Source organism: Bufo gargarizans, chromosome 2 (genome assembly GCF_014858855.1).
Source record: "Bufo gargarizans isolate SCDJY-AF-19 chromosome 2, ASM1485885v1, whole genome shotgun sequence".
Classification (NCBI taxonomy): domain Eukaryota; kingdom Metazoa; phylum Chordata; class Amphibia; order Anura; family Bufonidae; genus Bufo; species Bufo gargarizans.
The window spans coordinates 693,788,710-693,911,901 of record NC_058081.1 but is presented as its reverse complement, the minus strand read 5'-3'; the positions used below and the strand labels follow the sequence as shown (position 1 = coordinate 693,911,901).

The 123,192-nt window shown below is 46.0% G+C and overlaps 3 protein-coding genes across 5 annotated transcripts; 2 read left to right on the top strand and 1 right to left on the bottom strand.

Annotated features, from left to right (window-relative positions):
* Positions 1-7,112: 7,112 nt before the first annotated feature.
* Positions 7,113-23,936, bottom strand: DPAGT1 (dolichyl-phosphate N-acetylglucosaminephosphotransferase 1). Its single transcript, XM_044278540.1, has 9 exons — positions 23,717-23,936; positions 22,064-22,184; positions 20,326-20,539; positions 18,394-18,540; positions 15,364-15,448; positions 12,682-12,870; positions 9,416-9,503; positions 9,177-9,329; positions 7,113-7,443 (listed from the first exon to the last, which is right to left on the bottom strand). Exons 1-9 carry the CDS (start codon positions 23,860-23,862, stop codon positions 7,378-7,380), a joined length of 1,209 nt encoding a protein of 402 aa, XP_044134475.1. The 5' UTR covers positions 23,863-23,936; the 3' UTR covers positions 7,113-7,377.
* A 2,623-nt stretch (positions 23,937-26,559) lies between these two features.
* C2CD2L (C2CD2 like) lies at positions 26,560-60,066 on the top strand. 3 transcript variants are annotated; one of them, XR_006387942.1, is made up of 15 exons: positions 26,560-26,928; positions 38,717-38,812; positions 44,396-44,515; positions 45,810-45,917; positions 46,009-46,119; positions 46,200-46,302; positions 47,092-47,206; positions 47,348-47,412; positions 47,550-47,686; positions 48,169-48,340; positions 49,508-49,606; positions 56,171-56,304; positions 56,428-56,692; positions 57,832-58,507; positions 59,247-60,064. XR_006387942.1 is itself a non-coding variant. In XM_044282355.1 (14 exons), exons 1-14 carry the CDS (start codon positions 26,677-26,679, stop codon positions 58,035-58,037), a joined length of 1,974 nt encoding a protein of 657 aa, XP_044138290.1. In that variant the 5' UTR covers positions 26,560-26,676; the 3' UTR covers positions 58,038-60,066. The 3 variants fall into 3 exon arrangements, 2 of the variants coding, with proteins under 2 accessions (XP_044138290.1, XP_044138289.1); XM_044282355.1 differs by having other exon boundaries at positions 48,169-48,331; positions 57,832-60,066; XM_044282354.1 differs by having other exon boundaries at positions 57,832-60,066.
* A 12,106-nt stretch (positions 60,067-72,172) lies between these two features.
* LOC122927004 (histone H4 transcription factor) lies at positions 72,173-95,051 on the top strand. The gene is made up of 9 exons (XM_044278539.1): positions 72,173-72,404; positions 74,173-74,399; positions 79,732-79,843; positions 79,946-80,098; positions 84,120-84,197; positions 85,964-86,084; positions 88,931-89,069; positions 93,055-93,179; positions 94,439-95,051. Exons 1-9 carry the CDS (start codon positions 72,227-72,229, stop codon positions 94,686-94,688), a joined length of 1,383 nt encoding a protein of 460 aa, XP_044134474.1. The 5' UTR covers positions 72,173-72,226; the 3' UTR covers positions 94,689-95,051.
* The last annotated feature ends 28,141 nt before the right edge of the window (positions 95,052-123,192 follow it).

Below are 123,192 nucleotides of genomic sequence, written 5' to 3'. Positions count from 1 at the left end.
AAAAGTGTCACACATCTGGTATCGCCGTACTCAGGAGAAGTTGGGGAATGTGTTTTGGGGTGTCATTTTACATATACTCATGCTGGGTGAGAGAAATATCTTGGCAAAAGACAACTTTTCCCATTTTTTTTTTTTATACAAAGTTGGCATTTGACCAAGATATTTTTCTCACCCAGCATGGGTATATGTAAAATGACACCCCAAAACACATTGCCCAACTTCTCCTGAGTACGGCGATACCAGATGTGTGACACTTTTTTGCAGCCTAGATGCGCAAAGGTGCCCAAATTCCTTTTAGGAGGGCATTTTTAGACATTTGGATCCCAGACTTCTTCTCACACTTTCGGGCCCCTAAAAAGCCAGGGCAGTATAAATACCCCACATGTGACCCCACTTTGGAAAGAAGACACCCCAAGGTATTCAATGAGGGGCATGGCGAGTTCATAGAAATTTTTAATTTTTTTTGCATAAGTTAGTGGATATTGATTTTTTTTTTTTTGTTTGTTTTCTCACAAAGTCTCACTTTCCGCTAACTTAGGACAAAAATTTCAATCTTTCATGGACTCAATATGCCCCTCACGGAATACCTTGGGGTGTCTTCTTTCCGAAATGGGGTGAGAAGAAGTCTGGAATATAAATGTCTAAAAATGTTTACGCATTTGGATTCCGTGAGGGGTATGGTGAGTTCATGTGAGATTTTATTTTTTGACACAAGTTAGTGGAATATGAGACTTAGTAAGAAAAAACAAACAAAAAAAAAAATATATTTCCGCTAACTTGGGCCAAAAAAAATGTCTGAATGGAGCCTTACAGGGGGGGGGGGGGGTGTGATCAATGACAGGGGGTGATCAGGGAGATCACCCCCCTGTAAGGCTCCATTCAGACGTCCGTATGATTTTTACGGATCCATGGATCGGATCCGCAAAACACATGCGGACGTCTGAATGGAGCCTTACAGGGGGGTGATCAATGACTGACAGGGGGTGATCAGGGAGTGTATATGGGTGATCACCCCCCTGTAAGGCTCCATTCAGACGTCCGCATGTGTTTTGCGGATCCGATCCATGTATCCGTAAAAATCATGCGGACGTCTGAACGGAGCCTGACAGGGGGGTGATCAGGGAGTTTATATGGGGTGATCATGGGTTCATAAGGGGTTAATAAGTGACGGGGGGGGGGGGGGGGGGGGGGGGTGGTGTAGTGTGGTGTTTGGTGCGACTTTACTGACCTACCTGTGTCCTCTGGTGGTCGATCCTAACAAAAGGGACCACGTAGCAGGTATATTAGACGCTGTTATCAAAACAGCGTCTAATATACCTGTTAGGGGTTAAAAAAATCAGATCTCCAGCCTGCCAGCGAGCGATCGCCGCTGGCAGGCTGGAGATCCACTCGCTTACCTTCCGTTCCTGTGAGCGCACGTTCACAGGAAATCCCGGCCCTCGCGAGATGACGCATATATGCGTGACTCTGCGCAGGGCTGCCGCCTCTGGATGCTATTTCATCAGCTGCATTGCCACCACCATGCTTCCTGTTGCGTTCCCCCTTCCACAAGTGATCCGCTAACGGGGGAATAACTAAGCATCTTTGGATGCTACAATTCACTAGATGCCTTGGCTTTCTTCACAGGTGGGGTGTGGCAAGAGTCGGTACCCACTGGTGCCCTGTACTCTTCATCTAGTTGCATATGGGTACCGCCACTGGATACTGTGGATACTTCCATATTGTATCCTTTTCTTCCGGTGCTGGTTGAGGGCGCAAATATGTCGACCTCTGTCCTCTCAGGGGAGTTACCCAGCAACACTTGTCTGTCCTAGAGAGACCCCCCATCCCCATGGGCTTCGACCGTTCAGGTCGGTCAGGGTATTGGTCATGGACAACATGTAGTGCGTACGCCATTGCACAGAATATTGTGATTATGATCCAGCGAGCCGAGTATTGCACTGACTATTCTCTGTCCACCACTCCTTATCTAGGTGAAGTGGTTATGCTGGCACTCTGGATTAGCTACTAAAGCGTGTTCCCATCTCTTCTGCAGGTGAAGTTTTCACGCTAGTGCTAGAGATCGTAGTTGCTGCAGTGGGGCAGCCCCCCTCAGGTAGGGGTTCTGCCCTGCCGCTGAATTTGGCGGTTTCTGCTGTTCAGCGCCCTTCCCAGGTGGCGTGTTTAAGGTTAGCTCTACTTAACTGGGGCAGTACGGTACCATGGCTCCTACTGGATGTCCTCAGGCCAGCCCCCTCAGTTTTGACTGGCGGGGCATGCTGTAGCTACTACTGTATAAGGGGTATCTGCGTTACCACTACATACTAGGGTTCTTACTGCACAGCTCCTTCGTCAGGTGATGGATTCTTCTAGCACTGGAATCCGTGGCCTCTACTGTGCGGCCTCCTCCTCAGCTGGAGTTTGGAGTTAGAATTAGATTTGTGGCTCCCCTTGTATGGCCGCCTCCTCAGGCAGAGTATTGCACTACCACTAGATTCTGTGGCTACTTCTGTATAGCGCCAGTCTCAGATGGGAATGGGCTTTACCCCTAGCCTCTTAGGCCTCATGCACACGACCATTCTGTTTTTTGTGGTCCGCAAACTGTGGATCCACAAAAAACAGAAGCCAACCGTGTGCCTTCCGCAATTTACGGAACGGGCGGCCCATTGTAGAAATGCCTATTCTTGACCGCAAAACGGACAAGAATAGGAAATGCTATATTTTTTTTTATTTTTTATTTTTCTGGGCCATGGTCGTGTGCATGAGACCTTACTCATTTACACTACCGATAATTACCGTTGCTCTGACAACTGTTGTCCTTCTGTCGTCAACACAGAGGTTTGCGGTTGCATAATTGCTATAGCTGATCAGCACCTCGCCTTGGGTGCGCTCTACTGGGAGCTTAGTCCCTATGGCACTCATCTACCACTAGGTTGCTGTTATAAGCGTGACTTGGGTGCTAATAGTTGATGCTGTGACGCCATTGGTGCTACCTCTCCAGACATAAGTAATGGCTACTTTCACACTGGCGTTTTGAATTCGGTTTGTGAGATCCGTTTCAGGGCTCTCACAAACGGATCAGTTCAGCCCCAATGCATTCTAAATGGATAAGGATCTGTTCAGAATGCATCAGTTTGGCTGCGTTCCGCCTCCATTCTGCTCTGGATGCGGACACCAAAACGCTGCTTGCAGCATTTTGGTGTCCGCCTGGCGGTGCGGAGCCAAACAGATCCATCCTGACTTACAATGTAAGTCAATGGGGACGGATCCTTTTTTTACTTACACAATATGGTGCAGTTGAAAACTGATCCGTCCCCCATTGACTTTCAATGTAAGTCAGGACGGATCCGTTCTGAACGGATACAAGCGTTTGCATTATACGTGCCGATTCATCTGTGCAGATAAAAGACGGATCTGCACCTAACACAGGTGTGAAAGTAGCCTAAGTCATATCAGTCCAATGGTGGTCATACCTTTTTCACTGCTCATTCCGTGGGTGGACTACTAGTCTCCCCACGCTAGGTAAAGCGGGTGGCTGTCGCCCCTTGCCACCGCTGGTAGGGGGGTTTCGTTCCTGCACAGAACACCCTGTCTTTCTTGTCCCTCCAGGAGCTGAATGGTTGACCGTCTCCCCCTTCTGTCTACCCAACCAGTAGCCATGTGTGGTACGGCTCTGGAATCCCAGCTCTATTTTTATTTCCTACGTGACCAGGGTTTCTTGGGTACGGTGGGGGCGTTGGAAGACATCATCGCACTTCATCCGGCAGGAGTATGTCTCTCATCTTAGTCCTGCTCATTTGCCCCTTCAGGCAGAGTTGCCACACTGTCAATATATGATCACTGACGGGGCTTCCTATCGCTGGTGATTCTCACATCGGCCTTACTTCTACCCATCTCCAAGGTAATGCTTCTTAGGCCTGCAGTTGGGCATGCCTAATTCAGGCGGTTTTTTTCTCTCGGTGGCTTATCAAGCGGCTTCGCAGCGTCTCACCACAAGCCTCTACGGCTCTGGGGGCATTGGTCTACCAATTTACCGCTTCCTAGGGAGCGTTTCTCTTTACCAAAAGGAGGATTCTGCAGCCCTGGATTTTTGGTTCTGCTTCTAGAGTGGCGGCGAAATTTGGAGTTGGTAACGCCTTCTTGTACGTACATCTTTCTCTTGTCATGCACCCACATAAGGCAGCGCTCTGACCAATACTTTCTTTTTTTTTTTTTTTGCCTGAAGGTATCCGCCACCTTCCACATCATCACAGACATGGTTTTCCCTCCCATTCTACAGAGCGGGCTCTCCATCAGCCATGTGATTTGGCCATTTGAGGTTTGCTTGTCCATGACTAGTTCTTTCCGCCGTACGGACTCTGTTTTTCCCTGGAGGTCCTTGTAAAGGCTGGGTGGCCTCCAAGGGGATGTTTCCAAGTGGATCTGTTTGATAGTTGCTGAGGCATTCCGCTCCCGGGGCAAGGCACTGCCCAGCGGAGTTTTGACCTAGCAGTCGGAGCTTCTTGGGTTCATCTCCACCATGCATCAGTTTTACAGTTGTATAAGGCAGTCTTGGTCTTCTGGGCACACGTTCACCAAGTGCCTTTCTAGGCATCGGTGGATGCTGCTCCAGGCAGCAAGGTCTTGCAGGCGGCAGTGGAATACGCATCCTTGAGGGTTTTTTTTTTTTTTCATGGATGTGTGATTTATTTTTACTTTTCCCCCTGCCAGTGGACTGCTTTGGGATGTCCCATGGTCCCCCCAATGATACAAGTGAGAAATGGAACAAATGCCGGCAGGAGCGAACCCGAGCTCAATACCTGACCGGAAACCAACCACCAACAATAAATACTGGGTGGGTGCTGTGTCCCCCACTAATGAACTAACCAAGAAAGAGGCGAGTATCGCAAAAATCTAGTTTCTCTTTTGCTTTGCACATGTTTCTACTGCTTGAGCACAAGCTGACAGCTCCCCTCCAGCCTGGAGAGAGCATAACACTTTTCAGCCTAGTGTTGCCTACTAGTGGCAGCAAGCAGCTATACCCATGGTCCTGTGTCCCCCAATGAACTAAGCGAGAAAGAGATTTTACAGTTGAGTTCACAAAAATCTTGTTTTTGTGATCAATCCCAAAATGCAGAAGGAAAGGGAATTTCACTCCCTAGATGGTGTTTGTTACAAAATTTTCAGGTATGAGAAAATCTACAGCCTTGTTTGTCCTGTTCTCAGGTCCAATTAGATGGGTCAGATTAGGGATTTCCTGATCTTATCTTGTGGCAGGTAGATCACCCCCTTTGTCCTTTAAAGGCTCGCTCTACTCGTGCTATCTTTACTTTTTGGGCCGAGGGCCAACGCCTTTATTGAACAAATTTATAAGGCTGCCACGTGGTCTTCTCCGTCTACCGACACTATCGCCTTGAGCTAAAGTCTTTCTCTGATCTTTCCTTTGGGAGAAAAGTGTTGAAAGCCATGATTGTTCTCTCCCTCCGAAGGAAGGGGTTCTTCTCTGTGGTGCCGTCATGGGGGAAGGGGAAAGAGAAGATTACCCTTCCTTATTCCCTCCCTGGTATCTGGCAAAAAACAAACACAGAATAATAATAACGTTGAACATGAATAACTTTAGTCAGAGTCCCTCTCATGATCTGTAAACCACGGAGGTGGGAGAGGGGCTCCATCGTCTTCTGTAGGTTTCCTGTCCTTGGGAGCAGATCCTCACTATGGTGCTGTCATACATTATGTTCAGTCTGCCAGAAGTCACTGTACTTGGCATAGCCAGATCCTCATTCACAACACTGGGATCTGGCCGGTTTCTAGCACAAATGTCGGATTTCAGTTAGATCCCATTGTAGTCTGACTATGCCTGATACGGTGACCTGCCGGCATGCACAGTGGAATACCAGAATAGATAACACCATTCAGTTACATAGGCTTTTCCTCACCAGCAGCAGAATACAATAGTTAAGTGTTTGTACTCTCCATCAGTCCCACAGAGATGGATGAAGTGTTTATGAGCATCTTTCACCTACTTCTCCATTCATCTCAGGGGAGTATAGCGTTTTTTTCTTTATCTTGTCACTGATCCCTGCAGTGGTGTGCCTTAAAGGCTATGGATACCTAGGGAGGCAATTTTTGTTTATGATTGAGGAAAAAAATTTTTTTTAGCCTTTATTAAAAATATTGAGCTGTTCTGTCACAAAGGTTTAACTGTATGACTGGTACACTCTAATAAACCTTATCTCTAAACTGAGAGGTCAAACACTTTAAGCCACATTCTTATCATTTAGATAACTGAGCTTTAATAAGTGTTTATAACGTCAGCTCCCTGCCTGACGGAAAAGAGAAAAGCCACATGCTGCTACTAGAGCATGTCAGCTCTGTACAGAAAAAAGGACTCCATATTATTATTTTTTTATAAAGACCAATGCAATAATAAAAAATCCTTCAAAAAAGGTGTACATAGTATTTAAAGGGGGTTATCTGGGATTTTCATATTGATGTTTTATCTTTAGGATAGGACATCAATATGTGATTGTTGGGGGTGTGACTCCCAGGTCCCCCCCGCTGAATAGCTGTTTGAGAAAACTGTGACCTCCTCAACAGGCCCAGCACTGTACATTGGATAGCAGCTTATCTCCATTCATTTAAATAGGACTGAGCTGCTCCTAGACCATGTGACTGATGTACGGTGACATCAATGGCCTAGAAAGGAGAAGCTGATCTTCAGCGGTCCCACCTGTTTGACCTCAGTCAATCTGATATTGATGTCCTATCCCAGGGATAGGCAAACTGCAGCTCTCCAGCTGTTGCAAAACTACAACTCCCACCATGCCCTGCTGTAGGCAGTCTGCAACAGCTGGAGATCTGCAGTTTGCCCATCACTGTGACCTATCCTAAGGATAGGTCATCAATATTAAATTGCCAGATAACCCCTTTGAAGCTGTCATTTCCCATGTGGCCAGAGCCTAGAAGATGCTGTAACGGACACAGCAAGGCCTGGTGACCCTGCAAGTATCACGGTAGTTTTTTTTTTTTTATATATATATACCATTTTGGAGAATAAGATAAGTGACAACTACTGCCGGTAGCTGATAAAAGTGGTGGTTCTTCTTCCATTATATGATTCTGTAGGGTATAACAAGAAATTTAAAAAAAGCAAATTCAATAAAAACATAAACATTTTAATATTTTACAATGAACAAATATCCTGCTTTAGTTCCTTCAAAACAACTTGGCCAACGTACTAGCACCCGCTCCGGGTACACCAAAAATGTTAAGTGCATAGCTGCAAAAAAGGAGGATGGACCCCACTTTTAACTGTGTGATCGCTTCTCCGACAAGTCACCAGTCGGTCATATCCTAGGGACGGCTGTAAAGAAACAGCAAGATCACTGGGAACCATTCAAGTACAGTCCGTGCTGGATGTCACACATCGTAGAAGAGCCGAACCAACTGGTACCGGATTAAGAAGGCGCAGCCGCTTCCTAGAACCTGCCAAAGCCACAAAAGCATGCTGTAAAGGCGGACTTTTGAATATTACAATGATTCTTTGTATATTTATGATTTATTTATTTTTTTATACAGTGATGAGCTTGCAAAAAGTCCAGTGGGCTCATACACATGGCTGTTGCCTAGCCGTGCACATATTGCAGCCCACAAACAGCAGGTCCGCAATATACAGGCACTGGCCATTTGTGCAATGCATCACGGATGCTGACCCATTCACTTGAATCAGGAAGGTGTGGAACGGAGGCACAGAAGCACTACGGAGTGCTTCCGTGCCTCAAAAAATTAGAACAGGTTAGATTTTTTTGCCGTGCGGACGGATCATGGAGCCATTCAAATTGAATTGGTCTGCGGTCCCCAATGCACGGAATGGCCGTGTGCATGAGCCCTTATCCTTTGGATAGGTGATGAGTTCTGCATCTGGGAAAACTCCTTTAAGTACTTTATACAGTCCTTTAGTTTTGGAAAATCAGTGGCGATCAGAGATCACAAACTTCTTACGCGGTCTTCATACATGTACTTTGCAGATAATTTCCACTTGAACAACAATATTTTATTTTACTATTCATATTTTACTCATTGCCCTTCAGGTTGCACTCTCATCTGATGTGTCTTGGAGATATCTCATAAGATTGCAAGGGAGAGAGCTCCATCACAAGGAACTCTTCAAAGTGTGCTTGGGGATCCTCAGATTCCTGAGCTAGTGCTGACAGAACTGGCACAGGATTCAAAAGGACTGCAACGCCTGTGTTGAATGGCATCAAATGCTCACTTCTAGAATACCCAAAATGAAACATGCACAAGCAGCGGGTAGTTAGAATCATTTACCCCAAGTGAAGAATAAATGCATTACGGGAGGGTGACAATGACAGAAGAATAAGGCTACTTTCACACTAGTGTTCCTATTTTCTGGTATTGAGATCCATCATAGGATCTCAATACCGAAAAAAAAAAACGCTTCAGTTTTGTCCCCATTTATTGTCAATGGGGACAAAACAGAACGGAATGCTCCAAAGTGTATTCTGTTCCGTTTAATTCCTTTCTCATACCGGAGAGCAAACCGCAGCAAGCTGTCGTTTTCTTTCTGTTATGACAGGCATGCTCAACCTGCGGCCCTCCAGCTGTTGCAAAACTACAACTCCCAGCATGCCCGAACAGCCTACAGCAGGACATTGTGGGAGTTGTAGTTTTGCAACAGCTGGAGGGCCGCAGGTTGAGCATGCCTGTCATAACAGAAAGAAAACCACAGCTTGCTGCAGTTTGCTCTCCGGTATGAGAAAAGAATTAAACGGAACAGAATACATGCCCTAACAGCCTACAGCAGGACATTGTGGGAGTTGTAGTTTTACAACAGCTGGAGTGCTGCAGGTTGAGCATGCCTGCGTTATGGGATGCAGAGAAAAACTGATCCAACATGACCCACAATGCAAGTCAACGGACCCGTTTAACTGACAAATGGAAAAATAGATCCGTCCCCCATTGACTTTCAATGGTGTTCATGACTGATCCGTCTTGGCAATGTTACAGATAATACAACCGGATCCATTCATAACAGATGCAGACGGTTGTATTATCAGTAACGGAAGCGTTTTTGCTGAGCCCTGCCATTTCCAACAAAAACACTAGTGTGAAAGTAGCCTAAGGTGGTTTGCCGCTGTAAATACGTGCCCAAACGTCATACAGGAATAGTGGAAATGTGTATGTAATATTCACAGTACCTGGATCATAAGTAAGAGCAGCGTGAGGTTTTTCTCTTTCGTTGGCCCAATAATCTTCAGCACAAAGTTTATCAGGGTGAGATTACTGATCTCCATGAATTCTGTGTCACCCACCTGGCGTCTGACATCAACCACGTGAAGAGCTTCAGCAACCTGAAGGCAGTGATTGTAATTCAGATTATTTGCTGCTCTCTTAATTATTACATGAATAGAATGTGACATGAAATTATTTCCATTACCTTTATAAAAAGAGCTCCAATTTCTGACAGATCTTTTGTCTTGAATTTAGAGTAGCTCATATTCAGCATTCCTGTGCTGGGGTCAAACCTGAGGAAATATGCAGACACTTGTGGTTAGATCGCATGCACACAACGGCCATCAAATGGCTTTTTTTTTTTTTTTTTATCATAATAGTAGTCGATGGTCATATTCACACGGACGTTTATTTTTTTTTGTTTGTTTTTTAACAGCCAGTGAATAACAGCAGTCATAAAAATAGGACATGTCCCATTTTTGTCTGTTTTCACGGACTGAAGGCCCCCATACAATTGGAGAGACGTTTTTTAATGGTTGTTTCAGAAAGCACCAGTTGAAAAAAACGGCCTGTTTTTAATGGATTTTCTTTAACAATTTTTAACGATCATGTGAATGTATTCTTAAAGGGCTTCTAATGTATTGCACAGTAATACACTGATCTCCTAGCTCAGTCCCACAAAAAAGATAGAACAAGTCCTATTAATATGCATTATTACAATGGCTCCACACAAAAAAAAAAAAAAAAATATATATATATATATATATATAAATAATAATAATAATAATAATAATAATAATAATAATAATAATAATAATAATAATAATAATAATAATAATAATAATAATAATAATAATAATAATAATAATAATAATAATAATAATAATAATATATATATATATATATATATATATATATATATATATATATATATATATATATATATATATATATATATAATCAAGAAAAGATGGGCGGCACTCCGATGAAAAGAGCAAAGGAACTTTAATCACCCACGGTGGTGCAACGTTTCGGTTCCACACTAGAACCTTTTTCAAGCAGAGTAACAACTCAAAATCACAGTATTATATACAGGTGAATTAATTAACATAATCATCATGTGATCACACTCCACCCTGTGGGTGTGTTTACAAAACTTGATCATCCAATAAACAACAATGTATACATCGAGTACATCGATGTCTATCACATGTACACTTTGTTTATATTTTTTTACTCGATGTATACATTGTTGTTTATTGGATGATCAAGTTTTGTAAACACACCCACAGGGTGGAGTGTGATCACATGATGATTATGTTAATTAATTCACCTGTATATAATACTGTGATTTTGAGTTGTTACTCTGCTTGAAAAAGGTTCTAGTGTGGAACCGAAACGTTGCACCACCGTGGGTGATTAAAGTTCCTTTGCTCTTTTCATCGGAGTGCCGCCCATCTTTTCTTGATTATATATATATATATATATATATATATATATATATATATATATATATATAATCAAGAAAAGATGGGCGGCACTCCGATGAAAAGAGCAAAGGAACTTTAATCACCCACGGTGGTGCAACGTTTCGGTTCCACACTAGAACCTTTTTCAAGCAGAGTAACAACTCAAAATCACAGTATTATATACAGGTGAATTAATTAACATAATCATCATGTGATCACACTCCACCCTGTGGGTGTGTTTACAAAACTTGATCATCCAATAAACAACAATGTATACATCGAGTAAAAAAATATAAACAAAGTGTACATGTGATAGACATCGATGTACTCGATGTATACATTGTTGTTTATTGGATGATCAAGTTTTGTAAACACACCCACAGGGTGGAGTGTGATCACATGATGATTATGTTAATTAATTCACCTGTATATAATACTGTGATTTTGAGTTGTTACTCTGCTTGAAAAAGGTTCTAGTGTGGAACCGAAACGTTGCACCACCGTGGGTGATTAAAGTTCCTTTGCTCTTTTCATCGGAGTGCCGCCCATCTTTTCTTGATTATCTATTGGGGTAAGAAACCTATTCCCCTGGAGACGTGCACCCTTACCATAACGGTTTTTGCATCAGTGCCGCCATTTTTTCTTGATATATATATATATATATACACACACACACACACACACATACACACATATACATATATATACACACACACACGTTATCCGTATTTTTTGCCACATTTTGCAGACAGCAAAACACATACGGTTGTGTGAATGCACCCTAACTGGTGGTCTAGGGCAGCGAGGAGGAGTTAATGCCATCACTATCTCTGGTGTTCTTCAGCAGTAAAGGAGTTAATGTAAGTTTATGGTGCTCTTGGGCAGTGATGAGGTTAAAAGGGGTTGTGCAGTGGTGACCTATGCTCAGGTACAACTCCCGGCAAAGCCGCCGATCAGCTGCTTGAAGAGGTTGCGGTGCTCGTGTGAGCGTTGCTTCCTCTCGATATTTACCTGCATGCCATCTTGCTTGTAGCAGCGTAATTACAACTTGAATGGGACGCAGCAGTTGTATTTACTCTGTGCCGTCTCTAAGTGAGATGACACTCAGGTAATTTGGAAGAGGAAGTAGCGCTCACACAAGCACCATTACCACTTCAAACAGCTGATTGGTAAGCATGTCGGGAGTCGGACCCCCCGCCAATCTGATGTTGATAATATGTCCTCAGGATAGGTCGTCAGTATTAAATCACTGCACAACCCCTTTAACATCAGTATACCTAGTGGTCTAGGGTAGTAAGGGGGTTAATTCCAGTATCCCTATTGGTCTAGAGCAGTCAACTGGTTAATCCTCAAATCCTTGGTAATGGAAGGCTTAAAGGGGTTTTCCCATCACAGACAATGGGGCATATCACTAGGATATGCCCCCATTGTCTGATAGGTGCACCTACACAGAGAATGGAGCGGAGAAAGGTGGTGGAGGGCACACTGTGCATGCGCAACCGCCTTTCATTCATTTCTATGGGGCCGTCGAAAATAGCTGAACGCTGGCTCGGCTATTTCCGTCAGCCCCATAAAAATGAATGGGAGCGGTGGCTGCGCAAGTGCAGTGTGCTCCCATTCACTACTATGGGGAGAGCGCTGGGGTTCTCCAGCCACCACTCTCCCAGCTCCATGCTCAGTGTAGGTGCGGGTCCCAGAGTTGGGACCCGTACCTATCAGACAATAGGGGCATATCCTAGCAACATGCCCCCATTGTCTGTGATGGGAATACCCCTTTAAAAGGTTTTTTTCCGAGTCTTAAATTCTGATAACCTAACCTTAGGACAGGTCATCAATATCAAATCGGTGGGTGTCCAACACCCCCCAAGGATCAGCTGTTTGCAGGGGCTGCAGCCTCTTTGTAAACCAGTCACAGTGTTGTACATTGTAGGCTCAGCCTGGTATTGCAGCTCTATACCAGGAAAGAAATGTGTGAAATGATGGTGGAGAAAGGATGCGTTACCTTGGTAGGCGATGACGAGGACACGGGATTATATTCAGTAACTGTGGCAATGAATATAAGAAGTTCAGCACTTGGGGAATGAAGAATAGCAGCATGGTTTTACTAAAGTGTCCAATGATGCCGACCACAGCAAACGTCATACCGGCAAAGTAACAAAACGTATCGCCAACAAAGACTCTGGAAGGATACCTGATAAAGAGGAAACCAGACAGAAGTAATACGTCAGTCCGAAACTGGAGAAATATGATCAGGAGGCAAATGCACAGAATAATCAGCATTCAACAGATCAGAGATAAATCAGACTGGAGTCTATAACAGGAAGGGCACGAGGCGACCCCTGATTCTGTCCGTTTTTGCAGTATTTTTTGGTTCTGGCTAATTTAAAGGGGCTGGGACTCCTACCGATCACTACAACAGAATTACAATGGATTGGCAGTACGGCGTGCACCATGCTTCTTACTAAATGTCTTTTCTCAACCACTGCTCCACTGAAACTGTGTTCCAGTGATTGGCCCAGATTCCAGTTGTGTTCTCTCAATAGGTAATAAAAATCCACTGTGGCATAGCCCCTTGAAAATACAATTAAAGGGATTGTCCACTTTAGAAAAACCCCTTTATATACCCCACAATAATATTATAACTGAGTAGACGGAGGTCCTCTGCGCTTCCAAAGAATGTCTCTCACTCTGGAGGACCTGCCCTGTCCTCCTGTTTTGAATGTGGAGTTTGCAATGCTTCATTTTACCTGTGGTGGCGCTCCAGGGAAATGGAACACTTAATGGTAAGTTTCCTCACAGATTACTGTTAATCTTTTGGGGGTCCCAGCTGGGGGACACTTTGTGATCTAGCAAGGAGGGATTGCCCAAAGCACAGAACCCCTTTAATCAGCCCTCGAAAAATACCTTTAAAAGGGGGTTTCTGGTTTTGGGAATTGAGGACCCGGTGAAAGCTTCTCTGACGACAGCAGGACTCCCTAAAAACAGCTCGGGGACCACACAACCTCCAATAGCTTTCTTACTAACTAGGGATTTATTATAGCTAACCTAATCTTTGGACCATGGAAACCTGAGACCAGACTGAAATTAGATATATATTTTTTTTTTTCTGAATTATAGGAGGTGTTGCCACAAATACATATTTTGGGAATATTTCCAATATTTTCTTATTTTATCCATCTTTCTATCCATTATATGGGGCAAAATAACATTAACTGGAAAATACACAGTCGTTCTTTCAGTTTGTAGTTAGCATATGAAATGGGGTATTCCTATCTCAGAAATTATGATGGTGTACCACTAGGATATGTTACCACTTTATCATAAGTGGGGGTTTTTAACGTCTGGGACCCCCAGTCAGGGGCGGATTGGGAACTAAAAGTGGCCCCATGTTGTAGGTAGGTCCAAATTGACAGAAGATGGGACAAAACAAGTTGGCAGGGCCTGCAATACCGTAGTGCAGAACAGAATACCGCCCCAGCAGAACTAAATACCACAGGGCAGCACAAAATATTGCCTCCCCAACCACAGTATTCAACTGTATCACCCTCATGAGTACAGTAATACAGTTGAGTTCAGGAGGGCACCTGTGGCCATTGAGCATCAGATCATTATGTACCTGGCCTGCGGCCATCAAGAGCGCTTGAGTGGCCCCCTTGGCATCGGCCCACTGGGAAATTTCCCTCTATGGCCAATCCCTCCCCTGCCCCCAGTGATGCTGAGAATGAAGGGGACACAGGGCTCAGGGCAGTGCTACATCCTCCTGTTTGTCACCTGCACATTTGCCTCCGGCCAACTGGTTGTGAACTCCTAAGTGGCCGGAGGCGGCGCCCAAGATGGCCATTATGTCCTACAAGTGCACCTCCAAAAATATTTAACAATTTAAAGGGTTTTCTATTATTATTTTACTGATGAATTATCTTCTGAATAGGTCATCAGTCGCTGATCCGTGGGGGTCCGACACCCAGAGCCCCCGCCAATCAGCTGTTTGAGAAGGCACCGGTGCTCGCAGCCTTCTCGCAGCTTTCCCTAGGCCATGGGACGTCATGTTCATCGGTTACATGGCCTAGGCGCAGCTCAGCCCCATTAAGCTGCAATTCCAAGCATGACCAAGCATGTACAGCGCTAGGCTTGGTGAGCAGGGAGAAGGCTGTGGCGCTACTGCGAGAGCTGGTGCCATCTTGAACAGCTGATCAGCAGCTGTCCTGGGTGTCAGACCCCAAAGATCAGATAATGATAACCTAGCCCAGTGATGGCGAACCTTTTACAGACCGAGTGCCCAAACTGTAACCCAAAACCAATTATTTATCGCAAAGTGCCAACACGGCAATTCACCCTGGATACTACAGTCCAGTACAGCGTATCTTCCATGTACTTCATCATTTAGCTATAATATCCTGCCTGCATTCAGAGCGCTGCCTGCGCTGTCCATAGTGCGCCTGCGCTGATGAATGGCAGGAGAAGTCTAAGGCACATTGGCACACCATAGACTTTTTTCTGGGTGCGAGTGCCCACAGATAGGGCTCTGAGTGCCGCCTCTGGCACCCGTGCCATAGGTTCGCCACCACTGACCTAGCCTTTGGGTAGGTCATCAGTTAAAAAATCCTGGAAAACTTCTTTAATGTTGTGCAGCGCTGATTCAGGTAAACTGCTTAGTGCTTATGAAAATCAGAAAACCACTTCTTACCAGTTATGGTACAGCAAGCCCAACGTGGTGAAAAAGAAAGGAATAATAAGGTAGAGTGAAAAGAGATGGTCATCACGGCAGTCACCTAGAAGGCAAGAAGCCAGAAATATATGAACACGGCACCAAAACAATTACACTATAAATGTCCGATTGGTGGCTGTCCGACCGCTAGAGTCCCCGTCAATCACAAGAACCAGGGCCCTGTGTTCTAACATTTCAATGGAGCAGCGGTCACTCATGCTCATTCAACTCTAAGGGCTCTTTCGCACGAGCAGATCCCATGCGGGTAATCCGCTGCGTGAAAGAGAGCCAAGCCCCGTTCCGGACAGCAGAGACACGGAGCATTAACATGATTGATAATGCTCTGTGCCTCTCTAAACTTTTTGCTACAACTTTGGGCTCATGCACACGACAGTATTGCTTTTTCAGTGTTTTGCGGTCCGTTTTTTTACGGATCCGTTGTTCCGTTTTTTGTTTCCGCTTCCTTTCCGTTTTTCCGTATGCCATATACAGTATACAGTAATTACATAGAAAAAATTGGGCTGGGCATAACATTTTCAATAGATGGTTCAGCAAAAACGGAACGGATACGGAAGACATCCGTTTTTTTTTATTGCATTGTACTTTGAGCTAAAAATAATTTTTTTCAATTGGTCTTCATTAACAATATGAAATCCTTTTTTGTGTACAGAGCCGACATGCTCTACTAGCTGCTGTGGATGTTTTGTCTTGTCCGTCATCTGAGGAGCAGACTGACTCCTTATCTCTGCTCTCTGACATTATAAACACTTATTACAGCTCAATCCCCATCTTACTGAGAAGAATGTGGCTTAATGTTTATGACCTCTCAGTAATTTAGAGATAAGGGTTATTTTGATCAAAGTGAAAGTACCAGTCACACAATTAGAAAAACAGTTAACCCTTAGTGACAGAATGGCTTAATAGTTTTAATAAAGGCCAATTGAAAAAGATTTTTAGCCAAAGATAAGTTAAAGGGCTTCTGTCACCCCCAAAACACAATATTGTTTTTTGGGCTTGTTAAAATCCTTATTTAACGACTATTCCCTATATAGGGCTCTTACCTTTTGTCTGTGGCTTTGTTTCCTTAAAAATTAAAAATCGATCTTTTAAAATATGCAAATCACTTCACTACCAGCAAGTAGGGCGTCTACTTGCTGGTAGCCGCTGCTAAAAACCGCCCCCTCCTTCTCTCAGAGCGCCTGTGGCGAATGAAGACAGGCGCAGGATTTGAAATGCTGACAGGGCCAGCCGGAGGAGGAGAGCGATCGCTGGCCCTGTCAATCAACAGGAGGAGGGGGCGGTTTTTTGCGGCGGCTACCAGAAAGTAGACGCCCTACTTGCTGGTAGTGAAGTGATTTGCATATTTTAAAAGATCGATTTTTAATTTTTAAGGAAACAAAGCCACAGACAAAAGGTAAGAGCCCTATATAGGGAATAGTCGTTAAATAAGGATTTTAACAAGCCCCCCCCAAAAAAATTGTGTTTTGGGGGTGACAGAACCCCTATAAATGCAATCTTAAAAAATAAATAAAAAATTGCCTCCAAAAAGGTGTACATAGCCTTTAAAGAGGACCTTTCACTTGTATAAAACTATGTGAACTGAGTATGCTGCCATATAGAGCGGCGCCCGGGGATCTCACTGCACTTACTATTATCCCGGGCGCCGCTCCGTTCTCCCGCTATGCCCTCCGGTATCTTCGCTCTGTAAGTTATAGTAGGCGGGTCTTCTCTTGTCCTGTGGGCGTCTCCCAGGCTGTGAGCTGTGCGCTGCGATTGGCCAGCGCTGCAGCCTAGGAGAAGGAGACGCCCACAGGAAAAGGGCAGACACCGCCTACTATAACTTACAGAGCGAAGATACCGGAGGGCATAACGGGAGAACGGAGCGGCGCCCGGGGATAATAGTAAGTGCAGTGAGATCCCCGGGCGCCGCTCTATATGGCAGCATACTCAGTTCACATAGTTTATAAAAGTGAAAGGTCCTCTTTAAGGCCTCTACGTCTACCATGTATGGAAGCCTCCCATGGTCTGATAGGGCCATGTGTCAGTGTAAAACTGAGAAGTACAATACACTGCCATAGATGACTATGGCAGTGTATTGTACCAGTGATCGGACCACTCTGTCCAAGTCCCTACGTGGAAGTAAAAAAATAAAAATAAAATGCTTTTCCCCTTATCAGCTTATTTCTAATTTATTTTAAAAAAGTTAAAAAAATAAAAAAAGAATTACCGTACACATAATTGGTATTGCTACATCTGTGTGAACGCCATAAAAATAATAAACAAAAAAAAAAGTTAAACCTAGACAGAATTGCTGCTTTTGTCACCTCACAAATTAATGGCATAGAAGTGATCAAAAAGTCATATGTACCCAAAGATGGTACAAATATAAACTACAGCCTGTCTCACAAAAATCAAGCCTCAGAGCTGCCTCAAAAAAAAAAAAAAAAAAAGGTGGTTGTCTTAAATACTACAATGCAAAGGAAAAAAAAACAACTAATTTTATGATGCAAAAGTAGTAAAACATGAAGAGAAATATGTACATCTGGTATTGTCAAGTAGCTATGTATAGACTTTTACACATAAAGGTGTTTTACTGGAATACGATATTGATGACCTACACTTAGGTCATCAATATCAGATTAGTGGGGACCAACTTCCGACACCCCCACCGATCAGCCTCCTCACAGCGCCTTACATTGTATAGTGGCTGTGCTTGGTATTGCAGCCCGGGCCCATTCTCTTAAATGAGACTGAGCTGCTGCTAGGCCACATGACCGAACAGGACATCACTGGCCAAACTGCTTGATCAAGCGGGGGTGTCGGAAGTCAGATCCTCACCAATCAGATATTGATTATCTATCCTGAGGATAGGTCATCAATATTTTTCTCCCGGCAAACTCATTTTTTATGTATTTACAGAAAATTAACTAGGAGGGAAAAAATGTAAAAAAAAACAAAAAAAAACACACAAAACCCGCAAAGTAGCTCAAGAGACATCCAGGTACTCACCATTCAGTTCTGCAATATTAAAGATTATTATGGAACCAGCAATGACCAACGACTGACCGGCCTCTAAACCATTGATTCCAGCCAGGATGTTGATGGCATTAGTACAAAATACTGCGAGCATCCCCATGTACACATAATACAGGAGACCTAAAGAAAGAGGGAGAAAATCGATCATACCAGATAGCTAAAAAAAGGCTACTTTCACACTTGCAGTAATAGGGTCCGGCAGGTTGTTCGGATACAGCCTGTCGGATCCGTGCTACTGCTAGTCCACCGTGCCGCCGGAAGTCCGGTCCGGCCCCAATTACTATAATGGGGGCGGGCCGGAGGTCTGGCCGCAGCACGGCCAACATGCCGAGAGGCGGCCGGAATAAAACTACAGCATGCTGCGGTTTTTGTCCAGCCGTAAGGATACAAGTTAGGGTGTACTGACACTGATTGGTGTATGCAACAGGAAAGCCCCCGACACATACAGATGGAGCGGTTCTACACTACAGTGTGACATCACATTATGGTGCGATATCATGGCACAAAAGCCATTGAACCATAGGTACCTGTGAAGAGATCCTTACGCACCCAGTCCCCGCCCTCCAATCTGGCTCCATTGCCCCCAGGTTGTCTTCACTAGACTTCCGTGCAACTTCAAGACAGACGGGTTTGTGCGCGCCGCTGCAGCCAATGACTAGCCTCAACTGTGATGCGTCCCCAACTGACAGGTCACTGCTGAGCCACGTGTAGCTTGAAGACATTTCACTGTTGAAACCAGTTTTTGGCTGCAACAACACCTGTGACCCCGTCTGTCCAAAAGTTGACAGACAGGAACTGCAAGTCCAGTAAAGACAGCCCCCAGGAGGCGACACTGAGCTGCGGGGAGCGGGCATGTATAGATCTTAGGTACTGCTGGGTGGATGGAGGGGATTTAAAATAAATTCTGGACAACGCCTTTAAAGAGGTTGTCCGGGTTTTTTCATATTGATGACCTATTCTCAGGATAGGTCATCAATATCAGATTGGCGGGGGTCCGACACACGGCATCAGCTGTATGAGGAGACGGCGTGTGCATGTGTAGTCTCCCTTCCTGTCCGCTGCTGCTTATAGTCTTTGCCATAGACCGCAGCGGCGAACAGGAAGAGAAAAGGGAGAGAGCACATGCGCACGCCGTCTCCTCACACAGCTGATCGGCAGGGGTGCCGTGTGTCGAACCCCCGCCAATCTGATATTGACGACCTATCCTCTGGATAGGTCATCAATAGTAAAAGCCCGGGTGGAGTAGTCACATACTAATTAGTGGGGGGGTAGGGTATGCCATGGATTTATGATCAGTCCCTGACCGATCCTGGAAATAAAGGGGCCACAGAGATAATTGTTGTACTAAAGTGTTAGGCCCCTTGCACACGACCGTGTCTGTATTTCAGTCCGCATACCACGGATCTGCAAAATACGGGTCCCTTCCATGTGCATCCGTGTTTCTCTCACTCAGCTGTTGGAGGAGAAAGCGTACACAGTGCGCACGTGCCATCTTCCTTCTCTCTTCCTGTCCGGTGCTGCTGTCCCATAGACATACAGCAGCAGAGCAAGAAGAGAGAAGGGAGGTGGCACGTGCACACTGCACCCACCATCTCCTCAAACAGCTGATCGGTAGGGGTGCTGGTTGTCGGACCCCCGCCGATGTGATATTGATGACTTGTCCTGAGGATCGGTCATCAATATTAAAAGCCCAGACAACCTCTTTAAGTAGGACTTGTCAAAGAATGCCACCTTAGGTTGTGTCGTGGTCTGCTAAACTATAATAAGACTGAATTTATACACAGATCCAGCCTATTATAAAGTCAGGCAACCTACCTCCTAAGGAATCCATACCGTTCTATGTAACTGACCCCCTTTCATATACTCCAGTCCTACGCATGGGACCGACTCATTGAATCCACTTACTCAAGTCCACATGAAGCCCGAGAATTGGCCTGAAGGGTTTGGGCACCACGATGGTAGTGTTACCAAAAGTGGTGAAGTAGACCATTAGTAATGGCAGCGATGCTGCTGTGGGCAAGAGCAGTTTATGTCGCCAGCGCAGACTCAGGACATCATCGGCGAAGCCGAGAAAAATCATACAACAAATGGCAAGTAGCGATCCGATCAGAGCAACAAACTGCAAAAGAAAAGAAAAACAAACAACTTAGTACATAAGTCCAAAAAAAAGAAAGGCCACACATAAAACAACGAGAGGTGAGCAGAATGCATAAAGCTACATTCACAAGACATGCGACAGACATTTTTTTTACGGCCCTCACACGACTGTTTTAAGGACAATGATAGTCTATGGGGCTAGTAACACAGCTTGTGAATAACGGACGTCGAAAAAAATAGGACGTCCAATTTTATCCATTTTTCTGTCAGCCCGCATAAAGTTGAAGGGGACCAATTATTAGAAAGGCCTCCATATATATATAAAAACAGTCAAAAACAGACCGTTTTGTCATGTGAATATAGCCTAAGGCCTCTTTCACACGGGTGTCCCGGATTTGCTCCGGATGCGCCACCAGTGCATTGCGGGAAAACCGTGCGAGTAGGCACGCAATTGCAGTCAGTTTTGACTGCGATTGTGTTCCGATGTTAAGTTTTTATCGCGCGGATGCAATGCGTTTTGAACGCGCGTGATAAAAAACCCAGACCAGAACCCGGACTTCTTCACAGAAGTTTGGGATCGGTGTTCTGTAGATTTTATTATTTTCCCTTATACATGGTTATAAAGGAAAATAATAGCATTCTTAATACAGAATGCTTAGTAAAATGTGCCTTGAGGGGTAAAAAAATTAAAAAAATTAACTCCCCTCATCCTCTTCTTCGAGCAGCCGGCATCGTCTTCTTTCAGGACCTGCAAAAGGACCTTTGATGACCCATCTTCATTCAGCAGGACCTGCGCTGACGTCACCACGTGGTGAGCGCGATTACATCGAAGGTCCTTTTGCAGGTCCTGAAAGAAGAAGATGCCGGCTGCGCGAATAAGTGGATGAGGCGAGTAAATTTTTTAACCCCTAAAGCCACATTTTAGTAAGCATTCTGTATTAAGAACGCTATTATTTTCCTTTATAACCATGTTATAAAGGAAAATAATACAGTGAATAGACTTTATTGGGGTCCAGGGTTGCTCATCCCAATCATCTCCTAGCAACCATGTGTGAAAATCGCACGCATCCCCCATTCATTTCTATGGGGCCTGCGTTGCGTGAAAAACGCAGAATATAGAACATGCTGCGAGAAAATCATCGCTCATCTGCACAGCCCCATTGAAGTGAATGGGTCCAAATTCAGTGCGGGTGCAATGCGTTCACCTCACGCATTGCACCCGCGTGGAATTCTCGTCCGTGTGAAAGGGGCCTAAGGGTTGTAGTTGTAAGCTCACAGACCATATTAGATCTAGATTGCCTAAAACCACGGATTTTGGTGGTACCGGCCAACCATCTAAGCAGATGTCATGGGAAAGAAGGCTGGCCTGCTGGATTTCAGCATGCCCGATCCTTTTGTTCTCAGGGGAACAGGGGGGGGAGAAGTCAGCCGCCACCGAAACGTGCATGGAGAGGGGTAGGGGAGAGAGATGTCAGACGAATGAGCGTTTGGCCGCCAGCTAAGGTGGAGCGGATTCAAGATTAACACATCGAAGAGAGGACGTCACCTCATGATGTGGGAACTCTTTACACTTCTCTTCAATGAAGCAGCTGAGAAACGGCACCGGGATGAAGAAGAAGAGGATGAGCAGGAACACGGCACCGCTGATCACTCCTAGAGACTCCGGGCTGTGGAGAGAAAAACAAGGGATGACCCCCACGAATACACTGTGCGGAGCCCTCTGATCCCACATAGATCATACCAGTGTCTTAAAGGGAACCTGCCACCGGGATTTTGTGTATAGATGGCCGCTAGCACATCCGCAATACCCAGTCCCCATAGCTCTGTGTGCTTTTATTGTGTAAAAAAAGCGATTTGATCCATATGCAAATTACCCTGAGATGAGTCCTGTACGTGAGAGGAGTCAGGGACAGGACTCATCTCAGGTTAATTTGCATATGGATCAAATCGTTTTTTTTTTCCACAATAAAAGCACACAGAGCTATGGGGACTGGGTATTGCGGATGTGCTAGCGGCCATCTAGCAACCCATGTCCTCAGCTCTATACACAAAATCCCGGTGACAGGTTCCCTTTAAGGGGAAAGAGTCACCAGAAAATTACCTGTTGTTTAAAGGGAATGTGGCTACAGAACATTATCTATTGTTGAAATCACTTTTATGTTAAAAACATGTTTTTTTAAATTTTTGGTCATTTTATATTTTTATCATGTCACTTTCTATATTTACTAAAAATGTATATAATCATGCAATTTTTGCCCTGACCACTAGGCTTAATAGGTCAATATTTTCCTTTTCTGTACAGGCAACTTTTCAGTAGTCATCTCATTATTATCACAATGACAAGTAACACCTTTATATCGATAACACAGGATCTACCATTCACAATAAGTGATATAACAGCTTATCATCTACCGGAGGTGGGACCCGCACCTACCAGACGATGGGAGCATATCCTAGCGATATGCCCCCATGGTTTGAGACGGGTTCACTAATCAGAAAGCTCCCTCCTACGATATCGCTGCCATAGTAAAGAGCGGACCGCTGACGGAGGTGGAGCGTGACCAGTTCTCTCTAGCAGCAATCCCCTCCGGCTATTGGGAGTGCCGTCTCCAGCTGGACTTCCCCTTTAACTGGTTTTGCTGACATCCATACATTTGGTCCCCACCTGGGCGACTACACAAAATAATGCCGATATCCACAGCCCAGCCCAACTACAGCTCCCAGCATGCCCTGACAACCTCTCATCTGTGGCTCCCCGACTCTCAGGGCATGCTGGGAGTTGCATGCAGTTCTGCAAATAATAGAGCAGCGCAGGTTGGAGCGCACAGCTTTTCAGCATGCTGGGAGTTGTAGTGCTGCACAGCCCCAGGTTGGCGACTACCATTCTATAGCATGCGGAGAGCTGTAGTTTTGTACCAAGTAGAGGATGACTGCTGTACATCATGCTGGGAGTTGTAGTCTTGCAACATGAGGAGAGAAGCAAGTGGGTGCCCACTGACTTACAACATGCTGGGAGTTGTAGTCCTGCATCACCTGGAAAGACACAAGTTAGAAACCACAGCTCTACAGCATGCTGGGGGTCATAGTCCGACAACAGGTGCAGAGAGCTAAGTTGGAGACTACTGCTCTATGGCATGCTGGGAGTTGTAGTGCCTGCTGTAAATAACCGTCATGTACATTCGCAGTCCTGAAGCCTTACATCTCCTTCTTCTCCTTCTTGTTCAGGTCTCTCCCGCATAGTCTGGCCGCGATGAAGTGGTCCTGGAAAGCCGGGATGAGAGCAGCTGTAGCCAGGCCGCCCAGCAGCGACAACCCGACATTCACCAGCAGCGGCACCGCCGGCATCTTCCCCCTGCAGCAGCCGACACTTCCGGCTTCAGCAACTCGGCGCAGTCACCACTGAAGTGCGGCCGCGTCTCCCGGGCCTCCATTGGCTGGCGACACGAGGGGGCGTGGTCTACATTAAAGCTATGCAACTGTACACAGAGCCGCGAGTCCGCCAAAGAACAGAGCTCCCCCTGGTGGCAGGAGGATGTACAGTCTCATCGTTCTGAAGGAGGGAAAGATTTAGAAATTAGTAATTATATACAGGAGATGCCCAGGTTATAGCGGCATCATCCATAACACTATATACAAGAAGATGTATAACTTCTACCAGATGTACATATATAATTATATACAGGAGATGCCCAGGTTATAGCGGCATCATCCATAACACTATATACAAGAAGATGTATAACTTCTACCAGATGTACATATATAATTATATACAGGAGATGCCCAGGTTATAGCGGCATCATCCATAACACTATATAAAAGAAGATGTATAACTTAAACCAGATGTACAGATATAATAATATACAGGAGATGCCCAGGTTATAGCGGCATGGTCCATAACACTATATACAAGAAGATGTATAACTTCTACCAGATGTACATATATAATTATATACAGGAGATGCCCAGGTTATAGCGGCACGGTCCATAACACTATATACAAGAAGATGTATAACTTCTACCAGCTGTACATATATAATTATACACAGGAGATGCCCAGGTTATAGCGGCACGGTCCATAACACTATATACAAGAAGATGTATAACTGATACCAGCTGTACATGTATAATTATATACAGGAGATGCCCAGGTTATAGCGGCATGATCCATAACACTATATACAAGAAGATGTATAACTTATACCAGATGTACATATATAATTATATACAAGAGATACCCAGGTTATAGCGACAGGGCCGTTTCTTGGGGCTGGCGGGCCGGGCAGCCGCCCGGGGCGCTGTCAGAAGGGGGGCGCCGGCAGGGCACAGCAGAAGATGAGCGCTGCGCTTCCATTGTGGAAGCGCTCACTCATCTCCAAAGTCATCTCATCTGTATCGCCGTCCTCGGGACGGAGATACAAATGTCTGTAATGCGGCAGGGCAGGGAGAGGTGTGTCCCCTCCCTGTTCCTCTGATAGGCTGCCAGCACTAGGCCGGCAGCCTATCAGAGGCCGGTGCAGGCGGCGCGATGACGTCATCGCGCCGCCTGAGCCAGCGAGGGACACAGGCCGGAAGAGGCCTGCATCGCATCCTGGAGGAGGTAAGTATAAGTTTATTTAATTTTTTTTTATATGTAAAAATGACAATCCTGGCACATAAGGGGGGCTGCTGGGCTGGCACAGACATAAGGGGGGCTGCTGGCACATAAGGGGGGCTACTGGCACAAAAGGGGGGCTGCTGGAACAGACATAAGGGGGGCTGCTGGCACAGACATAAGGGGGGCTACTGGCACATAAGGGGGGTTACTGGCACATAAAGGGGGCTACTGGCACATGATAGGAGGCTACTGGCACATGATGGTGGGGGGGGGGGCTCTTATTACTGGCACATAATTGGGGGGCATCTATAGGGGAGTTTTTTTGTCACTCGCCCTGAGAGAAATTTTACCTGGAAACTGCACTGTATAGCGGCATGGTCCATAACACTATATACAAGAAGATGTATAACTTATACCAGCTGTACAGATATAATTATATACAGGAGATGCCCAGGTTATAGCGGCATCACCCATAACACTATATACAAGAAGATGTATAACTTCTACCAGATGTACATATATAAGTATATACAAGAGATACCCAGGTTATAGCGGCACGGTCCATAACACTATATACAAGAAGATGTATAACTTTTACCAGATGTACATACAGTAGGTGCAGTCTCTATATCAGTCTCTTCATATAGGTGCAGTCTATATATCAGTCTCTTCATATAGGTGCAGTCTCTATATAGCAGTCTCTTCATATAGGTGCAGTCTCTATATCTCAGTCTCTTCATATAGGTGCAGTCTCTATATATAAGTGCAGTCACTATATATCAGTCTCTTCATATAGGTGCAGTCTCTATAGCAGTCTCTTCATATAGGTGCAGTCTCTTCATATAGGCGCAGTCTCTATATAGCAGTCTCTTCATATAGGCGCAGTCTCTTCATATAGGTGCAGTCTCTTCATATAGGTGCAGTCTCTTCATATAGGCGCAGTCTCTATATAGCAGTCTCTTCATATAGGTGCAGTCTCTATAGCAGTCTCTTTATAAAGGTGCAGTCTCTTCATATAGGTGCAGTCTCTATAGCAGTCTCTTCATATAGGTGCAGTCTCTTTAGCAGTCTCTTTATATAGGTGCAGTCTCTATAGCAGTCTCTTCATATAGGTGCAGTCTCTTTAGCAGTCTCTTCATATAGGTGCAGTCTCTATAGCAGTCTCTTCATATAGGTGCAGTCTCTCTACATCCCTGGCATGTGGCTCCACCACCAGTATACGTTTATATGCGTCTCTGCAGAATGAATGATTTCCATTCTAGAAAACCCCGTGTAGCAGGCCCCGCCTCCGTACCACGCCCACACGCAGCGGATACAAGTATACGCCGCACGTATGGAAAGTGACAGAGCACGAGGGGCGGGGCCGAGGGCGTGGTCTCGGGAGGACGGCCCTGTGATCGTATACACCGCACGTACTGACAGGGACAGCGCACGAGGGGCGGGGCCGGGGGCGTGGTCTCGGAGGACGGCTGTGTTATTATAGCAGACAGGTGCCGCTGCTCTGGAGCCCACGGACCGGGCGGCCATGTCCTGAGCTCCGTGTGACCTTCGTGCGGCCGGACAGGATGGAGGGGGACCCAGGCTCTTCGGCGGTGCTGCCCGCGGGCTCTGGGCTTGGCTTCGCCGCGCTGCTGCTCCTGTTTGCGGCCTCTCTGCTGACGGTGCTGGCCTGGTTCCTGCAGGTGACGCGGTGGTTCCGTCCAGCACAGCCCGGCGCCCGGGGGCTGCTCGGGGCCCTCTGCGGCTTCCCCTCCATACGGGACAGCTGGGGCCGAGCCTGGGCGCAAGCGCTGAACCGGGAGGCGCTCAGGAGCCGGGTGAGTGCGGGGGACGGCTGCGGGCTCCGTGCGGGCTGTATAGAGAGTGGGACAAGTGCAATGTTTCTCTTCTGTTGCACGACTATTTAAAGGGCTTGTCCAGACTTGAGTGATAACTCACTGATCAGCAGGGTCCTACACCCGCCGCCTGCACTGCACTGTGGAGGGGGCTGTATCTGGACGGCTGATTGGCATGGGTGCAAAGTTCTGGACTGAACCCCCCCCCCCCCATGGTCACGTGATCTAGTGTGGTGAATGGAGCTGATACTTATGCAGAGGATAGGTTATCAGTATTAAAATCTCGGAAAACCCTTTAAAGGGTTTCTGTCACCAGATATGCCTAAATTAAACTGGCTGATATTAGCGATGTGCTAAGGGTACTTTCACACTAGTGATCCGGCAGACGGTTCCGTCGTCGGAGCTGCCTGATCCGCTGATCAGTGTGAAGACTGATCCGTCTACAAATGCATTGAAAGAACGGATCCGTCTCTCCTCTTGTCATTCAGATGGACGGATCCGTCTTGCAGTCTTTTTCACATGCGCAGACCGGAAGGACTGATCTGTCCATCAGTTGTTTTGCAATGCCGGATCCGGCACTAATGCAAGTCAATGGGAATTGATACCGGATCCGGCACTAATGCAAGTCAATGGGAATTGATGCCGGATCTGGCATTCCGGCGACTGATCAGGCATTTTGGGCGCACATAAGGGTACTTTCACACTAGCGTTTTTCTTTTCCGGCACAGAGTACCGGAAAAGAACTGATCAGGTATATCCCCATGCATTCTGAATGGAGAGTAATCCGTTCAGTTTGCATCAGGATGTCTTCAGTTCAGTCGTTTTGACTGATCAGGCAAAAGAGAAAACCGTAGCATGCTACGTTTTTTTCTCCAGCGAAAAAAACTGAAGACATGCCTGAACGCCGGATCCGGCATTTTTTCCCATAGGAATGTATTAGCGCCGGATCCGGCATTCAGAATACCGGAATGCCGGATCCGTCGTTCCGGCATGCGCATGCGCAGATCGGTAAAAATGCGAAAAATGTACAAGACGGATCCGTTGGTCCGCATGACAAGCGGAGAGACGGATCCGTCCTTGCAATGCATTTGTGAGACGGATCCGCATCCGGATCCGTCTCACAAATGCTTTCAGGCAGCAGCAGATCGGCGGATCCGGCGGCCAGTTCCGACGACGGAACTGCCCGCCGGATCACACTGCCGCAAGTGTGAAAGTAGCCTAATACAGCAGCATGCTGCCTGACAGTGACTGAACGGAAGGCATACTGATGCAAACTGAACGGTTTTCTATCCATTCAGAATGCATGGGGATATGCCTGATCAGTTCTTTTCCGGCATAGAGCCCTTTTGACGGAGCTCTTTGCCGGAAAAGAATAACGCTAGTATGAAAGTACCCTAATGTCAGCTGAACCTAACGAGCCTATTACTAGTTTTATCCTGTTACTCCATAAATGTAACTTTTATAATATGCAAATAATCTCCTAGAGGCTCCGTTCTCCCACCTCTGTCACCGCCCTCCGAGTCTTGATTGGCGTTCGCATCCTCCTGCCGGCCCTGAGCGCTGGGTAAATCCTGCGCCGTGCAGTATTCAGCGCAGTAAGGAAGTCGGTAGCCAGTGAACGTGCTTCCTTCACTATACCTGTGCCAAATGCTGAACGACACGGCGCAGGCGCGAGATTTACCCAGCACTCAGGGCCGTCAGGAGGATGCGAACGCTGCCTGGCCCTGTCAATCAAGACTCGGAGGGCGGTGACAGAGGTGGGAGAACGGAGCCTCTAGGAGCAGGAGTAACGCTAATTTGCGTATTTTAAAAGTTACAATTAGGCCTCATGCACACGAACGTTGTGTGCATCCGCGGCCGTTCAGTTTTCTTTTTTTTTTTTTTTTTTTTCCATGGACCCATTGACTTTCAACGGGTCAGTGGAAAAATAGGAAAATGCTCAGTTTGGCATCCGCATCCGTGTTTCCAGTCCGTGAAAAAAATAAGACCTGTCCTATTTTTTTTCACGGACCCATTCAAGTCAATGGGTCAGTAAAAAATCACGGCTGCACACAAGATTGTCATCCGTGTCCGTTTTTTCCTATCATTTCAATGGCAAACTTGACTTAGCTTTTTTTTGTTAATTTTTCATGTCTGTGGATGCTTCAAAAATCAAGGAAGACCCATGGAAGAAAAAACGGACATGGATCACGGAACAACGGAAACCGTTTTTGCGGACCGCAAAAAAAAACTTCCGTGTGCATGAGGCCTTATGGCCTTAACGGGATAAAACTAGTTATAGGCTCGTTAGGTTCAGCTGATATCAGCCAGTTTAATTTAGGTATTTCTGGTGACAAACACTTTAAGGACTTGTTCACATTCTGCGTTGCTGTCAAAGCAGCAGCAAAGTGGGGGGGGAAAATGGCTGTTTAATCCCTACTTGTTTGCATGCCTTTGGCCTCTTTCACATGTGGGTGAATCGCGGACGTGTGCTGTCCGTGGTCTCGCGCATCCACGGACTCTTATCTGAGTTATCACACATCAGCGGTTTGCCATGGACCGTCTATCCTTTTGTCCGGGATTAGGGTTGATCTAAACTGCTGTAAAGTAGAACTGGCTTAGTTGTCCATAGCAACCAATCAGATTCCACCCTTCATTTTCCAAAGGAGCTCTGAAACGTGAAAGGTGGAATCTGATTGGCTGCTAGGGGCAACTAAGCCAGTTTTCCTTTACAGCAGTTTTGATAAACCTCCCCCTAGGTGTCTGTGAAAACCACGGACACGACACTGGTGCCGTTTTACGTTTGGTCAAGAAGATGCTCTGAAAAGAAATTTTCATCCAAACACAGATCCTTCGTGGATGAACCACCTCTTGTCACGGCTGTCATCACGGACCCAGACATGTAAACGCAATCTTATTCTGAGCCTCCTGCGCCCTGTTTGTCTCTGGTTTTAATTTTTTTGACCGGAGAAAAACATTGCGGATACGCGTGCTAGTGCGTCAGCCGCCCCCAAATTACATGGATCCCCAGGCTGGGAGAGGTGCTTGTGTTTTGTGATCTGTGTCCAAAAATCAATTTTTTTTTTTCCCACGCCTGTCATGTGATCGCACCCGGTATTCATGATGTCTCGGTGTCTCATGACCATTGTCGGTGTGTAGTCTTAGCCTAAGGCTACATGCACACGACCGTATTTTGTTTCAGTGTCCGATCCGTTTTTTTGCGGATAGGATGCGGACCCATCCATTTCAATGGGTCCGCAAAAAACAAGGACAGCACACAGTGTGCTGTCCGCATCAGTATGTCAGTTCCGTTGCTCCGCTAAAAAAATAGTGCATGTCCTATTTTTTTTCTAGTTTGCAGACAAGTATAGGCATTATTACAATGGATCCGCAAAAAAAATGGATGCCATACGGAATGTCATCCGTTTTTTTTGCGGAACCACAATTTGCGGACCGCAAAACACACACGGTCGTGTGCATGTAGCCTAAAGGGTTTCTCGGGGGAGACACTGACGGCACATCGAAGAGATGCTATGCGGGGAGGACACAGATCTCATAGGGCCCCCGTAGCTTAGTATGGGCCCCTCTGACCCCCCCCTCCAACTTCCCAGTGTAGGTGTATCAATCGTTCTCGGGTAGTGCAACCTCCTGGATTTCATGATCTGTTTCATTAAAGGGGTTTTGGACCCTTTTTTTGCTTCATGTGACCATTTCACATGCCGCAAGGGGAGCGGGTCACCGCTGTGTCGGCGTCAAAGCGGAAGTTTATGTCCTGGGAGTGCAGCAGAGGTTGTGGCACCAGGAAGCAGGTAACTAAGCTTTTATTCGCAGGTCCAACCAAGGGGTGCATAACCTTTTTTTAAGCTGGAAAAATGAAAAAATAAATAAGGTCGCTCTCAGCCTCGCCCACTTGTGTTGTAAAAAGTGGAACTGGTGCCCCAGAAATATGGCTCTCCCATGTACAGCAGGGGATTAGAGGTTGGGCCCCTAGTGGCGGTACTACCTGTACTGACCTGATGGTCGCAGTTCTCGCCGCGCGTCAGTCGGCAAGGCTGGCTTCACATCACCGTTTCTGAAGAACTGGAAAAAAAAAAATACAGATCCTGAGCATCAGTTAGGCACATTTGGCATCTGTTTTTAGGGTACCTTCACACTAGCGTTATTCTTCTCCGGTATTGAGTTCCGTTCTAGGAGCTCAATACCGGGGGGAAAAAAACGCTTCCGTTTCATCCTAATGCATTCTGAATGGAGAGCAATCCGTTCAGAATGTCTTCAGTTGAGTCCTGAAGACTTGCCGGATCCCGCATTAATTTCCATTGAAATGTATTAATGCCGGATCCCCGGTACCAAGTGTTCCAGAAAACCGAATCCAGTTTCCCGGTCTGCGCATGCGCAGACCTTTAAAAATGCGAACAAAATAAATACCGGCTCCGTTTTTCCAGATGACACCGGAGAGATGGATCCGGCATTTCAATGCATTTGTCAGACGGATCCGCATCCGGATCAGTCTACAAATGATATCCGTTTGCATACGAGTTTCCGGATCTGGCAGGCAGTTCCAGCGACGGCACTACCTTCCGGATCCTCAGAACGCAAGTGTGAAAGTACCCTTAACCATTTCCATCTGAAATCCGTCTAAAAAAAAAAAAAAACATCTCAGGCGGAAATGGCTAAAACGTGTGCATAACTGATGCTCAGGATTTGTTTTTCTATAGGATCCGATTTTTTTTTTTTTTTTTTTTCTTCAGAAGATTAGAAAAATAAATGGTGATGCGAACTTGGCCCAACATATATACTGAATCTAATCCTAGCAAAAATATGCGCCCACACAGAGCCTATAGCTCTGTAATTCTAGACAAAAGGGACCATAGAGTGCCGCCATACAGGGCTCTGGTATGTGACCCTGGCAATGAAGCTCTGTGGTTTCTTGACTGGTCAGCCTCGTATTTCATGATTTCACAGGGGTCCTGGGCGGATTATCCCTGTACCAGGCTCTGCCAGTCCTATAATCCTGGGTTTATTGGAGGTGGCTGCAGTAACCGTGCCCGGTGCCTGCCGTCCTACGTGTGGAATTACATTTCATAGATATTTATTAGGCTTCCTGGTCAGCGCTGCGCGTAAAGGCCCACCACAAGAAGGTGTGGGGAAATATCCTTATTAAAATATAACTTTTATAGAGTATACATTAAAATACACCAAGGGATGCATCAACATGACATACATACATATAAGGGGTCCGATTAGGTACCCCACCGCTGGTAGAGCAAAGGTAAATAAATTAGGGCTGCAGCTAACGATTATTTGAATAATCGATTAGTTGCCGATTAATTTCTACGATTAATCGAGAAAAACGACAAAATTACAAAACAAAGAGGTTTATATGATCTTACTTGAAAAATTATGTTCAAAGGCCATATTAAAACAAATTGTGGACGACACTATTATGGGGAGGATCTGTGGATGGCACTGTTATGGAGAGGGGGATCTGTGGGTGGCGCCGTTATGGAGAGGGGGATCTGTGGGTGGCGCCGTTATGGAGAGGGGGATCTGTGGGTGGCGCCGTTATGGAGAGGGGGATCTGTGGGTGGCGCCGTTATGGAGAGGGGGATCTGTGGGTGGCGCCGTTATGGGGAGGGGGATCTGTGGGTGGCGCCGTTATGGGAGGGGGATCTGTGGGTGGCGCCGTTATGGGGAGGGGGATCTGTGGGTGGCGCCGTTATGGGGAGGGGGATCTGTGGCGTTGTGGCTGGGCGCCGTTATGGGGAGGGGGATCTGTGGGTGGCGCCGTTATGGGGAGGGGGATCTGTGGGTGGCGCCGTTATGGGGAGGGGGATCTGTGGGTGGCGCCGTTATGGGGAGGGGGATCTGTGGGTGGCGCCGTTATGGGGAGGGGGATCTGTGGGTGGCGCCGTTATGGGGAGGGGGATCTGTGGGTGGCGCCGTTATGGGGAGGGGGATCTGTGGGTGGCGCCGTTATGGGGAGGGGGATCTGTGGGTGGCGCCGTTATGGGGAGGGGGATCTGTGGGTGGCGCCGTTATGGGGAGGGGGATCTGTGGGTGGCGCCGTTATGGGGAGGGGGATCTGTGGGTGGCGCCGTTATGGGGAGGGGGATCTGTGGGTGGCGCCGTTATGGGGAGGGGGATCTGTGGGTGGCGCCGTTATGGGGAGGGGGATCTGTGGGTGGCGCCGTTATGGGGAGGGGGATCTGTGGGTGGCGCCGTTATGGGGAGGGGGATCTGTGGGTGGCGCCGTTATGGGGAGGGGGATCTGTGGGTGGCGCCGTTATGGGGAGGGGGATCTGTGGGTGGCGCCGTTATGGGGAGGGGGATCTGTGGGTGGCGCCGTTATGGGGAGGGGGATCTGTGGGTGGCGCCGTTATGGGGAGGGGGATCTGTGGGTGGCGCCGCTATGGGGAGGGGGGATATGTGCACTGTTATGGAGAGGGGGATATGTGCACTGTTATGGGCATAACAGTGCACAGATCCCTTTCCCCATAGCAGTGCCATAGACAGATCCTCCCTCTCCCCATAACAGCTCCGGCCCCGCTGCTTAGTCGGACTAATCACTGCATCTTTATTTTACCTTTTACAATGACGACGCTCCGGTAACAACTAACAGGCAGAGCGGACGCGGCGTAACGTCACTTACTCACGTGACGCACCTGCTCCGCCCACTTAATGAATGAAGGAGGCGGAGCAGGCGTGTCACATGAGTAAGTGACGTTACGCCGCGTCCGCTCTGCCTGTTAGTTGTTACCGGAGCGTCATTGTAAAAGGTAAAATAAAGATGCAGTGACCGCCCGCATAGCAACGAATCTGCGATTATTCGATGACTGGATTCGTCAACAACGAATCCAGTTATCGATTCTAATCGATTACATTGATTAATCGTTGCAGCCCTAAAATAAATGGACCTGCTGCGCCTGTGTGGACGCAAGCAGTCTTACCCGACCAACCAGGTGGCTAGGATCAGTCTGGCTTTGCTTGTTGCCTGGACCGGACGGTGTCTCGTATTGGCAGGTTGTCAGAAGGAGTCGTGATATTGTACCATGTCTCACCCTTACATAGGGGGGAAGGGGACTGCTCCCATACTGCCTATCTACACAGAGTTCGCTCTAATCAGGGCGCCCCCGTCTGGATACCTGTCCCTAGTTATGGACCTGATCACTAGCACTATTAAAATGCAATTTCTTCAGACCTCCCGACGTGGCACGTTTGTCGTGTCGACTCCTCAGGGGAAGTTGGTACACAGAAAAAAGCAGCATATACCATATGTGACCACAGGTGACAAAAAAGACCATGTAGTCAAATCAATGAAAAGGGGGGTGGGAGAGGCTCTATTATATACAATGAGAGCCAATATGTTGACACCCCTGGTGTTGGAGTGCCAAGCTGCAGGGGGATAGATGTTCCTCTGCTCGTCGGTGTGTGGGATATGGTGGTCCTCACTAAAGGTGATGTCCCTCTAACTTCGGGGGTTCCTCTACATCTACCAGCCACATAGATACATACCTCCATGGGGTTTAAATAGAGCCCATCCGCGCCTCTCTTGGTCGGACCGCCCTGCGATCGTCCACGCCGGCGTCTGACGTCAAGCGCATGCGCTGCACGAAAATACGTCAGAAGCCGGCGCCGACATCACGTGATAGCGGCGGCCAATCAGTCACGGAGAGGCGGTGCGGAGGGAGGGTTGCCTAGGACTAGGAGATCAAGTCAACAGATGGGCAGCCTTATGGAGCGCTTCCTGGTAGATGCGTCCATAGCGATGCTGTGACACAAAATCAGCGCTGCCCCTTACATTATTAGATTTGTCTATCTTCACAAATCGGTGACATCATCACTGAGCAGTGGGCGCAGAACATCCAGGGTGTGCTGTGCAGATCGGGCGTCCTGGGTGTTATGTACTGGATGTGGAGCCACTATGTCACTTGAACAGGTTTGCCTTTGGGCCGCTGAGTGCCCCTTCCTTCCTTTTGGTCTTCACCCTTGTAAAGGGATTAAAGGATCTGGACTCCACTGCATGGGACCCACTAGACTGCTACTGGAGTATTTTCTGTTCAAGTGACTGCTGACCCACAGGGTGCATAACACTGAAGTATCAGGCTGGACTGTAGTCGGAGACGGGCTGAGGTCGTGAAAGGCAGAGTGCGTGCAATCCGCTAAGAATCCAAGGTCGGGATAGGCAGAAAAGTGTCAAAATCCAGGAAATGGGCAGAAGTTGGGACCCGGGCAGACTAACGAGAAATGGCAAACCTTTGCAGGAACTAGTGAACTAGAACCTATTGCTCAGGCAACTTCCCACAGGGAAAGTGGCCATTAATTGGTTGTGGAAGATTAGGGCACATGCTGGCCCTTCTAAAAGCGGGGGCGGCGCGCGGGGCATGTGCCCCAAAGCCAGCAAGAGGCAGTGCCGCCAAAAAAGACCCATTTTAGTGGCCAGGCCCACAAGGATGGAAGAGGAGACTGGCGGGTCTGGGCTGCCGGAATGCTGGTGTGAGCGAGTCAGCGGTGGTGTCCTGGGTGACCTCTTTATTCTAGCTACTAAGTAGATACAATTCTTCCTTGCATTTTGCCCATATTTTACTATGAAGGCTGTGTCGCTAGGTTTTCCTATTATCACATGAAAGGTGATGAATGTACAGTTATTCCAATCCCTGCTGCAGGGCACGCGGCTCATTAGCGGACCTTTTACTTTTAAAGTGTATGGTATTGTAGTTTAGTTCCGTTCACCTGAACACAAATGGTGAGGTGAGCACAAATGTCGTCCTTGGGTCGCGTGCACACCGCTATATTCATCCATGTACTGTACGCATTTTTCTAATGTTTTTCTGTTCTGCAAATTATAGAAGATGTCCTATTCCAGTCCGTTTTGCAGATGAGAATAGCCCTTTCTATTGAAGGCAGTGAGCAAAATAGGGAATGCACACAGAAGGGATCCGTATTCTGCAGATACATTGTTTGAGCACTGAAATACGGGGGCGGTCGTGTGCACAAAGCCTTAGGACTCATGCGCACGAGCGTAGTTTCTTTCGAAAAAAAATAGAACATGTCCTATTGTCGGCATTAGACGAGGATGGGACTGTTCTATCAGGGGCCAGATGTTCCGTTCCTCAAAATACGGAATGCACACGGACATCATCTGTATTTTGCGGACCGCAAAATACCTACGGCCGTTTGCATGAGGCATCACAATTTCAGTACTGCAAGGCAGCACGGATCACCACAGTGCGGTATGTATCTACACCAACGTGCACTGGGTGCCCGAACAGCCTCATCATAGGATGGTAGATGGCGGTGATATGGCCCCGCGGCAGTCCATACCGTACTGGTGCCAGACTCGGGGGTGGCGTCTCTGGATCACACATACACGTCCCTTGTCTTTCTCTCGTTTTCCACTTAGGTGAACTTATTTTTGTTAAGCAAATGACATGGCTGCACGTTCTTTCTGTTTTGACAGACGTTTCTTGCTCCCTGACACTTTACGTAGCCGCTCATTCTATTACTCCTGTCAATATATGCCATGACTAAATGTCTTCAGAGGTATTCCGTTATGCATTCTGTCATAATAGAAGTCTATGGGCTGCAAAACGGATCCGGGGATTGGGGGGAGGCGGGTTCCTCCTTTTAGGCTCAAATAGGAAGCCTGTTAGTTTTTCTAATAATCTGATCACCATTGCTCCAGCGACCTCCCTTTCCAGCTGTTTGAATAGACACATAGCTGTGGTTCACCTGACTAAAACAGGCTGTGGATCCGAGGCTCCGCTCCCGAGTTAAGCCTCATGCAGACGTCCGTGGAACACGGTCCGTGACATACCGGACTGGCATTGCAGGAGCGGACGGCGTCCTTGGTTGCTATGATCCCATGCGCTCCTGCAATGCCAGTCCGGTATCTCACGGACCGTGTTCCACAGACGTCTGCATGAGGCTTTGATACGTTTTCTTAATATGCAAATTAGGCCTTTGGTGCAACTAGGGCGTCAGCATTGTGCTTGTTGCACCCAAACTCTGCTCTTTTATGTGGCCAGCCCCTCTCACTGCTTTGATTGACAGGGCGAGGGAGGGGCTGGCCACAGAAGGGAGCCGAGCTTTGGTGCAACAGGAGCAATGGAGTTGCCCCAAAAGCCTAAATTGCTTATAAAAAAATAAATAAAAAAAAATCACTAAGGAACAGAGCCTCGGATCAACAAAACAAAATCTGCGTTTTAATCAGATTAACACAGATGTGTCTGTGCAAACATTCTGATAGGGAGGTCACTGGTGACAGATTCCCTTTTAAGTTCTGTATGACGGCGTGGTCAAGAAAACCACGTGCAATCCTGAAATGAGTAGTAATTAATAGCACACATAATTGGTATTCGTAGTTGTAATAACCCATACTGTAAAACTTAAAAGGCATCTGTCAGCAGTTTTGTACCCATGACACTGGCTGACCTGTTACATGTGCACTTGGCAGCTGAAGGCATCTGTGTTGGTCCCATGTTCATATGTGCCCGCATTACTGAGAAAAATTAGGTTTTATTATATGCAAATAAGCCTTTAGGAGCAACGAGGGCGTTACCTTTACACCTAGAGGCTCTACTCTTTCTACAACTGCCGCTCCCTCTCCATTTTGACAGGACCAGGCAGTGATAACGTCATTACACCTGACCCTGTCAAAGAGCTGAGGGTGCACCCATTGCAGAGAGCAGAGCCTCTAGGTGTAATGGTAACTCCCCCGTTGCCCATAGAGGCTCATTTGCATATATTAATACTTCATTTTTCTCAGCAATGCGGGCACATATGAACAGGAGACCAACACAGATGCCTTCAGCTGCCAAGCGCACATGTAACAGGTCAGCCAGTGTCATAGGAACAAAACTGCTGACAGATGCCCTTAACATGATTTTTTTTATTTTTTATCCAGTAAAGTCAGACTTCTCTGGGTTCTCGTCACCGTGCCTCGTAAAGTGACCCAAAATCTTTCTAAAATGCTGACATACAAACAAATTATGTAAAAAGATAACCTCAGAAGTACAACCTGACCTGGAAAAACAAACTCTCATATGACTATAACGAAAATTAAATTGTGTTTCTTGGATGATTGCGCGGGGGAAGCATAGTCAACACAACACTCAACATGGCCTTAAAGCGAATCTGTCACGTCCCCCAGGCCCTATTAAAAACAGTACCGTATGACTGCTGCCGCTGACAGTAGATCTCTCACCTGTATGAGGAGACCTCTGCTCCCACGCTGTGCACCTGTAGACAGTACACTGGTGGGACTAATGAGCGTGTACTTAATGGATTGGACTCAATGAGAAGTCCTCTCGATGTATTCCAGCAGTGGGTGCTCGGGCAAGCGGGGACAGGGTTGAGTATGGAGGCACAAGATGGCGGTTTAATCATGGGCAGCAGTACTGATCTTAAAGGGATGGTTCACCCATGGGTACGTCTTCGGCAGACCCACGGTGGGGGATAGCCCTTATCTGATCCCTGCCACTGGCTTCCAGCTCCATTGCTTCCCCGGCTGCAGGTCTCCCTGTGTCTGCATCCAGTTTGATGCGGGTCACGTGGCTGCTGTGTCCAGTCATTGGCTGCATCAGCCACGTGTCCCGTGTCAAACTGGATGTTGTAAGGAAAGTGATGGAACTGGAACGTAGCAGCGGAGATCCAGTAGATTCCGGCATAGCCGTAGCCTTAGTGGCGGCACTGTTAATTTAGCTAGAATCGCTGTAATATTGGGTTTCTTGGTCTCTTGCCGTTCTGCACTTGGATGTTTGCTAATTTTTTTTTTTTTTTTTTCTGCCTTTAGAGTTCTGTCCAGATGATGTTCGAGGAGAATATCTCCCTTCAGCCCAATGTGCACATCAGCCAGGTGTCGTGTACACAGCGCTCTGACAGCAGCATGGTAAGCATGTGTAAATGCCTCAAAAAGCACCCGACTTGATTAGCTTTATTTTTTAGGTGTTTTATAGTACAGATGTTTGCTGCAACTGACCTTTTCTTAGTGAGGTATTTGGTATGCCTTTTAAAAGGCATTGGTTTCAATTTAAAAAAAATATATAAATTTAAAGCCACACATATTGCACATGTTTTGCAAAAAACAATGGAGGTCCATGGGAGAAAAACGCCACACAATGCTAGAAAAACTGAAACCCGGAGCATGCTGCAGTTTGAAAAAACACAATTGAGACAAAAAATACTTTGGAAATAATAGCACTACCAGAAAAACGCCTGTTTGTCCTGCATTTAACCCCTTCCCGCTGTGTGACATAGTTTACGTGCTGGCACGTGACGCTCTGTACAGGGACTCAGGAGCTGCGTAATACGTAACTCCAATCCCGACAGTTTAATGCCTCAGATGCTGTGGTCAGTAGCGATTGCAGCATCTGAATAGAGGCTAAAGTAATAGTTGGGTGCCAAGTACTTGTTATGGCAGCCACGAGTCTTCTGAAGAGCTGGCGTTTCATAGTCACTTGTTTTACTTGCCTTTTTTGTTCAGGCTAATTTTTCCTGACCAGGCTGCAATTTGAAAACACTGTAGGAGCAAAAAATGCAAGGAAACTGTCTTAATATGTTCCTACAAGAAAGCACAGTATTTGTAGGGTGTATCCTAATTTCCTCTTGGCCAACCTGTAACATTGGCTGCAGCTAGTGATGAGCAAAGAACTGCGCTCCCGATCACCATTGTTGGCCTCCGCTGAGACTACACTACGATGGCCGCCATTATTATCACGGTAAGTAGCAGCGCACGCACAAATGTATTTCACCCGGATTTGTTAAAGAGGACTGTCCCCGCTCCTGACATGCCTATTTTAATAGATGCGTGCATTCCCCATGTAATAACAATTCTGAAGCATCTATTCCTATGTCTGTATGTTGTGCCATGTCTTTTTATTATTTCTACTAGAAGTAATGAATGAATTGCTAGCAGTCTGCAGTAAGGGTACAGAGGGGAGGTAACCAGTTGGGGGGTGTACCTGCACAGTCTGAAAATGGCAGCACTGATTGGATAGAGTCTGTGCAGGAACACGCCCCCAACTGGTTACCTCCCCTCTGTACCCTTACTGCAGACTGCTAGCAATTCATTCATAACTTCTAGTAGACATAAAGGAATGACACAATATACAGTCATAAGAATAAATGTTCCAGAATTATTACATGGGGACTGCAGGTAGCTATTAAGTCAGGAGTGAAGAAGGGTCCTCTTTAATGATTGCGGCACACTTGACAGATTTGTTATGTAATACATTTATGCAGGCGCTGCTACTTAGAGTTAAGGCGTATGAATGACACTAATAGTTTCTCATCCGTTCATTTTAGCTTAGTGTCTGTAGGAGGCAGACCTCCCTGTGTTGCAGGTCTGCTGATTTTTAGATTATTAAATTAATTATTTTTATTTATTTTTTTCTTGTGGGGGTTTGAGGCAGTCCTAGCTGCCTGCACTCCCACCCGGGAGACCAGGGGGTCCCCAAGCCCACTGCACCTTCCCGATCTCCAGAAGCAAAGGAGGACCAGAGGTTTCTGAAGCCGCTGCCTCCTGCCAGCCTTCGGATCACCACGGCCACCCACCACAATTCCCCCTCTATTTCCGGTGAAGCATCCCTCCCCAAGGGGCCGCACACCGAAGGTGGAGGGATACTGACTGGGTAAGCGCTGCCTCTCCTTCCTTCAGGGTTTAACCTACCCTCCTCCTCCTTCCGGTCATTACAGGGGGCTCATGTCAGAGACCTGGCCCCAAAGCAGGCTGTCACTTCTGTGCGCCATTTTGATTGTGCGTAGTGTCAGATCCCCTACTGCCCAGCCTATGGTAGAGCCGGAGTGGGCGCGTTCCCTGTCAAGGATTGTACAGGACGTCTCGCATACCAACAAAGCTTTTGTGGAATTATTGGAGCGTTTGTCGACAAGGCAGTCTTCTGACCAGTCCGACTCTGGGGATCCTGGGGCTCATTCCCATCGCGGCCATCCCGCTAAACGGGCCAGACCATCCTCCTCAAAAGGGTCTGCATCTCCCGTTTCCCATGCCTCTCAGCCTCGTACCAGAGTCTCACTGCGACGTGTCCTCTGTGGAAGAGGCATGTTCCGAGGAGAATTTGTCAGATGAGGATTTTCTCTCCTGACGGTCAGTCCATGGTGGACAATCTTATTACAGCAGTTAGAGTCCTTACAGGTTGAGGACCCCACACCCTCATCGACCGGCTCAGGTTTTTCTTTTAGGAGGTCCCGTCACTCGCACAAATGTTTCCCCAACCACCAGGATTTTTATTCCTCTTTCCAAGGAGAAGGAGTGGAATTTCCCTTGCCAAAACTTAAGTCCTTTTTCCACTTCCAGAGGATTTGACTAAGAAATGGTTGTCCGCACCTATAGTGGACCCGCCAGTTTCCCTCTTGGCTAAACATACTACCTTGCCAATGGCAGATGGGGCTTCTTTCTCTGATATCAGGGATAAGAAATTGGAAGCTTTTTCAAAATCTATTTTATTTTAATAGCAGTGGGCACAGCACTGCAACTGGTTTTTGCCTCTACATGGGGAAGTGGGCAAATTTACGTCAGGGTCTCTCCTTGGGGGGGTCCCCTTTGGGGAACTGGCCGATATTGCTCTGCAGCTCTCCCATGCCAGTGCGTATATTTGTGAAGCCTCTCTGGACACGGCCAGGCTTATGGCCCACTCGTCAGCCGTGTTGGTGGCTATTTGCCGGACCCTATGGCTCTCCTGCTCTGCCAGACTTGGCTCTCATGGCCTCCGGTTTCGACCACAAGGTCGAGAAATTAGTTGCGCGGTTCAGGGATCCAATGGTACTGACGTACGACGCCCTAGTGATTCCATGGAGTCAGTTCACGTTTCCTTAGGCCGAATGCACACGGCCGTGGAACACGACTGTGCGGTCTGTGGTATCCCGGCCTGGCATCCTGCCGACAGCAGGAGCGCACAACCTCATTGGTTGCTATGACGCCGTGCGCTTCATGCTGCCACTGCACTACAGTAATATACTCATATGATCTATATTACTGTAGTGCGGCAGCATGAAGCGCACGGCGTCATAGCAACCAATGACTCCGTGCGCTCCTGCTGTCAGCAGGAATCCAGGCCGGGATACTACGGACCGCTCACGGCCGTGTTCCACGGTCGTGTGCATTCTGCCTTAAATGTTCCCCCCTCTTACGCTCATTCCACATCTCCTCTGGAAGATCGGGTCTGAAGGTCTGCCCGTCATTCTCGTGGCCCCCAATTGGCCACGCCGGGTGTGGCACACATCTCTAGTCACCCTCCTCGCTGACTAATCATGGCTTCTTCCTCTTCGGGAGAACCTCTTGTCACAGGGTCCGATCTTCCACACAAATTTAGGGTTGCTACATTTTAACGGCATGGCTGTTGAAGCCACTGTACTGAGGGCTCGGGGTTTCTCAGATGCTGTGGGTCCAGACCATGATTCGTGCCAGAAAGCCGTCATCTTCCCGAATCTACCACCTGACCTGGAAGTCGTACTTTATTTGGTGCGAGCGTCACCAGCTGTCTCCCATTCGTTCCTCTTTGCCGCGACTAGTCTTTCCTGCAGTCGGGCATGGACTTGGGGCTGGCTCTCAGCTCCCTCAAAGGGCACGTTTCAGCTCTCTCCATTCTTTTTCAGCGGAACTTGGCTTTGCTTTCTGCGGTTCTGACTTTTCTGCAGGGGGTTGCACATGCTGCGCCCCCTTTCCGTCCTTTGATGAATCCTTGGGATCTTAATCTAGTGCTCAGCACTCTCTAGTCTTCTCCGTTTTGAACCTTTGCAGCAGGTGTCTCTTCGCCTCCTGTCCTACGAGGTGGCCTTTTTGGTGGCAATTGCTTCTATCCGTAGGGTGTCGGATCTTGCAGCTCTTTCCTGTCGGTCGTCTTTCTTGATCCTCCATCAGGACAAGGTAGTCCTTTGCCCTGTTCAGTCCTTCCTTCCGAATGTTGTCTGCATTCCATCTCAATGAAGAGATCATTCTCCCTTAATTTTGTCCTGACCCATCTCATTCTTGTGAGCAGTCGCTCCACACGCTGGATTTGGTACGAGCCTTTTGCATCCATCTGTCCCAGACATCATCTTTCCGGCGGACAGATTCCCTGTTAGTCATTCCAGAGGGGCTCAGACGAGGGCTAGGTGCGTCTAAAACCTCAATTTCCCGATGGATACGTTTGGCTGTTGTGGAAGCGTACTGCGTGACTTGGTCCCTCCCTTCCTGGTTACTGCTCATTCTGCTCGGGCAGTGGGGGCCTCTTGGGCGGTGCATCATGGGGCTTTGGCCCTGCAGGTATGCAAGGCGGCTACCTGGTCGTCTTTGTATACTTTTTCCAAGTTTTACAGGATACACACCTTTTGCGTCTTCTGACGCTTCTCTGGGGTGTAGAGTTTTGCAGACAGCGGTTCTCTAATTGGCTGGGGGGGGGTTGTTTAGGCCCACCCTTGGGACTGCTCTGTAACATCCCATGGTCAAGCCTGTGTCCCCCAATGACACGTGTGAGGACTCGATTTTTGTACTTTCCGTGAAATCTGTTTCTCTTCCGTTCATTGGGGGACACGGCTCCCACCCGTTCAGATATTATTATATATATTTTTTTTTCTCGCCTGCAGATTTTACGGTAAGTACAAAAATCTAGTTTTTAGCTAGATAATAGCGGCCATCTTGGTGCAGTCCTCGGCGAAGCTCATACAATATAATACATATACGGTGATCAGGAACTCTGTTATTGGTCTAAACTAATCGGGTTCGTCCAAAGCAGGAGAAATCCGATTCGATCATGACTAGCTGCAATTTTAATTTTTTTTTATGCTCCAGAAAAATCAAGATTTAAATGAGTTTGGGGGGTGAAAAAAATGTAGTATAACACCACCATCAGGCTGGTATCACAACTACGTCTATTTTGTTTTTACAAGCCAAGAAAACTGCAAGAAATAAAATGCAGCGCCCATGCGGTAGGTAGCTGTGTAAATGCGCTGCCAGCTCGTAGATATGCTGTCGGTGTAACACATGTGCACACATGGCCGTCTCATGTGGGACACTGGAGGTAATGTGCTTCGCTCTGATGGAGTTGAGGCAATCTCTGAAGTAAAAGTATAAGGGTGCATTCACACGACCGTATTTTTGGCTCTGCATCCGTTCCGCAATTTTGCAGAACGGGTGCGGACGTATTCATTTCAATGGGGCCGCAAAAGATCCGTTCCGCGGCCCCACAAAATAGAGCATATCCTATTATTGTCCGCAATCGCGGACAAGAATAGGCATTTCTATCATGGGGCCGGCTACATTTACACGGCCGGTATCAGTGTTTTGCGGATCCGCAAAACACATACGGTCGTGTGAATGTAGCCTTAGGGCTATCCATGGGATAGGCGAAGATTGCCAGAATAAAGTCACCAGCCTCCTGTTCAGAAGGGTTTGAATGGTCATGCGTGCACCATATCCTCCTATGTCTGAGTCTGCCGGGAGCTTGTGGTTTCATGATTTGCTGCTCTTCTATTGCAGGTATACCTTTGCTGTCTCTCGGCTGACACCGTGCGCTTTCCAGTGTCTGTCACGCAAGAGTCCCCCGCTGCCGTATCCTGTGATACCTACCAGGTCTCCTTAACTATACAGAGGGCAAAGGTGATGCTTCTAGTTATACCTCTTCTATAGAAATGACTAGGCACACTCCTTTCAGCAAGCTCGTAGCCGCTCTTTCCTTCCCTGAGCCGTACAGGTCACAGATCTGGTCCTCCAAAAACTCAAAGAACATAATCCAGCATTGCGACGGCTCATTAAAACGAGAATCTGTCAGCAGATTTGTAGCTATGACACTGGCTGACCTGTTACATGTGCACTTGGCAGCTAAAGGGATCTGTGTTGGTCCCATGTTCACATGTGCCCGCATTGCTGAGAAACATAATGTTTTAATATATTCAGATGAGCCTCTAGGAGCAACGGGGGCGTTACCATTACACCTAGAGGCTCTGCTCTGTCTGCAACTGCTGCGCCCTCTCCTCTTTGACAGTTGCATAGAAGTCGGAGCCTCTAAGTGTAATGGCAACGCCCCTATTGCTCCTAGAGGCTCACTTGCATATCATATGAACATGGGAAGCCTATTGGTATATTTCTGGATTTTTGGGAAGAAACCAGAGCACCTGGAGCAAGCACAGGGAGAACATGCACCATGCAGATGTTTTCTATCTATTAGTCGTACGTCTTATACGGTAACCCCCACACATCACAATCGATAAGGTACACGATATATGCCAAGTTTCAATGAATACAGGACCGCTATAAATGATGGCGTCTGTCGGGTTGCCCAATAATAATTGATGGCCTTAAAGCACCATCGACACTCCTCATGACTTCTTGATATGTTACTTCTTGGGTAATCTTAGTGCTAAGAATGTGGCACGCCACTTCAGCTCCTTATGTCTCCTCTCTGCTTTTTACTGAGGCTAGACATGGTCAGCCACTAAGAATTATGGGCCCACCTTGCAGCCTCTGGTGGGGGGGAGAAAAACTGGAGCAAACCGGAGATGATTAAAGTATATTATAATATAATTTTTGCTTGGACAGGTCACAGTGGGAATAAGAGGAACGGCACAACGTAGTGTCATAGGAATAGTTGCCAGAGGTGACCGCTCCTCCATAATGGTCTTTTTCCCCATCTCTTGTACACCTTGGATATGATCCTGAGAATAAACTCCCTGCGGCCTCTTCATCCGCATTCCCTGCGCAGTAGGGATCCCGACCACTGTCTGTGCAGGGAAACTGCAGCACGGCTCCGCTCCAGTGAATGTGATCCGCTGCGCAGGGGCCACAGCACTGGATTGGTACTGTGGCACCTTTATTCTCAGGGTTGGAGGTGGGGGTCGGACCTCTACCGGTTATAGCACCAGTAGACTCATGGTTGCTTTTCTGTCACTTCCAGATAGAAGTTCGATTGCAGGAGCTGCAGCAGGCAGGCCTCCTGGTGTCGTGGAGTTTCGCGGAGCGTCCCGATATGCTGCTTCATGTTGCCCCCAAGCAGTCACATCAGGTATGTGCTGAACAGTGTCTCTCCTTCTCTACTGTCATTTGGCGATTCATTGTAGGTCCCAATAATTTTTTGAGATGTTGTCTGTCCGCAGAAGAGTGAAGGAGGCGCAGACCTCTGTACGGTTCAAGACCTAGTACAAAACGCGTTGCTCACAGCAGAGCCAGCCATGATGTTCAACCTAAAAGCTCCTGATGGTAATCTGGTGAGTCCTCGACTAGTCCCCTGCGCTACATCCTGTCTGTCTTTATCTTCTCATTTTCTAGTCCTATCTGTACTGCATAGGGTGTCTGTGACAGACTGATTCAGGGGTCGCCCAGTAGAACCGACAACTTGAAACTTCTGGTTCGACAGCTGCACCTGCGGGATGTTGTTCTGCAAGATTCAGGTTGGTTACCGTATTTTATATTCTTATATAGGTGCAGTTGGAGCAGACTTGGGCCTGATGTACACGGCTGAGGGTAACAGGGCTCCCATAGAGAAACGTGGCCCCTGCTGTACCTTCATATGGCTCCAGTAGCATATGGAGGGATAGTCTAGGGCAGAATATATCACTGTACATTAGTGCATGGAGGTTGTGACTGTGTGTACTAAGTAGCATTACGGAGGTATTCCAGAAAATCCTGGTGCGCTTAAAACGCTGTTCTCTGTACACCGCTGAGCTGTCAGTGTACGGAGTACATTTTAATTATGGGCAGCAGCAGCGCTGTGAGTATTGGCAGGAGCGCATATTGCTGCACCTGCCCGTACTCCCTGGACCATTACTAACTCTTGGCATAGCACATGGGTACCCTGTACCCATGTACTATGCCAGGATTAGCTGAGCGGGCTTATGCTTCTGCCTGCAGTTCTCTTAGCTTAGCGGAGCAGACAGAAGCGGGAGCCCGCTTAGCTAATCCTGGCATAGTACATGGGTACAGGGTACCTATCTGCTATTCTAAGAGTTAGTAATCGTCCAGGGAGTACTGGCAGTGGGCGTCTCAGAACCTAGAAACCCCCCCCCCCCCCCCAATCAAAATGTCTAACCTGTCACTATGCCAAATCGTTTAGTTTTTTTAATGCTAGATTCCTAGGGTTTATTCCCCTACATCCAGTCATGTCACCGCTTTCATTTTATAGCATAGGATCGCACTCCATGGACATGTTCTCCACTCATTTTCTTTGGCTCGTTTCCTAGACGTTGAGCTGATATGTGAAGCTGAAATGGACGGTCAGCGGAAGAAAACCGGCTGCGCCAGGGTGCATAGAACGGGAGAGGCCTGGAGCGTCTCATGGAGTGAGGAGATGATACTGTGAGCAGGTGTAAGGGGGTAACTGGGGTCGTATGGCGTAAATACCCGCTGGGGTGATTTCTGGGAGGGTGCTTCTGACTATTGGGGGTAATATGTGATCTTGTGACTTCATGATAAAGTCTGACTCTTCTCCCCGTACAGTCAACTCACTCCTCAGAGCAGGGAGCTGTCGTTGAAAGTCTGGCAGATGGGGAGAGACTCAGATGGTGAGTTGTGTTTTTTTTTTTTTTTTTTGCTTTCTTTTGTTTTGTTTTTTTTGTTTTTTGCAAACCCTCCCATAGATTGAAACTTGTGCCAGTGACATCTAGAAGTATTCATACATCCTTTCATTCCCCCCTTATAGATATTCTCCTGGGTCACACCAAGGTGGCTCTGAAGTCACCGGAGAGAGACCTGTGTGGAAAGCGTGTGTACCCACTGACCATGTGCACCATGCGCACCATGCTGCCTGAGATCCCCGCACCGTCAATATCTGTGGAGGTGAGTAGTGATTGAAAATGAAAACGTCTTGAAGGAGCGCCAATCCAGTATTCATGGCGTGACGGGCAGATATTGACCCCCCCCCCGCCGACTACAAGCGCAGAAGACATGCTTTAATAACCTCTTGTTTGGGTCTGACACGGTGTTAAAAAAATAAATTAAAAAAATAAATACAAAGCGGTGTAGATGTATGAGCGCAGGAGCTGTACCTGTATAGTGAGGCTGGAAACGTAGGACTACCTTCTAAGCCATTTCACCCCCCGCAATAGTCACTTGTTCTACGCAATAGTCAATTGACCAGGTTATCTAAGTGGTTGGAAAGAAAGAGGGTCCCTCTGTCGCTTCATTGGAGGTTGCAGGGAGCTGATTGGTTTCCAGGCACCCTGGGGCCTAATGAAGGCCTTCAGTGTGTGTAGGCCCTGCCGTTATAGATGCAAGCGCACAGTCAAGTCTTACGATTTTGTTTTCCATCTTTTTCTTAGTTCTATATATCGGAGGCAAATCTACTGCGGGCAACCTTGGGGACTCCAATGCAGAGAATGAATATTACGCCTACCAAGAAAGTGGAGATGGATCGTGCAGTGATGCCAGATGGTACTATTGTAACTACTGTGACGACTATTCAGTCGAGGCCAAAGCTTGATGGTAAGATAGGTAGGTTACTGGAAACGTGATCCACAAAAAACTACGGTACGCAGTACAGCTCCAGATCAATCAGGCCATTTAGAGGCTGTAATCCTTGCAAAGGTGGCCAGCCATGGGGAAGCTCAGAAATACTGTATTTATTTTTGTTTGCTTTATAAGACGCATGCAAAAGTGGGGTGGAAAATGGCAGTGCTCATTAGTATGCAGGGAAAGTGGTGAGTTTAGGGCTGCTAGTACTCCGATGCTCTCCTTTGCCCTGCGCTGAATCGTGCAGGGGAAAGTCTTTTTCAGCAGATCCGATGACGTACCAGGCTCTCCATGGGTAAGCTAGGTGGAGGCTTCCGCCCAGCAGTGAGCCCGGTGATGCCACCCGCACTAATGGGCGGGCTTTAGCGCTGTCCTAGCCTGTAAAACTGTGACGTTACTAGGAACACTGCTAGGCGGAAGCCTCCTCCTAGCAGTGTCAAAAAAATAGGGCAAGGGAGAGCATCGGAGCATGAAATTCTCCAATACTCACGTCAGAGTGGCTGCAGGGGTGAAAATGGGGATTTGTTCGGGTTCAGCTCTCAACCTGGAAAACCCCTTTAATGACTGCTCCCTGGTTTTCTTTCAGGTGCCACACTGTTCTGATTGGGTACAGCGTCAGGATGTAGTGCATGTAGGCGCGCACTATGACCTGACGCTGTCTTATTGTCTTTTACTCTCTGATCGGAGGTCTGACGAAGATTTGGTGGGGTCTGGGAAAGTTGGGTGACAGCTGGTAAAGGCCATATTGATGGGCACCCAGGTACAGATTGTTGCTCTTGTATTCATAGGGGATTTAGGTCTGATTTAGAAAAGTTTTTATTTTATTTTTTTCTTCACCTCCGTGTCTTATGATCAGGTGCGTCTTATAAAGCAAAAAATACAGTAATAAAGGATATAAAATTATATATTTTTTTCCCCCCCCAAAACATGTAATACTGAACACCCAGGGCCAAAACGGACCACACCTGCACACTCAGCTGTCTTAATTAGGGCCTCATTATGGTGTCTTGTCGGGTTCATTACTTGTTACAGTAGTTGAATTTGCAGTTTAGCAGGGACTATTTATACAACATCACTTTTTATTAATTTTTTTATTTATTTTTGAGAATCAAGTTTTTCCTTTTTTAATTAAGCTTTTGTTTGGCCCAGATTCTCCTGCCAGATCACCATCTAAAGTTGAAGTGACCGAAAACAAACCAGTTTTATTCCCCCGAAGCTGCTCTGCTGGTTCTTCTCCAAGTGGCAGTGGTAGGTGTTACCGTTCCATTTCAGGCTTCTGTATGTTTCACAGCAGATAAAATATAAAAATGGTGTTTATCATTTACATACTAATCATCTTGAATATTGAGGGTTCTTTGCATTACAAGGGTGAAATCTGCGACCTATAGAGTGCTGCAAATATGAAAGTTGGTCTGTGAGTAGGATTTGTCTCCTCCTGATCTGATGGACTGGCGCTCCATTCCTTCCCTATGTGGCTGACTGAGATGGAGTACAGTCCCTTTAACCACTTAACTGCAGCCTGCAGGAGGAAAGGAAAAATGGTAAAAAAAAAAAAAAAAAAATTTTTTTAAATATAAAGCTGTTAGTTATAATACACAGTGGACGCTGTAAATAAGTTCCACAAACTGTAGATATTTTTTTTTTTTAATGCATTATATCTACCCCAAAATGGTTCCTTTAAAAAAAATAATGAAAATAATTTTTTTTTTAAGGGAACAATTAAGTTTGACTCCTGGAACACAAAGAGGAAAATGTTACCAGTCCTTAAAGAGGTTGTCTCTCTTCAGCAAACAGCATGTATTATTGTGCTGCCCATAATTATTCATACCCCTGGCAAATTTTGACTTAAAGTTACTTCTATTCAACCAGCAAGTCATTTTTCGACGGGAAATGACATAGGTGTCTCCCAAAAGATAATAAGACGATGTACAAGAGGCATTATTGTGGGAAAACATTTTTTAGCTTTTATTTACATTTGAGCAAAAAATACAAGATGTTCCGCACTGTGGAAAATCTCGGAGGACATAATTTGGAAGCTAAAAGTGACACCTGTGCTGGCCAGGAGGATAGTTAGAGAGGTGGAAAAGAATCCAAGGATCACCACCAAGGCCATCCTGGTGAATCTGGGCTCTGCTGGTGGCAATGTCTCAAGGCAGACAATCCAACGGACACTGCACACTGCAGACCAAGGAGGACGCCACGTCTCCAGATAAGGCACACAAAAGCTCGCTTGGCCCTGGCAAAAGCTCATCTGGACAAAGGATAAGACTTCTGGTCTTCTGTGTTATGGTCAGATGAAATGAAAATTTTATTGTTTGGTCACAATGATGTTTCCTTCATTTGGCGTAAAAAAGGAGAAGCCTTCAACCCAAAGGACACCATCCCTACTGTCAAACATGGTGGTGGGAACCTAATGCTTTGGGGGTGTTTTTCAGCCAATAGACCAGGGAACCTAATCACAGTAAACGGCACCATGAATAAAGAGCAATACATGAGGATTCTCAACGACAACATCAGGAAGTCTGCAGAGAAACTTGGCCTTGGGCACCAGTGGACATTTCAGCAGGACAATGACCCAGAACACACAGCAAAAGTGGTGAAGAAATGGTTAGCAGACAACAACATTAACGTTTTGGAGAGGCCCAGTCAGAGTCCAGACTAGAATCCAATTGAGAATCTGTGGAGGGAGCTAAAGATCAGGGTGATGGCAAGAAGACCCTCCAACCTGAAAGATTTGGAGCTCATTGCTAAAGATGAATGGGCAAAAATACCTGTGGAGACATGCAAAAAGCTGGTCTGCAATTATAGGGAGCGTTTGATTGCTGTAATGGCCAATAAAGGCTTTTCTATAGATTGAGAAGGGTAGGAATACTTTTGGACTAGACACTTTTTTTTGCTCAAATGTAAATAAAAGCTGAGAAATTTTTATTTGTTTAATTTTTTTCATAATAATGCCTCTTGTACATTGTCTTATCTTTTGGGAGACACCTAAGTCAAAATTTGCCAGGGGTATGAATAATTATGGGCAGCACTGTATGTAGAGAACGTTAAGACAAGTCACTTAATAATGTATTGTGATTCTCCATATTGCCTTCTTTGCTGGCTGGTATCATTTTTCCATTAAATTATACACGTCTTGTTTCCATGGTTACGACCACCCCCAAAATCCATTAGCGGTGGCCGTGCTTGCACACTATAGGAAAAAGCACCAGCCTATGTGCACTCCTGTGGTCTTGGCCACCAGAGAGGCCGGTACTTTTTCCTATTGTACGCAAGAACGACCACCGCTGATGGATACGAGCAGTGTATAATGTGGTGAAAAAATGAATCCAGCCAGCAAAGGAATCAATGTGGACAATCACAATACATTAGTAAGAACCTTGTATTAACTTTCTCTACATGATAAATGTCACCTGCTGAAGTAACACAACCCCTTTAAAGAGGACCTTTTATCGGTCCAAACACTGTGGACTAAGTGTCATGACATATACAGCGGCGCCCAGGGATCTCGCTGCACTTACTATTATCCCTGGGCGCCGCTCCGTTCTCCCGTTATGTCCTCCGGTATGTTCGGTCACTGGGTTATAGTATGTGGAGACTTAGGACTCTTGGTTATAGTAGGCAGAGTCTGCCCTTGTTCTGCTGGGCGTCTCCTCCTCCTAGGCTGTAGCGCTGGCCAATCGCAGCGCACAGCTCACAGCCTGGAAGGAGGAGACTCTCAGGAGAACAAGGGCAGTCTCCGCCTACTATAACCAAGTGACCGAACATACCTGATGACATAGCAGGAGAACGGAGCGGCGCCCAGGGATAATAGTAAGTGCAGTGAGATCCCTGGGCGCTGCTGTACAGATCATGATACTTAGTTCACAATGTTTGGACCGATAAAAGGTCCTCTTTAAGGCTAAAATTGTCACTAAAGAGTTAAAAATGCAATTGTGTCCCCTAAGTTGTGCACCAACAAGACACAGCTACGCAAAAAGTGACATTTTTGGGAGGGTTTTTCCAATTTTAATGTGACTGTGAGGTGGTACTTTAAAAAAAAAAGTCTGAGAACGTCAAGCCATATATTTCGATAACTTTTTATTTTTTTTAAAAAGTACAGCGGAAACGAGATGTGACCAGCCCCTAAATATCCATTCGACTGAGGCCAAAAAACACTTTAGGTCTGGTATTATGGAAGCTCATGAGTACATTTGATGTATGTGTTGGGAGCACATAAACCTGTACAAAATGACCGATCCTTGTAAATGTACACTCTTGGGCTACATGCACACAACCGTATGTGTTTTTGCAGATCCATTGTAACAATGCCTAAAACTGACAAGAATAGGACATGTTCTAAATTTTATTTTTTGCGGGGCTACAGACATATGGATGCAGACAGCACACAGTGTGCTGTCCGCATTTTTTGCGTACCCATTGAAATGAATGGGTCCGCATCCTATCCGCAGAAAAAAACTGAACTGACACTGAAACAAACAACGTGTGTGTGCATGTAGCCTTAACCTCCCCAGTAGTTAGAGCAGGCTCTACCTGGAGGAACCTCGAAATGCTGTATGCCAGTGTTATGGGGTGCAAAAGTCACAATTTTGGCTACTTTCACACTTGCGTTTGGGGTTCCGCTTGTGAGATCCGTTTGAAGTTTCTCACAAGCGGCCCAGAACGGATCCGTACATCCCCCAATGCATTCTGAATGGATGCGGATCCATTCAGAATGCATCAATTTGGCTCCGTTCCGCCTCCATTCCGCTCAGGAGACGGACACCCAAATGCTGCTTGCAGCGTTCGTGTGTCCGCCTGGCCGTGGCGGAGCCAAACGGATCCGTCCTGACTTACAATGCAAGTCAATGGGGACGGATCAGTTTGACGTTGACACAATATGGTGCAATTGCAAACGGAATTGTCCCCCTTTGACTTTCAACGTAAAGTCAGGAGTCCCTATCAATATACCATCGGATCGGCGTTTTCTCCAATCCGATTGTATATTTTAACTTGAAGCGTCCCCATCACCATGGGAACGCCTCTGTTAGAATATACCATTTGGATTTGAGTTAGATGTAAAAAAAACTCAGATCCGACAGTATATTCTAACAGAGGCGTTCCTATAGTGATGGGGACGCTTCAAGTTAGAATATACTACAAACTGTGTACATGACTGCTGCCTGGCAGCATCCGATCTTACAGGGGGCTACGATCCGCACAATTAACCGCACCTGAGGGGTGCCAGGCAGCAGGGGCCAAACCCCCCCCCCCCCCCCATAGTATTAGCATTGGTGGCCAGTGCGATGCGCCGCACAGACCTGTCACTTACCAGTAGGAGGAGCGTCGGCCGGCCACAGACAGCGCAGGCAAATATCAGCTAAGTAACCATGGCAGCCAGGACTGCAGTAGCATCCTGGCTGCCATGGCCCCAGCGATAACTGGGACTCTGATCGGAAATGCCGGCCGCTGCCACCAATGATATGCGTGGGGGGGGGGGGGGGCTATTGGTGCACTGGCCACCAATGCTAATACTGGGGAGGGAGGGGGCCACACTGGCCACCAATGCTAATACTGGGGAGGGAGGGAGGGGGCCACACTGGCAACCAATGCTTTTAATACTAGGGAGGGAGGGAGGGGGCCACACTGGCAACTAATGCTTTTAATACTGGGGAGGGAGGGAGGGGGCCACACTGGCAACCAATGCTTTTAATACTGGGGAGGGAGGGAGGGAGGGGGCCACACTGGCAACCAATGCTTTTAATACTGGGGAGGGAGGGGGCCACACTGGCAACCAATGCTTTTAATACTGGGGAGGGAGGGGGGTCTGGCCCCTGCTGCCTGGCAGCACCCGATCAGGGGGCAGAGATCCACACAATTAACCCCTAAGGTGCCGCACCTGAGGGCTTAATTGTGCGGATCGTAGCCCCCTGTAAGAGATCGGGTGGTGCCAGGCAGCAGGGGGCAGTTATGTACAGTTTTTAGTATAGTCTAACTTGAAGCGTCCCCATCACCATGGGAACGCCTCTGTGTTAGAATATACTGTCGGATCTGAGTTTTCATGATCTTGAAAACTCAGATCTGAAAAAAGCTGTTATGCAGACGGATCCGCATTGAACGCAAGTGTGAAAGTAGCCTTTCTTGTGCATCATGTCAACCAAAAATGCAACTTTTTGGATTTTTCAGCACGATAATTCAGACAGAGGAGGCCACGCCTTTATGCTAAGCCCCACCACATTTACACCAGAAAGTTATTGTAAATTGTATTTGAAATCTACTCCAGCTTAAGCTACATGCACACGACAGTGAAAAACACACAAGTGATGGACTTTACATGTCCATTTTGAGAACAATGGTATTATTCACACGGCAGTTTTTCTAAATGGCCAGTAAATAACGGTCGTCAAAAAACAGAACATGTGCTATCCTGTCAGTTTGTTTTTATTGACCGACTGCCCCAATACAATTGAAAGGGTCAGTTTTTAACATCAGTTTATCCGTTTTGTGACAAAATTTGAGGCTGTGTATGGCCTTTTGATGAAGACTGGCATATGAAAAGCCAGTTTTAGGAAGTGTGCTCCGTTTTGTATACATTAAAGGGGTTGTCTCATTTCAGCAAATGGCATTTATCATGTAGACAAAGTTAATACAAGGCACTCGCTAATGTATTGTTCTCCATATTGCTTCCTTTGCTGACTGGATTCATTTTTCCATCACGTTATACACTGCTTGTATCCAGGGCTTATGACCATCCTGCAGTCCAGCAGTGGTGGTCGTGCTTGCACACTATAGGAAAAAGTGCAGGCGTCTCTAGTGGCCGGCACTGTGGGATCTATCATAGGCACTCATGCGCAGCAGTGGCCGGGATGGAAGCTGCTGTGCGTGCGTACGAGTGCCCCCACAGTCCGGACACCAGAGACCTCTGCACTCCTATAGTGTACAAGCACGACCACTGCTGCTGGATTGCAGGATGGTCATAAGCCCTGGATACAAGCATTGTATAACGTGATGAAAAAATCAAGCCAGCAAAGGAAGCAATATGGAGAACAATGCATTAGTAAGTGCCTTGTATTAATTTTCTCTATGATAAATGCCACTTGCTGAAGTGAGAGGACCCCTTTAACCCCAACATTAATTTACTCCTGTGGAAAAAAAGTGAATTACCAGCATTTTGTTCAGGTTGATGATGGGCACCCTTCTGGCGCTCGCTCACCAGTAGCAGGACTTTTGTCCAAGAAGCCATGTAAGGGACACTGGCATGCCTAATGATGGAGGGGCTGTCGCGGTGACATGTTCTTTCTTTTCTGGAAATTTCACAGAATTTGCTTTTATGCAAAGCCTAATGTGATATGTCTCCTCGTGGCTTATTGATTGCAAACGAGAAGGCAAAAATGCAAATAACTCCTCATACAGCCGGAATAAATGAAAGCTGAGGAATTTTTACCTGCTGTTTCCGGGGAATTCGATTTATTTCTAATATGGTGCAGCCTGTTAACCCTTCAGTGCCATCAGTTTTTGTGGCTAGCCAGGAGCGCGCCATGGTGAAGCCGAGCGCCCTTACTCGGCTATAGCAGTTATCAAGAGAACTGCACTGCCGCTTCTGTGTTCCTAACCAGTTCTTGAGGTAGGTGAAAGTTCCACCTCTGACACATTTGTAGTATATCCTGTGGATATGCCATATACGTCCAGATGGGAATACCCCTCTAAGTGCTGCTTTTTTATAAAAAGGTAGAGCATCTGTTATTTCTAGCAGACACCCTCTCAACAGGACGCTAAGAATTTTTTTTCAACTTTTTTTTTTTTTTTTTTTTTTTTTTTTTTTTTTTTTTGCAGGTGGCTCCCCATCCTCCATTAAGCTAGATCCTGTGGCGGAGACTGCCATTAGACAGTTAACTGAACCCAGCAACAAGTCCTCCAAGAGGACCCCCACCAAACGTAGCACACTGATTATATCAGGAGTCTCGAAGGTATTATTGGGATCACCCACCAGACCTGATAAATAGATATGGTTTTATTGCTTTTCCCTCTTATGGTTTTGAGAGAGAGCGATATATAGATATATACACATTTTCGACCCATTTTCTCTTCAGGTACCGATTGGTGATGATGAAATGGCGCTCTCTCTCGGATATGCAGCTTCCATGGATGCCTCATTGTATGGTATTTCAAAGTGTTTTCAAGTGCCACCGACAGAGGGCTCTGCTGACTTTCCTTCTGAGGTGACCACTTCCCACGGTCAAGACACAGATGAGACCACAAGGTCGGACATTTCAGATCGCCCGTCCCTGGACGACTTGGATTCTGAAACTGGCTCAACCGGGGCCTTGGAAACCCGCAGCCTTAAAGACCACAAAGGTAACAAGTCTGAAAGTGTACAGGCTTTTATCAATTTATTTCTTTTTTAGTTACATGCCATTAAATGCGTTCATGATAAATCGTGTACATAGAAACCACAAGCATGGAGTATATGGAGGAGAAAGGGGCAAATTAACCATGGATGGGTAACCTACTTAATCTGTGGGTCAGTGCTGTCCTAGGATATAGGTGCTGCGCCAGCCCATTGTCGTTGGTGCATAACTAGTACAAACATGAAGGGGTGTTATTACCATTGTGACTGGGTTCACATTGAGGTCCTGTACTGCGCCTCCAAAATACCTGGATTGCCACCATTTTTACAGGTAAGTGTTATGCAGCCAATAACTGCATACCAAAATCTTTTTATGTATTTTTATTTATTTTTTTGCTATATTGCGTACTACTGCAATGTGTGAACCTAGCCTAAAGCAGCCAGTAGAATCGTAAGCTATTTTTATCTGCGTTGCGGTGTATTCACACACAGCATTTATTTTAATTTTTTTTGTGTGCACACAGAAATATCCCCCCCCCATCCATACTGTATCAGACACTCATGTGTCTTCAGCCTTGTGTCCCTGTACTGAGATATCAAACTTTTTTTTTTTTTTTTTACCTAGCGACATATCAAAGTAATATTAATCATTTGGGGGGGGGGGGGGTAAAGAGCTGAGACCCCTACTGATCGCTAGGACGAGGAGAGAGAAGCCGTCACATAGAGCGTAGTCTCTCATCACTGCGTGAGACCGAATTGAGACTGGCCTTCCATTGAGCCTAGCCTGCAGCGAGGAGAGCGGGCTGTGTCAGCTTTTCTCTCACCCTATATATCGGGGGTCTCGGTGCTCGGACTCCCACCGATCAAAAAGACGCAGCTATCGCTACGACATCAAGGGTTTTCTTTTTAAATATATAGATTCTTTTCGGATCCGTCTAAAAATGCTGTCCGTTGCGGCAGTGATCTGGAAAGCAATCTACATGCAAGTGTGAAAGTAGCCTAAATGTGGTAAACCACTGTAAGCAGCCTGTGTCCTCCTTTGCGGATGGCAGTGCGACATGTCTGCAGCGGTCAGTAAAGGATACGGGACGTTACACGTGGAGAATATTCTCCGCACACTGACATTTACTTGCTTTTTTTATTACAGTTGGATTTCTCCGGAGCGGCACTAAACTCCTCTTCCGCAGACATCACCGGGACGCAGGTCTGAGCCAGTCTCACGACGACTTGACCAATGCCGCCACCGCCTCTCGTAAGAAGAGCAGCTTTCCCCGACGACTGTTTAAACGATTTTCTCTAAAAACCAAATCCAAGCCCAATGTTAACGGGAGTGCCCAGGCCGGAGAGAAGTGATCCATCAGGAGATTCCTCTACCTCGGTCCGGTCACTGCATGCTTGCAAAAGCCTCCTGCCGGTGACTCCCCCAGGAGACTGGCATCCTGCAAAGAGCTTCCTGGTTGTCAGTGTGTCGGCGCAGTATACGAGTCCTGCTTCTTGCAAGAAATGCGTATGTGATTGAGAGTCTGACTTTAATTGCGAGTTTCGGTACAGGTGCAGTGATTTCCGTGATCTGCATACTCTACGCTTTGGGTGAATTCCAGCCTGTCTACGCTTTTTGTCTTGTTTCTGATGTCACATTCAGTTACAGGTCTGTCAGCAGTAACGCAGGGAAAGTCCAGCATGAATGGAGAGGATATTGGCAACTGGAAGCTGGTGGAGGAGGAAGGGCCCAGCGTGAAATTAAGCTCATTATAAAAAAAATCTTTTTGTAATCCACATCCCTTGACCTCTAACATGGTGGCCTTAAGGGGGTTGTCAGTCAGGTAACTTTTAATTTTATAAAAAATATATAAAAAAAAGGGGGGTCAGAATGGCATTAAAAAAGTTACTCACTGATGCCTCCCCGCTGCTCCAATTTCCACCCTTTTGGCTTCTAGTTCCTGGTACCTCTCAACGCACGGAAATGATTGCTCAGATAATCACCCACCTTACCAGTGGCTGCCTGAGCTGACACTTACTGGCTGTCGAGAGGGACCAGGAAGCGGAGACCAGTGAGATGACGGCAGATCGGTGCGGAGAGTTTCACCCCCCCCCCCTTCTTAATGCTGTTCTGATCCTGTTTTTATAATGACAATTTACCAACCAGACTATACCTTTTTAGGGTGCCTGCACATGGTCCAGCTTACTAAGTTTTTCTGTGAATATTTTTTTGCAATACGGTACCATCAAAGTGTACGAGGTTATACAAATCTCATGTACACCTTGCTTTTTTCCTTGGGTGCGGAAACTGACCTGCCATGTGGATTGTGAAATCCGCGGCATGCCAATTTTTTATTTCTTTTTTTCTTTGCGGAATTTAACTTTATTTTTTCAACCACAATAAATAGTGCGGATTTATGTGCTTTTTTATTTTTTTATTTAGCAAATTTTCTGCGTGTGCATCCACCCTTAGAGAGGAGGCGTCACCTCCCCTGACGCATCTGGCTTAGTAACGACTTGTGTTCCCCATGTACAGTAATAACTCTTCTTATGACTTTGTCTCATTCCTCTTATTCATCCTAGGAATTTATAATTTAAATTAACAAATGGGTGCTACCATCTCCTTTTCCATGGGGTATGTCCCTACAGTCAGCACTGACTGGACATTGTCACATCCAGATGTCCGGTCTGTGAACCACCCAAGTCAAAGTGTAGCTTCTAGTGAAGTGCTGGCGCACCCGCTGAATCGTCCGAAATTCATCATGCTGCTGCCGAGAACATAGAATATCACGTTATCTCTGCCTGTAAATTATGACACTTTTTTTCTTTCCTTGTTTTGCTCTGCTGGTCGGGGCACCGTGTGGGGCCTGGTATTATCCTGTGCGTATGCCTTTTTAATATGAAGTTTTCTTTGTGGTGTATTGAGTGTGTACAGAGAATCAGAAAACCTATTTATTTGCTGTATTTATTCTAAGATCTGTTGGCTGGAATGTAAAACAAGCCCCCTGCAATGGCTGCAAGTCGGTGGGGATGTCTGCTGTAGTATATACTGTGAAGGAAACTGCCGTCTCATGTATGTAGAAGACAGTGCAGAGATCCACGGTGTGCGGGTTGTCACACAATCGATATTTTAAAAGGATTCTCCAGTATCAAAATTGGGAAGGGAGCATGGGGCTCAGTAAAAAAAATATATATATTATATATATTTTTTTTTTGTTTCCATATGCCACTTTGGTTCTTGATGGACACGTGAATGGCACTTCACCACTGAGGGCGTGTGACTGCTGCAGGCCTAAAGGGGATCAGTGGTGTAGCGTGGGTTGCCAGCACCCGGGGCGAGCCATGTATTGCGCCCCCCCCCCTCCCAACCTGTGGGCACGCCCCTTTTACAGATAATGTAGCAGTCCTATATAACACCACAGATAACATGGTGGTAACTCTCTAAGTACAGATGATGTAGTAGATGGGTATAAGGCCCCAGAATTCAGAACACGCACAGTGTGAGCTGAAGTCTGGGGCCAGGATGCAGCAGGGTGGGCCAAATTCTCAATCCACCCCCTGAACCCTACCATGAAACAAATATGTGTTTGGACATTACATACATCACTACAAAATATACAGTATAATACAGCACCACATACCTCATCCATCCAGTGACATCTCCTGTGATGTAGACTTTCCTTAACGTCTTTATTCAGAGATAAGACCGCCATGACACCTTCTTTCCGCTGCGCCTCTACAGTTTCACAGAAAGCATTTTTAGATTCCTCACTTTACTATCATCCTCCCCTCCTTGTACCTCAACACTGTTATCCTGCTGCCCCCCAATACTGTGGTAGAGCCAGACAGATAGGAGGACCAGAGTTGAGGCACACTCATATATACTAATATTACAGAGGGGCCATTATATATTATAATAATACATAGGGGGCTATTATATATATTAATAATACAGAGGCGGCCATTATATATTCTAATCCGTGTGGAGGGGGCATAGGAGGAGGCAAAACTACTGTGTAGGGATGAGCGAATTTGTTATAAAATTTGTTTGTGCTTCGTTTGGTGGTAGAAGCAGAGTTGCATTATGGATTCCGTTACCACAGACCATAACGCAATTCTATGACGTAGAATGCATAACGGAATGCCTTTAGAGACATTCCGTTATTCCTTCCGTCATAATAGAAGTCTATGGGCTGCATAACGGATCTGTCCCGTTTCCGTTAGGCAGGAGAGGACTCCCCTGCATAACGGAAACGGGACAGATCCGTTATGCAGTCCATACACTTTTATTATGACGGAAGGAATAACGGAATGTCTCTAAAGGCATTCCGTTATGCATTCTACGTCATAGAATTGCGTTATGGTCTGTGGTAACGGAATCCATAACACAATTCTGCTTTTACCACCAAACGAAGTGTAAACAAATTTCAAAATCTGAAATTCGCTCATCTTTACCACTGTGTGGAGGGGGCACAGAGGAGACAAAACCCACAGTGTGGAGAGCGCACAGACGAGGCAAAACCACCTTATGGAGGTAAAGGGAGTCTGTCATCAAAGTTTCACCTTTTTAACCGTTCCCATAGCTTTCTAGCAGCCTTACAGTTATAAAAACGTTACCTTTATGAGCAATCCTGGACTTATAAAACCGGCAAAAAACAACTTAGTAGTATATGCAAGTGAGGGCTCGCAAGTGCCCAGGGGCGGCGTTACCCTCGTAGGTGCCCAGCTTGCTCAGCCTTATTGTCGCTTCCCCCCGCCCATTCTTTCCCTCTGACCGCCCATCTACTTACTTTTTGCTTCGCCGAGATCCTGCGCCTGCGCACTTAGTCCATTAATTACTGTGATGCCGTACAAGGAATGGGCATCGCAGTGCGCATGCGCCGGCCGACAGACTTAGTGCGCAGGCGCGGGATCTCGGCGAAACAAGAAGTAAGTAGATGGGCGGTCAGAGGGAAAGGATGGGCGAGCAGAGGGAAAGACAGGGCGGGGTGAAGCGACAATAAGGCTGAGCTAGCTGGGCACCTACGAGGGTAACGCCGCCCCTGGGCACTTGCGAGCCCTCATTTGCATATGCTACTAAGTTGTTTTTTGCCGGTTTTATAAGTCCAGGATTGCTCATAAAGGTAACGTTTTTATTAACTGTAAGGCTGCTAGAAAGCTATGGGAAGGGTTAAAAAGGTGAAACTTTGATGACAGACTCCCTTTAAAATACCTAATGTAAGGGGATGTACTGTATGGTGAGCAATGTAACTGTGGGTGACTTTATAAAAGCTTCTAGCAGCTTTCACACCCCTCATATACTCCACTACAAACTACATAGAAATACAGCCCCCAAACCCCTCACCAGAAATCACTGACCACAGCATACTGTAAGTGCCTGCACTCTCCCTGCTCTGGACGCTGCTCTGCTTCTCCTTACAGCCCTTTTCCTGCATCTGGCTCAGTCTGTAAGGGGCGGGAGGAAGCGGTCACATGATCTTATGACATCATTCCCTCTAAGAAGCCAATACATTCTAGACCTGTCCTGAACCTATGAGGCAGAATGGAAATGCCTGCTTTCCTCCTTTAGAAAATGCCTGCTGCCGGGCGCCCCCTGCAATTTGGCGCCCGGGGCAACGGCCCCCCCGGCCCCCCCCACGCTACGCCCCTGAAGGGGATCAAAGAGCTGGAACACTTTAAAAGTTATTTTTTATTTTTTTCCCACCGCTCCCTGCCTAATTTCAATTAATTGGTGAATCCCTGTAATGGGTCTGATTGCTTGGGCTCCACTAGTGAGATGGGGGTCACCGCACAACCATAGCGAGGAGCAGTTTACACTGCGCAGCGCTTGGCTATCTCCATCAGTCCCATTGACTTTGCATGGCGCAGGAACGCTGCTCCATTCGAGGGCCTTCTCACTGTGGTTGTGCAGCTTATAGCACCCAGTGCCCCGTGGGCACCCAGCAATTGGATGTTACCTGCCCTGTCTAATTCTGTTCTCTTCTGAGCGCAATTACTGGGTTTCTAATATCCCCAATTTGCTGTGCTCCCTTGTACGATGCAAGCTTTTAGTTGACACAATTCAGATATTTTTGATACAGATGCAGTAATAGTGCATCGGTCACTGCCCGTGTGCTGGTAGTCCCGTGGAGCAGCGCGGGTGATCTGTGAAAACCATTCATCTGTATAGAACCTCTTAGCCACTTACTGATGTTTTATTTAGCTTTTTATGTCTAAGAAATGCTGGAGAACCAGAATAAAATAAAATGAAGGATCATGTTATTCGTGTTTGCAGTTTTTGAATAACCTTATTTTTATTTTGCACCTTTCTTAAAATGCAGATCCTGATTTTGTATTGTGATAGAGAACTACAGGCCCTTTTTACATAGACTAATGATCTGGAATGGTTTAACCCATTTACTGACTAAACCATGCTCCAGATCACCCGACAAAGGAGAAAATGCATCCAAAATATGGTGTTGGCAGCACATTGCTCCATTTAAACAATATTGGAACTGTCTGTGCCCCAGTGATGACAAACACAAGGTGCAACAGCACTCTACAAACCAAAAGAGTACAAAAGTATATTACATTGAAAATACTATGCTAATAACTTAGAGATGCTTAGCAAATACATTTTGTACAAAATCATTTGAGCCCGTCTGCCGAACGCCAAGGCGACCTCTATAAGACGGGTCCTAACACTAAAACTCACCTGTTGGGTGCCATAACTGCGACCATAAATCCAGAGAGTGCAGGTCCCCCTTGATTTATGCATGCTGGGCCCCCTTGATTTACGTCTATCAAGGGGGCCCAGCATGCATGTGGGACCTGCACTCTCTGGATTCATGGTCGCAGTTATGGTACCCAACAGGTGAGTTTTAGTGTTAGGACCCGTCTTATAGAGGTCGCCTTGGTGTTCGGCAGACGGGCTCAAATGATTTTGTACAAAATGTATTTGCTAAGCATCTCTAAGTTATTAGCATAGTATTTGCAGTGTAATATACTTTTGTACTCTACTTTTGGTTTGTAGAGTGCTGTTGCACCTTGTGTTTGTCAGATATGTATATTTGCAGCCACACGCAACGTGCACCTGCGTATTGGGATGAGCTGACCCCCCCCCCCCCCCCCCCCTTTTTGTGTGCCCCAGTGATCACATAAAAGGGCTTCTGTCAGCGTGATCAACCCTATTATGCCAGGCACATTGTCTGCTAGGGTCGATCATGCTGATTGGATATTATTTTAATTTGTCTGCACGATACACTGTTCCAGAGAAAACAGTTTTTAATATGCTAGTTGAAGCACCAAGGGGTCGTCCAGAACCCTTAGAGCACCAGTTTGTGAACTCTCCTGCAGCCTTAGCCACTGGTATTGGCATAAAGAATAAAAAAATACCCCTCCTAGCCAATGCTCACTTGGTCCAAGTTGCTCTCCACTTTCCAGTCCTCGCTCAACACACAGGACATGGTAGGAGATGCGCCCTCAGCCAGTCACTGGACTACCAGGTCACCACTCTAACTACTGCCTGGCTGAAGGGCCTTCTCCTGCCACTTCCAGTGTATTGAGTCTGTATCAGAAACTGGAGAGCAACTGGGACCTGCTGAGCATCTGACCAGCAGGTGGGGGATTTGGTATGAATGAGTAATGCATACAAAAAAATTTTTTTGGATAATACTGTGTTGTGCTGGTTCTAAATTCAAGCTGTTGGCAGGTATTACTTGGGGTGAACAGACCAGAGGGCATTCAGAGACCAGATCATTGTTTTCTGTATGTGCCTGTATAGAGATTACGGTTGCCATTAGAGAATTGTATCTACCCTTTGCCCCAATACTATATAGTAAACAAATATGTAATGTTCTGGCTTCTCAGTGTATATCGGCATAAGGAAACTAGGTCCCTCATTGGCTTTATAAGCAAAACTCCGTCCAAGAAAGAAGCTGTGCTGATATGAGAGCTAAGGAAGACCGCAGCATCCTGGACCCACAGCCCTCACATCCAACATGTACAATGCTGGCAGGGACACATCTGCATGAGCTGAAACTAGGAGCAGACTCTAAGGCAGGCATGCTCAACCTCTGGCCCCCCAGCTGGCTGTTGCAAAACTACAACTCCCAGCATCCCTGAACAGCCTACCGCAGGGCATTGTGGGAGTTGTAGTTTTAAAACAGCTGGAGGGCCGCAGGTTGAGCATGCCTGCTCTAAGGCCTCTTGCACACACAAGTCTTATTTTTTTTTTTTTCCGTTTTTTTGTGTTCCGTATACGGAACAGTTCATTTCAATGGATCTGCAAATAAAACGGAATGTACTCTGTATGTGTTCCGTTTAAAGATAGAACATGTCCTATTATTGTCTGCATAACGGACAAGGATAGTACTGTTCTATCAGGCCAGCTGTTCCATCGGCTGTATTTTTTGCAGACCGCAAAATACTGAGCCATACGGTTGTGTGCAAGAGGCCTAAACCGAATACTGAGGTGTGAAAATAAAGGTGCACATTGATGAAGACCGATGTGTAAAACTGCAAAAAGTCACCAAATTTATATGCAAGTGTGAAAAGTCTCAAAAGCCCTATTTTGTGACTTTTCGGACCCAGCATTCTGTAGTGAAGGCATGATAAATCTGGGACTATGTTAAATGTGACCACAGCTTCTGAGAGCTAGAAACACCTGGGAGTACATTCCCCTCACTGAGGTTGTGGAAAGCTTTCACTAGTAGTGATAGGATTAAAGGGGTATTCTGGTTCTTAGAAGTTATACCCTAAATAGGACCCCCACTGATCACAAGAACTGGGGCCCCCCCGTATCCCCTGCAGCTACCTGAAATGAACAGAGCAGCCAGCCGCCCATGTGCTTGATTATTATTATTTTTTTCAGGGGATCAAATTTTGCATACATTCATTTATATATTCCGCAGCACAGTACATCAGTCGCTGTCCACATTGGGGCTCACAGTATGTTCTTTAGGGTACAGGAAGAAACCCACACATACGCCAGGAGAGCATGCAAACTTTGTGCAAGTCTTGCCCTTGGTCGAATCCAGTGCTCTAAGGTGCCTAACCTCTAAGCGACTATTCAGACCACCTTGTAAGTCCAGTAGGGGGTTAATAAACCCAGTGATGTCATGAAATATGGCTGAAAAAAGACCTCCGTCCATCCAGTTTAGCCCGTTATCCCGAAAGTTGATCCAGAGCAAAGCAAAAAAATGTCATCAAGTTAGGGTCCATTCACACGTCCGTTTTGGTGTTCCGCATCCGTTCCGATTAAAAATGGAAGGTTATGCGGATCCATTCATTTTCAATGGAATCAGCAAATAATCGGACAGCACTCATGGTGCTCTCCGATTCCGTTCCGTTCCGTGGGTTCCGTTATTCGGATCCTGGGAAAAAATATATACCCTGTCCTACTATTTGTCCGATTTTGCGTTCCGTCATCCCATTCTAGTCAACGGATCCGTTGAAAATCTGGAAGACATGCTAAAAGCATCCTCATGTCATCCAGATTTTCGGATCCGCAAAAAACAGGAACGTTTATCTGGAAAGGTAAAAATACTGACGTGTGAATGGACTCTTAAAGGAACTTTTTCCCCTAAAATGAGGAAAATTTACCTCTGTCAGGCAATTGGAATAACTCCCTGGATCACCAGCCCTTCTCCAGAAATATATATTATATATATCCTCCAGGGATACACGGAGGCCCCTCTGGAACTCTTTTAGGCCATATTCACATCTCCATTAAGGAGATCAAGTTGCCTGATCCAACGCAAATACTGGATATCGGCCAGGCAAAAAAAAACTTGCAGACGTTTTTTGTCTGGCTGAAACACGGCATTTGTGCCACAAACCTTTCGGAGTACCACCAGACCTCATTAAAGTTAAAGGTGATCCGATGCTGAAGTGGTAGAATCGGGCAATTACGGATTCTGCAAGGTCTGGCAGGCTGCTCTGTGCCAGAATAGGCTCCCGGATCTCCTAGCGGGGATGTGAATGAGGCCTCTTTCACACGGATGATACGGATTGGCTCAGGGTGTGTTCATTGAAACTCGCACCATTTTGCAAGCAAGTTCAGTCAGTTTAGTCTGCCTTTGTGTTTAGTGTTTTCTGCGCGGATGCAATCAGTTTTTTTAATGCGTTTTTTGCGCGCGTGAAAAAATACTGAAGGCTTACAAACAACATCTAACAACCATCAATGAAAAATGCATCCGGATTCAATGAATTTTTCCACTGAAGCCCCATTCACTTCTATGGCACCAGGGCTGCACAGACCCATTGAAATAAAGGGGTCAGGATTCAGTGCGGGTGCTATGCGTTCACTCCACACATCGCACCAGTATGGAAAACTCACTCCACCAGTGAACTCGCCATCACCACCTCCTCAGGCAGAGAGCTCCATAGTCTCACTGCTCTTACCGTAAAGAATCCTCTTCTATGTTTGTGTACAAACCTTCTTTCCTCCAGACGCAGAGGATGTCCCCTTGTCACAGTCCTGGGGATCAATAGATGATGGGAGTGATCTCTGTACTGACCCCTGATATATTTATACATAGTTATTAGATCTCCCCTCAGTCGTCTTTTTTTTCTAAAGTGAATAATCCTAATTTTGACAATCTTCCTGGGTACTGTAGTTGCCCCATTCCAGTTATTACTTTAGTTGCCCTCCTCTGAACTCTCTCCAGCTCTGCTATGTCTGCCTTGTTCACTGGAGCCCAGAACTGTACACAGTCCTCCATGTGCGGTCTGACCAGTGATTTGTAAAGTGGCAGGACTATGTTCTCATCACGGGCATCTATGCCCCTTTTGATGCCCCCATAATCTTATTGGCCTTGGCAGCAGCTGCCTGATACTGGTTTCTACAGCTTAGTTTTCTGTTCACCAAAATTCCTAAGGGGGGGAATTCATTTCTTAATCTGAAATATGCCTATTTCAGGTACAGATTGCGGCACAACAGCTAATAGTGCTGCAATCTGCGACTTCCTCCCGCTCACGTAGGGTTGCCACCCGTATGGCAATGACCCGGACAGTCCGGGTTTGTAAACCTGTGCCTGGGTACAAGCCTTTCTCAGACCCGGGCACAGCGATCAGCTGGGAGTGATGCGATGCTAGCCCAGGGTGGAGCTGACTTCAGACACGACCACCCTCCCTCCCTTCTGTTCAGGTTTGGCTTTAAGAAAAGGTGGCAACCCTACGCTCACGCCAGGTCTAAAAAAGTGGGCATGGTGTGGAAGGGGGATGGGCCTCTCATTTACCATTTTCTTTGCCTGTTTCAGGGTACTTTCACACTTGCGTTTTTCTTTTCCGGCATAGAGTTCCGTCACAGGGGCTCTATACCGGAAAAGAACTGATCAGTTTTATCCCCATGCATTCTGAATGGAGAGTAATCCGTTCAGTTTGCATCAGGATGTCTTCAGTTCAGTCGTTTTGACTGATCAGGCAAAAGAGAAAACCGCAGCATGCTACGGTTTTCTCTCCGGCGAAACAAACTGACTTGCCTGAACGCCGGATCCGTCATTTTTTCCCATAGGGATGTATTAGTGCCGGATCCGTCGTTCAGAATACCGGAATGCCGGATCCGTCGTTCCGCTATGCGCATGCGCAGACTGAAAAAAAGGTGAAAAAAAATAAATGCCAGATCCGTTTTGCCGGATGACACCGGAACGACGGATCCGGCATTTCAATGCATTTTTTCGACTGATCAGGCATTTTTAAGACTGATCAGGATCCTGATCAGTCTTACTAATGCCATCAGTTAGCATACATTTTGCCTGATCCGGCAGGCAGTTCCGACGACGGAACTGCTTGCCGGATCTCTCTTCCGCAAGTGTGAAAGTAGCCTTAGGCGTATAAAAGGTCTAAACATAAGACAGCTGGGAAGCTGTCTCACATTTAGAACTGGTGGTAGATCAGCCGAAGTTATCGAGAGGCCGGCGCCTTTTCATAACTTCGGCGTATCCACTGCCAGCCAGGGCCGGTGCAAGGATTTTTGCTGCCCTAGGCAAAGATCCATTTTGCCGCCCCCTCATGTCACTAACTCACTGACAGACACACATACACTCACTGACAGACACACATACACTCACTGACAGACACACACTCACTGACAGACACACGCACTCAGACACTCACTGAATGACGTACACAGAAACTCACTGACAGACACACATACACCCACTGACAGACACACATACACCCACTGACAGACACACATACACCCACTGACAGACACACATACACCCACTGACAGACACACATACACTCACTGACAGACACACATACACTCACTGACAGACACACATACACTCACTGACAGACATATACGCACTCAGACACTCACTGAATGACGTACACAGAAACTCACTGATAGACACACACGCACTCAGACACTCACTGAATGACGTACACAGAAACTCACTGAAGCCCATACAGGTGAGCTAGAGAGGCGTATATACATTGGGTTAAATAGGTATTGCTGTGCGATCGTTTTATGATTGGCTCTGATTTGATTTCCTTTATTGATTTTGCTTTTTGATTGGGTGAGTAACATTGTGGGAGTGCATGTTTTTAACTATTTATATGTGGGCATTATCACTTGTAATGTATGCTTGACAAAGGCTAGATGTAGCCGAAACGTAGCATTTTTTGTACACCGTGCCATGGAGTTCTGAATAAAGAGGTAACTTGTTTGGAGATGCTGCTGTAGCCTACGTTTTCTATTGCCTTCACCTTGACCGCCTTGGATCTGGGGTCTTCAGCTCAGCTGCTGCATTCCTATAACTAAAGCTCTGGAAAGCCATTTGTGTGCTGCTCCTGCCCTTCGTTTTATAAATACACAGGCAGACACTTAAATACTTACCTCCCTGGAGTCCAGTGTGGTGCAGCTCCTCAGTCCTCCAGTGCGCCGTTTAGGCTACTTTCACACTAGCGTTCGGGGCTCCGCTTGTGAGTTCCGTTTGAAGGCTCTCACAAGCGTCCCCGAACGGATCCGTCCAGCCCTAATGCATTCTGAGTGGATGCGGATCCGCTCAGAATGCCTCAGTCTGGCACCGTTTGGCCTCCGCTCCTCTCAGCAGGCGGACATGCGTTCAGATGACTGCCTGGCCGTGCGGAGGCAAACGGATCCGTCCAGTAAGTCAATAGGGACGGATCCGTTTGAAGTTGACACAATATGGCTCAATTTTCAAACTGATCCGTCCCCCATTGACTTTCAATGTAAAGTCTGGACAAATCCGTCTGAATACAAATTGTAATTGGACTTTTTTTTAGTGAAATATAATGCAGACGTTCCGTCTGAACGGATACCATCGTTTGCATTATAGGAGCGGATCCGTCTGTACAAATACCAGACGGATCCGCTCCAAACGCAAGTGTGAAAGTAGCCTTAGTATACCGGGGCCGGAATGACGTCATCACAGAGGGCGCACGAGGGAGGAGTGGGGAGCTGCTAGAACAGCCTAGTTCGCCATATGGTTGCATCGGGCCTGCTGCCAGCTTAGGGCTCAGGCGTCCCATACTAGTAATAGGCCTGAGCCTGTTCAAGGCTTCCAGACCGATTACTGGTATACTCCAATGCAGAGCTGCCACCATACTAAATACTGTATTCTCTTACTGATATCCATTACAGCAGCGGTCCCCAACCGCCGGACCGGGCCCTGGAAGATTGTTTGCCGGGCCGCAGCGATCAGGGCAGTCTTTAACGCGGTACTAATGAAGCGCTTCCATTATGGAAGCGCTTCATTAGTACAGGAGGACCAGGAAGCGGTAAAGGATCTGTACTCACCGCTTCCTGGTCCTCGGCTCGGCTATCGGCTGTGCAGGGCTGCGCACAGAGTGCGGTCGCTCTGTGACCTCACACTGTGCACCGCGATACACAGCCGACAGCAGGATGAAGAGGATCGCAATGGTGACCAGGAGCAGGAGAGGCAAGTGTTTGTTTTGTTTTTGTTTTATTTGCCCTGGGGGCTGACATAAGGGCTGTTGGTTGACATGGGGGCTGTTGGCTGACATGGGGGCTGTTGGCTGACATGGGGGGCTGATGGCTGACATGGGGGGCTGATGGCTGACATGGGGGGCTGATGGCTGACATGGGGCTAATGGCTGACATGGGGGGCTGATGGCTGACATGGGGACTGATAGATGGCTAAAGGTTGGGGGCTTGATCTGAGGCATTGGGGGTCTGATCTGAGGTCCGATTAACATTGGGGTCTGATTGCTGGTCTGACCGGAGGTGTAATGAAAAATATTTTTTCTTATTGTTCTACTCTAAAACCTAGGTGCGTCTTATAGGGCGAAAAATATGGTACAGTGCAGCAGAGACCCTAGTCAGTTTATATAGTCATTATATAGTGTTATATATTTTAATATGCACCTTGTGTTTTGTTATGCATGTGAATCAGTCAGCGCCGACTAGCACCCCCTAAGCCCCGCACAGAGTGCTGTCCGCATCTTTTGTGGACCCATTGAAATGAATGGTTCCGTATACAGACTGTATGCGGAACGCAGAAAACGGCCAGTATACGGAACGCAAAATATGTTAGTGTGAATGAGCCCTTAAACAGATAACTCGGACAATACCTTTAAGGCTCTATTTAGACACCGGCAATGTGCGTTCACTTAATATAAAATGCCTAATCTTGTCCTCAAGTGCGGACAAGAATAGGACATGTTCTATTTTTTTCGGGAACAGAATTGTGGACCCGGAAGTGCGGATCCGCAATTCTGGATCCGGGCAGCACATCGTGCGGCGGACCCATAGAAATGAATGGGTACGCAATTCCGTTCTGCAAAATGCGGAAACGGAATTGCGAACATGTGAATAGAGCCTTACTAAAGGAGGAAGGAATGCTTCTTTGATTGGGAATGCTCTTTGTTTCCCCTCTACTATGACAAGGTCAGCAGCATTGACTACAGCAAGGTTCAGCAACCTCCAGCCGGTGTTGAAACTACAATTCCCAGCATGCTTCATTCATTTTTATTAGCGTTCTAAGAAGAGCAGAGCAAGTATGCATGCTGGGAGTTGTAGTTTCACAACAGCTGGAGTGCCGGAAGTTGCCTACCCCTGGACTACAGCATAACACTGCCTAAAGGAAAAAGTGGTAGTTGCCCATAGCAACCAATCACAGCACAGCTTTCATTTCATATTCTTCTTATGAAAAATGAAAGGTTCACTGTGATTGGTTGCTAAGGGCAACAAAACAGTTTCTATTACAGACAGTTTTTTGTTTTGTTTTTTATAATGCTGTGGAGCTTGTCTGAACTGCTCTACACGGACAAGGCTGTGTGGAGCATCCATTTCTTTCATCCTTCTCTGTACTGAACAGGCGAGACTCTATTCTAGTTAGTTCTAATGGGTCAGTTTGCGCACAGTTGTAGTTTCCGGGGGACTGTTTATGAGGAGGCACCGCTTCCTTGGAGAAGGCGCGATACTTCCGCGTTATGGTTGTGAGAAGCTCCCGGATTGGTTGAGCCACTGTTGTGTCACGTGGCGCGCTGTCCTAACGGGTGCCGTGATAGGACATACTTGTGTAAAAGCGAATCTTCTGGCTTCAGTGTTCATTTAGCGGTAGAGGGGGTAAAGCGGCGCTGCGCGTTTACTGATGGCTGACAGTGGGATGACAGGCAGAGGGGTGAAGCGCAGTGTAAACGTCCTGCTGCAGTGTGAATGGGGCTCCTGCAGCTATGTGGCTTCTAAGATGGAAGAATTCTGCGCTCATGTGTCTGATCACCTGGGAGCCCAACAGCTGAGGACTGGCGAGGAGAACATGGACTGTGAGGGTGAGCTCCTCCTGTGTCGTCCCGGGCAGCACACACAACCTGATTCTCTAGAAACATCACTTCACCTTTAAATAAATGTAAAAAAAATATTCTCCAATTTAAAAAAAATCATGGCTGCCTTCTTCTAGAAACAGTGCCCCCCCCCCCCAATGCACAGGTTATGTGTTGTATTGCAGCTTGATGGGACCGAGCTGCAGTACCAGACGCAGCCTATGGACAGGTGTGGCGCTGTTACAGAATTAGATCGGGCGTGTTTACCAATCCTTTACGACCCCCTTAATAGAAGTCCTCGGGTTGCCCTCTGCGCCATCCAATATGGTTGCCACAGGAGCTGTCACCTAGCTTCCCCGGCCTCCTCATCTCACATGTTATAGCCCTGTCATGGCTGACCTCCGGCGCTCCAGCTGTGGTAAAACTACAACTCCCAAGATGCACACTTGTTCGGCTGTTCTCAGAATTCTATAGAAATGAAGGAAGCATGCTGGGAGTTGTAGTTTCACCACAGCTGGAGCGCCGAAGGTTTAGCCATCACTGTTTATAGCCTATGCCAGGCTAGTCAGGAGAAACTGTGAAGAATGAAATGGGTGCATTGGGGGTCACCCAGGTTTTCTATAACCACCGGGGATGGATCTGTATTGATTTTTGCTGTGGCTGGTGGGAAAGTACCTGGCATATACATTGAGCGTATCCCTAGGCCCCTGATGGAGTTAAAGGGATTGTCCATACTATACTTTTCACTGCGGCGCTGCTCCGTACAGAGAGTTTTTATTTTCAGTGGGTGCCTGTGGTTAACAGATATCACTGTACAGCGGCATCCGTCAGAGAAATCCTATGAAAAATCTGATGTATTCCCGCACCTGTGTCGAGAACGGAGCCCCCCAAGGTGGTGGCTGGAGGACTCCGGTCCCGCCACCACTAAGAGCTCTCCCCATAGAGGTAAATGGGAGCGCACCGCGCATGACCGGACACCACTCCTGTTGACTTTCATGGGCCCGACAGAAATAGCCGAGCCAACGGCCCCATAGAAAATGAATGGAAGGTGGCTGCGCATGCGCAGTGCACTCTCCACCACTTTCGGAGCTTTGCTCTCGATATAGGGCCAGGTCCCAGCGGTGGGACCCGCACCTATAAGACAATGGGGGTGTATCCTAGCGATATTCCACCATTGTCTGTGATGAGACAACCCCTTTAAATCTGATCCACAAACTGCGCAGCGTAAATTGACCTGCGGTGCAGATTTGGAATCTTTAGCTTGTCGATATTTCTGCGGAAAAACCATATGTAGTATTTGCGTTTTTTGTAATGGTTTTTGCTGCAAAACCGCGGCAGACTTTTCTGCGATATTTTTAGGCACTTGTGGACGGACCCTTAGGGGATGTGCACACAGTGCGTATCGCACACAGACTTTCGTGTGGAAAATCCGCAGTGTCATACAGTACCGGCTAAGTAAATGAGATTCTCAAAATCTCAAGCACACAGTACGGAAATGGACCTGCGGTGCGTCAATGGTTTGTGCGGATTTTCAGTGCAGAGTTCACTCTTTTGCTGCGTGATATCGGAGGCAAATCCGCAAGTAATACGTGGGGGATTTGGTGCAGTAAAACAGCATAGCCCGAGCTGGGACTGCTGCCAATTCTCCATAGGCTGGAAGTTTCTTTTACTGGCAATGTCTCATAGATTGTGATGGGAATTTCCAGTATGACCCAGTATGCCCTCCCAGTTTGTATTATACAGTTGCTTACTTTATTCTATTTGCCTTTTCTTGCAGACGAGTTTTGTTGCCTGTGGCAAGACTGCGGCTTTTTCTCCCTGGACAGTCAGGTAGAGCTGTTCCGCCATATTTATTTTCACTGCTACCACACGAAGTTGAAACAGCTGGGACTCCAGGCGTTACAGAGTCAGCCGGACCTCATCCCATGCCAGCTGGACACGCAGAGCCGAAACATGATCCCCGAACTCCAGGAAAGCTTCATATGTATGTGGGACCAGTGTGAGGTGAGCCGCCGAAACATCTAACCCTCTATTTTGCAGCCGTGACTACTCTAGCAACCTACCGCCTGCTTTCCGTCTGTCACCCCTGTGCCATTGCTCCCGAAGCCTCTCTCCTCATCTCTTTGATTTACGTTTTTTCCAGGGTACACGGGGATTGCCCGTACACAGTGAGTCCCAGTTGCCGGATCCACATGTGGATATCCGTTAATTTTTGGGCTGCACCTGAAATGACGGCAAATACTGGCGCAGCCTGGAAAGTAGCGGTAATCTGCCTGCAGATCCTCGTGTGGCGGCATCATGTACAGGCACGCGAACCCATACCAGCCAGAACATTAATACAGTTGAAGTGTGTAATATTGATTATCTCCTGACAATTGTACCTTTCAAGGGGTGCGATATATTAGGCAGCGGGCAAACAGTCCGTTCTTGAAGGTGATGTGTTGGAAGCAGAAAAAATGGGCAAGTGTAAGGGCTCATGCACACGAACATGTGCCGGCTGTTCTGTGCATTGGGGACCGCAGTTACATAATTGTGTCAGATTGTGTCAGAGAAAACGAGCCTTGAGTGCCGGGGAGAGCACTTGGAGGAGGAGCACAGCCCTGAGTGCCGGGGAGAGCACCGGGAGATGGAGCAGCACAGGCCTGAGTGCCGGGGAGAGCATCGGGAGGAGGAGCACAGGCCTGAGTGCCGGGGAGAGCATCGGGAGGAGGAGCTAAGCCCTGAGTGCCGGGGAGAGAACCGGGAGGAGGAGCACGGCCCTGAGTGCCGGGGAGAGCACCGGGAGGAGGAGCACGGCCCTGAGTGCCGGGAGAGCATCGGGAGGAGGAGCACAGCCCTGAGTGCCGGGGAGAGCACCGGGAGGAGGAGCTAAGCCCTGAGTGCCGGGGAGAGAACCGGGAGGAGGAGCACGGCCCTGAGTGCCGGGGAGAGCACCGGGAGGAGGAGCACAGCCCTGAGTGCCGGGGAGAGCACCGGGAGGAGGAGCACAGCCCTGAGTGCCGGGGAGAGAACCGGGAGGAGGAGCACAGCCCTGAGTGCCGGGGAGAGCATCGGGAGGAGGAGCACAGCCCTGAGTGCCGGGGAGAGCACCGGGAGGAGGAGCACGGCCCTGAGTGCCGGGGAGAGCATCGGGAGGAGGAGCACAGCCCTGAGTGCCTGGGCTCGGGCAAAAAGTGGAGGGGGGAGGGCTGCTTTACATGCTGCTATCTCCTGAATGGTAGCAGCTAGTAGCTGGTCTTGTTTGAAAGCTGACAGTCCAGGCTTTCATACAAGACCAGAATGGAGAAATCACTGTTAGAAATCGAGTTGGGAATAATCGCAGGTAAACCCTGTGATATCGTCCCCTGTGCTGAACATATTGCTGACCTTCTGGTATTGTCTGAAAGCTTGGAAAGTCATCTTCCAAACAGTACAAGCCCATATCTCTAGCTGCTACCAAACCAGAGATATGAGCAGCTAAACAGCCCCCCTCACTGTCAGTGTGGAGGAAAATGAGGGAGCAGCTGCAGAGCTGACAGGTGACTATTAAGAGGCTAAAACAAATGCTTACTGATTTCATGTAATTGCAGGGCTTGTCTCTGGTTAGCTGTATGTGAGAGGATACACACTGCTCTGGGGTAGTGGGGGAGGTTATCTGCGTTCTGATTGGTCCTGCTAGTTCATGTGAGGAGAACAAGAGCTTATGGGAAGTGAGGGAAATACAGGATGGCCCCAAGGAAGGGCAAAGATCAGCACAGGAAGAGCAGCAGAGGCCATCTTAGGAAGTTGCTGAAATAGAGGCACAGAGAAATAGGGCTGAATACCGACATCAGGAAGGAAAATAAAGCTTCATGAATATCTTCCCTTCAGCATCACATATGTTAGGAATTTCATTTTTGGTAGTGGCAGTTACACTTTAAGGATAAGACAAATTTATCAAGTGAGGCTACTTTCAGACTGGCGTTTTGGCTTTCCATTTGTGAGATCCATTCGGGGATCTCGTAAGTGGTCCAAAGCGGATCAGTTTTGCCCTAATGCATTCTGAATGGAAAAGGATCCGCTCAGAATGCATTCGTTTGCCTCCTTTCCGTCTCCATTCCGCTCTGGAGGCTGCCTGCAGCGTTTTGCTGCCCGCTTGACGAAGCGGGGCCAAATGGATCTGTCCTGGCACACAATTTAAGTCAACGGGGACGGATCCGTTTTCTCTGACACAATCTGACACAATAGAAAATGGATCCGTCCCTCATTGACTTTTAATGGTGTTCATGACGGATCCGTCATGGCTATAGAAGACCTAATGCAACCGGATCCGTTCATGATGGATGAATGCGGTTGTATTATTATAACGGAAGCGTTTTTTCAGATCCATGACGGATCTGCAAAAAACGCCAATGTGAAAGTAGCCTAACATGAGACATTTGATAAATGTGGAATAAAGTACACAGAGCAGACTCAAGCAGAACTGACATCAACTTTTCCCCTCTTGATAAATCTAACCCATTATGTGTTTGTTTTTTATGCGCTGTGTAAGGGTGGGTTCACACTAGCGTTAGGGATTCCATTATGGCTTTCCGTTATGGATTCCGTTATAACCTTGCTATAAGACGGAAGGACGGATCCGTTCTTCTGCCCATAGACTTATATTATGACGGAATGCAAAACGGAAGCCATTAAAAGTCTAATAAAAATCTATGGGAATCAAAACGGATCCGTCTGGTTCCCGTTTTGATGTCGACAGGACTTTGTTTTCCGTCTTGCATAATGGGACCCAGACGGATCCGTTATGCTTTCCCGTAGACTTCTATTAGGACGGTGAGCAAACGGAATGCCTTTTTAAAGGCTTCCGTTTTGCATTCTGTCTGGGCATTCCGTTATTTTCTGTTATAACCATGTAATAACGGAAAGCTGTGAATCTACCCTTACATGTAATAAGTAAATGAAACATTGTTGCAGGTTGTGTTTATTTATTTACTGTTATGGCTTTTTTTATATTGTGGACACAGAGTTTGCTTCATAATTATGTTGCCTTTTTAAATCCCGTAAAGCTCGCCATACACTGCAGACAGTGGTCAGATGAACAGGCTATTTCTCCTTCCTTCCTCTTAGGCTACTTTCACACTAGCGTTTTAGTTTTCCGATATTGACATTCGTCATAGGGGCTCAATACTGGAAAAAAATGATTCACTTTTGTCCCCATTCATTGTCAATAGGGACAAAACTGAACTGAACGGAGTAATCCAAAATGCATTCCGTTCCATTTAGTTCAGTTCTCATACCGGAGAGCAATCCGCAACATGTTGTAGTTTGCTTTCCGTCCTGGGATGCGGAGCAAGATGGATCTGTCATGACCCACAATGAAATTCAATGGGGATGGATCCGTTTTCTCTGCCACAATAGAAAACAGATCCGTCCTTTATTGACTTTCAATGGAGTTCATGACTGATCCGTCTTGGCTATGTTAAAGATAATACAACCGGATTCGTTCATAACGGATGCAGACGGTTGTATTATCAGTAACGGAAGCGCTTTTGTTGAACCCTGCCAGACCCAGTAAAAACGCAAGTGTGAAAGTAGCCTTACACATGCATACTGGGCTTGTCGTGGTGTGCATGTGTTTTCAGTAATCCAGCAGACCCATGCTTCTTATCCCAGTCATCTGCAATTGGAGGTGAGTCTAATGTGAAAATGCAGTACAATCTGCGGGCACCATGTTATAGAGCAGGATTTGCTGAGCAGATTGATAGTTATATGGGAAAAGATTCAGTAAAACCTGTAATTTATACATTTATATCTCTGCTTCTTGACCTCAGTTATACAGGGGGCCATCTTGCCAGTGAGTGATAGCATTCTTTGTGTACGTGTGTTTACAGAGATAGCGGTTGTTCATTGACAGCCGTACACAGGGTGGTCTTATAAATCTGTCAGCATAATCAACCCTATTAAGCCTGACACACTGTCTGATAGGGCTGATCATGCTTATAAAAACAATGCCTCGTTTGTGTCTGTACGATGCACTGTTTCAGAGAAAACTGCGCTTTTGTTAATATGTTAGTATTAGCTATTTGGAGCACCAAGGGGCCGGCCACAACACTCTGGCAGCCTTAACCACTTTCCCCCACCCCACCCTTGGATCCCACAAGGTCTCTGGCCCTGTCGATCCAGGGAAGGGGGGAGTGGCTAAGGCTGCAGAAGTGTTCACAAACTAGTGCTGCAAGTACTCTGGCCAGCCCCTTGGTACTGAATCTTTAACCACAAAACTATATATAAATCTGTTCAGCTCTTCCTGCTGTAAAAACCTGCTGCCTACAGATTGCACAGTGACAGGCTCCCTTTATACATCCATCTGCTCAGCTCCTCCTGCTCTATAACCTGCTGCCTGCAGATTACATGGTGACAGGTTCTCTTCATAGATCCATCTGCTCAGCTCCTCCTGCTCTATAACCTGCTGCCTGCAGATTACATAGTGACAGGTTCTCTTTATACATCCATCTGCTCAGCTCCTCCTGCTCTATAACCTGCTGCCTGCAGATTACATGGTGACAGGTTCTCTTTATAGATCCATCTGCTCAGCTCCTCCTGCTCTATAACCGGCTGCCTGCAGATTACACGGTGACAGGTTCTCTTTATACATCCATCTGCTCAGCTCCTCCTGCTCTATAACCGGCTGCCTGCAGATTGCACAGTGACAGGCTCCCTTTATACATCCATCTGCTCAGCTCCTCCTGCTCTATAACCTGCTGCCTGCAGATTACATGGTGACAGGTTCTCTTCATAGATCCATCTGCTCAGCTCCTCCTGCTCTATAACCTGCTGCCTGCAGATTACATGGTGACAGGTTCTCTTTATAGATCCATCTGCTCAGCTCCTCCTGCTCTATAACCGGCTGCCTGCAGATTACATGGTGACAGGTTCTCTTTATACATCCATCTGCTCAGCTCCTCCTGCTCTATAACCGGCTGCCTGCAGATTACACGGTGACAGGTTCTCTTTATACATCCATCTGTTCAGCTCCTCCTGCTCTATAACCTTCTGCCTGCAGATTACATGGTGACAGGTTCTCTTTATACATCCATCTGCTCAGCTCCTCCTGCTCTATAACCGGCTGCCTGCAGATTACACGGTGACAGGTTCTCTTTATACATCCATCTGTTCAGCTCCTCCTGCTCTATAACCGGCTGCCTGCAGATTGCGTTGCACATTATGTGGTGACAGGTCCTCCTTAACGGATGTTGATGCCTCCTGGTCACGATTTTGTGTCTCTGACAGGTTAATGAACGGTAATGTTTTTTACAGTTGTCTGTGAATTTTTGCCTAATTTTGAAGGCGTCAGTTTACCCCTTGTTTTCCCTCCCATTAGAGCACGTTTGACAACGCTGAATGGTACTACAGGCATGTTGACTCTCACGGCCTGAGCACGGAATATGAAGTCGCTGGTAAAGAGAACCGCGTTTTGATGTGCGGGTGGAAAGGTGAGGTTAAGGTTACTTCTTTACTGACCTTTGCGTTGTGATTTTGTATGCTCCTATGTCTGGACCTTCTCTGTTTTTTATTTTCTCCTTCTGACTTCACAGACTGTGACTGTTCCTGTAAAAGTCGATGCAAGCTACGAGAGCACCTGCGAAGCCACACGCAAGAAAAAGTCGTGTCTTGTCCAAACTGTGGGGGCATGTTTTCCAACAATACTAAATTCTATGATCACCTGAGACGGCAAACCTCTTTAGATCGTAAGTCTGACATCCACTAGTAATCTAAGAGATACTTCTAGATCCTTCCTGAGAAAATCTTTACAGTACAGGTTGGTATTTTGTATGTACAGATCCAATTTTGCTATGTTACAGGTAAGGCTACATGCACACGACGTGAAAAACGGCCATGTGACGGCGGTTTTCAGAACCATTGCAGTCTGAGGGGGCTATTTAATGTGACCGTTTTTAGATAGGAGTGCACCCATGTAAAGGCCATTAAAAAATGGGTACACTAGAACAATATGGCCTTTTTAGGGGGTTAAAAAAACAAAACGAAACCTCATCCGCTTGCACGCACAGAGGTAGTCCCCTCTCTTGATTGGAAAGGACCTGTGCTCAGTGTGATGACATCACCACGCACTCATGTTGGGAGCATGCGGTGACATCATCATCATGATGAGCGGAGGTCCTTCGGCAGGTCCTTTTCCATCTGTGCATGCAAGTGGACAAGGTGAGTATTTTTTTGCTAAAACAAAACATTACATCTGGGGGTCACTATGGGGGATATTATTACTGCAGGGGTCACTATGGGGAACATTATTACAGATGGGGCCACTATGGGGGACATTATTACTGCTAGGGGCCACTAAAGGGGACATTATTACAGATGGGGCCACTATGGGGAACATTATTACTGCTGGGGGCCACTATGGGGGGGGACATTATGGGTACTGCAGGGGTTGAGATCTTTATAAAAAAAAAAAAGCCAATGAAAGTTAAACGTTTTTCATGGCCATTTTTAACTGCCATGAACAATGAGTGCAAAATGGCCATTAAAAACTGACTGATGGACAGAAAATGGATGCACAATTGGTTGAAAGATCGCCATGAAAAACTGACAATGTGTCCATTTTTAACAGAAGGTTTTTTTCACTGTTGTGTGCATGTAGCCCAAAGGTTTACAAATCAAATCAACTATTTCAAAGGAAGACGTAGCTACCAAATAATTTACAATACCGCGTGGTTCCTGGGCAATATCTTCCCTCCCTAGCAGCGGGGACTGAACGCGATGGAGGTCCATAGTAAGGCCCCTTTCACACGGGGGAGTATTCCGCGCGGATGTGATGCGTGAGTTGAACGCATTGCACCCGCACTGAATCCCGACCCATTCATTTCTATGGGGCTGTTCACATGAGCGGTGATTTTCACGCATCACTATTTTGTGTGTTTTTCACGTAACGCAGGCCCCATAGAAATAAATGGGGTTGCGTGAAAATCGCAAGCAAGTGCAGATGCGATGCGATTTTCACGCACGGTTGCTAGGAGACGATCGGGATGGAGACCCGATCATTATTATTTTCCCTTATAACCATGTTATAAGGGAAAATAATACAATCTACAGAACACCGATCCCAAGCCCGAACTTCTGTGAAGAAGTTCGGGTTTGGGTACCAAACATGCGTGATTTTTCTCACGCGAGTGCAAAACGCATGACAATGTTTTGCACTCGCGCTGAAAAATCGTGCGTGTTCCCGCAATGCACTCGCACATTTTCTTGCAACGCCTGTGTGAAAGAGGCCTTATACTGCAGGTCCCATGTCTCCACCCTTGGGCTGTGCCTGCTGTTATGTCGGCCTGGACATATTCACGTCCCTCCTTCACACTGTCAGGCTAAACAAATCACTAACTGAGGGGGGTGAAAAGGCGGTTTATGGGCATGTTCACTCAGCTGTAGGCTTCCCATTGTGAAACATGGCGTTAGTGCATATGACATGTTTTTTTTTTATTTTTTTTTTTAATATGAATTGAATTCCACATCACGGAAGAAAATAATTGACTGTCAGCTCTTGTGGATAGGCACACGAGAAAAGGCCACATTGAATGATGCTAATTTGCTGTGGATTTTATAGTTGTGCAAACTTTTTTTTTTCAATATTGGCTACACCATATGGGTATATTTTAAAAATGAAAACACTTTAGAAAAAAGGCATCTGTCACCACATTTAGCAGCATTAGGCCTCATTCACACGTCCGTGTCTGTGCTCAGATCCATGAGGAGGTGGGCAGTGATGCATCCGTGAAGGATCTGTGTTGGGTCAATGTGTCCGTTTTTTGCTGTCCGTGTGTCATCCGTGTTTCACGGACACTGAACAGCTGAAAAATAATTTTCAAAGCATCTCTTCCTAATGTTCTGTGAAACATGGATGGCATCCGTGTTGCATCCATGGTTTTCACGGACCCATAGGCTACAATGGGCGTGATGGATCCGTAAACATGGACAAAATAGAGCATGCTTTTGTGCTAAAAAAAAACAAAACGGACCATGGTAAAAAAACTTATTAAAATACATTAGAAAGAAAGGGAATGTGTGCTGTCCGTGGGGAACACGTACAGCACACGTCTGTACTGAAGTGTGAATGAGGCTTTAATCCCGCTGATATGCACTTGTCTGAATGTAATGCTGCTGGTCCCATCTCCTTAGATGGCTGCAGTCTGTGGAAAATCGCTGTTTTATAATATGAAAATGAGCCCTTAGGTGCAACCGGGATGGTGCCGTTGCATCGAGAGGCTCTGCTCCCTGTCTTCTACGCAGCGCCCCCACCGCTAAGACCGACAGGCCAGGCAGTGAAGACATATTCATGCCTAGCCCTGAAGTCTCTCGTGAGCACGTTTGGTGCAAGCTCTGTACAGCGATGTAGACAGCCGGGGGCTCCATCCTTGTACGGCTCGTGCGCTGATAGCACTGCCTGTGTGTCTTAGCGACGGGGGCGCAGCATAGGAGATTGGGAGTGGAGCCGCTGGGTGCAACGGTACAGCCCTTGTTGCACTAAGGTGCTCATTTACATATTATCAAACCGATTTTCTACCGATTATGAGGGTCTGAGTGCTGAGACCCCCTCACACGATCACTAGACCGAGGAGAGAGAAGCACTCGGATATCACGCTCTCTCTTCTTGTTGCAGTAGGTGGGCTCAATAGAAAGACTGAGACTCTTTGGATGCCGTCTCCTGCAGCGAGGAGAGAAGTGTAACCGCTTCTGTCTCCTCGTTTTAGTGATAATTGGGGGTCTCTGCATTCAAACTCCCACCAATCAAAACCTTTTAATAACAATTAAAGTTAAATAAAATAATAATAATAATAAAAAATTGCACAGTAGAAAAGAAAAAGAAAAAAAAAAGAAAATGAAAATGTCCCTGCACTTTAAAAAATCTTTTGATGTCCTAGTACAGTGCAAACTTCAGCTGTGGTGAAACTACAACTCCTAGCATGAACCATTTGCATCTATGGGAGTTCAAAGAACGGCAAAGCAAGTGTGCATGCTGGGAGTTGTAGTTTCTTTGAGAGGTTGCGGACACTGAACTAAGGTTTTTCAAAGTACAGGGACCCTTTTTTTTTTTTTTTATTATTTTATTTAACTTGAATTATTATTATTATTATTATTATTTTTAGTCCCACTTTGGGGACTAATGTGATCACTGCTACTAAAGAATAATTGCCTGTGAGTAAAAAAACAATATAATAATAATCCTGTCACAAGTGAACAGAAGACAAGCAAAATAAAAATGCATCGGCCGCGGAGATTAGAGACTCGTATAGTAAAAAACAAAAAATTTAAAATGAGGTGTCCCTAGTTAGTTGTGTATATATTGTATATCGTCTATGGATGGAGGAGCTGTGCAACGGCCAAGAAAGCAGATGTCTTCAACTTCTCAGCAGTTCTGGCTGTCCTGTGTCGTGTAGTTCCACCCTGTATGTATACTCACTATTTCCACATTAAGACGTACACTCGCTGCATACATAAATTACATGAAAACATACAGTACACACAGACATACCTGTTACATACGCACCGAAGCATTACATGCTCTTCTGTACGTACCTAGCACTCGTGGGAGGCTGCGCTGATACATACGCAGTATGTAGGCGTCAGTGGCCGGTTATAATAGTTACTTCCCGGGTCCCAGGCAGTCTCTCAGTATGCCCCCTTTATTACTCACCATTGTAGTCAGGACTGCTGCGGATTTATCATTTCTTTGTCTTCCCTCTACACTACCTGCAGAACATAGGTTCCAGTGCACACATTGCTCCAAGAGATTTGCGACAGAACGCCTGCTGCGGGACCACATGCGAAACCATGGTACGTGTTCGATTCATATATATATATTAGCAATACTTGTATATTAGGCTACTTTCACGCTTGTGTTGTAAATTTCGGTATTGAGGTCCGGCAGAGGATCTCAACACCGACATTAAACTGATCCGTTTTGACTTTGCACATCAGGATGCATCTGTTCAGGATGAGTTTGTGTGAAATCAAAACGGAAAAAATCAGTTATTTTAAGCATCTAAAAAAAAACTGATCTGTCACCATTGACTTGCATTGTTTTCTGTGCTGGATCAGTTTTTGTTCCGTTTTTAGAACTGGACACAAAACATAATTCTGAAGGAACAGAAGACATTCTGATGCATCCTGAACGGATCTCTTTCCATTCAGAATGCATGAGGACGAAACGGAAAAGTAGCCTTATAAATATGTTACTGTTTTCAAATTTTTTTTGCATCAGAACTTAAAGGCTATGTACACCTTTGGGGACAGACTTTTTTTTTATGATTGCATTTGACTCATTTGAGGCTAAAAATAACTTTTTCAATTGGTCTTTATTGAAAATATTAAGCCATTCTGTGACAAAGGGTTAACTGTTTTTCTAGCTGTGTGCATCCTACTTTCACTTCGTGGGTTAAACCTTATCTCTAAATTACTAAATTGTCATAAACACTTATTTAAGACACATTCTTATCAGTAAGATAAGGATTGAGCTTTGAGTGTTTATAACAGGGGTAGGCAACCTCAGGCACTCCAGCTGCTGTGAAACTACAATTCCCAGCATGCTCCATTCACGTCTATGGATGCTATGCATGCTGTGAGTTGTAGTATCACAGCAGCTGGAGTGCCGGAGGTTGCCTACCCCTGGTTTATAAGGTCAGAGAGAAGAGATAAGGAGGCTGTCAGCTCCCTGCCTGACAGAGCAGAGAAAATTCAGATCCTGCTAGTAGCATCTCGGCTCTGTACAGAGAAAAGGACTCCATATTTTTTTAAAAATAAAGACCAATTGAAAAAATGATTTTTAGCTCATAATAAGCACAATGCACCAATTAAAAATTTGCCCATAAAGGTGTACATAGCCTTTAAAATTTTTTGAGATTATATATTAATGGATTAAGCTGGTTCTCTGGGTTATAGATACCGATGATCTATTCTTAGGTTAGGTCATCAGTATCAGATTGGTGGGGGTCCGACACCCAGCACCACATTTGGGCAGTTATTCTCAGCAGTCGCTGGAAACTGTGCAGACTCTGTCCACTGTGTAGTGTCTGGCACCAGTGTACTGCAGCTGAGCTGCCATTCACTTGGCATCTGCAGTACCCCGGCTCGGCCACTGCACAGTGCAGGAACCTTCTGCTTTCGGCTCCTTTCACTGCATAGTCTCCGGTGCCGGACGGCAGCTGTCCGAAACAGCCGATCAGTAGGGGATGGGGTGTCGGGTGTCAAACCCCTACTGATCGGATGTTGATGATCTATCCTGAAGATAGGTCATCAATATCTAAGTCCCGTAAAACCTCTACAACATCCTTCAACACCTACCACACTGTGCAAGCTCCTCCCTATACGTAGTCATCATAAGAATTCAGTATTCTCTTTGTACAGACCAGGGATGCTCAACCTGCGGCCCTCCACCTGTTCCAAAACTTCAACGCCCAGCATGCACTGATGGCTGTATGCTGCCCAGGCATGATGGAAATTGTAGTTTTGCAACAGCTGGAGGGCCGCAGGTTGCAGTGCACGCATAAAACAGGAAGCATTTCTTGCGTACGTCATAACCTCCGCTCCGCTCTGTTTTGCAGTGAATCATTATAAGTGCCCCTTGTGTGATATGACCTGTCCGCTTCCTTCTACCTTACGGACCCATATCCGCTTCCGACACAGTGACGAGCGCCCATATAAATGTCAGCATTGTGAGTACAGGTGAGTGCTCAAGTGTTCAGAGACAGTACATCCATACTAAGCACTGCGGAGAACGTCTATGAAGAGCGAGTATGAAGCCCCTCCTGAGTGTGCTGCGGCCATCTTTCTTACCTGCAGCATGCTCCCAACAGAGACTAATGGCAGATCACTAAATGGTTCGGGGCTCGAGTGTTCCGGTTGGTCCTTGTACCCCAGAGACCCAAATATACAACTTGTATAGGTAGTAATTATAATTGATAACAGTCGGATATTTAATAACTCTATTTCTAATGGCAGTTGTTGTTTGTTTTTTTTTAACACCATTTCACATCCCTACCACTAAAAAGAAAAGAATTACAAATCCGTAAAACAGAAAAACAATAGGTAGACTTGGGACCAGATTTATGGATAGTGTCATACTTTACACTCTCACATTCCTAATTCTAGAAGTTTTTAGCTCGTAGTCCTTTGTAAATTTGGAGTATCGTAAATACTGCACCAGATTTAAGCTAGAATTCTGTTCATGTGCCATAAATTTGTTCCAAAAAATTGTGTCCGTGCACCAAAAATACTGTCTAGTGTGTTTTACGCCACCTATAAGTTGGTGTAGTTTCACTCCAAAAATGCGCCAAAACTATGGCACATGGAGGTGCATTTAGGTCACACCCCTTTCCTGCAGAGCCACACCCTTTTTCTGTAAAGCCGCAGCCCCTTGCTGATTGAGGTATAAAATGCTTAGGAAAGCGTGTGAAACAGCATTTTCATTAGTAAATTTGCCCCAATAGGTAAATTCAATCATAAAAGTCTTTATAACCCTCTTTGGCCAGAAGATGGGTGAAAGGACCGCGGTGACCTCACGGTCTATCACTATAAGATGCCTCTAGAAGCTCCCAGTACAGGAAAAGGATACTCAATTAGGGTATGCAATGTGGTGTATGTCAGTTAGGGCCCTTGCACACGACTGTATGCCCTCTGAGATATACGGTCCGTGAGCGGGCCATATGTCCCGGAGCAGCATTGTTCGTGCGAACAGGAGCGCACAGCATCATAGATTACAATGATCTTGTGCACGTCGGGCCGCCTGCGGGGCCATTGTCCTGCACTTTTAAGATCACATGAGTGTGGGACAATAGCCCCCCGCGGGCGGTCCGACGTGCACAGCATCATTGTATCTATCATGCTGCACGCTCCTGTGCGCGCGATTAGTGCCGCTCCGGGACCTATGGCCCGCTCACGGACTGTATATCTCGGAGGACATACGGTCTTGTACAAGGGCCCTTATGCTTGTTGTAATTCAGTAGTAACAGGGCTTGTGCCACCAATACATTTTGTTAAAAATTAAGCATGAAACACTAGTTACTTTTGTCATTTACTTTCTGATACAGGTGTTTAACCTTTTGCCTACTGCCACACGACTTTATACATGGCGGTGGTAGGCTCTTATTTGTAACCCGACGCATAAAAGTGCCAGGTCACATGGCGATCTGCCAGCACCCCGTGGCTCCCCGCTGTCATTAGACAGTTGCGATCACAGTGAGGCATGCCGAGACCAGCAGTATCGGTCTCGCTGTGTGGTATCCTTGTAGCACCCTGCCCAGATGTCCATATAAGAGTCACTACAGGGGGGCGCTCTCTCGTCAGCGTGATCTGGGTCTGACAGAGTTAAGCGAGACTGTTTGTCCAAGCATCTATTTTATGAAGAGGTGTCAATGAGTGGGTTAAGGGCTAGGTTAAAGTCACCCGCCATAATCAGGATTCCCTCCCTAATTTGGTCTGTATTAGGGGCGAATATGTTTACAAATGTGAACATAGTTTGTCCCACTAGGCCTTTGAGGAGGAGGTATCTACCCTGGGGATCCTGAATGTGGAGCATCTATTTTATATTAAAGAAGACAGAGGCCCGGAGTAATCACGCCTTTACTTCAGCATTATGGCCTCAAAAAGCCACAAAATGAGGCGTTTGCGACTTTTTGGACTTGCATTTTACATCACTCCAGTTTTGAACTATGGGGGACATGGACAGCTATGTTAATGTGCTTCACTCCAGATTTATCACCCTTTTCATTCAGAAAAAAATAAAATAAAATTATATATTTATTGCTTTTAGCAACAGTAAAGTGGAATGTGTGGGTGTCGAACACTTCGTTTTAATGCTGTCTGAGACCTTGGCTTCGTGGAGGCAAAATCTGTTTCACCCAAAGTCGCATGAGGCTTCGGGTGAATTAATTCAGTATTTACTTCTGCATCTTTAAAAACATTTAAAATTAGCAATCCGAGATACCAGCCGGTACCAGACCCGACTTCGGATTCCAAATTTTAAATGTTTTTAAAGATGTAGAAACAAATACTGAATGCATTCCCCGAAGTCTCGCCCTACACCGGTTGAAACGGATTTTGCCTCCACGGAGGCGATGCATTTTAATGCTGTACGGAGACAGGTCTCAGACAGCATTAAAACGAAGTGTCAGAAGGCATCGACTTTGTATCTACAATCCGAAGCGCGATTCGCTCAGGCCTAGCTGTGACCATCACTTATTGTGAATGGTTGATCCCTTGTTATCTATACACAGGTGGTACGTTTCTCCCGTTCCATGTGCGCTTGGCAGCTGAAGGCATCTGTGTTGGTCCCATGTTCATATGTGTGCCCGCATCACGGAGAAAAATTATGTTTTATTATATGCAAATGAGCCTCTAGGAGCAACGGGGGCGTTACCATTACACCTAGAAGCTCTGCTCTCTCTGCAACTGCCGCGTCCTCTGCTTTTTGACAGGACCAGGCAGTGAAAACGTCTTCACACCTGGGTTTCTTGATATCATGTATTTGTATTTTTTTTCTACTTTTATATCTGACATTTGCTATTTTATAGCTGCAAGAATCTGGTTGATCTTAGGAAACATTTGGACACACATAGCAAGTTGCCCGCCTATTGTTGTGAATATGAAGACTGCAGCTTCAGCGCCCGCTCCCTCTGCTCCGTCAAAGCGCATTACAGAAAAGTGCATGAGGTAACTGGGGTCATTGTGTGGGGAATTTGCATTTTTTATTTTTCGGGACTTGTGTAGAGTGTTTTTCAGAGCAAAACATTTATTTCCTTGCATATTTAAAGGGACACATCCATTATAAAGGAGTATTTTTTAACTCCGTATTCTTAGGAAACATTTTTTTTGAATTTTTGCCGTTTTTTCTTTTTTAATTCATCAGTACTACACCATTGTAAATGAAATACAAAGTATTGTCCTTCTGTGAGAGGAGTATGTTATCTGATGGGTAATCCTCATGATAATAGTGTGTGTAGAACTGTTAAAACAGCAGTAGCTTTGTTCTCTTGACCGGCCTAGATAAAGATGTCCACATAAGAGCATTGCATCGATTAGTGTAACATGTGATGCTCTTATTGAGTCACTACAGGGGGCGCTCTCCGGTCAGAGTGTTCTGGGTCTGCGAGACTGTTTGTCAAAGCATCCATTTTATATTGTTATCACGCCTTTACTCCAGAATTCTGGATTCAAAAAGCCACAAAATGAGGCGTTTGGAACTTTTTAGACTTACCTACGCAAAAATATTGCTACTTTTTGCATTTTTACATCCATCACACCAGTTTTGAAATATGGGTGGGCATGTTAATGCGCTTCACTCCAGATTTGTCACTGAGACTTCAGATAGTCCCCTCATTATAAATTTCCCCCATAGAACATATTTAGGTGGTTATGAAATGTGATTAACATATTTATTTTGGTGGAAGTGTCTAATATTTGGTGACTGGTTCTACATCTGAGGTACTTGACCCACTGTGTACATTTAATGACCCTACTGCATAAAGGTTGGTTTCCTGGGAGTTTTGGCATCTGATAAATGGGGTCCAATGCCCCGGGACCCCTGCCGATCAGCTGTTTGAGAAGGCACCGGTGCTTGCAGCAACGCCACGGCATTCTCTCAGCTCACCAAACACATTGTGTAGCGGTTGTGCTTGGTATCACAGCTCAGCCTCATTTACTTCTGAGCTGCGGCTAGGCCACGTGACTGATAAACGTGTCGACACTGGCCTAGGAAAAGCTGAGAGAAGGCCGCGGCGCTACTGTGAGCTCTGGTGTCTTCTCGAACAACTGATCGGCGGGGGTCAAGAGGTAGGTAATCAGTATAAAACTCCCTGAAAACTCCTTTAAGGTACCTTCACGTGTCATGCTCTTAATGGGATTGTCCCAGAATGACAACTTATCACCTATCCTACAGTATGTGTGATCAGTGTACGTCAGACTGCTGAGCCCCCCACCGATCACGAGAATGTTCGAATGGAGCACTGGATGAATGAAGCGGCAAAGCACATGCTCAAAGTCTGAGACTGCCGAAGATAGCAGGACTGGTTTGGTGAATAAGCTGTCATTCTAGGACAACCCCTTTAGGTCCCTCTGCTTCCTACTGTGACAACTAAGAACAGTTTTTTGGGGCCGAACAGCCCTCAGTGCTGCTTAAAGTTGCACTCCCTATTAAAGGGGTTGTCTAGGATTGGAAAAATATGTCTGCCTCGTTTCCTCAATAGCTCCACAACTGTACACCGTTTGTGTGTGGCATTGCAGCTCTGCGCCATTCCCGTCAGTGGAGCTGCATTATCAGACACCCTGGTGCGGTGCTGTTTCAGGAACAAAGCAGTTGTATTTTTCTAATCCCAGACAACCCCTGATATGGTGCTGTTTTTTGGAAGCTAACAGGCTCTCTCATCCGTGTCATTGGGGGACACAGCAAAGACCTTGGGTATAGCTGCTGCCACGCGGGCACTAAGCAAAAAGTGTTAACGCCTCTCACCAGCTATCCCTCTCCTGCGGGCACTGAGCTCACCAGTTTTAGCTTAGTGTCCATAGGAGGCAGATATCTGCTCTGCAGGTCTTGCTTTTACACTCACTTGGGACCAGGGTGGAATTATCCCTCGTTTTACCCACCTCGCAGTACAGCGGGATGCCCCCTACCCTCCCCAGTAGCCAGGACAGAAGAAATGTGACCAAATCCTCCAGCGCCCACGAGCCAAGGCTGGACAAGGGAACGGGAATCAGGTGAGTATGGGAGCACCACCCAAAATCCCACCCGCCGCCCACCTCTGCCTTCTGCAGCTTGGCTGTAGCACAACTGACCCCAGCAAGCCTGTTCCCTCCTGCAGCTATGCTAAGGCACCACTGTCCCCTGCAAGCCCGGTCCTTCCTGCAGCTATGCTGCGACACCACTGGCCCAGCAATTCCGAGACGGGGGAGAGATGCTGCAACAGCCACTACAGGAATTTTTTTTTGCCAGGCTTCCCCCTTTGTGCTCCTTGGCTCCCAGCATCTTCCTTGTTGGTGTATTCTCAGTGGTCGTATCCCTCCTGGGGTGGCCGCTGCTTTTCCCTTTCATGCGTTAGTGTGCCATCTTGGGCTTTCCTCAGTCCCACGCTTCTGCGTTCTTCCCGCCATCTGTCGTTCCGGCAGGAAGCCCTTCTGGTTGGCTCCGCTTCTACTTGAGTTCCCGGCATTGCGACCTTCCAGCCCGCATTGGGTGGGGTGGGAACCATCCTCTGGGGGCGAACATTTTGCGCCCATAAGCTCTCCTCCTCCAGGAGCCTGTGGGTTTCAGCCCCCTTTCATATATTTAAAAAAAAAAAAAAAACACGGCCCACTTAACCCCTGATTCGTTTTCACCTCTTCCACAGGTGGAGTAATTACACCACCTCTGGATATTGACACGTAGACCCCCGACAATGGTCCGTCCATCTGATGCCTTCAACGAAATTTGCAACAGATGAGGGATGCCGGAAGTCATCCTGATGGCATGGCAGGCTGAACAACAAGGTGCCATGCTTCGTGACCCCCGAGTGTTAGTGACACACCTTGGTGATTCCCTGGCACAGGTCCAAGCTGCTATACATATCCCCCCCCTTTTTGCCAAGGGTGGTCTCCTCTTTCCATCTGAATGAGCAGATAGTTCTTCCTTCTTTCTGTCCAGCCCACTCCAAGGAGGAAGCACTCCACACCTTGGATGTGGTCCGAACACTCAAAATCTCCCTCTTTGTAGTTTCTGATGGTCCTCAGCAAGATCTGGCGGCCGCCAAGTCCACTATCGGTCACTGGATCAGGACGTCTATCAGCGTGGCTTATCGTTCCAAGGGCAGAGCACCGCCCCTTCAGATGACGGCCCATTCCTACAGAGTGGTTGGCCATTCTTGGGCGGTATGGCACAAGGTCCACCCTTTGTAAGTGTGCCAGGCAGCTAGGCGGTCTTCCCTAGGCATTTTCACAAGGTTCTATAGGGTGTTGGATGCGCCTCTTGGTCGCAGGGTGCTGTAAGTGGTTGTGCATTGACAGCACTCATGCTGCTCAAGTTATTTCTATCTCTTCCCACCCATAAAGGGTGCTCTAGATGAACGTCCCAAGGTCCCCCAATAACATATATGAGAAAATATAATTTTTTGTTACTCCCTGTAAAATCCCTTCCTCGTCTCGTTCAATGGGGATACGGCACCCGCCCCTCTTGTATATTATCTGTGCACTGCGCATGGTTACCTTTCTTGGGTTGTTTTCCGGTTGGTTCGGATATGTCATAGGGTCATTTTCCTTATTACTCATATTTTTTCTCCTCCTCCTTCCATACAAAACTGATGAGCTCCCTGCCCACAGGAGGGGTATAGCTGGTGGGAGGACTTGACACTTTTGCTTAGTGTCCACCTCTTAGTGGCAGCAGCGTCTTTGCTGCGTCCCCCAATGAACGAGACGAGAAGGATTTTATGATGAGTAACAAAAAAAATTATTATTTTTTTCCCCTGAGGAATTCTGAACAAATCCTTTGTTGGTTGTCAGACTAGGAAGGGTTGTCATGTGAGCATGCATACTCCAGGCTTGTACCGCCAATGACCGATCACTCAGTGACTACTCCTCCCACTGGGTTTGCAATAAAGATTTCCTGAGAAATGTCATGCAATGCTTACACGTCACATAGGCTGTTCTTTCTCGCCCCTTCCCTGCTTCCTAGGGGGATTCAGCTCCCAGGTACAAGTGCCACGTTTGTGAGAAATGCTTCACCCGAGGAAACAACCTGACTGTTCACTTGCGTAAGAAGCATCATTTCAAGTGGCCGTCTGGACACCCTCGATTCAGGTATGTGATACTGTAATCCATCTGTAATATCCGTTCACATTGTACGATGCTGATCTCACACTTCCATGATGAGGGTTCATTCACCCAACGTGGTCATGTCTGTGGAGACAGCAGGGGACACATAGATAATATGTTCCCTGCTAACCTGTGCCCCCATGGTAAAAAAAAATCCTAAACACATTAAAAAAAATATATATATTTTTTTTCACGGTCTTGACGGAAAGGGTTATTCTGGTTAGAGAAATATATCCACTATGCACAGGGGATAACTATTAGATCGGTGGGGGTCTAACCACTGGGACCCCCACCGATCACGAGAATGGGGGCCCATACCCCGTGGGGCCCCTTGAAATTGCCAGAGCGCCTGGTTGGAAGTGCACCGCCACTCCATTCATTTCTGTGGGAGCATTGGATATAGCCGACCTGTGGATAGGGGGTATCTTTCTCTAACTGAAATACCCCTTTAATTGTTTTATTTCAATGTATTTATTCTTACTTTTTTCCCCCATTTTTACGGCTCACTCACGTATTCAGGCATTGACAGGGTTTTCAGTGTCAATTTTTTTCCTGAAGACCATTTCAGATCTTCCTCCAGTGCAAATCCATGATGTGTGAGCCTAGCCTAAAAAAGACCTACACTGTCTTTTTGGGGACACTGTCGAGGGCACAAGGCCCAAGTGCTGAATAAATCTTTAGATGTCTCCTTCTGTTCTTTGGCCTGAGATCTTCCAAGACGAGTGGTGCAAGGCGATCAGCGTGACAAAGTAATGCAATTTTAATTTTAATTTTTTTCAAAGCTTTTCATCCCGAGGAAAGAGATGGAAGGAAACATCTGGTATTTTTTTTTTCCAGAACTTCAAAATTGTTTTCTCAGTTACAAATCGGTGGGGGTCAGCTGACTTCAGTATTGATGATAGATTATCAGAAAACCCTTTTAATTCAGATTTTTATAAGGAAGCAAAATAAAATTGATCTTTTTTTTAAAGAGTCCTCCAGTCTACAGATATTGATGACCGGCTTCGGGATAGGTCATCAATATCGGATCAGTGGGGGGTACGAATCCCGACAGCTGCCTGTGCTGGAGCTCTACACTCTCCAGATCTGGAAGCAGAAAGCTCCGCACACTGTGTAGTGGCCGTGCCAGGATACTGTTCAGCGATCTGATATTGATCACCTACCCACAGGTCATCAATAGACGATCCCTTTAATTCTCTGTTAGGATGGAGCTTTATTATAGATTTCTTGTTTTTCCTTGACAGGTATAAGGAACATGATGACGGCTTTCTACGTTTGCAGCTGGTGAGATATGAAAGTGTAGAACTGACAGAACATCTGATGAAAGAACGGGAGAAGCAGGGAGTGCCCCTGGATGAAGCCCCGACCTGTCTGGTGTTAGGCCAAGGAGCAAGCGCAGGATCTGATGGAGTAGATTATGAGAGGACTGGAGGAGAAAGGACTACAGATTGCTGGCAGAATGATCAGCTGCTCAGTAAAGACATTGCCTCTTAACAAAGGATATAAGGAGGCCCGTATCTGGGACTGTATGTTTTCTGTAGAGATCCTAAACCGAGAGGGTTCAGCGCATCACATTAGTTACCTGCTCTTGCCTCAGTTTAGTATCACAGACCGGATACACAACTTCATGTCCCTCGAGAGCCCAGCAGATGCACTTCAGTAACATTTCACGCTGTTTGGGCCCGTTGTCTGTACTCGGCCCCCAGATGGGGGGGGTAAACTGCACAGATGTCAAGTCCAAAGACTGAAATAGTAAATGTGGTCCACCAATAACTGCATCCTTAGAAGAAAAGATGGCCACACACATTCTGTAGCTGCTGGATGAACACAGCTACTCCTGACCCCCTCATACACCAAGGATTACAGGGAGTGCAGAATTATTAGGCAAGTTGTATTTTTGAGGATTAATTTTATTATTGAACAACAACCATGTTCTCAATGAACCCAAAAAACTCATTAATATCAAAGCTGAATATTTTTGGAAGTAGTTTTTAGTTTGTTTTTAGTTTTAGCTATTTTAGGGGGATATCTGTGTGTGCAGGTGACTATTACTGTGCATAATTATTAGGCAACTTAACAAAAAACAAATATATACCCATTTCAATTATTTATTTTTACCAGTGAAACCAATATAACATCTCAACATTCACAAATATACATTTCTGACATTCAAAAACAAAACAAAAACAGATCAGTGACCAATATAGCCACCTTTCTTTGCAAGGACACTCAAAAGCCTGCCATCCATGGATTCTGTCAGTGTTTTGATCTGTTCACCATCAACATTGCGTGCAGCAGCAACCACAGCCTCCCAGACACTGTTCAGAGAGGTGTACTGTTTTCCCTCCTTGTAAATCTCACATTTGATGATGGACCACAGGTTCTCAATGGGGTTCAGATCAGGTGAACAAGGAGGCCATGTCATTAGATTTTCTTCTTTTATACCCTTTCTTGCCAGCCACGCTGTGGAGTACTTGGACGCGTGTGATGGAGCATTGTCCTGCATGAAAATCATGTTTTCTTGAAGGATGCAGACTTCTTCCTGTACCACTGCTTGAAGAAGGTGTCTTCCAGAAACTGGCAGTAGGACTGGGAGTTGAGCTTGACTCCATCCTCAACCCAAAAAGGCCCCACAAGCTCATCTTTGATGATACCAGCCCAAACCAGTACTCCACCTCCACCTTGCTGGCGTCTGAGTCGGACTGGAGCTCTCTGCCCTTTACCAATCCAGCCACGGGCCCATCCATCTGGCCCATCAAGACTCACTCTCATTTCATCAGTCCATAAAACCTTTAGAAAAATCAGTCTTGAGATATTTCTTGGCCCAGTCTTGACGTTTCAGCTTGTGTGTCTTGTTCAGTGGTGGTAGTCTTTCAGCCTTTCTTACCTTGGCCATGTCTCTGAGTATTGCACACCTTGTGCTTTTGGGCACTCCAGTGATGTTGCAGCTCTGAAATATGGCCAAACTGGTGGCAAGTGGCATCTTGGCAGCTGCACGCTTGACTTTTCTCAGTTCATGGGCAGTTATTTTGCGCCTTGGTTTTTCCACACGCTTCTTGCGACCCTGTTGACTATTTTGAATGAAACGCTTGATTGTTCGATGATCACGCTTCAGAAGCTTTGCAATTTTAAGAGTGCTGCATCCCTCTGCAAGATATCTCACTATTTTTGACTTTTCTGAGCCTGTCAAGTCCTTCTTTTGACCCATTTTGCCAAAGGAAAGGAAGTTGCCTAATAATTATGCACACCTGATATAGGGTGTTGATGTCATTAGACCACACCCCTTCTCATTACAGAGATGCACATCACCTAATATGCTTAATTGGTAGTAGGCTTTCAAGCCTATACAGCTTGGAGTAAGACAACATGCATAAAGAGGATGATGTGGTCAAAATACTCATTTGCCTAATAATTCTGCACTCCCTGTAATGTGTTCTGAATAGGCAGAGGGAATAAGCCGCTGACACACTGTCTACTTTGAGATCTCCCAGAGGATTGTGCATGTTAACAGTAAATATGCCCAATCCTTTTTTATTTATTTTTTTACCCCAAAGTAGGCCAAATATACATCAGATACTGGTCATCCGCTCCTTTCAAAATCAGTGGGTTCGGCTGACGTTAATCTCGTAGAAGAGATCATCCAACTGCATTTTCAGCCAAGTGATTAAAATCCTAACTGCTCTGAACCATTTCCCATTCACTGGGCCACTTACTGACATTTTCAGCCGGTTTGCTGTGTACATGGCAGTTCATTACACAGTTTATTACAACCTTTGCAGCTATAGAGAGGACGTTGGTCTAGGGGTACTTTCACACTAGCGTTGTTAGAATCCAGCAGGCAGTTCCGTTGCCGGAACTGCCTGCCAGATCCGGAAATCCGTATGCAAACGGATATCTTTTTTTTTTCCGGATACGTTAGACTTATGCATTGAAATACTGGATCCGTCTTTCTGGGAGGGAAGGGGAACAGTAACTGGGCCTGGAAACTAGGGAAGAAACAGGTCGCCTCCTAGACAACCCTAATCCGGGCCCTGACTACCTATCAATATGAATAGTCCTGCGGGATACCTAGGCCCTGATTTCCCTATAAGGCCCTGGAATAAGTTTAGGACCAGAGACAACCCATTCCTCCCCAGATGGAGAAATGGAAGTCTCTGTCTCAGGCCCAGATACAACAACAGGGAATATAACAAACACAAACAAACGCGACACTTAACTTCTGTAGAGATGGAAGAACTGGAACACCAGAGATGACCTCACACCAGCTCAGCCAAACCCAAATGAAGCTATCAACCGCATAGTCAGAAGGGTGGGGTGACACTGTAAAGGGTAGAAGTGATGACCACTGAGCAACAGCTGAGAAAAGGAAAGTGGTCATTAACCCTATCAACACTGAATAAAGAGAAATCAAGGAGGCTGTTAGATTCCTCCACGCTCAGCCAGTCTCTCCGATCTCCTGACACCAGTCACCTGAGGTACCTTGACATGCACATGATAAATCTAATATTGTCATTAATTAAATCTTGCACAACTCACAGAAAGTTAGCGATATTTCGGGTGAAATTTATAGAAAACGTAAAAAGTTCACACTACAGTGATATTATATCATGAAAGTCGGACATTTAAGTAGAAGCTGCAATAGTGATTTCCTCATCTCAAACAATTTATTGAAACAAAAGCCAACACTAGTACTGGGTACACCCCCACAAATATGTCAGTGTTTCAATCACTTGTCATGTGGCCTCCAGCATCAGTTACAACTTGACGACGTCTCCTGCTGTTCACAAGTCGACTTATTGTCTGCTGAGGCATGGCATTCCACTCTTTTTGAAGGGCGGGGATGCCCTTCAAGAAATCCATACGGATATCTTTTTTTCCCCCGGATCTGTTAGACTTCTGCATTGAAATACTGGATCCACCTTTTCCGGATCATCCGGAATAACGGATCCGGTATTAAATATTTTCAAAGCTAGAAAGAACTGTGCATGTGCAGACCGGTAAACCGCATCTGGCGATGCGGCAATTTCGGGAACAGTTGGTAGCCAATTCGGCATTAATACATTTAATTGGAAACTAATGCCGGATCCAGCAAGGGCGGAACGGAAGACATCCTGATGCATACTGAACGGATTGCTTACCATTCAGAATGCATTGGGACAAAACTGATGCGTTTTTTTCTGGTTTTGAGACCCTTTACCGGATTTCAATACCGGAAAAGAATAACGCTAGGGTGAAAGTACCCTAAAATCCACAGATTCTTTTCGGACTGGAAGATTCTTACAGCGGCATGACGTAGGAATTCTTTCCTATTTCTGGTGGACCTCTTTCATTTGCAGTTCATTTTGTGTAATAAAATGACATATTTTGGTCCTAGTGTAATTGAGGTTCATGACTGCACGATCAGTGTGGGGGGGAAACTCTACACTGAACACAGGAGGGAAGGGGAACAGTAACTGGTCCTGGAAACTAGGGGAGGAACAGGTCACCTCCTAGACGACCCTAATCTGGGCCCTGACTACCTATTAATATGAATAGACCTTGAAGGTAGGAATAGTCATATGCAGGATACCTAGGCCCATATTTCCCTATAAGGCCCTGGAATAAGTTTAGGACCAGAGACAAGCCATTCCTCCCCAGATGGACGAATGGAAATCTCTGTTTTAGGCCCAGATACAACAACAGGGAATATAACAAATGCGAAACTTAACTTTTGTAGAGATATAAGAACAGGAACACCAGAGACGACCTGACAACAGCTCAGCTAAACCCAAATGAAGCTATCAACCGCATAGTCCGAAGGGTGGGGTCAGACTATAAAGGGTAGAAGTGATGACCACTGAGCAACAGCTGAGAAAAGAGAAGTGGTCATTAACCCTATCAACACTGAATAAAGAGAAATCAAAGAGGCTGTTAGATTCATCCCTGCTCAGCCAGTCTCTCTGATCTCCTGACACCAGTCACCTGAGGGACCGTGACATGCACATGATGAATCTAATATTGTCATTAATTAAATCTTGCACTACTCACAAAAAGTTAGGGATATTTTGGGTAAGATTTATAGAAAACGTAAAAAGTTCACTCTACAGTGATATTATATCATGAAAGTCGGCATTTAAGTAGAAGCTGCAATAGTGATTTCCTCATCTCAAACTATTTATTGAAACAAAAGCCAACACTAGTACTGGGTACACCCCCACATGTATGTCAGTGTCTCAATAACTTGTCATGTGGCCTTGAGCATCAATTTCAACTTGACATCGACGTCTCCTGCTGTTCACAAGTCGACTTATTGTTTGCTGAGGCATGGCATCCCACTCTTCTTGAAGGGCGGCCCTCAGGTCATTGAGGTTCTGGGCTACAGAGTTACGAGCCTCTACACAGCGACTCAGCTGATCCCATAGGTTTTCAATGGGATTTAGGTCTGGAGAAAGTTCAGGCCACTCCATTTGAGGTCCCCCAATCTCCAGCAGCCATTCCCTAATGATGTGACCTCGATGAGCTGGCACATTATCCTACATGAAGATGCAATTAGTCCTGTGTTGTCCATGCAGAGGCACTATGACTGGATTAATGATGATGTTCAAGTAGTATGGGCTTGTCACTGTACCATTCACATAGTGTAGGGCAGTTCTGTATTGACTAGACACACCTGCCCACCCTGTAACACCACCACCATCTTTTTTCAACCTTAGGAACTATTTAATGTATTGGCTGTACCTTCAGGAACGTTATAAATTATATTGCAGAATGCCTCAGATTCAAATACGCAGAAGTGGAGAAATGCTTCTGCAGTTGCCGGGGGGCAAACATCTGAAGTGAGATTTCTTTTTTTAGATTTTTTTTTTTTTTTTTTAAGCATTGTCAGGGTTAACAATTCCAGGAGGGGAGGTGATTGGCAATAATAGTTTTTGAACATAGGAGTGTTTTGTATATCTAAAATGAGTGTGTCACCAGGAAATTCACTGATAAACCAGGCACAATGCTTGTAGGACTAGCTCAGCTGCACATAATGATATCTTTCACTTAGCGATCTGTTGCTTAATTCTGAAGAAAAACTTTGACTCCTTTGGGCCTAAGTGTCACGGTCCCTCCAGTGACAGAGGTTAGAAGATCTAAGAGACTGGCTGCACGTTAGGTTATCTGATAGCCTATCTCTTTTCACTTGTTGCAGTGTTGTGGTTGGTAGTGTGTTGCAGTGTTGTGGTTGGACCTCAGGTAGACGTTGGTTCGTTCATCTGGGAAGGAATCAGTAGTCTCAGACCCTGTCACTAATCCTAGGGCTTTTTAGGGTTTCTAGGGCCTAGGTTTACGGTGTATGAATATTCCCACCTTCAGGGTCTATTCATAGTGACAGAAGTCAGGGCTAGCGTTAGGGTTTCCTTAGGTGGTCACCATTTCCCTTTCCCTAGCCTTGAGGCCTAGTTCCTGATCATTTCCCTTCTGTTGTCATTCTGGTGTTCCTCCCCTCCCCCTACACTGTGATGTTGTCAACCGCCAAAAAAACGCCATTTTGTTTGTGTCAGTGCAGCGATGGATACGATTTCTGCACTGGTTGAACAGCTGCAGGGGGCTGTCTTTGAAGGTGGCTGACCTCCGCACAACCGTCTCACAGATTCAGACATCACAGACTGGTTCCGGCAGCGGGAACCAGGCCTGCCTTAAACCTAAGGTCGCTCTCCCAGACAGATTTTCCGGGGGAAGTGACAACTTTATTCGGTTCAGGGAGTTGTGAAAATTATATTTTAGACTACGTCCTAACTCTTCTGGGGTCGAGAGTCAAAGATTGGGTATAATTATTTTGTTACTTAAAGGTGACGCTCAATCTTGGGCTTTTTTGTTGCCGACCGCATCACAGTTCCTCCAGTCGGTAGATTAATTTTTCAGAGCTCTAGGTCTTATCTACGATGTCCCAGATCGGATCTCCCTGGCCGAGACTAAGTTGCGTGGCTTACGGCAGGAAGAGCCTTCTGCGGAGCCCTATTGCTCTGAATTTAGGAGATGGGTTACAGAGTGGAATGATCCAGCTCTCCGTAGTCAATTCTGTCAAGGGTTATCCGAGAGCCTGAGTCACGAATATCCTGAGTCATTGGAAGCGGCTATGTCACTTGCTGTACGTATTGATAGACGCCTGAGGGAGAGACCTAAGGCTCCTGACTCTCAGGACGTACTTGAGTTTGTCTGGTGACGAACCAATGCAGCTGGGAGGAGCTACTCCTGGACCTGGTGATAAGAACTTAATGCTTAAGAAAAGACTCTGCTTTTTCTGTGGAAAAAGGGGACATTTTGTTAACGTATGTCCTTATGTTCAGCCTCAAGGTGAAAAATAAATGTTTAATCCTCATCTCACTCTTTTTTACTTTTGTCATTTGCTGGTAGTTCCCGATTTCTCCTGTCTGTGTGAATTGAAGTGTTTATTGACAGTGGGGCAGGGGTTAACCAAGTTGAGGGTCAGTTTGTCTGTATGCATGGTTTAGCTACAAGTTCACTGGAGAAAAATATTTTGGTGTTTGCAATTGATTCCGCCCCACTCACACAGAAATATTTGTCACAAATGGTGTAGGACATCCGTTTAAAAGTGGGTGATTTTCATCAAGAATCCATTTTGTGTTTTGTGCTGGAGGGTCTGCCTGCTCCCTTGGTGCTAGGGTTAACATGGTTAAGCAAACATAATCCTACCATCGATTGGCAAGTGAGACAGATTCTTGATTGGAGTGATTATTGCATAGACAACTGTTGTACCTTGTATTCTCTGAAATGGGAAACCAGGAGTTACCTCCACATCGGGAGTATGATTGCCCTGTCAACCTTGTTCCCGGAGCAAGGTTGCCCAAGTCTCGGTTGTATAATCTTTCTGACCCCGATAGAGCAGCCATGCGAGAATATATCACCGAAAGTTTGGCTAAAGGTCATATTAGACCATCCAAATCCCCAGTGGATGCAGGGATGGAACTCTTAGGCCATGTTTGGACTTCCGTGAGCTTAATCGCATTACTGTCTGTGATCCTTATCCCCTTCCTTTGATCCTCGATTTGTTCAATCAGATTGTCGGTGCCAAGGTGTTCTCTAAGTTGGATTTGAGGGGGGGCATACAATCTGGAAAGGATCAAGGAGGGGGACGAATGGTAGACGGCCTTTAATACCCCTGAAGGTCATTTTGAGAATTTTGTCATGCCTTATGGGTTAACCAATGCCCCCACGATTTTTCAACATTTCATCAATGACCCCTTTCATCATCTGGTGGGCATTTTTGTGGTGGTGTATCTGGATGATATTCTAATTTATTCTCCTAACATGGAGACGCATCAGGATCACGTGAGACAAGTGTTACAGATCCTAAGAGAGAAAAAATTCTATGCTAAGTTGGAAAAGTGTGTATTTGCAGTTCAGGAAGTGCAATTCCTGAGTTACTTACTCTCACCTTCAGGTTTTCGTATGGTTCCAGAGAAGGTCCGTGCTGTGTTGGACTGGGATCAACCCGAAAATCTAAAAGCGCTTATGTGGTTTTTGGGGTTCACCAACTACTACCGTAAATTCACTTTGGCCTACTCGACTGTGGTTAAACCTTTAACGGACATGACTAGGAAAGGTTTGGATGGCTCAGTATGGTCTAATGAGACATTACGAGCCTTTTCAGCGGTGAAGGAATGTTTTGCTTCTGCTCCTATACTGGTGCAGCCAGATGTGTCACAGCTATTTATTGTGGAAGTTGACGCATCCGAGGGTGAGGTAGGAGCAGTCTTGTCGCAGCGCCCTTCACCTAGTAAATGGCGCCCATGTGCTTTCTTCTCTAAGAAGCTCTCAACTGCTGAAAATAATTATGACGTGGGTAATAGAGAGTTGCTGGCCATTAAGTTAGTCTTTGAGGAATGGCGTCATTGTTCAAAAGGAGCGATTCATCCTATTACGGTAATTACCGATCACAAAAATCTGGCTTACCTGGAGTCGCTAAACGTCTGAACCCAAGGCAGGCCAGATGGTCGTTGTTTTTTTTTACCAGATTTAATTTCGTTGTCACGTATCGCCCTGGGGTTAAGAATGTCAAGGCGGACACTTTGTCTTGTAGCTTTCCTGGGGAAGGGTCCTTCGGAAGATCCTGGTCTGATATTGGCTAAAGGGGTGATAATATCCGCCCTTTATCACAAACTTGAGACAGTGGTGTGGGAGGCCCAGGGAGATGCATTGGAGTCCTGTCCTCTTGGGAAGTCGTTTGTTCCTTCCGAATTACGACACAAGGTGTTCAAGGAACATCACTGTACAGTTCTTACAGGACACCCTGGGAGCAGATCCACTGTCGATCTCATTTTTCGTAGATTCTGGTGTCCGGGGTTGCGTAAATGTGTTGAGGGCTATGTGTCAGCTTGTGGTACTTGTGCACGTGCTAAGGTGACACATTCCCGTCCCGACCTTGGACTCATTTGTCCATGAACTTTCTCACAGATTTGCTGAATTCCTCAGGAAGAATTGTGATTCTGGTGGTTGTTGATCGCTTCAGCAAGATGTCGCACTTTATAGCATTATCAGGTCTACCTAATGCTAAAACTCTCGCACAAGTGTTTGTCAATAGCATCGTGAAGCTACATTATATTCTCTCTTATGTGGTGTCTGATAGGGGGACTCAGTTTGTTTCCAGATTCTGGAAGGCGTTCTGTACTCGCCTGGGGGTACAATTGTCCTCTTCGGCCTTTCATCCTCAGTCGAACGGACAGACTGAACGCGCTAACCAGAATCTGGAGACTTATTTGAGATGTTTTGTGTCCGAGAACCAGGAGGAGTGGTCTTCATTTTTGTCTTTGGCCGAGTTTGCCATAAATAACCGTAGTCAGGAGTCCACTGATAAGTCACAGTTTTTTGGGGGCATTTGGGTTCCATCCGCAGTTTGGTACATTTTCTGGTACTGAGACTTCTGGTATACCTGAAGATGAAAGATTTTCCTCTTCTTTGTCATCTATTTGGCGGAAAATTCAAAATAATAAAAAAAAAAAATGGTATAAGTATAAACAGATGGCTGACAAGAGATGTATGAGTGGTACCTTCTTGGAAGTTGGGTCCAAAGTTTATTGGTCCATATAAGATCTCTGCCATTATTACCTTCAACTTAATGTTTCAACTTTCGTCTTGAACTAACGCAGGCTTTAAAAATTCATAATGTTTTCCACAAATCATTGCTGAAGAGAGATGTCGAACCTGTTGAACCGTCCTCCTTGCCTCCCGCTCCTGTCATGGTCGACGGTAGTCTTGAGTTTCAGATTGCCAGTATAGTGGACTCACAAATTCTCCGTAGATCCCTTCAATACCTCGTTCACTGGAAGGGTTACGGTCCAGAGGAGAGAATGTGGGTTCCAACGCCTGACGTTAATGCTAGTCGCCTTGTGCAAGCCTTTCACAGGGTCCATCCTGATAAGGTCGGTCCTGGGTGTCTGGAGGAGAAGGGGGGCTACTGTCACGGTCCCTCCAGTGACAGAAGTTAGAAGATCTGAGAGACTGGCTGCACGTCAGGTTATCTGACAGCCTATCTGTTTTCACTTGTTGCAGAGTTGTGGTTGGTAATAACCACACCTGTTGTCTCAGGTGTAGCTTGTGGTCATTACTGATCCTCTATTTAGTCTGGACTCACACTTCATACCATGTAGTTGATATTCTCTGCCTGGAGTTGGAAGAGCTGGTGTGTTGTCCTCATCTGAGTTCCTGCTAATACATTTTCTATTGAAGATAAGTGTACTTCTCTTGGTATTTTGTTTCTCCCATTTGCTTGTTGTTTATTAGACCTCAGGTAGATGCTGGTTCGTTCATCTGGGAAGGAACCACTAGTCTCAGACCCTGTCACTAATCCTAGGGCTTTTCAGGGCTTCTAGGGTCTAGGTTTCCGGTGAATGAATATTCCCACCTTCAGGGTCTATTCATAGTGATAGGAGTCAGGGCTAGCGTTAGGGTTTCCTTAGGTGGTCACCATTTCCCTAGCTTTGAGGCCTAGTTCCTGGTCATTTTCCTTCTGTTGTCATTCTGGTGTTCCTCCCCTCCCCCTATACTGTGACAGGAAGGTTTTTTAAGCAGTGGTCAGGGGTTAGCGTGGGTGCTCTGACCAGTCTGTGACCACACCGCCCCATACAAAGCAAGCTGCGATTCCCTATGCTTAGCTCTTCTGTGGGAGTGGGCCAGGCGGGTTAGCCTTCAATCCCCATGGCATCAGTGAAGGACCATTCAAAGGCATAGGAAAGCTTTGTAGGTGCTTTGTGTTGATCTAATTAGAGTGACACCATGAGTCACAATGTTCTAATTTTCTGAGATACTGACTTTTGGGTTTTTATTAGCTATAAGCCATAATCATCAACATTAAATGAAATAAACGCTTGAAATAGATCACTCTGTGTATAATGAATCTATAGAATATGAGTTTCAGTAACTGAATTACTGAAATAAATTTACTTTTTGATGATATTCTAATTTATTGACATGCACCTGTATGAGAAAATAGTTATATGTTTTGTAAGTGTTGTGCATGGCCATGGTTACTAATGGCGCCCCACACCATGACACCTGGTAGTGGTCCCATGTGTCTCCGCACTATGCATGATGGCAGTAGGTGCTCTCCACCCTTGCTGCAAACTCTGATGTGGCCACCATTAGTACCAAGGCAGAACTTGCTTTTATCCCTGAACACAATAATTTGCTATTGATCCCTGAATTATTATTCACAGGAAGGTTGGACTGTGCCTACTGCCATCAGGCATAGTGCCGAGACACACAGGACCAAGACCGGGTGTTATGGTGGAGAACACGATTAGCTACCATGACCGATCCCATCTGGTATTCGTGGTGGGAACACTGACCAACCTAAGACATTTAGGAACATGCTCTACTGCCTTTTTTGACTCGGTCAGATGTGGCAATCCAACAAAATAATGGCTGCCCACACAATGTGCGTGCTACACAACATGCTCTTCAGGGTATCCAGCATGTCTCCTGGCCAGTTTGACCTCCAGATCTGAACTATGGGTCCAAGTTGAAAGAGCTTGGAATGACCATCACCATGCCAGAGTGGCCGCTTGTATAACAGCAAGGGGAGATGCCACCTAGTATTACTGTGACCCTGCCGCATCATATACCCTGCTGCACAGCCCAAAATAAAGGGGGCACCACCTTGGTTGTGTGATCATTGGCCCAGCACCACTAGCAGATTATACTTTTATCAATCTCAGTTTCCAGGTTCTTTATACAAGTCATGGTCGCAAAGTCCTGTCATCCCTGAAATTTTTCCAGTAAATTATTGCAATTACACATGTTTTATTATACCCATTTTTATTTCTTTTGTGTGTATTGGAACAGCACAAAAAAAGAGAAAAAAGGGCAAATTGGACATAATTTCACACAAAACTCCAAAAATGGGCTGGACAAAATTGTTGGCACTTTTTCAAAATTGTGGGTAGACAACTTTGTTTCAAGCATGTGATGCTCGTTCAAACTGACCTGTGGCAAGTAACAGGTGTTGGCAATATGAAAATCACACCTGAAACCCGATAAAAAGGGGAGAATTTGATTCAATCTTTGCATTGTGTGTCAGTGTGTGCCACACTAAGCATGGAGAACAGAAAGAGGAGAAGAGAAATGTCTGAGGACTTGAGAGCCGAAATTGTGAAAAAAATATCAACAATCTCAAGGTTACAGGTCCATCTCCAGAGATCTTGATGTTCCTTTGTCCACAATTTGCAACATCGTCAAGAAGTTTACAACCCATGGCACTGAAGCTAATCTCCCTGGACGTTGATGGAAGAGAAAATTGATGAAAGGTTGCAACGCAGGATAGTCTGGTGGACAAGCAGCCCCAATCAAGTTCCAAAGAAATTCAAGTTGTCCTGCAGGTTCAGGGTGAATCAGTGTCGGCACGAACTATCCATCGACATTTGAATTAAATGAAAAGCTATGGCAGGAAACCCAGGAGGGACCCCACTGCTGACACAGAGACATAAAAAAGCTAGACTACAGTTTGCCAAAATGTACATGAGCAAGCCAATATCCCTCTGGGAAAATGTCTTGTGGACAGATGAGACCAAGATAGAACTTTTTGGTAAAACACATCATTCTACTGTTTATCAAAAGCGGAATGAGGCCTACAAAGAAAAAAACACAGTACCTACAGTCAAATATGGTGGAGGTTCCAAGGTGTTTTGGGGTTGTTTTACTGGCACTGGCACTGGGTGCCTTGACTGTGTGCAAGGCATCATGAAATCTGAAGATTACCAAAGGATTTTGGGTCACAATGTAGGGCCCAGTGTCAGAAAGCTGGGATTTCATCTTAGGTCATGGGTCTTCTAGCAGGACAATGACCCCAAACATACTTCAAGAAGCATTGGATGAGAACAAAGCGTTGGAGAGTTCTGAAGTGGTCAGCAACGAGTCTGGATCCAAATCCCATTGAATACCAGAGATCTTAAAATTGCTTTTGGGAGAAGGCAGTTTGCAAAAGCAGAGTGGTCCAAAATTCCATTTGAGAGGTGTAAAAAGCTTGTTGATGGTTATAGGAAGTGATTGAGTTCAGTTATTTCTTCCAAAGAGGTGTGCAACCAAATATTAAGTTGCGGGTGCCTGTAAATTTGTCTGGCCTATTTTTTAATTTTAGCGTGAAATTATATAATTTTTGTCTTGTCTTTTTTCATTTTTTTGTGTTGTTCCAATACACACAAAGAAAATAAACATGTATAACAAAACGTGTAATTGCAATTATTTTCTGAGAGAAATACTAAAATTTTTTGAAAGATTTCAGGAGTGCCAACACTTGCGGCCATGACAGGTGGGGGGGTGGTGTGTGTGTGTGTGTGTGTGTGTGTGTGTGTGTATATATATATATAAAATAACAAAAGAGGGCAGCACTCCATCAAGTAAAAAAATGAAAAAATATTTTAATTACCCATATGGGACAAGCGACGTTTCGGCTCAATGTGTGAGCCTTTCTCAAGCAATGTGTACAGATAAAGTGCCAAGCATATATACTAGTGCAGGTCAATACAATCAATGTTCAACACAGGTGTACATAATTCGTACTGAGTGAATTAATTAACTTAAAAATACAATATAAACAACATGTCCGTAAATTATTTCATAAAAAATCAGTGTAAAAAATAATCAATTGAATAAACAATTAAGACATACAGATGTTATTCACCAGAATATACAGTTATGGTCAAAAATTTCATAATTATCCATTATCATATAATTGGTGCCAGCTGTATACATCAATAAAGTGCTGAGTGCTTACTGTGTGGGTCAGGCAAACGGGGGGTGAAGGAGGACATAGGGTATGGACGGCTAATTCACCACATGCGGTTCGGCGTGCCGGCGACATGACTGCGCATGTCATGATGACGTCTACAGAGTACTTCCTGGTTACGGTGTTGATGCGATGCCGTAGCTGTGTGTTAACTTCCTGATGTCTCTTACACCATCTTGGATAAGGGCACCGTGCCTATATTGCCAGATACCCAAGTTGGTGGCAGCCAGTCTATGACACACACAGGTATGGGCACAATTAAGTGCTCTTTGTAGCCTATATTATTGGCAAGGTGAGTCAAGATACGGGATGCGACCGTAAAGCCGCTACCCACATCCATGATCCCAGTGCAACTGCGCACCCACAGGTTAGTGTGGGATCGCAATGCATCTGCGGTCAATGCCCACACATAGCCATCCTATAGGGAGGGATCTCCTCATATAAACCTGCTATGTAAATACGGGCTGTCACCACCAAGGCACCAATTGCATCTAGAGGCAAGGAATATGCTAATAAACAAGAACCGTCATTACATAGATGTAAACAGAAACCATTGTTATGTGGATGTGCCGTCCATTGTAGCCATCTCATATCTCCTCACTCCATTCACCGTGGCCGACCCACTACAGGGAGAAGAAAAAAAAGAGAAATGAAAAATTGGTAAATATATTGATTATAACGAAAAATTAAACAAGAAAAATATATTCTTTATCTTGTACAGAAAATCACAATACATGCAGGTGCGGTTGACAATAAACCATACGTACAGGAGGCAAACCACAATCCTAACCCACCCCAATCTTGTAGTCCACATTTAAACCACAAGGTTTGAGGGAATTAAGGGTGTGTATCCACCTGAGTTCCCGTCTACTAAGAAGATTAGCCCTGTTGCCACCTCTTCTGGGCATGGGTATAAAATCGATAATACAGCACCTAAGATCTTTTTCAGTGTGTTTGAGGTCCGTAAAGTGTTTAGCTACTGGCAAATCAAGCCGTTTTTTTCTTATGCTCAGGCGATGGTTGTTAAGTCGTGATTTAAAATCGGTGGTGGTTTCGCCTACGTAAATTAAATTACATGGACATATAAGTACATAAATAATGTAACTAGAGTCACAGGTTAGATAGTGTTGTATTGGATATACTACCCCAGTTTGTGGATGTACAAAATTTCTGCCTTTCACAATGTATCTACAGTTTACACACGATAAGCATGGGAAACATCCTGTGCTGGTTGCTGTCAATGTTGTCTGTCTTGATTTTGTTAGAGGTTCCTACATCAGCCCTGACTAGCTGATCTTTAAGGCTTTTAGACCTACGATAGGACATCAGGGGGGGGGAATGGAATTCCTTTATGTTACTGTGGCATCCACCCAGTATACCCCAGTGACGTCGGATGATGTTCCCTATCATTGTGCTTTGTTCTGAGTGCATGGAGATAAACGGAATTCTAGCTGACTTTGTCTGATGTACCTTATTTTTGAGCGTGTCATTCCTGTTTAGTTTCTTAACCAATTCTTTTTTGTCATAAAGCAATTGAGAGGGATATCCTCGTTTTCTAAACTTGTTGGTCAACACCTCAAGTGTGGTGTCCAACATATCCTGGTCTGAGACTATACGTCTTACTCTCAAGAATTGGGAATATGGCAAAGATCTAATCATCTTTTTGGGATGGTTACTACTGTATGTCAAAAGTGTGTTCCTGTCGGTCGGTTTTGTGAAAAGTGTGGTCTGCAACTTACCGTCCGACAAGAACACACAAGTGTCAAGAAACTGCATATCAGTGTGGGAGTGCACTAAGGTGAATTGTAGTGCTTTGTCAAACCCATTCAGAAAAATGTGAAAATCAAGGAGTTGTTCAATGGTGCCAGTCCAAATGAGGAAGATGTCGTCTATGTACCGCCACCACGCCATGGCATGCCTGAAGTGGTGGCTTCCATAGACGACATCCTCCTCAAATCGCCGCATAAATATATTGGCGTAAGTTGGGGCCACGTTGGACCCCATTGCCACGCCCTGTTCCTGCACGTAATAACAATCTTGAAAAAGAAAATATTTGGATCTCAAAACAATTTCAAGAAGAGATATTATGAAGTGTTGAGCTTGACTGGTTAAAGAAGATTCATTCAACACGTATGCAACTGCTGCTAAACCCTTGCAGTGATCAATTGAGGTGTAAAGAGAAGTGACGTCAAAAGATGCTAACGTCACACTATCTACATCTGTCAAATTGATCGACTGAAGCTTCAATAGAAAATCAGTAGTGTCTTGTACATAGGAACTTCCTCCACATGCAAAGCTGTGAAGTATCTTGTCCAAAAAAATGGCAACATGGCTAAAGATTGAATCAGATCCTGACACAATAGGACGACCGGGGGGATCGATGAGAGACTTGTGGATCTTAGGCAACACATACAGTACCGGAGTAACTGGATGCGTTACTGTAAGATAATCCACAAGTCCCTCATCTATGATCCCCGCATCTAAAGCAATGGTCAATACATTTTTAATTGATTCAGCAATCTTAAATTTAGGGTCAGCATCAATGGGTCTGTAGATGGTGTTGTCACTCAACTGTCTTAATACCTCCGCAATATATTTGCTGGTATCTAATACGACCACCGCCCCGCCTTTATCAGCGGCTTTGATGGTGAGTGCGGGGTCGCATTTTAGTTCTTTGAGAGCAACAACCTCATCAACTCCTCCAATACCGCACAGTATCTTGTCCACCGCATCCTGCGTGTATGCGGAGCCCCCGGGTAAAGTTGATTCATTGATAGACATGATGAAAAAACAGATGAAGTAAAAAAGACGTGCAGGCGCCACAAAAAAGGCTATATATGCAGAAAAAGGATTCTGGGCCAGTTGCACCCACATTCTCCATTGACGGTGCTGCCACTGAATCCTTTTTCTGCATATATAGCCTTTTTTGTGGCGCCTGCACGTCTTTTTTACTTCATCTGTTTTTTCATCATGTCTATCAATGAATCAACTTTACCCGGGGGCTCCGCATACACGCAGGATGCGGTGGACAAGATACTGTGCGATATTGGAGGAGATGCCGCATTCCTGGTCACCCCCACAGCCAAAGAGCTGAAGAGGCAATTTGAGTTCCTGTCCAAGAGGTCTATTTCTCTACGCCTGCATATGACTACCTTGGGCGAATATTATAAGGTACAAAGGATCCCAAGAGGGATGAGGTCCACCTTACGTCCTAATTTATTTTCTGGCAGTCAACAATTTTGTAAAAGATTTGAGACTCTCTCTAACCGTTATGCATTTGATTTTATACTGTTGAACATTGAATATCTACAAGAGGAATTATTTGGCGTCACATGTGAACTAACTAAAATAGAGCAGCAATTGAGTAATCTGCTCTCAACAGATGAACACGGGACTTTTCATGATACAATGTCTACCCAGTTACAGAATTTCCGTATGGATATGGAGGAAGGAAAACGCTCCAAGTGGAATCGTGATACTGAGGACTACAAGAAGGGCAACGTTTATTCATGGCAATCGGATGATAAAAATATGCAGTCTAATAAAGACGTATGGAAGAAAAAGAAAAGGAATGTACAAATTCCCTCTACAGATCAATCTTTTTTAGCTGTGAAGGAACCGGAAGCGTCCGGAAACAACGTATCAGACGTGGAGGCCACAGACATCGAAGGCACCAAAAGGCTTCGCGGCAACAAGACACGGCCAACACCAGGCAGGAACCTTCCACCCAGGAGGAAACAATTGTGATAAATCTTTCATCAAAAGTCTTGACTGACTCTCAAGTGAGTGTTCTTAGTAAAGGACTTTCCTTTTGCCCAAAAACTGCCGCTAATTGGTTTGAACTTGACCATGACTTACATGTTTTTTTCCGGGCTATCAGACTCAAGGTCTGGTTTCAGAACAAGGAGCGGATCGGACATGCCAGGAGGAGTGAGTTATCTCTTGGCATGTTCGATCTCTCACTTGGAAGCAACTTTAACCCTGTTATTCATGATCCTGCCATTGAGGCATACATGGCTGCGGTTAAGTCTGACATACAGGCATTAAGAGAGACACACTCTCGACAACCTTTCAGTCACCCCAATGTAACTGTTGATGAGGTTGTTGCTCTCAAAGAACTAAAATGCGACCCCGCACTCACCATCAAAGCCGCTGATAAAGGCGGGGCGGTGGTCGTATTAGATACCAGCAAATATATTGCGGAGGTATTAAGACAGTTGAGTGACAACACCATCTACAGACCCATTGATGCTGACCCTAAATTTAAGATTGCTGAATCAATTAAAAATGTATTGACCATTGCTTTAGATGCGGGGATCATAGATGAGGGACTTGTGGATTATCTTACAGTAACGCATCCAGTTACTCCGGTACTGTATGTGTTGCCTAAGATCCACAAGTCTCTCATCGATCCCCCCGGTCGTCCTATTGTGTCAGGATCTGATTCAATCTTTAGCCATGTTGCCATTTTTTTGGACAAGATACTTCACAGCTTTGCATGTGGAGGAAGTTCCTATGTACAAGACACTACTGATTTTCTATTGAAGCTTCAGTCGATCAATTTGACAGATGTAGATAGTGTGACGTTAGCATCTTTTGACGTCACTTCTCTTTACACCTCAATTGATCACTGCAAGGGTTTAGCAGCAGTTGCATACGTGTTGAATGAATCTTCTTTAACCAGTCAAGCTCAACACTTCATAATATCTCTTCTTGAAATTGTTTTGAGATCCAATTATTTTCTTTTTCAAGATTGTTATTACGTGCAGGAACAGGGCGTGGCAATGGGGTCCAACGTGGCCCCAACTTACGCCAATATATTTATGCGGCGATTTGAGGAGGATGTCGTCTATGGAAGCCACCACTTCAGGCATGCCATGGCGTGGTGGCGGTACATAGACGACATCTTCCTCATCTGGACTGGCACCATTGAACAACTCCTTGATTTTCACATTTTTCTGAATGGGTTTGACAAAGCACTACAATTCACCTTAGTGCACTCCCACACTGATATGCAGTTTCTTGACACTTGTGTGTTCTTGTCGGACGGTAAGTTGCAGACCACACTTTTCACAAAACCGACCGACAGGAACACACTTTTGACATACAGTAGTAACCATCCCAAAAAGATGATTAGATCTTTGCCATATTCCCAATTCTTGAGAGTAAGACGTATAGTCTCAGACCAGGATATGTTGGACACCACACTTGAGGTGTTGACCAACAAGTTTAGAAAACGAGGATATCCCTCTCAATTGCTTTATGACAAAAAAGAATTGGTTAAGAAACTAAACAGGAATGACACGCTCAAAAATAAGGTACATCAGACAAAGTCAGCTAGAATTCCGTTTATCTCCATGCACTCAGAACAAAGCACAATGATAGGGAACATCATCCGACGTCACTGGGGTATACTGGGTGGATGCCACAGTAACATAAAGGAATTCCATTCCCCCCCCCTGATGTCCTATCGTAGGTCTAAAAGCCTTAAAGATCAGCTAGTCAGGGCTGATGTAGGAACCTCTAACAAATCAAGACAGACAACATTGACAGCAACCAGCACAGGATGTTTCCCATGCTTATCGTGTGTAAACTGTAGATACATTGTGAAAGGCAGAAATTTTGTACATCCACAAACTGGGGTAGTATATCCAATACAACACTATCTAACCTGTGACTCTAGTTACATTATTTATGTACTTATATGTCCATGTAATTTAATTTACGTAGGCGAAACCACCACCGATTTTAAATCACGACTTAACAACCATCGCCTGAGCATAAGAAAAAAACGGCTTGATTTGCCAGTAGCTAAACACTTTACGGACCTCAAACACACTGAAAAAGATCTTAGGTGCTGTATTATCGATTTTATACCCATGCCCAGAAGAGGTGGCAACAGGGCTAATCTTCTTAGTAGACGGGAACTCAGGTGGATACACACCCTTAATTCCCTCAAACCTTGTGGTTTAAATGTGGACTACAAGATTGGGGTGGGTTAGGATTGTGGTTTGCCTCCTGTACGTATGGTTTATTGTCAACCGCACCTGCATGTATTGTGATTTTCTGTACAAGATAAAGAATATATTTTTCTTGTTTAATTTTTCGTTATAATCAATATATTTACCAATTTTTCATTTCTCTTTTTTTTCTTCTCCCTGTAGTGGGTCGGCCACGGTGAATGGAGTGAGGAGATATGAGATGGCTACAATGGACGGCACATCCACATAACAATGGTTTCTGTTTACATCTATGTAATGACGGTTCTTGTTTATTAGCATATTCCTTGCCTCTAGATGCAATTGGTGCCTTGGTGGTGACAGCCCGTATTTACATAGCAGGTTTATATGAGGAGATCCCTCCCTATAGGATGGCTATGTGTGGGCATTGACCGCAGATGCATTGCGATCCCACACTAACCTGTGGGTGCGCAGTTGCACTGGGATCATGGATGTGGGTAGCGGCTTTACGGTCGCATCCCGTATCTTGACTCACCTTGCCAATAATATAGGCTACAAAGAGCACTTAATTGTGCCCATACCTGTGTGTGTCATAGACTGGCTGCCACCAACTTGGGTATCTGGCAATATAGGCACGGTGCCCTTATCCAAGATGGTGTAAGAGACATCAGGAAGTTAACACACAGCTACGGCATCGCATCAACACCGTAACCAGGAAGTACTCTGTAGACGTCATCATGACATGCGCAGTCATGTCGCCAGCACGCCGAAACGCATGTGGTGAATCAGCCGTCCATACCCTATGTCCTCCTTCACCCCCCGTTTGCCTGACCCACACAGTAAGCACTCAGCACTTTATTGATGTATACAGCTGGCACCAATTATATGATAATGGATAATTATGAAATTTTTGACCATAACTGTATATTCTGGTGAATAACATCTGTATGTCTTAATTGTTTATTCAATTGATTATTTTTTACACTGATTTTTTATGAAATAATTTACGGACATGTTGTTTATATTGTATTTTTAAGTTAATTAATTCACTCAGTACGAATTATGTACACCTGTGTTGAACATTGATTGTATTGACCTGCACTAGTATATATGCTTGGCACTTTATCTGTACACATTGCTTGAGAAAGGCTCACACATTGAGCCGAAACGTCGCTTGTCCCATATGGGTAATTAAAATATTTTTTCATTTTTTTACTTGATGGAGTGCTGCCCTCTTTTGTTATTTTATTTATTTGGATTGGCTTTTATCCGTATCTGGGCCAGTTGCACCCACATTCTCCATTGACGGTGCTGCCACTGAATCCTTTTTCTGCATATATATATATATATATATATATTATATTATATTCCCTATCACCGGCCAGAGAAAAAAATGATGTATCTGCACTATCGACATACAAACAGCCACCTTCAGACCGTTGCCAAAAATAATTACTACCTAAAAGGCTGAAGAGAAGAAACAAGCAAAGAAGTGCTGCATAATGCATAACCCTGGACCAGCAGCTGAAGGGGTTATCAAAGGTGAAATCACGAGCTTATTAGTCCTGTGTGTAAATTAAGTCATTGGTCTAGTAATATTCATTAAAGGGGATGTCCAGGATTTTTTTTTTCCCGTCACTCCAGCGTTGCCGCATCGGTGTCCGCCGCCAGCCTCTGTTGACTTGTCCAGCAGTCATGATGTCACCTACATCCACGTGACTATGGCAGCCATCATTGGCCTTATTGGTTTAGTGCAGGGGAAGGCAACCTCCGGCACTCCAGCAGTTGTGAAACTACAACTCCCAGCATGCATACTTTCTCTGCTCTTCTCAGAACTCTGACAGAAATGAATGAAGCTGGGAACTGTAGTTTCACAACAGCTGGAGTGCTGAAGGTTGCTGATCCCTGGTCTAGTGTCATGTATTCTGAGGGGCTGCAGTGGTCAGGGGCATATACAGTACGTCATTGCTGCAGGGACCACTGGAGCAGCGGCAGGGAATTGGACTTTTTTAAAAAAAAATGTATCTACTTTTGTATACTTTGGCACTTTTATTTTTTAATTCCCAGACATTTCTTTAATCATGTAGTGACCACTGATAGGCTTCTCATCCTGTGATCATCAAGGGGATTGTCTTATGAAGATACCCCTGTCCATATGTCCTACTAGGGTATACAGTCGCCTCTATTAGCCAGGACCAAGTGCTGCGCTGTAGGTACTGGCCTACTGGAGACATCTATGGCCATCATGTAATACTACATTTCCCCTGCAGTGAGCGCTGTAGGGGAAATGTGTGATTGGCCTCAGCCATACTTCGTAAAATCAGTTTGCTGGGGAGCAAAAGCTGAACTTGTAGCCCTCAGCTGATCAACTCTTTAATTAAGGGGCATCATACAAAAACATGGACAATCTGATATCCAGAAGAGAAGGCATGTTTTTTTTTTTTTCTTTCTGAATTCTCAACTATCAGACACCCAGGACTTAAAGGGGTTGCCCAGGATTTTTATATTGATGACTTTTCCTCAAGATAGGTCATCAATATCTAAATCAGTAAGGATCAAACTCCCGGCACCCCCACCGATCAGCTGTTTGAAGAGGCTGCAGCGCTCTGGTGAGTGCTGCGGCCTCCTCACAGCTTACATAGCACAGCGCCGTCCATTGTATAGTGGCTGTGCTTGGTATTGCAGCTCAGTCCCATTCACTTGAATAGGACTGAGCAGCGCTTAGGCCATGTGACCAATGTACTGCAATATCCCTCAACTAGGAAGAGGCTCTTCAAACAGCTGTCTGGCGGGGGTGTCTGGAGTCGGACCCCCACTGATCAGATATTGATGACCTATCCTGGGGATAGCCCATCAGTCTCATAATACTGGAGAACCCCTTTAAAAGGTTGTTCCACAAAGAATATTCTAAAGTTTTTATGAATATTTTTGTAATTGAATGTAATAGAAAATGTATTGTTGGATAGACTGGCACTCTATATCTGGTAGCACATAGAGAACAGATACATTGTGTAAGATGGTTAGTAATTTATTATATTTAATATAGAGGAGTAAATATATGGAAATCTGTATTTAAATTCTTAGTATAAACAGTCCTACATGCAGAAGGTTTCTAGGTATATGGTTCAATTTATTAAGGTAAAACTAATAATAAAAAAGTGAATGAATAGTAAAATTGAGATAGCGAAAAAAAAGAAAAAAATGTAAATAAGGATATAATTCACACCTCAGAGGAAAAATGATAAAAGAGCAATAATAACTGGAAAATCAGTTTGGTCAGTAGGAAGTCTTTTTGTTCAGAAACTGACAAACAGTTATTATTGCTGAGGCGTGAATTATATCCTTATTTACATTTATATTTTTTTCTTTTTTCGCTTTCTCAATTTTACTATTCATTCACTTTTTTATTATTAGTTTTACCTTAATAAATTGAACCATATACGTATAAACCTTCTGTATGAAGGACTGTTTATCAGTAATGGCCACTTCGCATTGTTCGCCGCGAACATATGCGGGCTGCCATCTTTTTTCACAAGTCCGGCAAGGCACAGGTAAGCCCTTCCCTGTGCCTGTGCCGTGAGACGGTCTCAAAACAAATTCGGTCACCGGGAGCAGGCAGTTCCGAGAACAGCCACCGGGGGTCTTCATCGGGCTGTTCTCGGAACTGCCTGCTCCCAGTGACCGCATTTGTTTTTAGACCGGCTCACGGCACAGGCACAGGGAAGGGCTTACCTGTGCCTCGCTGGACTTGTGAAAAAAGATGGCAGCCTGCAGATGTTCACGGGCGAACAATGCGAACTGGCCCTCACTGCTGTTTATATGGAAATCTGTATTAAAATTCTTAGTATATTTACTACTCTATATCAAAATATTAAATTACTAACCATCTTACATCATTAGATATAGAGTGCCAGTCTATCCAACAATAATTCTATATCTCTTTTTCTCTTGTTTGACAGTGGACGGTTAAGCATCTATATTACATTGTGTTTAATAGAAAATTTAGTATAGCCAAAATGTATCCATATAGCGCCACCTGATGCTTGTTATTTTCCTTATTTTCCTGTCCACATCATTGAGGTGGTTGCACATGCTCAGTTCCATTTTTCAACTGTGACCATTATGAGATGAGTTGCAGCAGAAAGGACACATTCTGTGAGAAAGGACACGTCCCCTGAGTTGTGATAGGCAGAAAGCAAAACAGACATGGAACTTGAGCTGTGAAAGGGAGAGGGCTGTAGCAGAAGGGACACACCTTCTTCAAAAGGACACACACCCCTGAGCTGCAAGCTTGAAATAAATCTAGAAGAGCGATTGGAGCAATGAATGTGGAGATCTCTGGATCCATGTGAGGTGCAGGGCTGGTTCTAGACAGAAAAGCTCTGATGCAGACAGGAAAAATAGCGCGCTGTACCGGATGGCTTCATAGGTAAGTATTTGTTTTAAAAAGATATAAAAACTAAAAAAGTAGCTACGCGTTTCAGTGGCGGTCCATCACGTTCATCAGGTTTGTAAAGAATACATTACATGAGGACTTCCGGTTCCGGCGCCGCCATGTGAGGACGCAGCGCTCAGAGCTCCTGCATATCGCCGAATACCCGTGTCATTTTGCAGCGCAGGGATCTGCTTACTGATCCTGAGGGACGTCCGACTGACACCACTTACCTGCCTTGAGGAGCTGATGGAAAGATACCTCCTCCGGAGCGGGCAGAAGATCACAGGTGCGCAGCTAGCAGCCTCGCAGAGCGCGGCAAAAATGGCGGACACGCAGCCACTGCTATTTCGGGAGGAGGGCTCTCAGAGCACCCAGGGAGAGGGGTCCCCTTTAGGAGGCTCGGCCACGCTGGATTATAAGCAGCTAGCCATCGAGGTGGCGTTACGCATAATGCCGGACATCCAGAAAACGCTGGAAACAACAATAATGGCCTCATTTAACTCCCTAAGGGAGGAGGTAAACCAGACCAGCATGCAAGTGGGGGCCCTTGAAAAAGAGTTACGCTCATTGCAGCAGCAAGCAGGGAACACTGAGGCTGTTTTGAAATCACAGCAGAATGATCTGGAATACCTACGGTTTAAAGTTGATGATCTTGAAAACAGGTCACGACGCAATAACCTGAGGGTGGTTGGTCTGCCTGAATCCATTAAACAACTGGACCTTTTGGATATATGTGAGAGGGAACTGCCTGAGGCCCTGGGCCTGAAGTTTTTCTGTCGAGTGGAGAGGGCCCACAGGATTGGCCCAGATAGAGGAGCTCCTAGGGACTCAAACTCTGAGTCTCCACGTGGTGGGGATGCGAGGCCTCGTCAGGTTATTTTCAAATTGTTGGACTTTAATGATAAGGTGGCATTACTCCGCAGTTTCCGTAAAAGACGGCATCAGATAACAATCAGAGGCCACAAAATCTTACTGTTTGAGGATTTCTCGGCTGAGGTGGCGAAGAAACGCAAGGCTTTCAGTCCAGTCTGCACTGAGTTATACCACAGAGACATCAGATTTCAGCTTCTTTTTCCGGCGGTTTTGAAGATTCACAGGGCAAATGGGGGGACTATCACCTTTAGATCCCCCACGGAGGCAAAGGAGGCCTTGGATGAGATTGTGGATGCGGAACCGCATGATGTGCCCCTCTCTCCCCAGCGGTCTACTTTGAAGGACTCCTTGGATCCAGCTGCTCGACGAGGGAATGACCGTTTGCGCAGTGGCCCAGAAAGGCACTCCAGAAGAGGACGTTGATTTTCCTCGATTCAAAATGTGGTTGGGACTCAACCCTGAGGGGCAGTATTTGTCAGTGTTGCTGCCTTTGTTCGAGATTACGGTTGTTTTGTTATTTAGCTCTGTGCCCCACGCTAAGGCCTTTACTGTTCAGTCGCACAAATTGTTATTGTTTTAGGCCAGGTATGTGAGAGCTCTGCCATGGCGGAAAAAAGGAAAGTCTATAACTAGATTTAGTCACAGCTGCCATCATATAGCTATATCCGGCCTGGCGGGCTGGCTTCTGCTGCCACTCATCTAGGCGGGGCTATTTGGTTGCTCGTATTTTGGTTTTTGTCTTGCGTTATTTGTTCTCCTTCCCTCCCTCCTTTCTCCTTACTTCCTCCCCTCTCCCTTGGCTTTTTCTGCTCAGGGATCCGCACGTACCAGGGCTACAATGAAAATTATATCCTGGAATGTTAAGGGTTTACGCTCCCCGCAGAAGCGGTCAAAGATTTTACGCCACCTGAAGCGTTTCCAACCTGATATAGTTCTCCTGCAGGAGACTCATTTGGAGGAGAAAGATTTCTTCCGAATGAAAAAATTCTGGGTAGGTTCTGTGTGCGGATCCTCGGCCAGGGAGCGCAAAGCTGGAGTACTCACATTGCTACATAGGAATTTTTCAGGGAAAATATTATCGGAATCTCATGACAGTGAGGGCAGGTGGCATAGGTTATTAGTAGAGATTGGAGGAATTTCTTATAGCATTCATAATGTGTATGCCCCGAATGATAATAATGCCCCCTTTTACGCTCTTCTGGAGAACAGACTGCATTTGGATGGAATTCCCAACAGAATTGTGGGTGGTGATTTTAACTCAGTTGCCTCTGTTCTGGAAGACCGGAAGAGGGATGTGGGGATGGTCGGTTCGCAAAGGCTCTCTGACAAGGTTTTACCTCCCTTATTAACCTCTACAGGATTGTATGATACCTGGCGCTCTTTACACCCTGATGACAGGGAGTATACGCATTTCTCACATGCACATAATGTATGGTCCCGTATTGATTATCTTTTCCTTCCCTTGCACATGGCATCTAGGGTGGTCTCCGCCGAAATTCATGACTTACTGATTTCCGATCACTCACCTATTTCCATTTCCCTGCAGGATACCTACCCTAGAGGAACTGATTTTCTATGGCGCTTTCCTTCTTTTCTGGCCGGAGACGACAACTTTAAAGATACACTGCAAGGTTGGTGGTGGGAGTTTCAGGGTGACAGTCCCCGGGATGCATCAGATGTTTCGACCCACTGGGAGACTGCTAAAGCGGTCCTGAGGGGTCGAATTCTCAGTTATGTCAGCAATCTGCGTAAGGTGGTAGCTAAACAATACCAGGAGGCTAGCTCGGCGCTTAGACAGGCGTACACTCAGTTCCTTCGGGTGGTCACTACTCGGAATAAGGAGGCCTGGATTGCGGCTAGAAACAACTTTGAAGTTTGGGTGGATAAAAGGGAGGCGATGTACAGGTCGGAGTTCCAGACAGATCTGTTCAGATTTGGGAATAAGTCAGGCAAAATGTTGGCTAACTTAGCGCGGGGCAGAAGGGCTCCTACAGTCATTACGGCTCTGAAAGGGGAGGGGGGAGTGACCCACACAAATCCTAAGTTAATAAATGATCTTCTGGGAAAATATTATGAGCGTCTCTACAGTGACACTCCAGTGGACCCGGAAAAGGGTAGGCGGTTTTTGTCAGGCGTTAAGTTGCCTTCCCTGACGGAGGAACAACAGGGATCTTTGAATGCGGAAATAACGGTTGAGGAGGTGCTACATACAATACGCTCCTTGCATAATGGTAAGGCGCCAGGCCCTGACGGATTCTCAGGAGAATTTTATAAAGTCTTACAGGATAACCTTACCCCCACGATGACGGAGTATTTCAACCATCTTTTGCACACGGGTAGTTTTCCAGCTCATGTTAATGTCGCCCACATTAAACTGCTCCTTAAACCTAATAAGGACCCGCTAGATCCAGGCTCGTATCGCCCGATATCACTCATTAACCAGGATCTCAAGATATTGACTAAAATATTGGCTGACAGATTGAGTCTCTTAATGCCTACCCTGGTGGGCCCTTCCCAAGTAGGTTTCATTAAAGGGAGGTCAGGGGTGGCGAATATTAGGAAGGTACTGGCTACATTAGACTGGGTCAGGCGCCGCCCTCAGCCAGCCTGGGCTCCTATTTTGCTGGCTTTAGATGCTGAAAAGGCTTTTGATTCAGTGCGTTGGGACTGGTTGGGGGCGGTGCTAGACAAATTCCAGATTGTTGGGGATGTTCGTACTTTTTTGGGAGGTCTTTATTCTAGTCCGGCTGCGCGCATTCACACGGGAGGTTTTTTGTCTCGGGTTTTCCCCCTTCAGAGAGGGACTAGACAGGGCTGTCCGCTTTCCCCCCTTCTTTTTGACCTAGCCATCGAGCCTTTAGCCAGATTTCTAGAGGATTCTGACTTATACAGGGGCATTACCATAGGCAAGAAGGAGGTCAAACTAACCTTGTATGCTGATGATCTTTTGATTTTCATGGATACCCCCCAGTGTCACTTGGGCCCCTTAATGGAGTTCCTGAGTTCTTTTGGGTCCTTCTCGGGGTATAAAATTAACTCGTCTAAAAGTGAGATTCTTGAGCTACACGCCGCTAACCCACCGCAGCTTTGGCGCGATGCAGGTCTCTCTTTATCTGTAGTTAAGAAACAGATTACGTACTTGGGGGTCAAAATCGGTAAGCTTCCGGGGTCACTGTATTTGCTAAATTATCCTCCCCTCATAACGAAAATAATTTCTGAACTAGAGAGGTGGCATTCACTCCCCTTATCTCTGCTGGGGAGATGCCAGCTCATCAAGATGATGAGTTTTTCTAAGCTGCTCTACCCTCTCCAGACGCTTCCGATCCTACTAAAACATACAGATGTCAATGCACTGAATAAGGCTTTTGTCAGGTTCTTGTGGTCTGGCAGGCGCCCTCGTATCTCTCTTTCGAAGCTTATGCTATGGAAACCAGAGGGAGGGGTAAAATTCCCGAATATACGGGGATA

What these genes read in the sequence shown, in the direction of transcription:
- DPAGT1 (XM_044278540.1), bottom strand. Translation starts at nt 23,862, where the DNA reads ATGCCGGCGGTGCCGCTGCTGGTGAATGTCGGGTTGTCGCTGCTGGGC. An exon ending in CGGGCTTCATGTGGACTTGA is followed by an intron (nt 18,541 to 20,325) that starts GTAAGTGGATTC and finishes CTCTTTCTTTAG; the next exon opens with GTCTCCTGTATTATGTGTAC. An exon ending in TTGGAGCTCTTTTTATAAAG is followed by an intron (nt 9,330 to 9,415) that starts GTAATGGAAATA and finishes CACTGCCTTCAG; the next exon opens with GTTGCTGAAGCTCTTCACGT.
- C2CD2L (XM_044282354.1), top strand. Translation starts at nt 26,677, where the DNA reads ATGGAGGGGGACCCAGGCTCTTCGGCGGTGCTGCCCGCGGGCTCTGGG. An exon ending in TGTTGTTCTGCAAGATTCAG is followed by an intron (nt 46,303 to 47,091) that starts GTTGGTTACCGT and finishes CTCGTTTCCTAG; the next exon opens with ACGTTGAGCTGATATGTGAA. An exon ending in TGGAGTGAGGAGATGATACT is followed by an intron (nt 47,207 to 47,347) that starts GTGAGCAGGTGT and finishes CTCCCCGTACAG; the next exon opens with TCAACTCACTCCTCAGAGCA.
- LOC122927004 (XM_044278539.1), top strand. Translation starts at nt 72,227, where the DNA reads ATGGCTGACAGTGGGATGACAGGCAGAGGGGTGAAGCGCAGTGTAAAC. An exon ending in GGAGAACATGGACTGTGAGG is followed by an intron (nt 72,405 to 74,172) that starts GTGAGCTCCTCC and finishes CTTTTCTTGCAG; the next exon opens with ACGAGTTTTGTTGCCTGTGG. An exon ending in GTATGTGGGACCAGTGTGAG is followed by an intron (nt 74,400 to 79,731) that starts GTGAGCCGCCGA and finishes CCCTCCCATTAG; the next exon opens with AGCACGTTTGACAACGCTGA.